We start from the raw sequence: 144,179 nt of genomic DNA, 5'->3' as shown, positions 1-144,179 counted from the left end.
GAGGAGTGGGCAATGGCCATCTGAGAGAGAGAAGAGGAGCTGGGTGCCTATGAGAGGTTCAGGGTGGTCTACGACCATCTTCCTGAGAGGGAGGTGAGCAACTTTTCCAACTCCAGCTGGGTGCCCAGACAGTTGGGAGTTGGGATGACAACATATCCTTGGATGCTCTCATTGCAATGGCCATCCGTCTGGATAACCTTCTTTGGGAGCGTCGGTGTCCAACTCACCCCCCTCCTTTGGCTGTCCTGAGGCAGAGCCTGAACCCATAGAGGTAGGGGCCACACACCTCTCTGTAGCAGAGTGGCGTCGCTGGCGATAGCTGGAGCTCTGCCCCTATTGAGGCCAGGAGGGGTACCAGCTTCAGCGGTGTTCGGTACGTCCTAACCCGTGGTCCACTAAAGCAGAAGGGCGGCCCTATGAGCAGAAGGGCGGCCTTCCGTCTCCCAGATAGGCGTGAGTATTCTATTATCATTGTTATCCTCCAAACCCTTTCTGATTCCCATTTCGCTGGCTGTCCCTCAAGTGTTGTCTCTACAGCTGTAGTGGACTCAGGTGCCACGGAAGTTTATCGACGAAGCCCTTGCCTCCTCCATGAAATTAACCTCATTTTCAGGTCTCTCCAGAGATGTTTGACCGGGTTCAAGTCTGGGCTCTGGCTAGGTCAGTCAAGGACATTCAGAGACTAGTCCTGAAGCCACTCCTGTGTTGTCCTGGCTGTGTGCTTAGGGTCATTGTCCTTTTGGAACAGACTGGACCCCAGTCTGAGGTCCTGTGCTATCTGGAGCAGGTTTTCATCAAAGATCTCTCTGTACTTTGCTCTGTTCAACTTTGCCTTGATCCTGACTAGTCTCCCAGTCCCTGCCGCTGAACAACATCCCCACAGCATGATGCTGCCTCCACCATGCTTCACCATATGGATGGTGCCAGGTTTCCTCCAGACGTGATCCTTGACATTCAGGCCAATGAGTTCAATCTTGGTTTCATCAGACCAGAGAATCTTGTTTCTCATGGTCTGAGAGTCTTTAGGTGCCTTTTGGCAAACTCCAAGCGGGCTGTCAAGTGCCTTTTACTGAGGAGTGGCTTCCGTCTGGCCACTCTACCATAAAGGCCTGATTGGTGGAGTGTTGCAGAGATGGTTGTCCTGGAAGGTTCTCCCATCTCCACAGAAGAACTCTAGAGCTCTGTCAGAGTGGCCATTCGGTTCTTGGTCACCTCCCTGACCAAGGCCCTTCTCCCCCGATTGCTCATTTGTCTGGTGGCCAGCTCTAGGAAGAGTCTTGGTGGTTCCAAACTTCTTCCATTTAAGAATGATGGAGGCCACTGTGTTCTTGGGGATCTTCAATGCTGCAGACATTTTTTGGTACCCTTTCCCAGTATTGTGCCTCTCGGAGTTCTACGAACAATACCTTCGACCTCATGGCTTGGTTTTTGCTCTGACATGCACCTTCAACTGTTGGACCATATATAGACAGGTGTGAGCCTTTCCAAATCGTGTCCAATCAATTGAATTTACCACAGGTGGATTCCAATCAAGTTGTAGAAACATCTCAAGGATGATCAATGGAAACAGGATGCACCTGAGCTCACCGAGTCTCATAGTAAAGGGTTTTGAATGCTTATGTAAATAATACATTTGCAAAAATGTGCTCGCTTTGTTGTTACAGGCTATTGTGTGTAGATTTTAGAATAAGGCTGTACCATAACAAAATGTGGAAAAAGTCAAGGGGTCTGAATACTTTCCGATGGCACTGTTTTACAGATAGACACAGATGGTCCATAGAAAGTTGTAAAAAATATAGGCAATATATTTCATATCAGTATGGGTTACAGGCCCCGGCAATGAGTGCTGATGGTCGATCACATTGTCTTCTCAGATGTGTTTATATTCTGACTGACTCTAGAAGTGGTCATTTACCAGGGTTTGTCTTATGTGGACACTGCCTTCCTGGTCAGTGTGACTGACCCTGAGTGGTCCTTCACCAGGGGTGGCTTTGACATGGCTTCACTTTTCCAATTGAATCGTGAGTGTGGTCAGTGAAAGTGTCATACTGACTCCTGTCTTGATCCTCGCTGTAATACTCTCTCTCTATCCCTTTTGTATTTACCCCCCACCCCTCTAGCTTCCTCCCTCCTCTCAGTGTCAGACTAAGGAATTATTACAGGATGTACCTAGCATCATGTCACCTTGTCCCAGCCTTGAACGAACCTCAAACAACCACAGAAAAAAATAAGAGACTGAACGTTCTGTCTGTCACAAACTCACGGTCATTTTGTGGTGCTTAATGCAGCCTCATATTCAGGGTTGACAAATCTCCTAAACTTTGGGAGTTTTACTGTAACATCCCTCAATTGTTATTATATTTGGCAAACCATGAACAAATGTTAATATTTAAATGCAGAAGGTAAGACAGTTAAATTCCACTAACATGACAGAATTCCTGATTAGTGTGACCTTAAGAGGCATCATTGGGACCCGTGGAGAGGAGTGATAGAAAGAGTGTCGTTTTTCAGCTTTGTCCAAATGTATGCCCTAATACGTGCAAGATGAATCCTGTTCCTGACCATCAATTATCATAATTTGCCAAAACCAAGTGACTAACCAAGTAGAGATGTCATCTGACTGTCTTTGATTTTTGCCATGTGATGCATTTTAATGGATTCTCAGCCTCAATGTTTAGGGGACTGATTGACTCAGTCTCTCCACATTTGAATCAACAGACATGTTCTGCAGGCCAAAATGTGACTGTAGCTAACTACAAGCATACATAGTTTGGGCTCAGCTCAGCATGTCATTGTTGCCTTTGAAGAGCAGCTATGGACAAAGTGTTAGTGAGGAGAGTGGGGCCCTGCCTACGAGGTCTGTTCTGAGAAACCATACCTACTGTACAGTACATAAAACATCTAATTGCCATGTTGGATATTTGCAACATCTGTTTTGACAACAGAAAGTACCAGTTGTGTTGAAATACCCACCTCACTTTCCCATACAAATCATATACCCACCCCACTCTCTCAGACCTAATGTCTTTGCATAGAAACTACAGTAACAGCTCAGTCTGTCTCTATACACAGCAGTATACAGTGCCTTGCGAAAGTATTCGGCCCCCTTGAACTTTGCGAACTTTTGCCACATTTCAGGCTTCAAACATAAAGATATAAAATTGTATTTTTTTGTGAAGAATCAACAAGTGGGACACAATCATGAAGTGGAACGACATTTATTGGATATTTCAAACTTTTTTAACAAATCAAAAACTGAAAAATTGGGCGTGCAAAATTATTCAGCCCCTTTACTTTCAGTGCAGCTGTCACGCCCTGGTCGAAGTATTTTGTGTTTATCTTTATTTATTTGGTCAGGCCAGGGTGTGGCATGGGTTTTTGTATGTGGTGTGTATGTATGGGGATTGTAGCTAGTGGGGTGTTCTAGTTAAGTCTATGGCTGTCTGAAGTTTTTCTCAATCAGAGGCAGGTGTTTATCGTTGTCTCTGATTGGGAACCATAGTTAGGCAGCCATATTCTTTGAGTTTGTCGTGGGTGATTGTCCTGAGTGTCCTTGTTTGACGTTAGTTGACACAAGTATAGGCTGTTTTCGGTTTTCGTTTCGTTTATTGTTTTGTAGTGTTCGTGTTTAGTCGTGTTTACGTTTGTTTAAATAAACATGGATCGCAATCGACACGCTGCAGTTTGGTCCGACTCTCCTTCACTATCTGAAAGCCGTTACAGCAGCAAACTCTCTCCAGCAGTTCAGTGAGGATCTCTGAATGATCCAATGTTGACCTAAATGACTAATGAGGATAAATACAATCCACCTGTGTGTAATCAAGTCTCCGTATAAATGCACCTGCACTGTGATAGTCTCAGAGGTCCGTTAAAAGCGCAGAGAGCATCATGAAGAACAAGGAACACACCAGGCAGGTCCGAGATACTGTTGTGAAGAACTTTAAAGCCGGATTTGGATACAAAAAGATTTCCCAAGCTTTAAACATCCCAAGGAGCACTGTGCAAGCGATAATATTGAAATGGAAGGAGTATCAGACCACTGCAAATCTACCAAGACCTGGCCGTCCCTCTAAACTTTCAGCTCATACAAGGAGAAGACTGATCAGAGATGCAGCCAAGAGGCCCATGATCACTCTGGATGAACTGCAGAGATCTACAGCTGAGGTGGGAGACTCTGTCCATAGGACAACAATCAGTCGTATATTGCACAAATCTGGCCTTTATGGAAGAGTGGCAAGAAGAAAGCCATTTCTTAAAGATATCCATAAAAAGTGTTGTTTAAAGTTTGCCACAAGCCACCTGGGAGACACACCAAACATGTGGAAGAAGGTGCTCTGGTCAGATGAAACCAAAATTGAACTTTTTGGCAACAATGCAAAACGTTATGTTTGGCGTAAAAGCAACACAGCTCATAACCCTGAACACACCATCCCCACTGTCAAACATGGTGGTGGCAGCATCATGGTTTGGGCCTGCTTTTTCTTCAGCAGGGACAGGGAAGATGGTTAAAATTGATGGGAAGATGGATGGAGCCAAATACAGGACCATTCTGGAAGAAAACCTGATGGAGTCTGCAAAAGACCTGAGACTGGGACGGAGATTTGTCTTCCAACAAGACAATGATCCAAAACATTAAGCAAAATCTACAATGGAATGGTTCAAAAATAAACATATCCAGGTGTTAGAATGGCCAAGTCAAAGTCCAGACCTGAATCCAATCGATAATCTGTGGAAAGAACTGAAAACTGCTGTTCACAAATGCTCTCCATCCAACCTCACTGACCTCGAGCTGTTTTGCAAGGAGGAATGGGAAAAAATGTCAGTCTCTCGATGTGCAAAACTGATAGAGACATACCCCAAGCGACTTACAGCTGTAATCGCAGCAAAAGGTGGCGCTACAAAGTATTAACTTAAGGGGGCTGAATAATTTTGCACGCCCAATTTTTCAGTTTTTGATTTGTTAAAAAAGTTTGAAATATCCAATAAATGTCGTTCCACTTCATGATTGTGTCCCACTTGTTGTTGATTCTTCACAAAAAAATACAGTTTTATATCTTTATGTTTGAAGCCTGAAATGTGGCAAAAGGTCGCAAAGTTCAAGGGGGCCGAATACTTTCGCAAGGCACTGTATATACAAATTGGAGTCTACAGTAGAGTAAGCAGTCTCCTTGTGGTCCTGCACATCAAACAGACTCACAAAGAAAGAATCTGGGGAGGGTTTGTGGTGTTCTTCTGTTTTGGCCTGTCATACTCACTGTGTGGGGAGGGGAGAGGATGACAGGACGCGGGCAGAGAGGTTATGGCTGTACCACAAGGAGAGGTTGACAATAAGGTATGGGAGGGTAATACATGCCTTTTCTGACAGTAACATTTTTTGTGGTTCCCCATCTGAAGCGGGCCGAGAGACACTCCAACATAATTACACAGCATGTGAAAACTGAAGAGGATGTTCCCTACAAGAGGGGAGTTGGATGGTCAGAGCAGAGTGGAAACCAGACTGGGAGAATGTGAATTTGTGATCTATGTGGGCATAACAAATCCAATCACATTTTATTGGTCACATGCGCCGAATTACAGTGAAATGCTTACTTACAAGCCCCTAACCAAAAATGCATTAAAAAAATATGAATAAGAATAAGAAAAAAAAGTAGTTAAATAGCAGCAGTAAAATAACAATAGTGAGACTATATACAGGGGGTACCGGTAATATGTACATGCAGGTAGAGTTATTAAAGTGACTATGCATAGATAATAACAGAGAGTAGCAGTGGTGTAAAACAGGGGGGGGGGGGGGGGGGGGGCAATTCAAATATTCTGGGTAGTCATTTGATTAGATGTTCAGGACAGGAGTCTTATGGCTTGGGGATAGAGGCTGTTTAGAAGCCTCTTGGCCCTAGACATGGTGCTCCGGTACCGCTTGCAGTGGAGTTAACAAGTTTTAGGGCCTTCTTCTGATATCCTGGATGGCAGGAAACTTGGCCTAGTGATATACTGGGCCGTACGCACTACCCTCTGTAGTGCCTTGCGGTCGGAGGACTAGCAGTTGCCATACCAGGCAGTGATGCAACCAGTCAGGATGCTCTCCATGGTGCAGCTGTAGAACCATTTGAGGATCTGAGGACCCATGCCAAATCTTTTCAGTCTCCTGAGGGGGAATAGGTTTTGTCGTGCCCTCTCACGACTGTCTTGGTGTGCTTGGACCATGTTAGTTTGCTGGTGATGTGGACAAGAAGGAAGCTCTCAACATGCTCCACTGTGTCCCAGTGTGCACACCACATCTTTTCAACATGGATACTTGGTTGAGACGTTGATCAATGAGATTTCAACCTTTATTCACCCACTCAAAAAGATAACAAAGTTCAAATGGGAAATACAACAACTTAATGTGTAATCACTGTGCTTCATCTAATCGCACAATAAATGACCTGGATTGCAGTTTGCAGTTGAGATTACATTAAAAAGACATAATGCAATGGTGTTCTAGATTCTGCACAGATTATTATAGTAATTGTGAAGAGGATTACATAAGAAGACATTTATAGGTACAGTAACCTCAATGTGGCCATGGATGTGTTACTCAATTTAAAGAGATATTTCGGGATTTTGTCAATAAAGACCTTAATCTACTTCCCCAGAGTCAGATTAACTCAGGGATACAACTTTTATCTGTTGTTTCCCAAGATGACATAGCAGTTCAGACGTATTTTTGTCCTCGTCCTGTCGTGTCCCGTATATATATATATATATATATATATATATATATATATATATATATATATATATATATATATATATATATATATATATATTTACAACTTTCTTTTTCACATACATTTTTAATTTTCCAAAAACTCATCTTCAGAACACTCTCCTGCAATCCGCTTCACCAATTTATATTTATATAAAAAAGTATTATTTACCTCAGATCTGTGATCCTCCGAGAGGCTAGCCAGAAATTAGCCAGAAGCTAGCCGGGAGCTAGCCAGAAGCTGGTCCAGAAGCTACTCTGAAGCTGGTTCAGGGGCTAGTTCAGAAGCTAGTTAGCTTATTTACTGGCTAATCGTTGGTACTCAGCTGACCACGGTTTGTGGTCATCGGCTGTCCTTTGGCTCGAGAATCTATCGCCAGTTTTGTACGGCGCGGTGCAGCGCAGCGCGGCTCGGAGCGGAACATATCGGACCAATTTTTCTCTCCATGTCCCTGGATTTCGGCCGCTGGCTCTGGACGTCCATGCCTGGATCTCGCAGCTAGCTAGCTGCTATCCGTGTGACTATCGGCTTTCGTCGATTCCGGAGCTAACATCAATTGTTCCGGAGCTGAAGAGTTCCATCAATCACTCCTGGGCTGCAGTCACCTATCCGGACCCGTTTTGCTGCCTACGCGGAGCCCCACCGGGCCTTCACGGCTAGACTGCCGACGTTGTCTACCCGAGGGAATTGTCCGGCTGGCTCCTCCGGCGCAACGTTGCCTGGGCGCCCATCTGCGGCCTGCTTATCGGCTTATCGGCTGCTATCTGAATAGACAATCGGACAATTTTTATTTTATTTTTATTTATTTTTCTTCTTGGGCCTCTATAACTATATCTATTGTTTTTATTTTTGTTGTTGTTGTGTGATTTGGATTCATCCCCTCTACCACACGGAAACCCACTAATCTACTGACGGAACGCAAGAGTTGGCTAATAACAGACCTCCATCCTATGCGAGCTTGCTACCGATTTAGCTGTCTAAATCGCCGTGACCCCCAACCAACCTCTTCACTCACTGGACCCTTTTGATCACTCGACTGAGCATGCCTCTCCTTCATGTCAATATGCCTTGTCCATTGCTGTTCTGGTTAGTTTTTATTGGCTTATTTCACTGTAGAGCCTCTAGTCCTGCTCATTATACCTTATCCAACCTATTAGTTCCACCACCCACACATGCAATGACATCTCCTGGTTTCAATGATGTTTCTAGAGACAATATCTCTCTCTTCATCACTCAATACCTAGGTTTACCTCCACTGTATTCACATCCTACCTTACCTTTGTCTGTACATTATACCTTGATGCTATTTTATCGCCCCCAGAAACCTCCTTTTACTCTCTGTTCAAGACGTTCTAAACGACCAATTCTTATTGCTTTTAGCCGCACCCTTATTCTACTCCTACTCTGTTCATCTGGCGATGTAGAGGTGAATCCAGGCCCTGCAGTGCCTAGCTCCACTCCTATTCCCCAGGCGCTCTCTTTTGACGACTTCTGTAACCGTAATAGCCTTGGTTTCATGCATGTTAACATTAGAAGCCTCCTCCCTAAGTTTGTTCTATTCACTGCTTTAGCACACTCTGCCAACCCGGATGTTCTAGCTGTGTCTGAATCCTGGCTTAGGAAGACCACCAAAAATTCAGACATTTTAATTCCAAACTACAACATTTTCAGACAAGATAGAACTGCCAAAGGGGGCGGTGTTGCAATCTACTGCAAAGATAGCCTGCAGAGTTCTGTCCTACTATCCAGGTCTGTACCTTCTACTTTTAAAAATCCACCTCTCTAAAAACAAGTCTCTCACCGTTGCCGCCTGCTATAGACCACCCTCTGCCCCCAGCTGTGCTCTGGACACCATATGTGAACTGATTGCCCCCCATCTATCTTCAGAGCTCGTGCTGCTAGGCGACCTAAACTGGAACATGCTTAACACCCCAGCCATCCTACAATCTAAACTTGATGCCCTCAATCTCACACAAATGATCAATGAACCTACCAGGTACCTCCCCAAAGCCTTAAACACGGGCACCCTCATAGATATCATCCTAACCAACTTGCCCTCTAAATACACCTCTGCTGTTTTCAACCAAGATCTCAGCGATCACTGCCTCATTGCCTGCATCCGTAATGTGTCAGCGGTCAAACGACCTCCACTCATCACTGTAAAACGCTCCCTGAAACACTTCAGCGAGCAGGCCTTTCTAATCGACCTGGCCGGGGTATCCTGGAAGGATATTGATCTCATCCTGTCAGTAGAGAATGCCTGGATATTTTTAAAAAATGCCTTCCTAACCATCTTAAATAAACATGCCCCATTCAAGAAATTTAGAACCAGGAATAGATATAGCCCTTGGTTCTCCCCAGACCTGACTGCCCTTAACCAACACAAAAACATCCTATGGCGTTCTGCATTAGCATCGAACAGCCCCCGTGATATGCAGCTGTTCAGGGAAGCTAGAAACCATTATACACAGGCAGTTAGAAAAGCCAAGGCTAGCTTTTTCAAGCAGAAATTTGCTTCCTGCAACACTAACTCAAAAAAGTTCTGGGACACTGTAAAGTCCATGGAGAATAATAACCCCTCCTCCCAGCTGCCCACTGCACTGAAGATAGGAAACACTGTCACCACTGATAAATCCACCATAATTGAGAATTTCAATAAGCATTTTTCTACGGCTGGCCATGCTTTCCACCTGGCTACTCCTACCCCGGTCAACAGCACTGCACCCCCCACAACAACTCGCCCAAGCCTTCCCCATTTCTCCTTCTCCCAAATCTGCCCAGCTGATGTTCTGAATGAGCTGCAAAATCTGGACCCCTACAAATCAGCCGGGCTAGACAATCTGGACCCTTTCTTTCTAAAAATTATCTGCCAAAATTGTTGCCACCCCTATTACTAGCCTGTTCAACCTCTCTTTCGTGTCGTCTGAGATTCCCAAAGATTGGAAAGCAGCTGCGGTCATCCCCCTTTTCAAAGGGGGTGACACTCTTGACCCAAACTGCTACAGACCTATATCTATCCTACCATGCCTTTCTAAGGTCTTCGAAAGCCAAGTCAACAAACAGATTACCGACCATTTCGAATCTCACCATACCTTCTCTGCTATGCAATCTGGTTTCAGAGCTGGTCATGCATGGGTGCACCTCAGCCACGCTCAAGGTCCTAAATGATATCTTAACCGCCATCGATAAGAAACATTACTGTGCAGCCGTATTCATTGATCTGGCCAAGGCTTTCGACTCTGTCAATCACCACATCCTCATCGGCAGACTCAACAGCCTTGGTTTCTCAAATGATTGCCTCGCCTGGTTCACCAACTACTTCTCTGATAGAGTTCAGTGTGTCAAATCGGAGGGTCTGCTGTCCGGACCTCTGGCAGTCTCTATGGGGGTGCCACAGGGTTCAATTCTTGGACCGACTCTCTTCTCTGTATACATCAATGAGGTCGCTCTTGCTGCTGGTGAGTCTCTGATCCACCTCTACGCAGACGACACCATTCTGTATATTTCTGGCCCTTCTTTGGACACTGTGTTAACAACCCTCCAGGCAAGCTTCAATGCCATACAACTCTCCTTCCGTGGCCTCCAATTGCTCTTAAATACAAGTAAAACTAAATGCATGCTCTTCAACCGATCGCTACCTGTACCTACCCGCCTGTCCAACATTACTACTCTGGACGGCTCTGACTTAGAATACGTGGACAACTACAAATACTTAGGTGTCTGGTTAGACTGTAAACTCTCCTTCCAGACCCATATCAAACATCTCCAATCCAAAGTGAAATCTAGAATTGGCTTCCTATTTCGCAACAAAGCATCCTTCACTCATGCTGCCAAACATACCCTTGTAAAACTGACCATCCTACCAATCCTCGACTTTGGCAATGTCATTTACAAAATAGCCTCCAATACCCTACTCAACAAATTGGATGCAGTCTATCACAGTGCAATCCGTTTTGTCACCAAAGCCCCATATACTACCCACCATTGCGACCTGTACGCTCTCGTTGGCTGGCCCTCGCTTCATACTCGTAGCCAAACCCACTGGCTCCATGTCATCTACAAGACCCTGCTAGGTAAAGTCCCCCCTTATCTCAGCTCGCTGGTCACCATTGCATCTCCCACCTGTAGCACACGCTCCAGCAGGTATATCTCTAGTCACCCCCAAAACCAATTCTTTCTTTGGCCGCCTCTCCTTCCAGTTCTCTGCTTCCAATGACTGGAACGAACTACAAAAATCTCTGAAACTTGAAACACTCTCCCTCACTAGCTTTAAGCACCAACTGTCAGAGCAGCTCACAGATTACTGCACCTGTACATAGCCCACCTATAATTTAGCCCAAACAACTACCTCTTTCCCTACTGTATTTAATTAATGTATTTATTTTGCTCCTTTGCACCCCCATTATTTTTATTTCTACTTTGCACATTCTCCCATTGCAAATCTACCATTCCAGTGTTTTACTTGCTATATTTTATCTACTTTGCCACCATGGCCTTTTTGCCTTTACCTCCCTTATCTCACCTCATTTGCTCACATCGTATATAGACTTGTTTATACTGTATTATTGACTGTATGTTTGTTTTACTCCATGTGTAACTCTGTGTCGTTGTATGTGTCGAACTGCTTTGCTTTATCTTGGCCAGGTCGCAATTGTAAATGAGAACTTGTTCTCAACTTGCCTACCTGGTTAAATAAAGGTGAAATAAAATAAATAAAATAAAAATCTCTGCATGCTACCAGATACCCATATACTTCCAGACATTGCGCTAACGCTAGTTAGCATTGGCTCGCGAAACTACCTCTAACTTCCTTTATACTGGACACAGAAACATAAAAATAGTATCCACGAGTTCATCTGAAAATCCTGAAGTATCCCTTTAAGGTTGAATAAATACTATTACATTAGTTTGTAATATAGCCTTAACTTTAGGCTAGTAGCCGTATTACAAAAGCAACATTGAATTGTGTTTGGTTGACAACACAACCAAATATTAACATTTAAAGAAGTATCTAATGCTTGGGTAGTTCTGAGCCACTGCCTTAATCCTATTCTTTAACTTTAACTTCTGGTTTAGTTGGAGATGTGAATTCAACATATAACTGATCTAAAATGTAAACACAACATGCAAAGTGTTGGTTCCATGTTTCATAAGCTGAAATAAAAGATCCCAGAAATGTTCCATTTGCACAAAAAAAGCTTATTTCTCTCAAATTATGCGCACTAATATCAAGAAGCTGATTATACAGCATTATCATTACACAGGTGCACCTTGTGCTGTGGACAATAAAATGCCACTCTAAAATGTGCAGTTTTGTCACACAACACAGGGAGTGTGCAATTGGCATACTGACTGGGGCAAATGCTCACCTTCGAAGGCCACTGGCACACTTCAGAAGTGCGCTCTTCACAGATTAATCCCAGTTTCAACTGTACCGAGCAGATGGCAGACAGCATGTATGGCGTCATGTAGGTGACGTTGTGAACAGACTGCCCCATGGTGTGGTTATGGTATTGGCAGGCGTAAGCTACGGACAACGAACGCAGTTGCATTTTATCGATGACAATTTGAATGCACAGAGATACAGTGACTAGATCCTGAGGCCCATTGTCGTGTCATTTATCCACTGCAATCACCTCATGTTTCAGTGTGATAATGCATGGCAACATGTTGCAAGGATCTGTACACAATTCCTGGAAGCTGAACATTTTCCTGGAAGCTGAACATTGGCCTGCATACTCACCAGATATGTCACCCACTGAGCATGTTTGGGATGTTCTGGATCGAATTTGTACGACAGCGTGTTCCAGTTCCCGTCTATATCCAACAACTTCACACAGCCATTCCACAGGCAACAGCCTACAATCAACAGCCTAATCAACTCTATGCGAAGGAGATGTGTCGCGCTGCGTGAGGCAAATGGTTGTCACACCAGACACTGACTTGTTTTCTGATCCACGCGCCTACCTATTTTTTTTAAGGTATTTGTAAAATCCATAGATTAGGGCATAATTCATTTATTTAAAGTGACTGATTTCCTAATGTGAACTGTAACTCAATAAAATAGTCAATTGTTGCATGTTGCATTTATATTTTTGTTCAGTGTAATTTGTTTACTTCTTGACAGGTCATTAGGTTATTTACTGTATTGCAAAAGTGATATTGAATTGTGTTTGTTTGTCAATCCAAACTTAATTTAAAGTGCATTTAAAGTGTGATTTTTAGATTTAGTCATATTCTTCAACTTAGATTTGAGATGGAGAGGTGAATCCAACATCAATTATTAATTTGTATACAAACTGGAATTAAAGCCAGACTAGTAGTTCCTCCTTTAAAAGTTGCGTCATGCTGCGGCACACCTTGCATACTACCGCAGCACGTCATTTAATTCTCTGAATTTTTTTTCTGTTACTGCAAGTTATTGCTAATTTGACCATCAAGGGCATCTTTGAGAAGCATTTGATAGTATTCAGTATTGGCATTACTGTAAGTCATTGGCACAGATGGAACTATCCAAGCGGAAGATACATCTCCTTCAAAATGTTGATATTTTCACAATTCAATATTCAGTTTGTCTACAAATTAATAATTTAAATGTTTGATTCATGTCTCTATCACAACCAAAAGTCAAAGTTAAAGAATAGGACATAATCAGATCAAACTTTAAATACACTTGAACTTTAAATAAAGTTTGATTTGATTTAGTCCAATTCTTTAACTTTGACTTTTGGTTGAGATGGAGACGTGAATCAAACATATTTATTTTGAACTTGTAGATAAAATTTGAAATTGACCAAAGCTTGAAACCGTAGGCCTATATGTATTGGATATTTTTGTCGAACCCTGGGTTGAATTGACACTGGCTGTTGATGACTTTGCAAATGCTCATATTTTCTACATTGTAGAGTAAGAGTGAAGACATCAACACTATGAAATAACACAAATGGAATAATGTAGTAACCAAAAAAGTGTTAAACAAATCAAAACATATTTTATATTTGAGATTCTTCAAAGTAGCCACCCTTTGCCTTGATGAAAGCTTTGCACACTCTTGGCATTCTCTCAACCAGCTTCATGAGCTTTTAGAAAAAGCTTTTAGAAAAAGCTGTTTCGCAGCAACTCACTGCCTTCCTGAAGACAAACAATGTATTCGAAGTGCTCCAGTCTGGTTTTAGACACCATCATAGCACTGAGACTGCACTTGTGAAGGTGGTAAATTACCTTTTAATGGTGTCAGACCGAGGCTCTGCATCTGTCCTCGTGCTCCTAGACCTTAGTGCTGCTTTTGATACCATCGATCACCACATTTTTTTGGAGAGATTGGAAACCCAAATTGGTCTACATTGACAAGTTCTGGCCTGGTTTAGATCTTATCTGTCGGAAAGATATCAGTTTGTCTCTGTGGATGGTTTGTTCTCTGACAAATCAACTGTAAATGTCAGTGTTCCTCAAGGTTACGTTTTAGGACCACAATTGTTTTCGCTATATATTTTACCTCTAGAGGATGTCATTCGAAAACATAATGTTAACTTTCACTGCTATGCGGATGACACACAACTGTACATTTCAATGAAACATGGTGAAGCCCCAAAATTACCCTCGCTAGAAGCCTGTGTTTCAGACATAAGGAAGTGGATGGCTGCAAACTTTCTACTTTTAAACTTGGACCAATCAGAGATGCATGTTCTAGGTCCCAAGAAACAAAGAGATCTTCTGTTGAATCTGACAAACTGTGAAGGACCTCGGCGTTACTCTGGACCCTGATCTCTCTTTTGACGAACATATCAAGACTGTTTCAAGGACAACTTTTTTTCCATCTACGTAACATTGCAAAAATCACAAACTTTCCGTCCAAAAATGATGCAGAAAAATGTATCCATGCTTTGTTACTTCTAGGTTAGACTACTGCAATGCTCTACTTTCCAGCTATCCGGATAAAGCACTAAATAAACTTCAGTTAGTGCTAAATACGGCTGCTAGAATCTTGCTAGCCTCCCTACACTGGCTTCCTGTTATTAAGGCAATAATGTTTTTAGAAATTCTTTCAAATTAATTAAAAATTAAAAGCTGAAATGTCTTGAGTCAATAAGTATTCAACCTCTTAGTCATATAATTAGTTGCATGGACTCACTCTGTGTGCAATAATAGTGTTTAACATGATTTTTGAATGACGACCTTATCTCTGTACCCCACACATACAATTATCTGTATGGTCTCTCAATCAAGCAGTGCATTTCAAACACAGATTCAACCACAAAGACCAGGGTGTAAGGGCCGACGCCAGACAGGAGAAGCAGTTACGGGGAGTCAGACATTTATTTGCAAACAGACAGAACAAGACAGGAACAGCGTCAGCACTCAGGTAAGACGGACATATGACAAACAATGCAGCAGCGGGGAACAGAGCTGGGGAACTGACAAATATAGGGGAGGTAATGAACAGGTGATTGAGTGAGTCAAATATCGCTGAAGCGCTTGATGGGGGAAGGCAGGTGTGCATAGATGATGGTGGCAGGAGTGCGTGATGCAGGGAAGCCTGGCGCCCATAAGCGTCAGGGGGAAGAGAGGGAGCAGGCCTGACAGTACCCCCCTCCCCTCTAGGGGCGTCCCACCTGTGTGAGCCGGCCGAGACTTGGGCAAGCCGGCTGGAGGTAAACTCCCCACGAACCGGCAGGGGCATGGGAGCCTGTCGATCCCGCTGCGGCGTGGAAGCCCGATGATAGGGCAGAGCATGACGTGGGATGGGAACCTGCCGAGCCAACCGAGGCAAGGAAACCTTTTGAGCCAGCTAGGACATGGAAGCCCGACGAGCTGGCTTAGGCACCCCCGGTTCCATCAGCGGCGGTGGAATCCAAGCCCGACGTCACCAACAAAACAGGAAAACTTATGGGCCGGCTGGGTGAACAAGACCTTACGATCCGGCTGAGGCTCGACGTGGGATGGGTGCCAACGGGGACAAGGAAACCATTCAAGCCAGCTAGGGCGTGGAAGCCCGACAAGCTGGCTAGGCACCATCGGCGGCGACCCGGGACCGACGTCACCATCAACCAGAACGCCAGTACTCCCCGACGCTTCGTGTGATGGCTGCTGCATTCTGTAAGGGCCGATGTCGGACAGGAGAAGCAGGTATGGGGAATCAGACATTTATTCGGGAACAGACGTAGAACAAGACAGCACAGGGGTGACACGGACACGTGACAAAAAATGCAGCAGCGAGAACAGAACTGGGGAACTGACAAATATAAGGAAGGTAATAAACAGGTTGAGTGAGCCCAGGTGAGTCCAATATTGCTGAAGTGCGTGACGAGGGAAGGCAGGTGTGCGTTAATGATGGTGGCAGGAGTGCGTGGTGCAGGGCAGCCTGGCGCCCACGAGCACCAGGGGGAAGAGTGGGAGCAGGCGTGACACAGGAAGGTTTTCCAATGCCTCACAAATACAGTATTGGTAGATGTGTAAAAACTTTAAAAGCAGACATTGAATATCCCTTTGACCATGGTGAAGTTATTAATTCCACTTTGGATGGTGAATCAATACAAAGATCAGTCACTACAAAGATACAGGCGTCCTTCCTAACCCTGAGAGGAAAGACATTTGAAAGAAGTTAGCTGAGAGGAAAGAAACCGCTCAGGGATTTAACCATGAGGCCAGTGGTGATTTTAAAACTGTTACCAAGTTTAATGGCTGTGATAGGAGGAAACTGAGGATAGATCAACAACATTGTAGTTACTAACCTAATTGACAGAGTGAAAAGAAGAAAGTGTACAGAACTTGCAAGAATCACTTGCACAATGTGAATTTAATGTAATCTCTACTGCAATCCAGGGCATTTGGTTGTGCTATTGGCACAGAGATGACAAGTTGTTGAATAAATACAAAATATCTGACTTTGTATTCCCACATTAACATTTTTGTGCTTTTAAGTGGTTGAAAGCGAAGTGATAACACATTAAGATGACAACTAAACCAAAAATCTGACATTGTTTTTCTATTGGAATTTGGTTGTGCAACAACATTCTGTCTTTTCAGTGGGCGAATAAAGGTTGAAATCTCGTTGACCAATGTCTCAACCAAAAATTCACAGAATTCCCACTTTGACATTAAGTGGTGTGCCCAGTGGGATGAAGTGTTTTGGCAGCTTGGTGACGTCATCTAGCACCGGATCTTTGAGCTTGATTATCACCTCAGAGATCAGCGAGACTGGTGAGACAGGTTGATGTCTTTTATGTTGTGACCCTGCTGTGCTTGGAACCTGACACACTATGACTTCTCCATGACTCTGCTTTCAACAGACCAGAGGACACACACCTGTAAGTCAAACAGCTGTTTTCAACTACCTCTGCAAGCTCCAGGGCAGTGCACTAAAAATGTTGATCTACGATTACGATTATCCTACCAACGGGACATTCAAAACTGTAATATCTTATGTTTCACAGAATTGTGGCCGAACAACGACATGGCTAATATAGAGCTGGAGAGATTTTCAATGCACTGGCAGAACAGAGAAGCTACGTCGGATAAGACGAGGGGTGGGGGTGTGTGTATATTTGTCAATAACAGCTGGTGCGCAATGTCCAGTATTAAAGAATTCTCGAGGCATTGCGCACCTGAGGTAGAGTACCTTACGATAAGCTGTAGACCACACTATCTACCAAGAGAGTTCTCATCTATATTATTCGTAGCCATCTATTTACCACCACATACCAATGCTGGCACTAAGACCACACTCAACCAACTCTATAAGGCCATAAGCAAACAGGAAAATACTCACCCAGAAGCAGCGCTCCTAGTGGACGGGGATCTTTAATGCAGGCAAACTTAAATCCGTTTTACCTAATTTTTTTACCAGCATGTCACATGTGCAACCAGAGGGGAAAAAACTCTTGACCATGTCAGGATTTGGCCAGGGTTGTTCCGGTTTTGGTCACTAGATGCCCCCATTGTGCTTTTTGACCCTTTTGTTTTCCCTTGTTCCCAGTTATTATTTGCACCTGTGCCTCGTTTCCCTTGATTGTATTTAAACCCTTAGTTTTCCTCAGTTCTTTGCTCTGTGTTTGAATGTTAGCACCCAGCCCCAGTGATGCTGTGAACATTTGTTGCGCCAGTTGGACTCGCTTGTGGTACTCTGTTTTTGTTCTTGTTTATTTATTTTTTGATTTTCTTTTGAGGCTTTTTTCTGCTGTACCTACCACCTTGTGGATTTACCTTTTTGACTTGGAGGATTACCTTTGTTCTCTTGGAATTACTTTTGACGTTGTGGATTTATATTTTTGCCTGAAGAACTTTCCTTTTACTTTATTAAAACACTGTCTCAAGTACTGCTGTGTCTGCCTCATCTTCTGGGTTCTGCCGACTATTCGTGGCTCAGTTTGCTAAGTGACTGTTTCTCACACCGGAGACCCGGGTTCGTAACCGGGTCCTGACAGACCACCTTTATTCCACACACAGAGATGCATATGTAACAGTATAGCTTTTATCCGTCCGCTCGCCCCGATTTGGGCTCGAACCAGGGACCCTCTGCACTCAGACAACAGTCACCCACGAAGCATCGTTACCCATTGCATCACAAAAGCCGCAGCCCTTGCAGAGCATGGGGAACAACTACTTCAGGTCTCAGAGTGAGTGATGTCACAGATTGAAACACTATTAGCGCGCACCACTGCTAACTAGCTAGCCATTTCACATCGGTTACACATACAAAGCTCTCCCCTACCCTCCATTTGGCAAATCTGACCATAATTATATCCTCCAGTTTCCTGCTTACAAGCAAAAACTAAAGCAGGAAGTACCAGTGACTCGCTCAATATGCTACACTACAGGACTGTTTTGCTAGCACAAACTGGAATATGTTCCTCGATTCAACCAATGGCATTGAGGATTATACCACCTCAGTCATCAGCTTCATCAATAAGTGCATCGACGACGTCGTCCCCACAGTGACCGTGCGTACATATTCCAACCAGAAGTCAGGCAACATCCGCATCGAGCTAATGGCTAAAGCTGCCGCTTTCAAGGAGCGGGACACTCATCTGGAAGTCTCTATAAGAAATCCTGCTATGCACTCAGACTAACCATCAAACAAGCAAAGCGTCAATACAGGATTAAGATTGAATCCTACTGCACCGGCTCTGATGCTCTTCGGATGTGGCAGGGCTTGAAAACTGTTATGGACTACAAAGGGAAACCCAGATGCGAGCTGCCCAGTGACGTGAGCCTACCAGACGAGCTAAATGCCTTCTATGCTTGCTTCGAGGCTAGCGACACTTAAGCCAGGTGAGGTCACCGCATGTGTGGGGAGTGGAACAAAAGGGCTAGCTAAGGAATATTGAGCAGGGCTGGAGGCTCTACAATGAAATAAGACAATAATCACTAACCAAAACAGCAATGGACAAGGCATATTGATATTCGCTCAAGCCTCTCCAGGTTCTCCTTTACCCAAATCCAGATAGCAGATGTTCTGAAAGAGCTGCAAAACCTGGACCCGTACAAATCAGCTGGGCTTGACAATCTGGACCCTCTATTTCTGAAACTATCCGCCGCCATTGTCGCAACCCCTATTACCAGCCTGTTCAACCTCTCTTTCATATCGTCTGAGATCCCCAAGGATTGGAAAGCTGCCGCAGTCATCCCCCTCTTCAAAGGGGGAGACACCCTGGACCCAAACTGTTACAGACCTATATCCATCCTGCCCTGCCTATCTAAGGTCTTCGAAAGCCAAGTCAACAAACAGGTCACTGACCATCTCGAATTCCACCGTACCTTCTCCGCTGTGCAATCTGGTTTCCGAGCCGGTCACGGGTGCACCTCAGCCACGCTCAAGGTACTAAACGATATCATAACCGCCATCGATAAAAGACAGTACTGTGCAGCCGTCTTCATCGACCTTGCCAAGGCTTTCGACTCTGTCAATCACCATATTCTTATCGGCAGACTCAGTAGCCTCGGTTTTTCGGATGACTGCCTTGCCTGGTTCACCAATTACTTTGCAGACAGAGTTCAGTGTGTCAAATCGGAGGGCATGCTGTCCGGTTCTCTGGCAGTCTCTATGGGGGTGCCACAGGGTTCAATCCTCGGGCCGACTCTTTTCTCTGTATATATCAATGATGTTGCTCTTGCTGCGGGCGATTCCCTGATCCACCTCTACGCAGACGACACCATTCTATATACTTCCGGCCCGTCCTTGGACACTGTGCTATCTAACCTCCAAACGAGCTTCAATGCCATACAACACTCCTTCCGTGGCCTCCAACTGCTCTTAAACGCTAGTAAAACCAAATGCATGCTTTTCAACCGTTCGCTGCCTGCACCCGCACGCCTGACCAGCATCACCACCCTGGATGGTTCCGACCTTGAATATGTGGACATCTATAAGTACCTAGGTGTCTGGCTAGACTGCAAACTCTCCTTCCAGACTCATATCAAACATCTCCAATCGAAAATCAAATCAAGAGTCGGCTTTCTATTCCGCAACAAAGCCTCCTTCACTCACGCCGTCAAACTTACCCTAGTAAAACTGACTATCCTACCGATCCTCGACTTCGGCGATGTCATCTACAAAATTGCTTCCAACACTCTACTCAGCAAACTGGATGCAGTTTATCACAGTGCCATCCGTTTCGTCACTAAAGCACCTTATACCACCCACCACTGCGACTTGTATGCTCTAGTCGGCTGGCCCTCGCTACATATTCGTCGCCAGACCCACTGGCTCCAGGTCATCTACAAGTCCATGCTAGGTAAAGCTCCGCCTTATGTCAGTTCACTGGTCACGATGGCAACACCCATCCGTAGCACGCGCTCCAGCAGGTGTATCTCACTGATCATCCCTAAAGCCAACACCTCATTTGGTCGCCTTTCGTTCCAGTTCTCTGCTGCCTGTGACTGGAACGAATTGCAAAAATCGCTGAAGTTGGAGACTTTTATCTCCCTCACCAACTTCAAACATCTGCTATCTGAGCAGCTAACCGAGCGCTGCAGCTGTACATAGTCTATCGGTAAACAGCCCACCCATTTTTACCTACCTCATCCCCATACTGTTTTTATTTATTTACTTTTCTGCTCTTTTGCACACTAATATCTCTACCTGTACATGACCATCTGATCATTTATCACTCCAGTGTTGTTAATCTGCAAAATTGTAATTATTCGCCTACCTCCTCATGCCTTTTGCACACAATGTATATAGACTCCCCTTTTTTTCTACTGTGTTACTGACTTGTTAATTGTTTACTCCATGTGTAACTCTGTGTTGTCTGTTCACACTGCTATGCTTTATCTTTGCCATGTCGCAGTTGCAAATGAGAACTTTCTCAACGTTCTCAACTAGCCTACCTGGTTAAATAAAGGTGAAATATATATATATATTTTTTTAATTAGGGAGAGGCAGGTGTAGCCGAGTGATCATAGGGTCCAGTGAGTAGCTAGGCGAGCTGGAGACATGGCGATTCAGACAGCTTGCAGACCGGGGATAGCAGGCTAGCAGATGGGCCTTTGGGGGACGTTGCAACGGGAGAGCCTGTTGAAAACTTCTTGGACGGATACATCGGCAGACCAGTCGTGATGGACTGGCGGGGCTCAATGTCGGCAGTAAAAGGGTCCTGGTCAATAGGTAGGTATTGTAGCCCAAGAATTGGCTGATGGACCTCTTCAGCTAGCTGGGCGATGGGCCTAGCTCGAGGCTAGCGCCAGGCTAACTGGTGCTTGCTTCGGGACAGAGACGTTAGCCAGGAGTAGCCACTCGGATAGCAGCTAGCTAGCTGCGATGATCCTGTGTACAGGTTCAGAGCTTGCATTAGGAATCCGGAGATGTGGTAGAGAAAAAACAGTCCGATATGCTCTGGTTTGACATCATGCTGTGCAGACTGGCAGGAATGAACCGGGCTGAGGCTGGCTGATGTCCGAGTTAACGGTGATGACTACTACGCTAACTAGCTAACTGACTACTAGCTAGTTATCTGGCTAGCTTCTGATGGGGGTTCCAGTTCTAAAGTGTAAAAAATAGCAGATCCATACCACATTGGGTGAGGTGGGTTGCAGGAGAGTATGTTCAGTCGGAAGACGGAAATTGAGATTTAAAAATATAAAAGTATAAAAAATATATACGAAGAAAAATATATATACATGGGACAAGACAAACAGACGTCCTACTGCTACGCCATCTTGGATTAGAATAGGAGATGGGTCCTGTAGATGAAGGGTCCCGTGTAGCTCAGGTGGTAGAGCATGGTGCTTCCCACGGGGGACAAGTACGAAAGTGTATGCACTCACTACTGTAAGTCGCTCTGGATAAGAGTGTTTGCTAAAATGATTTTAAAAATTAAAGGAGATCTGAAATTACATCAGTTTTGTGCCCTTTAAGAGCCTGGTGACCCTGGCACCTGTTTAAAGGCCAGCAGAGGTGAGTCTGCTGTCTCCTCCTGGGGGGTGCAGAGTGAGATCCTACGAGGACACACAGGTGGTCAAGGACTGGGAACTGGCACCTCTCCCAGCATAATTTGCAACAGAGGTGGAACTGCTCTGGAGATTTTAATTCACTACTATGAAATCACTGAGAATTTGGCACAAAAACAACTTTTTAGATGTCAGAGTAATTAGTTTCAGTTTGGGAATTTAGGAAAGACCCTGCCTAACAACCTGCAGAAAACATGAGCAGAGCAGAGGCAGGGGATGACACTCCTCTAAGAGTGGTCTGCTCTGTCAGAAAGCTAATCTAATCTAATGCAGTGTATTGATTTATGAATCATGGACCATGTGTGACTATCTTTTTCACAAAAGCATACATTTCGGTGGCTTATCAATGATAACATATTGCGTCTAGTGAGTAATAAACTGGTATAGGAAAACTGTTGCTGCTGTTTAATCACACATCGATATATTCAAAACTTCGCTGTTGGATTCCAATACTGTTGATTTAGAATATAGTGCTTACATAAGGCCACTTTTTACCATAGTGAGGTTCTCAGTATAATCAAGAGGAAATGAATCATACTGTGTATGGGCTTACCTGCTAATAGCTTCTGTTTTGTTTCCCAGTTTTCTCCAGAACTGTAGTGTTGGTGTTAAAGGAAGGGGCTGTTTTAGGGTCTTTAACTTCTTGGCGCACCCATCCCGTTAGCGGGATCATTTTCGTCAACATCCTCTGAATTGCAGAGCACCCAATTCAAATTATATTACTAAAAATATTTAATTTTCATGAAATCACAAGAGCAATATACCAAAACACAGCTTAGCTTGCTGTTAATCCATCTGGTGTGTCAGATTTCAAAAAAGCTTTACAGCAAAAGCTATCCAAGCGTTTATGTTAGGACATCTCTCTCAGCAGACAAAACATTACAAACAGCTAGCAGCAAAGCAGATTGGTCACGAATTTCAGAAAAGCAATAAAATGAATCGCTTACCTTTTGATGATCTTCGGATGTTTGCACTCACGAGACTCCCAGTTACACAATAAATGTTCCTTTTGTTCTATAAAGATTATTTTTATATCCAAAATACCTCCATTTGTTTGGCTCATTTTGTTCAGAAATCCACAGGCTCGAGCGGTCACGACGGGGTAGACGAAAATTCCAAATAGTATCGGTAAAGTTCGTAGAAACATGTCAAACGTTTTTTATAATCAATCCTCAGATTGTTTTTACAATAAATAATCGATAATATTTAATCCGGACTGTAGCTTTTTCAATAGGAGAGAGAGAGAAAATGTCTGCTCCAAGCTGTTGCGCATGCAAAACTCTGCTGGCACCCAGCCATCCACTGACTTGATGTGATCCTTCTCGCTCATTTTTCAGAATAAAAGCCTGAAACTATGTCTAAAGACTGTTCACACCATGTGGAAGCCATAGGGAAAGGAATATGGTTGATATCTCTTTAAATGGAGGGAAGGCATGCAATGGAACAGGGAGATTCGTTTCTCTTAGGCACTTCCTTGTTGGATTGTCCTCAGGTTTTCACCTGCAATATCAGTTCTGTTATACTCACAGACAATATTTTGACAGTTTTGGAAACTTTAGAGTAATTCTTATCCTAATCTGACAATTATATGCATACTCTAGATTCTGGGCCTGAGAAATAGGCAGTTTCATTTAGGTATGTTTTTCATCCAAACATCAAAATACTGCCCCCTCCCCATTTCCCTCTCCCTCTCCTCTCTGGCTGAGTTTTCTCCAGCCCTCCTCCGGTCACCCTGCTGTGGAGTGATCTTGGCAGAAGCTTGGCAGATTGATTACAGGACTAGAAGCACAAGACTGCCTCTATACACAGCAGCACCTCAGTCCTCATACATACAGTACTCCTCAGTGGAAGTGTTGTCTGGGTACACACAGAGGTGTCCCGAACACCAATATCCTTAAACAAGTTACTCTGCAAGTTAGCCAGGAGAGAACCTTGCTTAACATCTTACATCATGCTCTAATGTATTGGATTGAACATTCTCAGAAAAAAATGCTCAGTCCTCATCAGACAACAGGACATGAAATAAAACATTACTATCAAAAACAAATTAAAATGTACAGGTCCTTAAGAACATAATACGTTTACCATACAAACTGACTGCATGTTAACAGTAGCCTGCACAGTATGTGTCTGTGATTGGAATAATTTGAGTTATTTCCTCTGTGAGTTACAGTGAACATCATAATCCCAAACCACAGATGATCCCACCCTAGGACTCCCTTCAGCTGATTATCTGATTGGACGTCCTACTGGTCGATATCGGAGCTCAGGCCGCTCTGTGTACAGGGAAAATATTTTTTCTCAGTCTTTCACTCTACAGTTCTCTCTCTCACTCACACACACACACACACACACACACACACACACACACACACACACACACACACACACACACACACACACACACACACACACACACACACACACACACACACTCCTTACTAAGAGAAGCCACTGTAGAGACATTTAATTTGTGTTCGCTAACACTGATAAGGTGGAAATCCAAGGCCTTAGCAATGCAGTCAGGAAAAACATTCGAAAATAAATCATACGCTAAATTACATTCTTAAATTGTGTTCACAGTCGTTGATGCAGGCAGGGATCTCTCTGCTTGCTCAAAAGTTCTTGGCATATCAGGTTCTATGAAAATACAAATTTATTACTGGATATTCCACCGGGATCCCTTGTGTGCAGCTATCAATCACTCTGGATGTGTGTATAAAATATATTTGTGTGAGTGTCTGTGGTATTTGTGTTTTAATTCATATTTCTGTGTGTGTGTATGTGTGTGTGTGTGTGTGTGTGTGTACGTTATCATGTAAATATTTGCATGTATGATAGAGTGGAGTGTGGAGAGGGCCTTCAGCAAACTAAAAATAATTTTGGGGAATCGACACCACTGTTGGAAGATGACCTGAATAACCCTTTCCTCTCTTTCTCGGTTTCTCTGTTTCTCTTCATCTCTCTCTCTTCATTTTAATATATGACATGTACATTTCCTGAAGGGAAGGAAGATTGAAGAGATACTAACGAGAGAGAGAGAGTGAGAGAGAGAGGGAGAAAGAGAGTGCGAGAGAGAGAAAAGGAGAGAGCGAGGGAGAGAGAGAAAGAGAGAGAGGCAGAAATAGAATGGTCTAAATGGAAAACCTAACTATTTTGAAAGTCTCTATGCAATAATACCATCTGAAGACCTTACTTTAAACCCTGGAAATAGGCATGAAAAACTCAGCTCCCTAGAACACACAATTAAAAACAACCAGAACCCAATTGACTACCAAATTACACATGCCGAACTTCTAAGAAAATACAAATAAATAAACCTGGAAAGGCATGTGCCCATGACAGCATCAAGAATGAGCTGCAAGATGCCTTATTACAGTTTTTTTTCAATTGCTAATATGCATTGGTCAAAACTGAAGTCACATTGTCAAAACTCTTCAAACTCTTCTTTTCTAGTTCATACTCCACCACCTGCAAAACTATATATTTGCAGCACGTTTTCAAATGCTAACACACTGTTTTAAAAACACATTCAAAGCAGAATGATGGTAAAAATGTTGTGCATTTCTGCAGTAATCAGATTGAAACATATAGAAAATCTCTGCAGAATATTTAATCATTCCAAACACAGCTGATTGCAATTTCAGCTGATAGCCTACCCAAGTTCTGTTTTTAGTCTCGTTACCAAACAGACAAAAGAGGACATCTTCGGAATGATTTAGTTTGGAAACATGGATCAAGGAAGACAGGTTGGTGGGGAAAGAAGAGCGGCAGGGAGAGGGAGAATGCGTGGAGGACAAAGGAGAGGAAGACCAAGAGCGGTGGTCTCTGATGAGATAAGGGCCACAATTATTGACCATGTTGTAAACCATGGTCTCTCTTTGAGAGAGTCCGGTTTAAGGGTGCAACCAAATCTGCAGCGTTCAACAGTTGCATCAATAGTACAAATTTTCCAGCAAAACAACAGGTGAGATGTGCATCCTTCAATGATAATTGAACTACAGTTTACAGTGAAATACAGTATGTTAGCATTTGTACATATACTACCATTTTGAAATAATGTATTGATTGTGTTTTTCAGTAGGATCCAAGGGTTGCCTCCCAAAGGAGGGCGAGGCAGAATATTATCAGATGCGCAGGAAATTCCCATTGTTGACATGGTAATTGGGACAGGAAATTTGGGACAGAGTGCTGGCAGACAATATCACTTTTGGGAATGTGAATACGGTCAGCACAACAACAATTACCAGAGTCCTAGAGAAACATAAATTAAGGATGAAGCAGTTGTACACTGTACCCTTTGAGAGAAACGGTGAACGTGGGAAAGAACTCCGATATCAATATGTCTAGGTAAGATGTCTGTTCAGTAACTTAACAGGGTACATACATAGCTATGCATAATGTAAAGTACTGTAAAACTGTGGATTTACTGTATTTTAATGGCGATGGAAGCCAGGCAAACTGCACGTACATTCATCTTTGTGGAAGAAGCTGGATTCAATCTAGCAAAAACACGCCGCAGGGGGAAGACAGAGTTGGACAGAGTGCAACCGTGGATGTCCCCGGCCAGGGAGAAGCTATCATCACAATGTGTGCAGCGCTATCCAATGACGGTTTGCTGTTACACAAACCACTCATTGGCCCCTACAATACAGAGAGGCTCATTTATTTTCTGGATTACCTGCATAATTGACTTGTGCCAGCGGAGGAGAGAGGGGCAAGAAACTGCCATACCTTCATTGTTGGGTTGGATAATGTTGCATTCCACCACTCTGCTGCAGTCACTAACTGGTTTGCTGCACATCCCAGGATGTCAGTACTATTCCTGCCTCCAAACTCCCCCTTCCTAAACCCCATAGATGAGTTTTTCTCTGCATGGAGGTGGAAGGTTCATGACCACCATCCACATGACTGGATGCCATGAATGTGGGGTGTGGAGACACTTCTTCTGAAGGCTGCAATTGTTGGATTAGACATTCCAGAAGATGCTTTTCAAGATGCATCGCCAGAGAAGACATAAGAGGTGATGTCGATGAGAACTTGTGGCCAATGCAGGAGAGAGGGAGAACTAGAACCCTCACAATACTGTACAGTATGAGTGACTATGCTATCCATGTTGATGTTTTGTTTATTTTTTTATTATTGCAGCCCTGGAATTTCAGGAAATTTTGTTTAATCTTTTTACTTTTCACAAGTAAATTTACTATATGCGAAGATATAGAGAAAAATAAAGGCTATTGAAGCAAATTGCTGCATTTCTGATGCATTCTTGTTACATATACTTTAGTACAGTCAATAAAGTGAAAAGGTGTTATACTTATTCTATAATGAAATACTGATATATGTGAAATCACTCAAACTTCAAAGAGAAGTTAACCATGTATGTAGGGCTCCCTGTTTTTTTTAGGTCAGTGTGTTATTAGTGACAATGTATGCTTTCTGAGTGAGAACTGTTGCCAGTGTTATGGTCGAACGAGCTTATTTTGAGACATGTATGAAGTGGTTAGAGTGAATTATGGAGGTGAGATTAACTGTTTGGCCCAGATTCATGTTGGTAATGCAGACTGTGAAGAGTTTTGAAAAAGTGGCTTAAGTATTGACCGATGCTTGTTAGCAATTGATTTTTTTTTTTACAACTATTCAACCTGGTTTTGGAGAGTGGTTGCTTCCCTGATTTTTAGAACCAGGGGCCTCATAACCCCATATATAAAAAAGGTGACAAATTACACCCTGATATCAATATGGGAATGTGTCACCAGTAACATGAGGAAACTGTTCTGCTCTATTCTCAGTGACCAAACACAGACCTTCACACAACGCTCTCAGCAAAAAAAACACATTTTGTTTCAACCCAAATACATACACACATGACACACACCAATAAACCAGCATGTTCATCAGAAAAGCAGAGGAAAAGTATTTGCATGTTTTGTTAATTAAGAATGCTTTTGATTACATATGGCATGATGGATTATATTACAAAACCCTCCAAAGCGGCATTGCGGGTAAAGTATAGTCGTGGCCAAAAGTTTTGAAAATGACACAAATATGCATTTTCAGAAAGTCTGCTGCCTCAGTTTGTATGTTTTGCAAATACTCCAGAATGTTATGAAGAGTGATCAGATGAATTGCAATTAATAGCAAAGTCCCTCTTTGCCATGCAAATTAACTGAATCCCCCAAAAACATTTCCACTGCATTTCATCCCTGCCACAAAAGGACCAGCTCTCATCATGTCAGTGATTCTCTTGTTAACATATGTGTGAGTGTTGACGAGGACAAGGCTGTAGATCACTCTGTCATGCTGATTAAGTTTGAATAACAGACTGGAAGCTTCAAAAGGAGGGTGGTGCTTGGAATCATTGTTCTTCCTCTGTCAACCATGGAAACATGTGCCGTCATCATTGCTTTGCACAAAAAGGGCTTCACGGGCAAGGATTTTGCTGCCAGTATTATTGCACCTAAATCAACCATTTATCGGATCATCAAGAATTTCAAGGAGAGTGGTTCAATTGTTGTGAAGAAGGCTTCAGGGCGCCCAAGAAAGTCCAGCAAGCGCCAGGACCGTCCCCTAAAGTTGATTCAGCTGTGGGATCGGGGCACCACCAGTACAGAGTTTGCTCAGGAATGGCAGCATGCAGGTGTGAGTGCATCTGCACGCACAGTGAGGCGAAGACTTTTGGTGGATGGCTTGGTGTCAAGAAAGGCAGCAAAGAAGCCACTTCTCTCCAGAAAAAAACATCAGGGACAGACTGATATTCTGCAAAAGGTACAGGGATTGGACTCCTGAGGACTGGGGTAAAGTCATTTTCTCTGATGAATCCCCTTTCCGATTGTTTGGGGCATTCGGGAAAAAGCTTGTCCGGAGAAGACAAGGTGAGCGCTACCATCAGTCCTGTGTCATGCCAACAGTAAAGCATCCTGAGACCATTCATGTGTGGGGTTGCTTCTCATCCAAGGCAGTGGGCTCACTCACAATTTTGCCTAAGAACACAGCCATGAATAAAGAATGGTACCAACACATCCTCAGAGAGCAACTTCTCCCAACCAACCAGGAACAGTTTGGTGATAAACAATGCCATTTCCAGCATGATGGAGCACCTTGCCATAAGGCAAAAGTGATAACTAAGTGGCTCGGGGAACAAAACATCAATATTTTGGGTCCATGGCCAGAAAACTCCCCAGACCTTAATCCCATTGAGAACTTGTGGTCAATCCTCAAGAGATGGGTGGACGAACAAAAACCCACAAATTCTGACTAACTCCAAGCATTCATTATGCAAGAATGGGCTGCCACCAGTCAGGATGTGGCCCAGAAGTTAATTGACAGCATGCCAGGGTGGATTGCAGAGGTCTTGAAAAAGGGTCAACACTGCAAATATTGACTCTTTTCATCAACGTCATGTAATTGTCAATAAAAGCCTTTGACACTTATGGAATGCTTGTAATTATACTTCAGTATTCCATAGTAACATCTGACAAAAATATCAAAAGACACTGAAGCAGCAAACTTTGTGGAAATTCATATTTGTGTCATTCTCAAAACTTTTGGCTACGACTGTACAACAAATCAATTTACTCAACAAAATACGTTTTTTTGCACAATGGCGAGGGGTTAGACAAGGGTGCAGTTTAAGTCCAACCCTGTTCAACGTCTACATCAATGAAGTAGCAGTGTTGTTGGATCGATCTGCAGCCCCTGAACTCACCCTCAAAGATGAGGATGCCAGATTCCTGCTCTACTCAGATGGCCTTGTCCTACTGTAACTAACAGAGCAAGGTCTTCAGGAACAACAACATTCTTTGGGAATACATGATCAACTAGGTAATCAACATCAACTTCCAGGAATCAAAGCAGCAGACACTCCTTCAAATTAGGAAATACCATTGCTTAAACATGCCCAATGGGTTGATAATGCCCAACTACCTGGGACAAAAAACATTGTGCATCTGGTGGATTTGGCCTGGCAGTGAATGCACTAAAAGAAAAAGCCACAAAGTATTAATAGAAATACAATTCTAAATAATAATTCCTATGTAAAGGTTTTCCTCCTCTACCTCTGAAGAGGTGTAGCAAGGATCGGACCAAGATGCGGCATGGTAAGTGCCCATGGTTTTTAATATGAAAAACTCAACATGAACACTAATACAAAACAATAATAGTGAACAAAACCGAACCAGTACCGTGTGGCGAACAAACACAGACACGGAAACAATCACCCACAAAACAACAGTGAAACCCAGGCTACCTAAGTATGATTCTCAATCAGAGACAACTAACGACACCTGCCTCTGATTAAGAACCATACTAGGCCGAACACAGAAAAACAACCTAGAAACACAAAACATAGAATGCCCACCCAACTCACGTCCTGACCAACTAAAACAAACAAATAACACAAGAACTAGGGTCAGAACATGACATTCTATCCAAATCTGGTGCATAATAGTCAATATTTTACCAATTGCACTACATGGAAGCGAGGTTTCAGATACAACCTGTAATTAAGATTATGAGCACATACAGAATTCTACAGAATTATCCTAAATATCTCAAACAATGTACCAAATAATGCATGCAAAGCAGAACTCGGAAGATTCCCTTTAATTGTAAATATAAAGAAAAGGACACACAATTTGGAACCATTTGAAATTAAGCCCCAAAACATCATTACAATTCAAAGCACTGTAAACCCAACAGTTAAACCTTGAAAAGGGTCCCCTAAGTCAGCTGTTAAAAATGCTAAACAACCCGATTATCCAAACACACAGGGAAATCAATCAGATTGTTACAGATATTAAACCTCCTTTAACACAAATTGGGAAAATTAAACAACATCCCAGAATGAACTAAACTGCGACTTGGCCCTCAAAAGAGAATACAAATTGGCAGAATATCTTTACTTTGTCAGAGATACACAACAGAGACAGATCCTGACCAAATACATGCTCAGCGACCAACAATTGGCTATAGAAAAAGGGAGACACAAAAAGATATGGCTACCCAAAGAGGAGCAAATATGAAAATGTATGCACCCCCTACTGTAAGTCACTCTGGATAAGAGCGTCTGCTTAATGACGTTAAAATAATGACATAACGCTGGGAATTATTCTTGGTGAGGGAGAAAACACAAATATAACTGCCAGTTATGTATATGATTGCCATAGCCTGATGGACATCCCATGAACATTAATTCCCTGAAGTATTTACATTGTATATAACTTTCAAGTAATACATACTGTAACCATCATACAGTCTGTTGTTCATTTTTTAGCCATTTTTATTATAATGTTATTTGTATGAAGATCAAACAATACAACAGTAGTAATGTTGCACATGTATACATGATTACACTACATTACCAAAAGTATGTGAATACCTTCAGCCACAAGACCATTAGTGAGGTTGGGCACTGATGTTGGGCGATTAGGTCTGGCTCGCAGTCGGCGTTCCAATTCATCCCAAAGGTGTTCGATGGGGTTAAGGTCAGGGCTCTGGGCAGGCCTGTCAAGTTCTTCCACACTGATCTCAACAAACCCTTTCTGTACTGACCTCACTTTGTGCACAGGAGCATTGTCATGATGAAACAGGCAAGGACCTTCCCCAAACTGTTTCCACAAAGTTGGAAGCACAAAATTGTCTAGAATGTCATTGAATGCTGTAGCGTTAAGATTTCCCTTCACTAAAACCAAGGGGCCTACCTTGAACCATGATAAACAGCCCCAGACCATTATTCCTCCTCCACCAAACTTTACAATTGGAACTATGCATTCGAGCAGGTAGCATTCTCCTGGCATCCGCCAAACCGAGATTAATCTGTCAGACATGGTGAAGACTGCCACATGGTAAAGTAGGATTCATCACTCCAGAGAATGCGTTTCGACTGCTCCAGAGTGCAATGGCAGTGAGCTTTACACCACTCCAGCCAATGCTTGGCATTGCCCATTGTTAACTTAGGCTTGTGTGGTGCTGCTCGGCCATGCAAACCCATTTCATGAAGCTCCCAATGAACAGTTATTGTGTTACCGTTGCTTCCAGAGGTAGTTTGGAACACGATAGTGAGTGTTGTAACCGAGGACAGACGATTTTTACGCACTATGCGCTTCAGCAATCGGCGGTGCCATTCTGTGAGCTTGTGTGGCCTACCACTTCGCGCCTGAGCTGCTCCTAGACATTTTCACTTCACAATAACAGCACTTACATTTTACCGGGTCAGCTCTAACAGGACAGAAATTTGGAGAACTGACTTGTTGGATAGGTGGCATCCTATGACGGTGCCACATTGAGGGTCACTGAGCTCTTCAGTAAGGCCAATCTACTGCCAATGTTTGTCTATGGAGATTGCATGGCTGTTTGCTCAATTTTATACACCTGTCAGCAACGGGTGTGGCTGAAATGGCTATTATTACTACTCCTATTATTAATGTACTATTATTACTACTCCTGAATTAACTGTATTTCATTATCCTCATTGCATTGTAGTGTATTTACTAAAATGCTGTACCACTCTACTGCTTTGGCAATATCTACCAATTGTATTTCATGCCAACAAAGCAATCTGAATTTAATTTCAGTGAGAGAGAGAGAGAATAATGGACAGTGGCACAGCTGTATTGAGTAGCATGTCATACAAGGTAGGTTGAGATGGGGAGATGCTTTCTGATCTTGAAACAGTGCAGAGATAAGCATCAAACAAAGACAAACATGATGGACAATAGAGGCTTAAGAAGAGATAGCATGCAGCAGTAAAATAATAAAAATAATGAGAGGAAGGTAGCCTACAGTATGGACAAGATTGAGCATAGCCTAGTCCTGGACTAAGACACATTTTTAGTCTAACCCTAACCCTAAACTTAACCCTAACCATGACCTAAGTAGGCGATTACATATCAACCAGAGTTGCAGTTGATCGTTTGTTGATCGTGTGATGTTGTGTAGATCATCTATACGGGACTATTCAACTGAAGTTACTGGCATTTTCCACAAAAAATCTCGGGAAACAGCCCTAAATGTATACTGCATACATACATATGTGAGAGAGGCGATGACAGAGGCGTGGAAAGTTTGTCTACTCCCTCAATACCTGGAACGTAGCAACAGTTGTTTCCCCCCTATCCAGGATTTCACCATTTCTCACCTTTCTTACAACCTCCTAACAGCCACTCTGACTTCTGAGTTGGCATTGCTGGTTAGGGAGGAAGGCTGTAATGTCCAGTAATTGAGTGTTATTAGGAACTAAGGGGTTAGCTAACACCCCTCACAGCTGCATTCTCCAGAATGCCACTTTGCTTCCTAGAAGCACAGCATTCTTTGAATAACTCCTCAGGGAAAAGGGGAAATAAGCCATTCCCCTAAATATTCACCCTGCTAGGAGATGGCTGGTCCGGGCTAGGCTCTGGGGGTCAAGGGGTGTTAGACCAGGGTGTGAGGGGCTACGTGAAGAGGGTGTGAGGGGCGTGATCTTCCAGTGTCTATGCCTAGGGTAAATTGCAGGGTGAGTTCAGAGCCCTAATTACCAGCATGTTTATCCCTAAACATCTGGGCTGCCACGCTGTGTGCTGAGCGATGGCTTACATTACATTTTCATTATGGAAACTGTCACCACCAAACCAGGGGGGAAGCAAATGCTACCAAGCTGTATGGCAAGGGCCCCACTTCACATGAAAATGTTAGTGGGTGAACGTGATCAGACCAAACAATGTTTTAAGAAGGGAAATTAAAGAACGTGTCTCAGCTAAGGTATCATTTAACTGCGTCTCTGCTTCTTAAAGGAAATTAAAACGAAGTGTAGGCGAGTCACATCCCCACTGCAATTGCTTTATAATCTTGACATACTGTAGATCCACCTCAGTCTGAGAGTGGAGACATCTATCACCATCAGGGCTTTTGCTTTCAAAGGAGTCTGCCAAGTGAGCCAAGGGAAATGTCTCTCGGGCTCACCCACACTTCCTGTACAAGCCTGCCTTGACGGAGATAACGCTAAAACCAAATCGCTATCAGGATGAAGACATGGCTTTCTCACATCAACACCATCGTAGATGGATTCTTATTGCCTGTTTATGTTCCAGAGCTGCTATTATTACACTGTAAATCACCATGATCATGTTACAAATGAGGGAGAGGGAGTTTCACTTGGTAAATGAAGAGTCTTGATTACAAATTGACACTATTCATAAAAAAAATGTCAATAGAAGATTTGACTTATCTGATTCAGGGGTCTAGATATGAAAGTGTGTGGTAAGTCTGGAAGCTGATAGATAATTAACAATAAACATAAAACAGCAATCAGTTTCTTTCTCCAAGGAGAGGTTGATAGCCTACATTAGACCTCAGATCTAGTATGCTGAGCAGGTCTGAATGTATCGACACCGTAGGCTAAATTAAAAAATCTCTTCTACAGGCATCGTTCCTCCATTGTTCTCCCCTCAGACTTAAATAAAGAGTCTCCCAAAAGCCACATGTCTCTAAGTATGTATTTCTGCTGTTCTAATTAGAGGCTCTCTCTCAGCTGGGCAACGGGCCCAGCAACAGGAAGAGTTACATACACCCAAATTAAAACAAAACTCAACAAATTAAAATTATAAACATTTTGACAAAATAAATCACAGGCGAAACTCCAAATAAAACAAGATGGGGATTATTTTAAATATTTGTGTCTGTAAGACAATGTGTGAGTATTTTGTTTACTGAATTTGTTTGACTTAAGGCGGTGGAGGTGTTCTGTGCTATGTCCTCAACTGATCTATAGGTTCTAAAAACCACACTACTCTTTCTACAGTCCATTGGAGCCACAGACAATGCCTCCAATTGTTTTCAATTTTTGTTTTACTGACATTCGGATCTAATGAACTGAACGAACTCGGCTGATATGCCTTTCCTCTATTGTGATTGTCGGAATGCAAATAAGTGAGCCTATAATGTTTTTACTGAACTGAATTTTATTGGCAAACAGATCTAATGAACTGAACGAAATTGTCTGATATGCCTTTCTTTTATTGTGATTGACAACTGCCAACTTGCAAAGTGAGCTGATAATGAGCAGCTTGTATTAGAATATCTGGACAATACGTTTCTTGTCTTTGGTTAGTACAGTTTTTCTGATGATGACAGTAATGAGGATGATGATTGCATTGTTGTTGATATTATTATTATTATTATTATATCTATCATTATACCTAATTATATTATCGTGTTTATGATTAATACCAATATTAGTATTAGTATTAATATTATTATTATTAATTGGTAAAGATCACAAGGGAATAATTGTTAGGATCTTGGTAGTGATTGGCTAAGATGTAAACTAGTGATTGGCTAAGATGTAAACTTTACAAAGTCTACATGCACCTTAGCCAAATACAGTGCCATGCGAAAGTATTCGGCCCCTTTGAACTTTGCGACCTTTTGCCACATTTCAGGTTTCAAACATAAAGATATAAACATTTATTTTTTTGTGAAGAATCAACAACAAGTGGGACACAATCATGAAGTGGAACGACATTTATTGGATATTTCAAACTTTTTTAACAAATCAAAAAATGAAAAATTGGGTGTGCAAAATTATTCAGCCCCTTTACTTTCAGTGCAGCAAACTCTCTCCAGAAGTTCAGTGAGGATCTCTGAATGATCCAATGTTGACCTAAATGACTAATGATGATAAATACAATCCACCTGTGTGTAATCAAGTCTCCGTATAAATGCACCTGCACTGTGATAGTCTCAGAGGTCCGTTAAAAGCGCAGAGAGCATCATGAAGAACAAGGAACACACCAGGCACGTCCGAGATACTGTTGTGAAGAAGTTTAAAGCCGGATTTGGATACAAAAATATTTCCCAAGCTTTAAACATCCCAAGGAGCACTGTGCAAGCGATAATATTGAAATGGAAGGAGTATCAGACCACTGCAAATCTACCAAGACCTGGCCGTCCCTCTAAACTTTCAGCTCATACAAGGAGAAGACTGATCAGAGATGCAGCCAAGAGGCCCATGATCACTCTGGATGAACTGCAGAGATCTACAGCTGAGGTGGGAGACTCTGTCCATAGGACAACAATCAGTCGTATATTGCACAAATCTGGCCTTTATGGAAGAGTGGCAAGAAGAAAGCCATTTCTTAAAGATATCCATAAAAAGTGTTGTTTAAAGTTTGCCACAAGCCACCTGGGAGACACACCAAACATGTGGAAGAAGGTGCTCTGGTCAGATGAAACAAAAATTGAACTTTTTGGCAACAATGCAAAACGTTATGTTTGGCGTAAAAGCAACACAGCTGAACACACCATCCCCACTGTCAAACATGGTGGTGGCAGCATCATGGTTTGGGCCTGCTTTTCTTCAGCAGGGACAGGGAAGATGGTTAAAATTGATGGGAAGATGGATGGAGCCAAATACAGGACCATTCTGGAAGAGAACCTGATGGAGTCTGCAAAAGACCTGAGACTGGGATGGAGATTTGTCTTCCAACAAGACAATGATCCAAAACATAAAGCAAAATCTACAATGGAATGGTTCAAAAATAAACATATCCAGGTGTTAGAATGGCCAAGTCAAAGTCCAGACCTGAATCCAATCGAGAATCTGTGGAAAGAACTGAAAACTGCTGTTCACAAATGCTCTCCATCCAACCTCACTGAGCTCGAGCTGTTTTGCAAGGAGGAATGGGAAAAAAAATTCAGTCTCTCGATGTGCAAAACTGATAGAGACATACCCCAAGCGACTTACAGCTGTAATCGCAGCAAAAGGTGGCGCTACAAAGTATTAACTTAAGGGGGCTGAATAATTTTGCACGCCCAATTTTTCAGATTTTGATTTGTTAAAAAAGTTTGAAATATCCAATAAATGTCGTTCCACTTCATGATTGTGTCCCACTTGTTGTTGATTCTTCACAAAAAAATACAGTTTTATATCTTTATGTTTGAAGCCTGAAATGTGGCAAAAGGTCGCAAAGTTCAAGGGGGCCGAACACTTTCGCAAGGCACCGTACATTTAAACTCAGTTTTTCACAATTCCTGACATTTAATCCTAATAAAAAATCCCTGTCCTAGGTCAGTTAGGATCACCACTTTATTTTAAGAATGTGAAATGATAGTAGAGAATAATAGTAGAGAGAATTATTTATTTCAGGGAAAAACTCCAGGGATTGATGGCATACCAGTTGAGTTATAGCAAACCTTTTTTGATGTACTCAAAAATACACTATTAGCATGTGTTAACTACTCCTATAAAAATTATAGATACACAGCAAGGTCTGACTTCAATAGTACTGAAATATTACTGAAATTGGACCCAGGTGGTAAAGTTTTACTTCCTGTAAAAGTTGCGTCATACTGCAGCCCACCTTGCGGGCTGCTGCAGAATTCTATTGCACATTATTTAATTGTCAGCCATTGTTGCCATTATTGCTAGTTAGTGCTAGTTTGACAACCAGAGGGGATCTTTGAAAAACATTTGATAGTCTTTAATATTGGCTGTATTAGAGAATTTAAAACCTTTTTTGCAAGAACATAATACAGTGGGGAGAACAAGTATTTGATACACTGCCGATTTAGCAGGTTTTCCTACTTACAAAGCATGTAGAGGTCTGTCATTTTTACCATAGGTACATTTAAACTGTGAGAGACGGAATCTAAAACAAAAATCCAGAAAATCACATTGTATGATTTTTAAGTAATTAATTGTGTGTTACTGTATCAAATACTTGTTCTCCCCACTGTATATGGGATTGATTTTAAGAAATTTTGCTTAGTTAATTTGATAAATATTATAGTGTTTCTATTAAAAAAAAAAAGAAAAACAAAACCCTAGGTTTTCTGTTAGGAAAATATGGTGCTGTACAACGTGACTGTCAGAAGTAGGGTACAGTACTAAGAGCATAACATTTCCACACCAATACCCAAACGGAGATTCAGTGAAAATAGAAATCTCATTGATTCATCAAGACCAGTCCCCATGCTTGTCTCAGAGCAGTGCGAAACTGTGCTGAAATAGTTGACCACACGCGGGTAGGCTATTGCTTCAAATCCTAATGCTTCTTATTTCAGTATGTTTTTTTGAAATAAATAAGACCTACACCACTTTTAAAAGCACATTACTCAACACTAGTGAGACTCATGTCGCCTATAGTAGGCCTACAGTATATCTAAAAAAAATACATTTAGAGGATTGGATTATTCTAAATTAATATCTAATTGTTATGTTTTGTTGGGGCAAATCTGATCTGTGAGAATATCTGATGGGCTTTTATATTATTCTAAATTAATTAATTAATAATAATAATAATAATAATAATTGCTTTGTTTGAAAAATAACTATTTTGGAGATTATTTCGTTTTCATATAACCAAAAGTGAGTGATTGTAATCTGAGTGCCTATTGTGCCTATTCTTTTGGACAAGGACATCCCCGTCCAGCCAAACCCTCCCATAACCCGGACTCCCAATCACGGCCGGATGTGATACAGCCTGGATTCTAACCAGGGAGAGTAGTGATATACCTCTTGCATTGAGATTCTGTGCCTTAGACCACTGCGCCAGTCAGGAGCCATGACCAATATATTTTGTCCTGCTAATAGCCCATCCTAGAAACGATGTTTGCAGAATTCACAGCCTGCGACATTTGTGAAAAACAGGCTCAATAATAATAACAATACTTTTCCCCCGTTCTACATGTCAAAGGTTCCAATTGATATTTTTAATCAATTAGTACATTTGAGTTTAACCACGATATTTGTTGTATTATTTCTGGTGGATTTTCTGGTGGATTACACTGAAATTGCAACCAACTTCATATGGCTTGTTTAAAAAATAATGATATGTTGGAGATGATTTAATTTACAAACTGCTATGTATTCCACAATAATTCACTGTTGCCTCCTTTTTCAGGTATCGTGGCTTGAGATTTCTTTGATGGAGAAATCATCAAGAGATATACTGGACTCAGAGAGGTGTTTCTGGGACCAGATTGTTTCTTTCAAGGTAGGATTATAGCAATATTTTGTTATGTTTAGGCCTATTTACATGTATATTTCTAGTATAGTACCTAATGTTAGCTGTTAGTCTAAACGTATTTTTATTCTCCAAATGCAGACAATGACCCAAACCAAATTGGCTGATTTTCACACTTACAGCAGCTGGGTAATGAAGAGTTGCGTGTCAATTCATAAACCATGTGCCATGGAATCTCTTCCCAACTATTTTGCAATCTAAATCGCTCTCCGGCATTTTGCGGTTGCATGAGGTCTTGAGTTAGAAATGTAACACTTAAGCATCGAATACATTGCAAATTGGGGGATTGTCACACCTACAGTAGCCAAGCTATGAAGAGTCTACTGAAAACATTGTTTGCATGATGGGCTACACCTGTTACAGTACTACAGTACACTAGTGAAAATCCATTTTCAAAATGCTTTCAGCTGTCCATCACTACTGTAAATAAAAACATAGCATCCTGTTAGCATTCTTTATTGTAACCACAATGTCACAAATCATTTGAATCTACCTTTCCATTTACTTTTAGAGTTTGGGATTTACAAAAACCTTAGTGTAACAACAGTTTAGTAAGTAATATGCTACAGTCCAGTTACAGCTTGTTCTGATCAAGTAGAAACAAAACAATAAGTGTATTTTTTCATTGTTTATTTAGTGGCACCACAAATGTGAATTAATATTTACAAAACAATTTACGAAACAAAACACATTACAAAATTGCAAAAAATAAAATATTTTAACCTTTATTTAACTAGGCAAGTCAGTTAAGAACAAATTCTTATTTACAATGACGGCCTACCTGTGCAAAACCCAGATGATGATGGGCCAATTGTGCACCGCCCTATGTGACTCCCAATCACAGCCGGATGTGATACAGCCTGGATTCAAACCAGGGACTATAGTGATGCCTCTTGCACTGAGATGCAGTGCCTTAGACCGCTGCGCCAATTGGGAGCAATAAGACCAATATACAGTGGGGAAAAAAGTATTTAGTCAGCTACCAATTGTGCAAGTTCTCCCACTTAAAAAGATGAGAGGCTTGTAATTTTCATCATAGGTACACTTCAACTATGACAGACAAAATGAGAAAAAAAATCCAGAAAATCACATTGTAGGATTTTTTATGAATTTCTTTGCAAATTATGGTGGAAAATAAGTATTTGGTCAATAACAAAAGTTTATCTCAATACTTTGTTATATACCCTTTGTTGGCAATGACAGAGGTCAAACGTTTTCTGTAAGTCTTCACAAGGTTTTCACACACTGTTGCTGGTGTTTTGACCCATTCCTCCATGCATATCTCCTCTAGAGCAGTGATGTTTTGGGGCTGTTGCTGGGCAACACGGACTTTCAACTCCCTCCAAAGATTTTCTATGGGGTTGAGATCTGGAGACTAGCTAGGCCACTCCAGGACCTTGAAATGCTTCTTACGAAGCCACACCTTCGTTGCCTGGGCGGTGTGTTTGGGATCATTGTCATGCTGAAAGACCCAGCCACGTTTCATCTTCAATGCCCTTGCTGATGGAAGGAAGTTTTCACTCAAAATCTCATGATACATGGCCCCATTCATTCTTTCCTTTACACGGATCAGTCGTCCTGGTCCCTTTGCAGAAAAACAGCCCCAAAGCATGATGTTTCCACCCCCATGCTTCACAGTAGGTATGGTGTTCTTTGGATGCAACTCAGCATTCTTTGTCCTCCAAACACGACGAGTTGAGTTTTTACCAAAAAGTTATGTTTTGGTTTCATCTGACCATATGACATTCTCCCAATCTTCTTCTGGATCATCCAAATGCTCTCTAGCAAACTTCAGATGGGCCTGGACATGTACTGGCTTAAGCAGGGGGACACGTCTGGCACTGCAGGATTTGAGTCCCTGGCGGCGTAGTGTGTTACTGATGGTAGGCTTTGTTACTTTGGTCCCAGCTCTCTGCAGGTCATTCACTAGGTCCCCCCGTGTGGTTCTGGGATTTTTGCTCACCGTTCTTGTGATCATTTTGACCTCACGGGGTGAGATCTTGCGTGGAGCCCCAGATCGAGGGAGATTGTCAGTGGTCTTGTATGTCTTCCATTTCCTAATAATTGCTCCCACAGTTGATTTCTTCAAACCAAGCTGCTTACCTATTGCAGATTCAGTCTTCCCAGCCTGGTGCAGGTCTACAATTTTGTTTCTGGTGTCCTTTGACAGATCTTTGGTCTTGGCCATAATGAAGTTTGGAGTGTGACTGTTTGAGGTTGTGGACAGGTGTCTTTTATACTGATAACAAGTTCAAACAGGTGCCATTAATACAGGTAACGAGTGGAGGACAGAGGAGCCTCTTAAAGAAGGTCTATGAGAGCCAGAAATCTTGCTTGTTTGTAGGTGACCAAATACTTATTTTCCACCATAATTTGCAAATAAATTCATAAAAAATCCTACAATGTGATTTTCTGGATTTTCTTTTCTCATTTTGTCCGTCATAGTTGAATTGTACCTATGATGAAAATTACAGGCCTCTCATCTTTTTAAGTGGGAGAACTTGCACAATTGATGGCTGACTAAATACTTTTTTGCCCCACTGTGTATATATATATTTTTTTTCTCATTCACGGACTGGAAACATTGTTTGCAGAGTTCACAATCTCATTTTCAGGTCCTTGTTTAAAAAATAACAATATTTTGGAGATTATTTCATTTTCAAGTAACTGAAAGTGAACGAGAAAAAGGCCGTTCTTGAACATGAGGTGAGACATTCTTACTCATTTGTAACTAAAGCCAGTTTGTTATTTAGAATGATTTATTTATGTTATTAGAGAGTGAGGCCGGCATGGTTATTGAACAAGCATCTGTAGCAACGCAGTTTGCACTGCGATGCAGTGTCTTAGACCGCTACGCCACTCGGGAGGCCCCATCCATTTTTTATGCTGATCAATTGCCTTGCACAAAGTATCCATTTGCCTTCTATTAGCCCATAATGGCGGTGCACAACATGACCGGTTGAGAGTAGGCTACAGTACTACAGTAAGAGCAAAATAACCCTAACATTTCCACATCCTAATTGTAGTCTAACCAATAACCAAACTGAGATTCAGTGAAAAAAAAATCTCATTGATTTTTCAAGACCAGAAATGCTTGTCTTGATCTCTGAATGCATTTTTTTTTCCTCCTTCCACACGTCCATTAATTTTGAAAGAGTATTTTCCAGTAAGCATAATCAGTGTTCTAACTCCCCCTTGCGCTGGTCTAGAGCAGTAATGCAGTGATGCAGGGCACCGTACTAAACCACAAATTACCTCTAAGTCCTGCAGCATAATCTCAAAACTTTTAGTTGAGCAACCACTGTAAGTATAAAGACACAGTCCATTTAAAAAAATGGAGGCCCTTCACACTTTAATGTTGTGATGCAGAAATCCTGGCAAAATGAAAAAATGTTTTACTGGATATTATTCATCCTGATCAGACAGGTTTTTTATATGGACGATACATTGGAGATAATATAACGTAATTACTTGAAACAATAGAATACTATGAAACATCGAAGAAACCAAGTCTGGTCTTCAAGGTCTTCTTCCTTTGATAAAGTACAATTTCTTTATAAATGCCTGGACTATTTAAATTTTGGAGAATCTCTTATACAATGGGTAAAAGTTATGTATCCCATGTGTAAAATAGTAAAAATGGTTACTTCTCAGAAAGTATTGAACTGTTAAGAGGAGTAAAACAAGGTTGTCCATTGTCTCCATATCAATTTGTTTTGGCCATCAAAATATTCAAATCAGATCCAACAATAATGTCAAGGAGTTAAAAATCAAGGGCTTACAAACAAGTGTCAATGTATGCTGATGACTCAAATTCTCTTTTAAGTCCGCAATCTAGATCACTGCGCAGTCTCATTGATGATCTAGATAATTTCTCTAGCTTCTCTGGACCAAAACCTAAATATGATAAGTGTACTATATTGCATATTGGATCACTAAAAGACACAAAATGTACATTACCCTATAGTTTGCCAATAAAATGGTCTGATGGTGAAGTAAACATAATTGGTATTCATATCCCTAAAAAATTGAATGAACTCACTACAACAAATTTCAACAGAAAGTTAGCAAATATAGACAAGACCTTGCAACCACCTGTTTCTTTATGGAAAAATCACACTGATTAACTATTTAGTCATATCACAATTTACTTATGGCGTTGCCTACTCCAGACAAATTGTTTTTGAATTATATGAGCAAAGAATATTTCACTTTATTTGGAAAGGTAAGCCAGACAATTAAATGTGCATATTTATATAATTAATACGAGCTTGGGGGGGCTACAAGTATTAAATATCAAAGCATCAAACCTCTTGCGAATAGCTTCAGTCATGCAAAAGTTATACTTAAACCAAAACTGGTTCTCTAGTAGATTAATTAAAAACATGTATTTTTGCCTTTATCCAGATTACAACCTCTCACTTTCAGTTGATTGAAAATGCAACTTTTTTCAATGCACAGTTTCTTCAGAAAGTATTCATACCTCTTGAGTTATTTCGCATTTGGTTGTGTTACAGCCTCAATTCAAAATGCATTAAATAGATTTTATTTTCTCACTCATCTACACACAATACCCCATAATGACAAAGGGGCCAATTCCGATTTAGAAATTTAAGCCAACACACTTCTCAATATTTGGTATTCAGACTTACCTTATTCAGTCACGTAATGGGTTTGCAGGCGTGGTTCCCTTGCATGAGCTGAGTACATTTAATTAAACTGCTGAAAACCCTCCCACTTGCTGGCCAATAGATTTTCACATGAAGTTTTCATTCAATAGTATTTTACATTGTACAATTATCTTAAGCCATCATTTTAAATATGGTGTAAGTTTAATTAGAATTGTGACAACAAACTAAAATACATAGAGAGAACGGGTTCAGAAAATAGGGATCAGTGAAAGAATACCATCTATGCAGCTTCGTCTCTGTTTCAGCACAGACTGGTATATTAAAACATACTCTAATCTTGTAGATTATTTAGGCAAATTTTAGGTTTAGAATGTATGAATTATAAAAAAACAGGTTTGGAGAGCCAATACATGCTAAATATATTGATGAATAAAGATACAGTGGTTTGATTCATCCTGAAAGTTGTCATATTCAAGTTCAATCCATTAAATAATGGATGGTGGAAAAAAAGTGTAGAATAGGGCTGGAACAGTAGTCATAAATCTACCCTCACTAATCATGGAAATAAATGTATGACAACGTTCCAGTCGTCGTGAACCGTGCGCCAGGCTCCAGGTTTATCCTGCTACGTGTGGAGTTCCATGATGATTCAGAGGTTCCACGTCCCAAATTATTTGAACAACATTAGCCTAATAAGATCCACTAATGCTATAGTGACCCCCAGGAACTACTTACACGGAGGCAACAGAGGAAAGAAAGGTAAACGGAAGAGAATGATTCAAAATGTAAGCTACAGTTTAAAGAGAAGCGCTAAAGTGACCGTTACAAATGTATGTGGGTGTTATTGACGGTGGCTCCCATTGATGGCTAATATTTAAGATGATACAAATTGTCAAATAAAACGGAGAAAATCCGGGGCATAGGCTATAATTAAAACATTCGAAGGTGTATACTTCAACTTGGCAGGTTAAGCCCTACAGAAGCCTAGCTTGGGAGTTCACATTTCATCCACGCAAATTATGAGGGCACACAATAACAATTCTGAATAACGGCACAGCTATTTATAGCATATTCTATTGTGGAAAAGGAGGCACAGTACATGTCACATTGATTTGATTTTATGTATGCTTCATTGTGGCTGGTTTCACATTCGTCTCCAGGGATCATAAATCTTTTTTTTATAGTTAACAATTACTATGTGTATTTACAATCCCCTTCTCCAAATAAATTACTCATTTACCTATCTCTTATCAGTAGCTATTATGCATTTATAAATGACAGTGCATGGAGAATGGGAAAAAATTAAAGATGCTTTTAATTTGTTTTTATTTTTTGTGGGTGGGGGTGGGTAGATCAGCTTTGATATTGCAGATATATGTTGTCTTCCATCAATGTAACAATCTGCATAATTTCCATGCCATTATATATATATATATATATATATATATATATATATATATATATATATATATATATATCTATATATATATATATATATATATATATATATATATTTATATATATATATATATATTTTTATAAATACATACAGTGGGGCAAAAAAGTATTTAGTCAGCCAGCAATTGTGCAAGTTCTCCCACTTAAAAAGATGAGAGAGGCCTGTAATTTTCATCATAGGTACACTTCAACTATGACAGACAAAATGAGGGAAAAAAATCCAGAAAATCACATTGTAGGATTTTCAATGAATTTATTTGCAAATTATGGTGGAAAAAAAGTACTACTAATAAATACTGTATGGACAGTACCAAGTTTTAGAATTCAGCGTAATTTTGTGTATCAGTTCATAACCATGTGCCATGGAATCGATACATTAAAAATCACTTCCAAACTATTTTGCAATCTATATGGCACAGCTGTCAATTTTTTGGTATAGTTTTTCATTCATCACCATTTTCTTTAACCAATTTTGGTCTTTAATCAAATCAAATCCAATTTTATTGGTCACATACACATGGTTAGCAGATGTTAATGTGAGTGTAGCGAAATGCTTGTGCTTCTAGTTCCGACCGTGCAGTAATATCAAACATAAAATCTAATAATTTCACAACAACTGCCTTAGGAATGACTAAGAATATGCACATATAAATATATGGATGAGCGATGATGCAGTAGATGGCAAGATGCACCCAAATGTATATTTCTCTCGTGTACTTTCTCTGTTTCTCTCTCTTTGAAATCCCCATTTTGGGTAACACGCGTCATAGTGTGTTGGCCCGTTATACTAAGTTCTAATCAATAGCCTAGACTATGTTTTTGTGTATGTGTATGTTTTATTATCATTTTAGCTTTCTAGTAAATAAATAATCAACTAAAATTATTGTGGTACGAACTCATTGGTGGGACTCAGGTTTGTGCAGATTCCCAGATTATGCGAAGTTCAGAATGAGACTGTAGAGGAAATTGATTCATTAGCGACTGTTGTAAAATCGATATTCTGATATTCTTTGACTTAATTTGGGAAATAGAAACTCAATAAAACAAATTTCCCCATGGTGCCCCAGGTTAATGAGTTAATAATTGTCTGATTCATTATAAACCCTTAATCATTCGATGAGCAGTGTCGTCACAATAACTAATACAACGTCACGACAATGCTGAGCTGTAATCGATGAACAGCATTCTTACATAGGTATTCCTCTTGTCCAGATGGGTTAGAGTAGTGTGATTGCATCTTCTGTGGACCTATTGGGGCAGTAAGCAAATTGGAGTGGGTCTAGGGTAGGGTGGAGGTGATATGATCCTTGACTAATCTCTCAAGGATCATATCACCTCCACCCTACCTGACACCCTAGACCCTAATGCAGGGCGACAGACAAGTTCCTTTCTTTCTCCCCCTTCCACTTGCCTCTTCCATTGTTGTGGTAATGCTGCAATTAGTTGGTTGCAATGTTCAGTAGAGCAGACTTTTCTGTAAATGTTTCTTAGCTGCATGTGTGACATAACCCCACCAGTCCTATTTATGATATAATTTACAAAGATTATACAATTGTTTGTTTGTTTTATTTTTCAACATATTTTTCAATTAGTATAGTTGAGTTGAACCATAATATTTGCTGTAATATTTTTTTGTATTTTCTGGTGGATTAAACTGAAATTGCAATAAACTTTCAATGGCTTATTTTAAAAAGAGCAATATTTTGGAGATGATTTCATATTGAAATGACCGAAAGCGAGATGTAAAAAGAAAAAGTACCATAATGATTGAGTGTCCATATAGCTGTACCATGGCATTTGCACAGTTACTGAGTAAACCTCCAATTGCGTTCCACTATTCCACCCGCTAAAACCTCCCCCCATCCCAAGTTAGACTGTCGTCCCAGTGACTGGCAGACCATCCCTGTCCATCCTAGGTCCTCTTTTAAAAGACCACACAGCGCCACTCAAAGAACAGAAACAGATAAACTGCCAAAAGCATTTCCAATGACTTCACTTCGAATGTATGGTAACAATTATTTAAAAAAAATATATATATGCCTAAGAAAATCTTGCATATCTTAATTTAGTTCCACAATTATCAAATCATATGCATAATAATGTAAGCAGTTCATACGAAGGATTGTTATCTGTAACCAGGATTCGCGTGACAAAAAAATATATTTTTGGCAAACAGTTATTGGGATTCATCCTGTATTGTCCCTAACATCATTACTCCATAGCAACAGATGTGGGATACACACACACACACGCACCCGCACGCGCGCGCACACACACACACACACACACACACACACCCTTCCTTCCTTCCTCCGCAAACAACCACAAGCTCAGATGTTCAACAGTTGTTCCATCCCCGAGCCCAACTCAAGAGAAGACTTGATGAGCGAATTCATATACCAGTGGAGGCTGCTGTGGGGAGGACGGCTTATAATAATGGCTGGATTGGAGCAAATGGAATGGCATTAAACACATGGAAACAATGTGTTTGAAGTATTTGATGCCATCCCACTTATTCCGCTCCAGCCATTACCACGAGTCCGTCCTACCCAATTAGGTGCCACCAACCTCCTGTGGCATATACAGTTGAAGCCGTTTGAGAAGGCATGCAAAATTGAGCAAGAATGGGAAGATTTCATTAACCAATGTCAAGTCCTAGCTGATGGAGCTCAGATACACCACATCATCTGTTGTGACCATTTTACCACTCCTCTCTGTGCAGTCAGAACTTTTGATTATTTTGTGCCACCAGAGCCACAATAATCTGCCCCCTTTCTGATAGTCCAAGCGTGACCTCCTCCCCATGGGTTACTGCAGCTACTGTTGCCAGCACTGCCACTACCTGGGTTGGCCATCTCGTTGACATGTGTGACATTATTCGAAGGACAATGTCCCTGTAATGTTCTACACATACTGTACTAGTGTGTTGCATTCCTGTCTCATACTGCCACTGAGTTCTTTAGTAAGAGCGTAGTCCCATGCACACATGCATTGTGTCTTCATTTCCATTTGTATGTGAAAGATCTTTGCAATGCATTGAATCTAGATCTCTGTATAAACCAGTCCTTACTGTGAGAATCTTTGTCAAAGAAAACATGTTGACAGTATTACAGTTTTTTTCGATTGCTAAACGACAGTGGGCACAACTGGAGTCACATGTGCAAAACTCTAACTACAGTGCACTACCAACAGTCACCTGAGCTAAACAGTTCACATCACCTGCAAAACTCATTCCAAGCAACACAACTCTTAACACATGGCTCAAAACACGCTCAGTGCAGCCAAACACTATGCACAACCCTCACTGAGATAACACACACTGTCACTCAGAACACACTGAGAGTAAAAACACTAGCATCAAACACCAATACAGAAAATACAAACTTTTCATCTTTACAGTTTGAACAATTTCAGTGACTTCATACAAAGTAATATTTTCTTCAAAGAAAAGAGTGACATTCTTTCACATGATTTATAATTATTTTTAGAACATAACAATTCTTTAAGGTAAATGAAAATTAGCAGTTTGCTTCAATAGTCTGTAGTAATTTACGGAATTACAGTAATGAGAAAAAAAAGGTAGAAACTAAAAGTACATACTGTAATTCAAACAAATAATTGAGGGGCTAATCCTGCCTCTCTCTAGCATCAGGCCACAGGTTTTCTTCAACATCACATCTAATGTTTTCTCTTGCCATGCACCTGGGGAAGAACCTTCTGGAGTGTCTTATCCATCCCTGGCAGTCCTACAGGACTCGTGTCCTCACATCCGGCACGCATGGTTTCCAAAAGAGACATTTGGTCATGTGGGTGGTGACCAAACACTTTCCACCTCCAGGCAGAGAAAAACTCCTCTATTGGGTTGAGGAAGGGTGAATATGCAGGCAGGTACAAAACCATAAATCTGTGATGTGCTGCAAACCAATCTGTGACAGCTGCAGAGTGGTGAAAAGCAACGTTATCGCAAACTATGACAAATACTTGGGGGTTTCTTACTGGCTCCCCCTGTTCTGCTGGCACTAGCTGAGCATAGATCTGTTCTAGGAAAGCTATAAGCCTTTCTGTGTTGTATGGGCCAATGAGTGGTGTGTTGAGAAGCAAACCATCATTGGCCATTGCAGCACACATGGTGATATTTCCCCCCCTTTGGCCTGGAACCTCCAAAGTGGCCCTTTGACCTATAACATTCCTTCCTCTGCGCCGTGTTTTGGCAAGGTTAAATCCAGCTTCATCGATAAATACAAATGAATGTGGTCTTTCCAGTGCTTCCACCTCCATTACTCTCTGAAAAACAGTAAGTGCACAGTTTTACTGTAGAAATGCTAGTGTTTTTTTTTACTGTAAATATTTTGTATAGCTGTGTACGTAACCTCAGACGTCTTACCTGGACATATTGGTATCTTTGCTCTTTTACCCGTTCACTGTTTCTCTTCAATGGTACAGTGTATAACTGTTTCATTGTAACTTGGTGTTTCTTTAGGACTCGAGCAATAGTTGTTGTGCTGACAGAATTAACATTTTCAAATATATCATTATCAGCCAGCACTCTAATTTGAATCTCCCGCAGTTTTATTGCATTGTTGACAACAACCATGTCAACAATAGCATTTTCCTGTGCATCTGAAAATATTTTTCCTCTTCCCCCTGTTGGGGGCAGCCTTTGGGTCCTGCTGTAAATATATATTTTACAGTCAAACTTACTGTAATATATATCTGTGTAAATATTCTATAATTGCAATACAAAATAGATTCCTGTAATGTTTTCATTTACTGTAAGGATGTAACTCTCACCTGTTTGCATGATGGAAAATTCGCATTACAGATGCCACTGTGGATCTTTGCAGATTGGGTTGCACCCTCAACCCTGCCTCTCTCAATGAGAGACCATGGTTCACGACATGGTCTATAAGTGTAGCCCTTATTTCATCTGAAATAACAGCTCTTTGTCTTCTTTGTCTTCCTCCACGCATCCGCCCTCTCCCTGCCACCCTTCTCCCTCCACGAACCCATCTTCCTTGTTCCATTTCCAAAATGAGTCTTTCTGAGTTCTACCTATATATACTGTAATATGTGTGTGTGTTCACTAACAAGTCTAAAACAAGACACCTGTTTGAAAGGCACAAGGCTGAAATCTATTCCGTTTTGAATGTGTGGTTCACAGTTTTGACAGCAGTGTGTTAGCATTTGAACAAAGTGCTGTAAATCCACAGTGTTGTGCAGGTTGTGGTTAAAGTCATGGGATAAGTGTGTAGAGTTTTGAAAACTGTGTTCAAGCAATGAAAAACGAACTAGAGTTTGGTCCACATGAACTGCTGCTGTGCAGACTGTAGTTAGAGTTTTGCACATGTGACTCCAGTTGTGTCCACTGTCGTTTAGCAATCGAAAAAAACTGTATTACCATTCAGTGCGTTATAATGTTATACTGTCATACAGATGGATCTGTATTTTGAGGGTTGTCCAGCTGGCATTGATTACTTAAACTGATTTCCACACAGTCTACTGACAGACCTCTCCCTGACCTTGATTTGATGACTTTATCAAATCTTGGATGATCCCTTACGTAGGGCAACAGACATGTATATGTCTTATCAACCAAACAACAGCTGTATTTGTCTCCCTGAAAATATGTCATATTTACTCACTATCTTTGCCTTCTCAGAGTTGACATAATCCTCTAAAGTGTTTCTAAAAGAAGATCCCTGTGTGGATATTAGCAGGGGGTATTAATGTCATTCTTCTGTCCATCACAAATCTCCAGTCTGTTCTTGGGTCAATCAGTTCCCATCATTCCCAGCTGTATTTGGTAACTCTGTGTCTGCCCCTCTTCTGATTCGAGTGTCTGTGTTTCAGTCACCAGGAAAGTGGAATGTTTTTAATGTTCATACATTTATCCCCTTCGCTGAACTCTGATAACTCATCCCTCTATGTTCTCCAAGCAGAAATCACATTCCTTTGGATCCTTCAGCACCATGATCAGTAAGTTACATCTGACAGAACTGTGGATCGGGAGTAGATCAAGGGGTCTGTCTCTACAAGGGTGTTTGAAAAGTGAAAGTACATAAGCCAGTGGCAGGAGAATACAAGCCTCATGCCACAAGCCTAGACTGGCAATGTTCTGCAGCGGTGGAAATATGAGACAAAAGCGTTGAAGCAGAATGAGAACAGAGAAATACTTTTTTGAATGCAGTAGAATGCATATGTAGGGTGATTTGGTATAGTGTTAAATGGAATAAAAAGTACAGTGCCTTTGAGAAAGTATTCAAAGCCTTGAATTTTTCCACATTTTGTTACACAGCATTCTAAAATGGATGAAATAAAAAAAGATCCTCAGCAATCTAAACACAATACCCCATAATGACAAAGTGAATACAGTTTTTTTGAATTTTTGCAAATTTATTACAAATAAAAAACAGAAATAGTTTATTAACATAAGTATTCAGACCCTTTGCTAAGAGACTCGAAATTGAGTTCAGGTGCATCCTGCTTTGATTGATCCTCCTTGAGATGTTTCTACAACTTGATTGGAGTCCACCTGTGGAAAGTTCAATTGATTGGACATGATTTGGAAAGACACACTCCTGTCTATATAAGGTCCCACAGTTGAAGGTGCATGTCAGAGCAAAAAGCAAGCCATGAGGTCGAAGGAATTGTCCGTAGAGCTCCGAGACAGGATTGTGTCGAGGTACAGATCTGGGGAAGGGTACCAAAGAAATTCTGCGGCATTGAAGGTCCCCAAGAACACAGTGGCCTCTATCATTCTTAAATGGAAGAAGTTTGGAACCACCAAGACTCTTCCTAGAGCTGGCCACCCGGCCAAACTGAGCAATCGGGGGGAGAAGGGCCTTGGTCAGGGAGGTGACCAACAACCCGATGGTCACTCTGACAGAGCTCTAGATTTGCTCTGTGGAGATGGGAGAACCTTCCAGAAGGACAACCATCTCTGCAGCACTCCACCAAACAGGTCTTTGTGGTATAGTGGCCTGACGGAAGCCACTCCTCAGTAAAATACAAATGACAGCCCACTTGGAGTTTGCCAAAAGGCACCTAAAGGACTCTCTGGTCTGATGAAACTAAGTTCAACTCTTTGGCCTGAATGCCAAGCGTCATGCCTTGAGGAAACCTGGCACCATCCCTCCTGTGAAGCATGGCGGTGGCAGAATCATGCTGTGTTTTTTTTCAGGGGCAAGGACTGGGAGAAAATTCAGGACCGAGGCAAAGATGAACGGAGCAAAGTACAGAGAGATCCTTGATGAAAACCTGCTCCAGAGTGCTCAGGACCTCAGACAGGGGTGAAGGTTCACCTTTCAACATGACAATGACCCTAAGCACACAGCCAAGACAATGCACGATAGGCTTTGGCACATTTTAGAGAGGACTTCTATTGTCACAAGCACAAGGTACATCTGTATATTGTTCATGCTGTTTAATCAGCTTCTTGATAAGCCACACCTGTCAGGTGGATGGATTATCTTGGCAAAGGAGGAAAGCTCACTAACAAGGATGTAAACACATTTGTGCACCAACATTTGAGAGAAATACGCTGATTGGGTATATGGTATATTTCTGAGATCTTTAATTTCAGGTCATGAAACATGGGACCAACGCTTCACATGTTGCGTTTATATTTTTGTTCAATTTACATCTGTGCATATAAATCATACTCAGATGACTTTGGGTTTAAATTAAAACAAACACAGTGAGATCAAAGCTTGGAAGGAGATGAGATAGTCCTCCTCCTCCATTTCATCATCAACATCTCACAACATCCGACTGCTTCACTTGACCTCTAACCTTCACTTGGCCACCCTTAAAACCTCTGACTCAGACTGCTGGAATGCATCAACGCTGACCATATGCTGGACACTGATGCTCTGGCTACACAATACACACACTACACACATTTAGCAAGGTTTGCTCTGAACATACACTGTATACACTCCGGACAGCTGGAGAGGGATCGACATTGACTGTACACTAAACATACCACTCCGATCAAGAACCTAAAACACAAGCTGCAGGTCTTAGTCAACTCCTGCCTCAGACAAATCTTGCACATATGGTGGCCTGAGTGGATCTCTAATATAGACCTGCGTAAGAAGCCTGCCTCGAGCAACATTAAGGAGCGGAAGTGGAGATGGGTTGGTCACACAGAATCCACAAGGAAAGCTAAGAAGAGGACGTCCAACAATGACCTGGCGCAGGTGTAGACTCAGAATCGAAGAAGATCCACTTGTCATAGCCTGAGGCAAAGAATGCATCCCAAGACAGGCAACAATAGAAAACTTTAGTACAGGCCTTATGTCCCTCCAGGAATGAGATGGATTAATAAGTAAGTAAGTAAACACCGCTAGTCTGAACACAAACTCCACACACAATACACACACCAGCTATGACCACACTCCACACAGGGATGTCATAGAAATGTACACTGTAATGCCTCACTCCTAGTCCTAGGTCTATGATGTGAGGTGTATTTATTATCATAGGCCATAGAGAGTAATGCTGCTCAGTCGGACTTTATTATGACCAGTTTCCCAAAACTTCTTGAAAATGTTGTTTACTCACTAAATGCAATGAGTTTCTGTATACATGGTCAAACCAGTGCTGATGCTTCTGGCTAAACCTTTTCAAATGCTATGTTGCCTTTTCAGTCCTGCACAGATGGTAGGCATTTCTATTGTATCAGCTGTCATACACAATGCTCGCTCCAGGCAAAGCTAAACATTTAGTGTAGAAAGATGTTACACACTCTCTCTCCTCACTACCTCAGAGCCACTGGTGGAAACCTCACATTTTGTTGTTTGCCATGGGGCTTAACCCTTTGTGTGGTGTTCAGGTCTGTCTGACCCATTTTCAATGTTTGCTAAAAAAAAAAATGATACTGTGAAGAACATTGCTGTAACACACAGCTGTAACTATATATGTGAGTGAGTAAAATTTCTGAACTAAGTGTTTTCATCATTCTAGATGGCAGCCGGTAGCAACAAGAAGAGGTGATACGATGTGTGTGGACCGAAGAAAGACAGGAAGACACAGTACACATGCATCAAGTCCAAGAAATATGTGGTGTGTAGACCGGCCTTAATTTGTGTTCAATGCGGCTCGTATCATTTCCATAAAATACTGTATGCAAAATTTGTCTATCTAATTTGTTCAGTTCAAAGCAATAAACATCAACAATGATGAAAATCTTTTTTCATTGATATTTGTTCAAGGTAAACATGATGATTAAATCCACACGTCTTGAAAAATCAAATGTTATTTAAATAAAATGAATAGCACTTTTATTGATAAATGTGATCTAGCAGAGGTATTTTTAAGAAAATTGTTATGGCTGTATTGTTTAAAAAAATCTATAATGTTGTGGGTCCATCAGATCGGCGAACATTGGGTGAATAACAAAAACATGAACACCACACACGGGTTAAGTGGGCAAGTGTGGAGCATGACATGCAAGGGTGCCTCAATTAGAGTTGGAAATACTTAATTGACACACAAATTAGTGCCGCTTACGTCATGAGACTGAGCTGCCCTCGGTCTCAAAGAGCACGTCATCGTTAGAAAAACAATCACCCAGTCAAACGGTCAGCCAAGCCAAATGAACTCCGCTGACAGTGTTTGAGTCCCCCTAGCAACCATTCATTAGGCCCGTCAGCCGGCATCACAGGACGACACACAAACGGGCTATAGCTCAAGAAAGGAAGAACACAGCAGTGGTGGAAAAAGTACCCGATTGTCACATAGTGGCAAGAAAAAGTATGTGAACCCTTTGGAAATACAGTGCCTTGCGAAAGTATTCGCCCCCCTTGAACTTTGCGACCTTTTGCCACATTTCAGGCTTCAAACATAAAGATATAAAACTGTATTTTTTTGTGAAGAATCAACAACAAGTGGGACACAATCATGAAGTGGAACGACATTTATTGGATATTTCAAACTTTTTTAACAAATCAAAAACTGAAAAATTGGGCGTGCAAAATTATTCAGCCCCTTTACTTTCAGTGCAGCAAACTCTCTCCAGAAGTTCAGTGAGGATCTCTGAATGATCCAATGTTGACCTAAATGACTAATGATGATAAATATAATCCACCTGTGTGTAATCAAGTCTCCGTATAAATGCACCTACACTGTGATAGTCTCAGAGGTCCGTTAAAAGCGCAGAGAGCATCATGAAGAACAAGGAACACACCAGGCAGGTCCGAGATACTGTTGTGAAGAAGTTTAAAGCCGGATTTGGATACAAAAAGATTTCCCAAGCTTTAAACATCCCAAGGAGCACTGTGCAAGCGATAATATTGAAATGGAAGGAGTATCAGACCACTGCAAATCTACCAAGACCTGGCCGTCCCTCTAAACTTTCAGCTCATACAAGGAGAAGACTGATCAGAGATGCAGCCAAGAGGCCCATGATCACTCTGGATGAACTGCAGAGATCTACAGCTGAGGTGGGAGACTCTGTCCATAGGACAACAATCAGTCGTATATTGCACAAATCTGGCCTTTATGGAAGAGTGGCAAGAAGAAAGCCATTTCTTAAAGATTTCCATAAAAAGTGTTGTTTAAAGTTTGCCACAAGCCACCTGGGAGACACACCAAACATGTGGAAGAAGGTGCTCTGGTCAGATGAAACCAAAATTGAACTTTTTGGCAACAATGCAAAACGTTATGTTTGGCGTAAAAGCAACACAGCTGAACACACCATCCCCACTGTCAAACATGGTGGTGGCAGCATCATGGTTTGGGCCTGCTTTTCTTCAGCAGGGACAGGGAAGATGGTTAAAATTGATGGGAAGATGGATGGAGCCAAATACAGGACCATTCTGGAAGAAAACCTGATGGAGTCTGCAAAAGACCTGAGACTGGGACGGAGATTTGTCTTCCAACAAGACAATGATCCAAAACATAAAGCAAAATCTACAATAGAATGGTTCAAAAATAAACATATCCAGGTGTTAGAATGGCCAAGTCAAAGTCCAGACCTGAATCCAATCGAGAATCTGTGGAAAGAACTGAAAACTGCTGTTCACAAATGCTCTCCATCCAACCTCACTGAGCTCGAGCTGTTTTGCAAGGAGGAATGGGAAAAAAATTCAGTCTCTCGATGTGCAAAACTGATAGAGACATACCCCAAGTGACTTACAGCTGTAATCGCAGCAAAAGGTGGCGCTACAAAGTATTAACTTAAGGGGACTGAATAATTTTGCACGGACAATTTTTCAGTTTTTGATTTGTTAAAAAAGTTTGAAATATCCAATAAATGTCGTTCCACTTCATGATTGTGTCCCACTTGTTGTTGATTCTTCACAAAAAAAAATACAGTTTTATATCTTTATGTTTGAAGCCTGAAATGTGGCAAAAGGTCGCAAAGTTCAAGGGGGCCGAATACTTTCGCAAGGCACTGTATCTGGATTTCTGCATAAATTTGTGAAAATTTTTGATCTGATCTTCATCTAGGTCACAACAATAGACAAACACAGTCTGCTTAAACTCACAACCAATTATACGTTTTCATGTATTAATTGAACACACCGTGTAAACGTTCACAGTCCAGGGGGTGAAAATGTTTGTGAACCCTTGGATTTAATAACTGGTTGACCCTCCTTTGTCAGCAATAACCTCAACCAAACGTCTTCTGTAGGTGCAGATCAGACCTGCACAACGGTCTGGAGGAATTTTGGATATACCTCTTTACAAAACTGTTTCAGTTCAGCAATATTCTTGGAATGTCTTGTGTGAACTAGTCTCTTGAGGTCATGCCACAGCATCTCAATTGGGTTGAGGTCAGGACTCTGACTGGGCCACTCCAGAGGGTGCATTTTCTTCTGTTGAAGCCATTCTGTTGTTGATTTACTTCTGTGTTTTGGGTCGTTGTCTTGTTGCATCACCCAACTTCTGTTGAGCTTCAATTGGCAGACAAAAAGACTAACATTCTCCTGCAAAATGTCTTGATAAACTTGGGAATTAATTTTTCAGTAGATGATAGCAAGCTGTCCAGGCCCTGAGGCAGCAAAGCAGCCCCAAACCATGATGCTCCCTCCACCATACTTTACAGTTGGTATGAGGTTTTGATGTTAGTGTGCTTTGCCTTTTTTCTCCACACGTAGTGTTGTGTGTTCTTTCCAAACAACTCAACTGTAGTTTCATCTGTCCACAGAATATTTTGCCAGTAGCGCTGGGGAACATCCAGGTGCACTTTAAAAAAAACTTCAGACGTGCAGCAATGTTTTCTTTTGGACAGCAATGGCTTCTTCTGTGGTGTCCTCCCATGAACACCATTCTTGTTTAGTGTTTTACGTATTGTAGACTTGTCAACAGACGTTAACATGTTCCAGAGATTTCTGTAAGTCTTTAGCTGACACTCTAGGATTCTTCTTAACCCCATTGAGCATTCTGCGCTGTGCTCTTGCAGTCATCTTTGAAGGGCGACCACTCCTAGGGAGAGTAGCAACAGTGCTGAACTTTCTCCATTTATAGACAATTTGTCTTACCGTGGACTGATGAATGTCAAGGTTTTTAGAGATACTTTTGTAACCCTTTCCAGCTTCACGCAAGTCAACAATAATTCATCTTAGGTCTTCTGAGATCTATTTTGTTCAAGGCATGGTTCATATCAGGCAATGCTTCTTGTGAATAGCAAACTCACATTTTGTGAGAGTTTTTTAAAGGGCAAGGCAGCTGTAAACAACATCTCCAATCTCGTCTCATTGATTGGACTCCAGGTTAGCGGATTCCTGACTCCAATTAGCTTTTGGAGAAGTTAGGGGTTCACATACTTTTTCCAACATAGACTGTGAATGTTTAAATGATGTATTCAATAAAGACAAGAAAAACACAATAATTGATATGTTATTAGTTTAATCACACTTTGTTTGTCTATTGTTGTGACTCAGAAGAAGATCAGATCAGAATTGATGACCAATTTATGCATTTATCCAGGTAATTCCAAAGGGTTCACATACTTTTTCCTGCCACTGTACTTGAGTAAAAGTAAAGATACCTTACTAGAAAATTACTCAAGTAAAAGTGAAAGCCACCGAATAAAATACTGCTTGAGTAAAAGTCTAAAAATATTTGGTTTTAAATATACTTAAGTATCAAAAGTAAAATTATCGATTATTTCAAATTCCTTATATTAAGCAAACCAGACAGCACAATTAAAAAAAACAAGTTTTTATTAACAGATAGCCCGGGGCACACTCCAACACTCAATCATGTATAAACAAAGCAAGTGTGTTAATTGAGTCCACTAGATCAAAGGCAGTAGGGATGACCAGGGATGTTCACTTGATAAGTGCGTGAACTGCACAATTTTCCCGTCCTGCTAAGCATTTCAAATGTAACGAGTACTTTTGGGTCAAGGAAAATGTATGGAGTAAAATATACATAATTTTCTTTAGGAATGTAGCGAAGTAAAAGTTGTCAAAAATATAATCAGTAAAGTAAAGTACAGATACCCCTCAAAAAACGACTTAAGTATTACTTGAAAGTATTTTTACTCAAGTACTTTACACCACTAAAACACAGTAAAGAGAGAAAGACCGAGACGGACCATTACGTGTATAATGTATGTATTATTAGAGTGTGTGTGTTCAGTAGGGGTTTGATGCTGCTAGGAGACCTGTGTCCCCACTGAACCTCTTCTGTTGCTCTGCTCTGCCATCAGTGTCCTAATGGGCTGAGAGCACAAAGTGTAGGTGTGTGTGTGTGTGTGTGTGTGTGTCCAATTTCAGGTAAATGTTTGATGAAGTAATGGAAGTTTGAATAATCAGGATAAGGACACACAATAAGTCCTCTGTGACTCCAGTCAACAAACGTAGAATGAGTGTGTGTGTGTGTCTATGTCTGTGTCTGGAGGGGAACAGATGAACAGCTGGTTAGTGGGTTTTCTCCTGTCAATGCTCATTTCACTGAGTTGAAAAGGATTTGCAATACCTTCAACTCCAAGAGGTTTCAGTCTTGGATCAACATCATAAGCCTATTTGTATCTCCTTAGGGGATGTAATGCCTCCATGTACATTGGAGACTGGCATGTGGATTTAACGCTGGAGTTCAAATGGTTGACTTCAAGAAAATATCTTAGCGTTCCAATTCTTTACTATTATATATTAGTAATTAAATAGGATATCGATGTCCACCACATTCTTTGCTTGATCCCAAGGAAACAATAGAACGTTTTCCGTTATTACATTGGGAAGATTGAACGAATCATGGGATGGATGGGAATGCGGAAGCTGAAGAAAACAGCAAAATGTCTTGCGGTGTTGAACGTCTGAGAGCTTTGACCAATCAATGACCGGAATCTGAGTTTCCTTAAAGTTCAGCTGTAGTCTGTCTGAATGCACCAACAGGGATGGGGAAAGGGAAAATCTAGTCACTATTGAATGCATTCAAATGCAATGTGTCTTCCACATTTTACCAAACCCCTCTGATTCAGAGAGGTGCGGAGGGGCTGCCTTAATAGAAAGCATCAGTGCCCGGGGAGCAATTGTTGTTGGGGGTTAAGTGCCTTGCTCAACAGCAGATTTTTCCACCTTGCTGACTCAGGGATTCGAACCATTGACCTTTCGGTTACTGGCCTAACGCTCTTAACGCTGGGCTATCTGCCCACAGTCACAGAGGCATCTTACTAAGGCCGAGAAATAGGGAATTAATCAACGTCACAAAGATGCCAATGGTACATGACGTGATCATCACATCGTATCTTGAGAATACTTTGAGTATTGGAAAAGAGTATCAAGCTCTGCAACATTTATAATTAACCAGTCACAATTGTGACAAATTGGCTTCTAGTTAATTATAATTAATACACAGGAGGGACTATTATGCCATTTTGTTATATCAAGTGCAAAGATTTGAACATGTTTCTTGAGGATGAGTTCACCAAATTCAATTAAAGTTGTAATGCAAGACTGACCTCACGACTGACCTCACTGACAGCATGTCTTCAGTGCTTTTTCATTAGAATCTGTTGCATCATGCAAATAAATGCACTATTTTATTGACTTTCTTAGTCAATTCAACATTTCTACTGTATGCATTTGAAACACTCAGCATATTATAAAATATTAAAGTGGTCCTTTGACTTTGAATAGGGGTGGTGAAGGCAGAGAGGAAATATGTGACAGTAAACATTTCGCAGAATTTTGTCATAAGCAATATTTTTATTTTCAATGACACAGCAGTCATATAATACTGTACATGAAATGCTTGATGTTTTCCCCCGCAATAAACACCAGTTAGAGTTGAAAAGGGACCACAGTGGATCCTTTCCCCCTTGCAGAGGAGGGATACACTGAACGGTGACCAGCCAGCCCACCGTGTGGTTTCGTGTTTCATGTAAATATAGTGCCTAATGACAGTGTCAGAGCATAGATTCTATTATACCCTTCAAACCAGAGGTCATCTCTTGCTGCCTGCCACACCCTAGGGTGGGGCCACCTCACCACCGCGGTTACAGGCCCGGCTTTTGCCCTAACCAAAATGACAGACATTTTATCTTTACATTTTCTCTGGGGTTTCGCAGTCGGGGAGTGCTGAGAGTTCTCAGCGAAGCGAACATGAGGTTGGCAGAGACTGGGTGATTAGTGGCATTGTCTTATTATATTTTTTTTACCTTTAACTAATAAAGGTTCAACATTTGTTACTTTCTCAGTTTATTTGGTCGCCTTTGAAGACCAAAATCACAGCTTCCTGTTGATGTGAACCGCAAGAACTTTATGATAGTTGGTGTTGAACGATTGCGGAAGAGGTCAAGGCATCCATCTTACTTTGTAGTAATGTGAGAGACATCGTCATTAAAGGATAGATATATTTATCTCGGCAAAGCCCTGCTCAGAATCAGTCCAAGCCACTACAATACATCAACTAATGTTTAGAGTTCAACCTGCTGTTGTTTGATGTCTTCTAAAATTCTTCACCAAATAAATTGAGGAACAGCAGGCAAAGAAACAATTGCTCTCAACAACACGTCATTCCAATGTGTGGCCTACACCGTTGCAGTCAAAATGACATCCACAGAACACAGAAAAAGCCAAAAGTGCACATTGACTAGCGGTCACAGTACTCTCAGAACAAAGTCCAACACATGTTGTGTTCCTGATTAAGCCCACAAGACACTTCCCCGGTGTCCAGATCTCCTCAGCCCAGCTGTCCTGGGCATCATCTGGACAAGGCAGACCAGCTCTGTCCTCTTTATTTGATCTCATATGGCGCTGGCCATGAGGAAAGAATTACTGTACGCTCAGTTCTTGTTAGTGCTGCTTTGATGTACGATCTACCTTTCTCCTCCAAAGCGTGCAGGTGGTTTGAGTTTTACACTTGGAGAGCAAATGAATCCTCGGGGATGAGACCTCGTACTGTATATTTGGCCACTCCTTTCATGCACTTAGTCCCTGTGTGTAGAGGTTCCATCGTTGCAAAGTGTTTCAGATGATTAATCCTAACACACATACATACTTTTCTACCCCGAACATGTCAATCTTACATCATCTCAGGATGTTTCATGCATTCTATCCATTAATCTTTCCAACGGCTCATACTTTACCTGTAGGGGGAGGTTGGCCCTGTTATTGGGGCCATATGTTTCATACTGTATGTTAAAGGGATAGTTTGGGATTTTGTCAATGAGGCCTTTCATCTACTTCCCATAGTCTTGGATGCCATTTTTACGTATCGGTGTCCAGTATGAAGGAAGTTATAGGTAGTTTTGCAAGCTAATACTAACTGGTGTTCCCATAGAATTCATCACTCGTTAGCAATTGCACAATCGCCAGAAAGCAAGTTCCTTCAAACTACATGCAGAGACAAAAGAAAATGGTATTCGCGAGATCATTGGACTCTGGGGAAGTAGATAGCGGGCCTCATTGCCGGAATCCCAAACGATCCCTTTACCTAATCCAGGGCCGGCCAGAACAAATCAGTTGGACGGGCATTTGATTTCCATAGAAGGGCACGTTTTTTCCCCCACAGGCTCCTACATTTAAATGGGTTTGAGAGTAAAGGTATGTAATTTAACTGTAAAAATGTTTTACCTTTTAAAGTGGCATGAACACAACCAGTCATGATGTTTTCACCTCACTGTCAAAAAAAAAAATCACTTCAAATAGTAGGTTACCTTTGCACGTTCGTCCAAAATAATTCTAGCATCCGAACAGCGCACTGTGCACCCGCCAACTTTCCTTCAATTCACAAGTGGCTGAAACAAATCTCACTGGAGAAAGCATCCGGGAGAGCGAAACAGCACCTCTCTGCCTCACTATATGTAGCAGATGTAATCTGATGATGTTTGGCCAATAAATTATGACATGCCATACTCTTTTTTTTTTTTGTCCAGACAGCATCAGCTACATGGACTACACATACTGAGCCAGGCACTGTGTTTCTCACTCTAATACTTTATCTAAGATTGTTGAGTCTTTCTGTCGGTGCGCATCTTGGTCAAAACAATATTCAAATATTTTATTTGGATTGGCAAGGAGGTACAGGCCTCCTGAGGCCCAACCATAACTCTGGCTCTGAGCCAACATCCAATAGACAGAGTGACATGTTGAATAGCCGTGATCACTGACTGGTAGTACACATTTACTGCTCTCAACTAAACATATACAGTGCCTTCGGAAAGTATTCAGACCCCTTGACTTTTTCCACATTTTGTTACGTTACAGCGTTATTCTAAAATGTACTACACAGTTTTTCAGCGTAAATCAATTTACACACAATACCCCATAATGACAAAGCAAAAACACGTTTGTAGAAATGTGCTAATTTATTTAAAAAAATGCGAACTGAAATATCACAATTACATACAGTTGAAATTGGAAGTTTACACACACCTTAGCCAAATGCATTTAAACTTTTGTTTCTTTCATCACATTCCCAGTGGGTCAGAAGTTTACATACACTCAATTAGTATTTGGTAGCATTGCCTTTAAATTGTTTAACTTGGGTCAAACGTTTCGGGTAGCCTTCCACTAGCTTCCCACAATAAGTTGGGTGAATTTTGGCCCAGTCCTCCTGACAGAGCTGGTGTAACTGAGTCAGGTTTGTAGGCTTCCTCGCTCGCACATGCTTTTTCAGTTCTGCCCACAAATGTTCTATGGGATTGAGGTCAATACCTTGACCTTAAGCCATTTTGCCACAACTTTGGAAGTATGCTTGTGGTCATTGTCCATTTGGAAGACCCATTTGCAACCAAGCTTTAACTTCCTGACTGACGTCTTGAGATGTTGCTTCAATGTATCCACATAATTGTCCTTCTCATGATGCTATCTATTTTAAAGTCACAGTCAACTTAGTATATGTAAACTTCTGACCCACTGGAATTGTGATACAATGAAGTGAAATCATCTGTCCGTAAACATTTGTTGGAAAAATTACTTGTGCCATGCATAAAGTAGATGTCCTAACCGACTTGCCAAAACTATAGTTTGTTAACAAGAAATGTATGGAGTGGTTGAAAAACGAGTTTTAATGTGTCCAACCTAAGTGTATGTAAACTTCCGACTTAAACTATAAGTATTCAGACTTGTTACTCTACTTTGTTGAAGCACCTTCGGCAGCAATTACAGCATCGAGTCTTCTTGGGTATGAAGTTTCAAGCTTGGCACACCTGTATTTGGGGAGTTTCTCCCCTTCTTCTCTGCAGATTCCCTCAAGCTCTGTCATGTTGGATGGGGAGCATTGCTGCACAGCTATTTTCAGGTTTCTTAAGAGATATTCGATCGGGTTCAATTCCGGACTCTGGCTAGGCCACTCAAGAACATTCAGAGACTAGTCCCGAAGACACTCCTGCGTTGTCTTGGCTGTGTGCTTAAGGTCATTGTCCTGTTGGAAGGTGAACCTTCGCCCCAGTCTGAGGTCCTGTGCTCCCTGGAGCAGGTTTTGATCAAAGATCTCTCTGTACTTTGCACCATTAATCTTTGCCTCGATGCTAACTAGTCCCCCAGTCCTTGCCGCTGAAAAACATCCCACAGCATGATGCTGCCACCACCATGTTTCACCGTAAGGATGGTGCCAAGTTTCCTCCAGACGTGATGCTTGACATTCAGGCCAAGGAGTTCAAACTTGGTTTCATCAGACCAGATAATCTTGTTTCTCATGGTCAGAGTCTTAAGGTGCCTTTTGGCGAACTCCAAGCGGGCTGTCGTGTGTCTTTTACTGCAGAGTGGCTTCCGTCTGGCCAATCCACCATAATTGATTGGTGCAGTGCTGCAGAGATGGTTGTCCTTCTGGAAGGTTCTCCCATCTCCACAGAGCAAATCTAGAGCTCTGTCAGACCATTGGGTTGTTGGTCACCTCACTGACAAGGACCCTTCTCCCCCGAATGCTCAGTTTGGCTGGCCGGCCAGCTCTAGGAAGAGTATTGGTGGTTCCAAGCTGTATTTGGGGAATTTCTCTCTGTTCTTTGCTACTGTACGTTCATCTTTCCCTCAAGCCTGACTAATCTCCTAGTCCCTGCCACTGAAAAACATCCCCACTGCCTGACGCTTGGGGCGACGCACAATTGGCATAGCGTCGTCCGGGTTAGGGAGGGCTTGGTCGGTAGGGATATCCTCGTCTCATCGCGCACCAGCGACTCCTGTGGTGGTCCGGGCGCAGTGTGCGCCAGCCAAGGTTGCCAGGTGCACTTTTATTGTTCCCATCATGCTGTTTAGTCAGCTTCTTGGTCAGGTGGATGGATTGTCTTGGCAAAGGAGAAATGCACACGAACAGGGACGTACAGAACATTTCTGGAATATTTTATTTCAGCTCATGATATTTGCCATCATTAACACTTTACATGTTGCGTTTATATTTTTGTTCAGTGTAGTTTCATGAATGAGGCCTCTCAAATCTTTCCGATCGTATTACTCTGTGGGTGAGCCAGAGGAGCACAGGAGGCCCAAAGTGAAATATGCTGCATGGTGAGGTGCTGTTGTAACATTTACCCTGATAAGGGAAGAGAGATAGAAAGGCTGAATACTCAGACTGTATGGGAGTTAACTCTCTCTCTCTCTCTGTGTGTGTGTGTGTGACTCTGAACACCCATGTGTACAGATTCCCAGGGTACATGGTAGGAACATGTAAAAGGAGATTCATGGGATTCTGTAGTGTTTAATCTAGATACCCTAATAACGCTGCCTAGCTCCATCAGTGAGACTGTTCCACCTTCAAAATCCCATACGCCTCCTTGAAGCCCCTTTAATTCCTATCTCTAGTCTCCAGGTCGGAGCTGTGGTTAGACATGTTGATTAAAGTGGGTCAGGCTGTCTACGCGCCCCAGGAGTCTTAAGGTATTTTCTCATGTGTGCATCTAGCTGATGGTTGGGACATCAGAGAGAATGATTGATAGGGTACTTGAAGGCATTGGAGAGCTGATTCAGTCAGCCTTTTCTGTGCTCAATCCGCCACACTCATGTTTACTGTCATTTATCAGGGTCGTGTTCAATAGGCAACCAAGTGTAAGAAAGTGAATTGAAACAGGGAGGGACTATTTGGACTTGTCCTATAAGAAACTAATTTGGGTTTTAAAACATTTTCATTTTAGTGCCCTAATGAGCACAAACCAGATTTATTTAACTAGGCAAGTCAGTTAAGAACAAATTCTTATTTACAATGACGGCCTACCCCGGCCAAACACTAACCAGGACGACGCTGGGCCAATTTTGCGCTGCTCTATGGGACTCCCAATCACGGCCGGTTGTGATACAGCTTGGAATCGAACCAGGGTCTGCAGTGCCTTAGGCCCCTGCGCTACTCGAGAGCCCATGGAGGTATTCCACAACAGATTCAGTAGATCTTACTCAAATATTCTCAAAGGTCACCTCCATAGCTTCATCATACAAGTGAATGACCAGTATAAAAACTACTATCTCAGCTATGAAAACCATCAAGACATTAAAGTGGCAATCAGCAGTTGAAACAATAAAGTGTACTCCCCGCCACTGTTTCGCCAAAAAGCTAACCACTCAATTTCATAGATAGAGCTATGGATGCTAAGGACTGACCATCCATGATATACAAATTATAGTAATCATATTTTGAGGCTATACAGTGTTTGTATACATTGACTGTGTTTGCAAACATTGGAGTAATACGAGCTTATATTGTGGGTTTTGATGGGTTACGACAGTTGAACTCATGAGACATTTCTAAGTTATATTATTCAAGAATCAATGGGTACCTACTATTAATTTCTAAGTAAAAAAATGGATGTAGTTACTTCAGATTGTCCCTTTAAAGAACTGTCAAACATAATGAGGCTGATGTACCACTGTAAGGTCAATTACTTTATTTTCATTAAAAAAACAGGTCCATTATTTTTAGTACAGTCAACTTGATGTGAAACAAAACTAAAATTAGAAAAGGCATAGAGTCATTCGAAGAGTAAAATTAAACAGGGAAGACTGAGGCAGAGAAACATTCAACAATCGTAACAGTCAGAGTTCCTATAGAATAACCCTTACTGGTACTCACATTAGTGTTTGTGAAACTGTCTGTGTGGATCTGATTTACCATGGAAGCTAGAAAGCGTACAGTAGTAAGAGAGACGACCAAGAGGACACCTATTCCCCATTTACAGAAAAGGTTCACTAAACCAGAAGTAACAGTCCGTGCTTGCACACGGAGGGCCAAAAGAACCGTCTGGATTATGCTTCCTGATTGGATAGCCGACAAAGTGTATTTTTCTGGATAATGTCCATTGGTGAGAACAATGGCGAGAGGAAGCTCTGAGTCCAGGTCCTCCGAGACGTGGCTCTGGGAAGAATAAGGAGAAGAGAAAAGGTTCAGTACGTCAGTCCAGATATCACATTTGAAATTGCAGAGGGAGAGCGAGAGAAAGGCGGGGGTTGACTCATGTGGAATTCAATTTACCATGCCTTTGGTGACTTCTTCCCAGGCTTGTTTTTACAACATGGTGCTCAAAAACGACACAGGCAATTAAAAAAAGGGATTAAAAACACAGCCGATCGAGGCGAATGACGACAGCGCTCTCCAATTCAGAGTGAATTACTCATCAACGCTGCCACAAATAAAAGATAATCATTTGCACAAACTATAAAAAAACAGCATGGAGCTACACAAGTTCAATTGGAGACATGAAGCATAATCATTAAATCTAGACGTCTTGTCAGTCAGCCATGCAAGCAGCACAGAGATCAGGATTGCGTTCAGTGGGTTGTAATGTTTGATTTTTCAGATAGAAATATATCATGCAGAACTGGTCCTCAGTCATGTCAGCTCTTCAAAATACAGTGGGAAGAAAATGTATGTGAGAACCCTTTGGAATTACCTGGACTTCTGCATAAAATGGTAATACAATTTTATCTAGGTCATAACAATAGACAAACAGTCTGCTTAAACTAATAACAAACAACTATACGTTTTCATGAATTTATTGAACACATCGTGTAAACAGTGCAAGGTGGAAAAAGTATGTTTTCAGTAGTTGTGGATCAGACCTGCAATGGTTAGGAGAAATTTGGGATCATTCCTCTTTACAAAACTGTTTCAGTTTTGCAATATTCTTGGTGTCTTGCAGAGGTCGACCGATTAATAAGAATGTTTTTAACTGACTTTCCTAGTTAAATAAAAAGGTCTAAAAAACGTATTATTCTTTTTTTTTTTTAAATCAGCAAATCGGCGCCCAAAAATACAGATTTCCGATTGTTATAACTTGAAATCGGTATTTTTGGGTGCCGATTTGCTGATAAAAACTAGGAAAGTCAGTTAAGAACACATTCTTATTTTCAATGACGGCCTAGGAACGGTGGGTTAACTGCCTTGCTCAGGGGCAGAACAACAGATTTTCACCTTGTCAGCTCGGGGCATCGAATCTTGCAACCTTACAGTTAACTAGACCAATGCAATAACGACCTGCCTCTCTCTCGTTGCACTCCACAAGGAGACTGCCTGTTACGCGAATGCAGTAAGCCAAGGTAAGTTGCAAGCTAGCATTAAACTTAATCTAATAAAAAACAATCAATCATAATCACTAGTTAACTACACATGTTGATGATATTACCTAGCATGTCCTGCTATAATCTATAATCTGACTGAGCATACAAGTATCTGACTGAGCGGTGGTAGGCAGAAGCAGGCGAGTAAACATTCATTCAAACAGCACTTTCGTGCGTTTTGCCAGCAGCTCTTCGTTGTGCGTCAAGCATTGAGCTGTTTATGACTTCAAGCCTATCAACTCCCGAGAGGAGGCTCGTGTAACCGAAGTGAAATGGCTAGCTAGTTAGCGCGTGCTAATTGTCGTTGTGTTGCTGGTTCCAGCCCAGGGAGGAGTGAGGAGAGGGACGGAAGCAATACTTTTACACTGGCAATACTAAAGTCCCTATAAGAACATTCAATAGTCAAAGGTTAATGAAATACAAATGGTATAGAGGGAAATAGTCCTATAATTCCTGTAATAACTACAACCTAAAACTTCTTACCTGGGAATATTGAAGACTCATGTTAAAAGGAACCACCAGCTTTCTCATGTTCTGAGCACTTTTATTTTCTTCTCCAACACTTTGTTTTTGCATTATTTAAACCAAATTGAACATGTTTCATTTACTTGAGGTAAATTGATTTTATTGATGTATTATATTAAGTTAAAATAAGTGTTAATTCAGTATTGTTGTAATTGTCATTAATACAAATACATTTTTTTTTTAAAATGGCCGATTATTCTGTATCGGCTTTTTTGGTCCTCCAATAATCGGTATCGGCGTTAAATCATAAATCGGTCGACCTCTAGTGTCTTGTGTGAACTGCTCTCGAGGTCATGCCACTGCATCTCAAATCGGGTTGAGGTCAGGACTCTGACTGGGCCACTCCAGAAGATCCATTTTCTTCTGTTGAAGCCATTCTGTTGTTGATTTACTTCTGTGTTTTGGGTCGTTGTCCTGTTGCATCACCCAACTTCTGTTGAGCTTCAATAGATGGCCTTACATTCTCCTGCAAAATGTCTCGATAAATGAATTCCCAATTTTTTTGGTTGATGATCTCAAGCTGTCCAGGTTGATGATCCCTCCACCATACTTTACAGTTGGGATGAGGTTTTGATGTTAGTGTCCTGTGCCTTTTTTTCTCCAAACATAGTGTTGTGTGTTCTTTCCAAACAACTTAACTGTAGTTCCATCTGTCCACATAATATTTTGCCAGTAGCGCTGGGGAACATCCTGGTGCACTTTTGCAAACTTCAGATGTGCAGCAATGGTTTTTTTTGGACAGCAATGGCTTCTTCTGTGGTGTCCTCCCATGAACACCATTCTTGTTTAATGTTTTACATATTGTATTGTAGACTTGTCAACAGACGTTAACATGTTCCAGAGATTTCTGTAAGTCTTTAGCTGACACTCTAGGATTCTTCTTAACCCCATTGAGCATTCTGCGCTGTGCTCTTGCAGTCATCTTTGGAGGGCGACCACTCCTAGGGAGAGTAGCAACAGTGCTGAACTTTCTCCATTTATAGACAATTCGTCTTACCGTGGACTGATGAACATCAAGGCTTTTAGAGATACTTTTGTAACCCTTTCCAGCTTCACGCAAGTCAACAATAATTAAATCTTAGGTCTTCTGAGATCTCTTTTGTTCAAGGCATGGTTCATATCAGGCAATGCTTCTTGTGAATAGCAAACTCATATTTTGTGAGTGTTTTATAGGGCAAGGCAGCTGTAACCAACATCTCCAATCTCGTCTCATTGATTGGACTCCAAGTTAGCGGACTCCTGACTCAAATGAGCTTTTGGAGAAGTCATTAGCGTAGGGGTTCACATACTTTTTCCAACCTAGACTGTGAATGTTTAAATAATATATTCAATATAGACAAGAAAAATACAATAATTTATGTGTTATTAGTTTAATAAGCACACTTTGTCTATTGTTGTGATTTAGATGAAAATCAGATCAAAATTGATGACCAATTCATGCATTTATCCAGGTAATTCCAAAGGGTTCACATACTTTTTCTTGCCACTGTACATTTCTATTGTCAACGTTCCAGAACATTGCGACTCCTGAACGCATACCTGATATAAGGCTCCTGATATAATCTATATTGTTCTTTATGAATCATTGTTAAAAAGGGGTTGGAGGTGATTTTTGATTGGATAAAAAAAAAAATTAAGGGGGGGTTCAAAAAGGTGCACAGTTAAAAACTACAAACCCCAGAGAACAGACACATCTATTTCCAACGTGGTACTCACCTGGGGATCAGTAGTTTGAGATCAGTAGCTGATCAACTTCTTGATGGCGTCAAAGCACTTCCACTTGTCTGGGATGTAGAAGGGTTCGAAGATGTGGGGGAAGGGAGTGTCGTAGCCGCAGACTCTAGCGATGGGCGCCTCTAGGTTGAGGAAGCATTGCTCCTGTGGACACACAACAGGTACGTGGTCAGTCTCATCACATCCCTCGGGACATGGATGACAGGCTCTGCTGGTGTTTGGGTATTCACAACAATTAGTGTTCATTAGGGCATGCGTTGGAATTTTTTTGCAAGAGGAAATCTGAAAGTATTTGTAGTCAGACATGTTCAAATAGCACCTCCCCGTTTTACTAGGTTTCCATCCTTCTTGTGCCTAAACATGACCCAGTTAATGCAACTGTTTATCAGACTTTGCATTACACACATAGGGCCAGCAATTTTCTTGACCACATTCCCTAAGTTCTAGACCTCAGCTGAATCTGGTAATGAATGGTGTGGCTGTTGAACAAGTTGAGAAGACCAAATTACTTGGCGTTACCTTAGATTGTAAACCGTCATGGTCAAAACATACAGTTTCAATGGTTGTAAAGATGGGGAGAGGTCTGTCCGTAATAAAGAGATGCTCTGCTTTTTTGACACCACACTCCACAATGCAATTCCTGCAGGATCTAGTTTTGTCTAATCTTGGTTATTGTCCAGACGACTGGTCCAGTCCAGACGACTGGTTCAGTCCAGACGACTGGTCCAGTCCAGTAAATACTATGCATGCCGGTCTCTCTTGGCTAAGTGTAGAGAAGAGACTGACTGCATCACTTGTTTTTTATAAGCAACATTAATGTGCTAAAAAAATCCAAAATTGTTTGCATAGTCAACTTACACACAGCACTAACACACACATTTACCCAACCAGACATGCCACCTGGGATCTTTTCACAGTCCCCAAATCCAGAATAAATTCAATAAAGTGTACAGTATTATATAGAGCCATTATTGCATGGAACTCAGTTTCATTTCACATTGTTCAAATAAACAGCAAACCTGGTTTCAAAAAACAGATGAAGCTACACCTCACTACACCTGTTCTGTGCTAGACACTGAGACAGTGGAATGGAATCAGCTTCACTGTCATGGCTGTAGCCACAGTAACACTAGAAGTGCTTCACTGAAACATTGCCAACAGGTTCAGTGAATTCACTACCACTACCCTTAAAAGTTGGGAGACAAATGGCATATTTAAAATCACAGCTCAGAGCTGGCCAACGCACAGCTTGTGTTTTGGCAGCACTGGAAAACAAGCCATCACTCGTCTCTATTGGCTTTTGACCTCCTCCCACAGCATCTGAATGCAGCATCTGAAAGGGGCCAATAGCTTCCACAGGAGAGAAAAGCCATCGCTGAGCCAAATTAACCATAAGGTCTTACCAACTAGCATTCACACAGACAGACAGGCTAGCCCTACTCTGTAGACATTGTGTTGTATTTGCATGTTTCTGCAGTAATATGTTTTTCATCTCCTCAAAAACATCTGGCAGTGTTCAGAAGAACGTCAGGCTCCATGAGAAAGCCTTTGTGCGTCTCCTTATTTCACGGACTGTAAAAACACAATAGAGAGCCTGCAGATGCGTGTCGGCTCCACGTCCCCAGTACCATGCCAGGCCCGCGGAGTCTAATTCACAGCTATAGCTTCAGCATTGCCAGCAGCGGCATGTCTCAGGATCCTTTGATATGTTAAAAGGGAATTAGCAGACAGACAAAATGGTCCTCTGGGCCATAAGGGTTTACTGTACCACGAGACAGGAATACATATGCAGTATACACTATTACCACTGTGGTACATAAATCGGTGTTAAAAGCAATTCAGTTTTTTCCAGGTGTTAGGTTCTAAATAACCCTATTACCTCAAGGACGATTAGGAAAGCTTAAACCAAGTTATTCCACCCATTGGGTCAATGCAGCTGCACAGACAAAGACACGTTTCCACCAGTGGTAGTATATATATATATATACATACATACACACACCAATTTGGGTGGAGTATCCTCCGCCTCTTTAAATATTACATCTTTATTGCTAGGCAAGAAGTTAAATGATTACGGGCCACAAACGGTTCCTTTCCCCCTTAAGGTGACCTGACCTCGACCCGCTTCCTCACTAATTCACAGCTCTCCACCCTTATCAGTGCCTGCCAACATCTGATCGTTTTCACTGCACTCAGCACATTCCAAATGTAATTGCCTCCACCATATACATTCCTCCTACAGATAACCATTAACTCCTACAGATAACCATAGCACTCAATATTTCAATAGTATACCTGATAATTAACACTTTAACAAGTTTAGGAGTCAGAACCCAGAATCCATCACAAGTTTACAGTGTGCTCATGTGTATGGCCCACTGCAGTGTATCAAAGGGGGGGTGGGGGTGTCATTACTCAGCCCACAACAGGCATCCCCCGCTTTGCCTCGCTAATTAGTGTTGATTAGCTTTAATGGATGCCTGCAGTTAGTGCCAGCCAGCATCCCCTCCCCTCCCCATCCAACCCTACCCCTCCTTGGCCATGTGGGCCAAAAGGTTTCCGTGGATAAGTCCTTCTGTCCCCTCAAACAGTCTAGGGCAGAGCTGGGAAACTGGGCATGATGCATTGTATGTATAAGACCATAAGTTCACATTCTATAGTCAAATACATCGATTCACCTATTGCACCTAGTTGAGGCAAGAACATTAATCAATTTAGCCTCTGTAAGGTTAAAATCTTATAAGCCCAACATTTGTTTTCACAGTCTTGAAGAACTTAAATAGCTCTTCAACACTTGGAAGGTGAAGATTGTCTTGATGCAGAACTCTCAGAAAGGACGCTCACAATGTCTGGCAGTGGCATGTATGCCACTAAGGAAAAATAAAAACATTTGAGCTGCTAATTATAATCTTTGACCAGTTTTCCTTGCCATGTTGCTCAGTGGAAAGCTATTCCTGGTCATGGGGGCTAGGAGTGTAACAGTGTAAAAAGGCAGACACGTGTGTGACAGCTGGAGGGGGCCTGCAGTGGACTTCAGTGACAGATTGACAGCACACTTAATCATAAGATGAGTCTGGTCAGGCCTGCATTTTTGTAGAGTTACATCAGAAGTGTGATAAATCCTGTCAGACTTTTTTTTAAGAATGAAAACATGTAGCATAGGCCATGTAGCCTAGTCCATCTCTACTAATTTACTGTCATGATTGAGGACCATCCATGTCTCTAGAGTGCAGAGCATTAAGGGAGAACGTCTCATGAGACAGTCTATGATCCACAGGCAGACAAAGACAGTACTAAAGGCTTTTTCCTGTCAGATTCCAAACTGTAATCTCCTCTAAATACACTTACTTACTGGAAGCAGGAGGAAGGAACAGTCTGGTTGCTTGTCACCACAGCTAAATGGTGATGTGCCACAGAACTCCGATTTCACTCAAATCGCTGTTTATCTTTGGAGAAAACACATCATTATATGCAATCTGACTTAAATGTCTGCATATAAATATGACAAAATGGCGGACTGCATCTCTCGAGGAGGCAATATTGAAAAATATAAAAATACCAACTGGCGGGGGTTTAGATTTGCAGTTGTGCGTTTTGCCTCCTGTCACACGGAAAAAGTGTGTCAGCGACAGCCACAGATTGGGGAATTCAGTCACTCCCGGATAATACCAATATTACCAAATGGGACTGCCAACAACGACAAATCACACACTGCCCCCTGGGCACACACTAGCTGAATCCGTATTGTGACTAGGAATCAATGTGGAAAATACATTGGATTTGAAATAAGTAATCAACCAGTTATATGTTTTGATCTAATTTGAACCAGCATTGTAAACATTGAAATTAGGGTAAAATGTTCGCGTAAATACATTGACTTAACCTCACTAACAGGTTGTCACATTAATCTAATTTCAACATAATCATCAGAACTATTTCATGTTGAAATTGCATTGAAAATGTCATAGAGAAACAAAAAATATATTTTTCATCCTACATTCAATTGGGTGGTTGAAATTTTGTTGAATTTTATGTCATTTTTACATTTTTAAGACTGACCCCATTTAGTCGACTATTCGATACTTTTTATATTTAGTCCCAAATATATTGCCTTTGTAAAGTACTCAGACCCCTTGATTTTTTCCACATTTTGTTAAGTTACAGCCTTGTACTAAAATGGCTAAAATAAATAAAAATGTATCAGCAATCTTAACACAATACTCCATATTGACAAAAGCGAAAAACAGGTTTTTAGAAATGTTTGCTTATTTATAAAAAAATAAAACAAATACCTTATTTACATAAGCATTGAGACTCGACATTGAGCTCAGGTGCATTCTGTTTCCATTGATCATCCTTGAGATGTTTCTACAACTTGTGGTAAAATCAATTGATTGGACATGATTTGGTAAAGCACACACCTGTCTATATAAAAGGTCCCATAGTTGACAGCGCATGTCAACTATGGAACCAAGCCATGTGGTCGAAGGAATTGTGTCGGGGCACAGATCTGGGGAAGGGTACAAAAACATTTCTACAGCATTAAAGGTCCACAAGAACAGAGTGGCCTCCATCATCAAGAAGTTTGGAACCACCAAGACTCTTCCTAGAACCTTCTCGGGGGAGAAGGGGTTTGGTCATGGAGGTGACCAAGAACCCGATGGTCATTCTGACAGAGCTCTTAGAGTTCCTCTGTGGAGATGGGAGAACCTTCCAGAAAGACAATCATCTCTGCTGCACTCCACCAATCAGGCCTTTACGGTAGACTGTCCAGACTGAAGCAACTCTTCAGTAAAAGGCCAATGACAGCCCACTTGTAGTTCACCAAAAGACACCTAAAGACTCTCAGACCATGAGAAACAAGATTCTCTGGTATGATGAAACCAAGATTGAACTCCAAGCATCACGTCTGGAGGAAACCTGGCACCATCCTTACGGTGAAGGATGGTGGTGGCAGCATCATGCTGTGGGGATGTTTTTCCAGTGGCAGGGCTGGGAGACTAGTCAGGATCCAGGCAAAGATGAACGGAGCAAAGGACAGAGAGATCCCTGACAAAAACCTGCTCCAGAGTGCTTAGGACCTCAGACTAGGGTGAAGGTTCACCTTCCAACAGGACAATGACCCTATGCATACAGCCAAGACAATGCAGGAGTGGCTTTAGGACAAGTCTCTGAATATCTTTGAGTGGCCCAGCCAGAGCCCGGACAAACATTTCTGGACAGACCTGAAAATAGCTGTGCAGCAACGCTCCCCATCCAACGTAACAGTGCTTGAGAGGAGAGGAATGGAAGAAACTCCAAATACTGTGCCAAGCTTGTAGCGTTATACTGGCTGTAATTGCTGCAAAGGCGCTTCAACAAAGTACTGAGTAAAGGGTCTGAATACTTATGTAAAAGGTGACATTTCAGTTTACATTTTTTATACATTTGCAAAAAAAAAAAAAACTTGATGATTGTCATTATGGGGTATTGTGTGTAGATTGATGAGGAAAAAAATATTTAATCAATTTTTGAATAAGGCTGTTACATAAAGCCAAGGGGTTTGAATACTTTCCGAATGCACTGTATATATTATATATTTTCTTAAATAGCACATAAGACATCCATCATCTGACTAAGTAATCCATTGCAGAGGCTGTGGCAAATGGCACACCGGTAGTAAGTCTACATTTAGAGTAAATTCCTATATTTTCTAATCTACAATGTTTGTTTGGTTACGGTCATTTCTGTTAATACATTCAATATATTATGACAGTCTTACCTTTCTCATTGTAGGAGTGGAAACCGTTTGCAGAACGCACAACCTAGGCTACACTTTCATTCCATTTACGAGTTGTCAATTTATAAATTATCTTTTGTTTGGAGCGCTCCTGTCAGTCTTGAGAAAGGAAACGTACCTGATTACGTATAGAAGTAGGCCTAGGATTCCTGGCCTGCGAGCAAATGTAGGCCTATAAATGTGCCCAGATCTGGGGATCTGATTCTATTTCTGACTGTCTTAACTCACCACCACTGTGGAGCCTCTCACAGTATTTTTTTCTTCACCTCTAACAGCATGTAAACAAAGTCTGTTTTTATATCCATTGAGAATGACAATAGTTCCTCAACACAGCCTATTTGAAAAATCTTTCCAGCTCGCTCTCTTTCCATAACCACTCAGCATGAAAGGGGAAGAAAATGTCATGCTCCATAAAATAGGCCTACCTGAATACTTCTTAACCCTTGCGCAAATAGCCTACAGCTGTGTGTCAGGAGATCACTGGTGTGGGAAACTGAGGGCCCAGAATATTTGATTTAATGTTGTAAGTTTGCTAGCACTAGTGTCGGGCTGGACCAAATTGATAGTTGATACTTATGTTTCAGGTTCCTTGCAGACAGGCCATGTGTAGCCAATATGACTTATCAGGATATTGGCTACCTGCAGGCTGCTATTTTTACATATTGGCAATGGCAATAGAAAGTTACTTTTAGATTGGTATCTTTTTCATTTAGATTAACGACAAGACATTGATTGAGATATAAAGACTATTATAAATTGAAACTGTTCCATGAAAATGTGCATGTAAAAATCATAACTGGCACGCAGATCCGTAGAAATTGTACGATAACTTGGCACTCCAATTTGAAAAGCTTGCAGACCGCTGGTGTAGCCCTTTACCAGCAACTTCAGGAGCTTAACAGAAACAGTAGCAGCTGGAGGAGCTGGTTAGGAACAGGTTATTTTCTTCTAGTTAGGATATATTGAGCTCTGGCTCCCTCTTTGGTAATTTGTGTCTCCATTTTTAATTACAAAGCTTAAAGCATCAGACAAGCTCAGTAGCCTACATATAGTTGTTGTTTTAGTTTATTAAAACATATGGAAATATTCACATTTAAAACTTTTGACTGATCGATTGGCTGAAAGAACAGACGACTCTCGGTCGACTAAGATTTTTTTTTAGTCAGGGACAGCCCTAGACATTTTATTTGAACTTGTTTCAATGTTGATAGTAAAATGATATGTTTGAATCAACATCGTTTTAGTGTCATGCCTCATGAACTGAAATAAAATGTGAATCCAAAATCCAACGATTCCTGCCTGAACATTGACTCCTACTGGTATACAAGGGGCAATGCACTTCAGAGAGAACAAGTCCAGATGATTACCTCTATGTACCCTGCTTAGATTTGGAAACAAGCGGTGTTCAATTCAGCGGACCTACCCTGTCAACACATTTAGACATTGATAAGCTTCCATATTAATTTGAGTAGACTACCAAAAATAACTAACTTTTCTTACATAAGTTGTATGTGAAAGTCCATTTGGAGTAAGGTAGGCTACATTGACATCTGATTTGCCCAATAAAGGACACCATCATTTCAACATTTAGCTAGGTATACTCTCATTCATCCATCTTAGGAAGTTTAGAAATAGCTACCATTAGCCCTATAAATAGGATGCCAAATTCACTACCAAACCATGAAAAACAGCCCCAGACCATTATTCCACCTCCACTAAACTATACTGCACTGAAATAACACATATGGAATCATGTAGTAATCCCCCAAATAAGTTCAATCAAAATATATTTGATATTCTTCAAAGTAGCCACTCTTTGCCTTGACAGCTTTCCACACTCTTGGCATTCTCTCAAGCAGCTTCATGAGGTACTGTAATGCATTTTTCCTTCTAAATGCGTTTGAGCCCATCAGTTGTGTTGTGACAAGGAATAGCTCAAATCAGAAAAGAGAAACGACAGTCCATCATTACTTTAAACATGAAGGTCAGTCAATGCAGAACATTCAAGAAAGTTTCTTCAAGTGCAGTCAAAAAACCATCAAGAGCTATGATGAAACTGGCTCTCATGAGGACCGCCACAGGAAAGGAAGACCCAGAGTTACCTCTGCTGCAGAGGAAAAGTTCATTAGAGTTACCAGCCTCAGATTGCAGCCCAAATAAATGTTTTACAGGGTTCAAGTAACAGACACATCTCAACATCAACTGTTCAGAGGAGACTACGTGAATCAGCTCTTCGTGGTAGAATTGCCAAATCAGTCAAATCAGCCAACAAGTGCTCAGCAGATGTGGGAACTCCTTCCAAGACTTTTGGAAAAACATTCCAGGTGAAGCTGGTTGAGAGAATGCAAAGAGTGCACAAAGCTGTCATCAAGGCAAAGGGTGGCTACATTGAAAAATCTAAAAAAAAAATTGAATTGTTTTACACTTTTTGGGGTACTACATGATTCCATGTGTTTTATTTCATAGTTTTGATGTCTTCAGTATTATTCTACAATGTAGAAAATAGTAAAAATAAAGAAAAACCCTTGAATGAGTAGATGTGTCCAAGCTTTTGACTGGTACTGTATGTAGCACAGCAAGGTCCATGTGTTAATCGTCACAAAGCTGAACGCACAGTAGTATGGGAGAGGCTGCTCAACTTTACCATGGCACTCTTTGTATCCCTGAGGTCCATTGTAAGTCAGCAGAGAAGCTCTGATATGAGTAGAGGTCAGCCAATGACAACACCTTTTGTGAGGTGCAGCTAATCCACCGAATGGAAACTTTCATCCATCAACTCTGCAGTTCCAAATGTTAAAGTAAACCTAATCCATAATTGGACCGTGCTTACACTGCCCTGAGGCAGTTGGCTTTGACCCGATTATCCTTTAGTTTCACCCTCCTGTCCAGACATAATACATTGACAAAATCATTATATATAGCCACTCCTGGAGTCACTTTAAAACATGGAAAGGGGTGGAAAGAGTTTTGCACATGCCTCAAAGCCAGATAACAAAACTGCTGAACATTGGGATAAGCCTACTGACGGCCTGATTTCAATTATTTATTCAACAACAATCCAAATTAAACAACAAACTCCAGGGTGGGTAAATCAAGGCATACTCTCAGCCCTGTCACTTCTAAGAAAATCTATTTGCACATTGTTCAAAGTATATTTCACATAAAGAATAGAATAAAAGTCGAGTCCAGGACTCTGACAGCTGAGCATGCACTTTGTCAATTGTAACAGTAACCCATACAAGACTATAAGCCATTTGTATCACAAGCCTTCATTCCCACCATTGTGCCCCTGAATAGGATATTCCAGGTCGAGTCTTGCTTTTGACTCTGGTGGTGAGGTGTGATACAGGGTCTCCCTCTCTGCTCTAAGCTCTGGTGCTGCAGGTCTTCCTCTCTGCTCTTGACTCTTGTTAAGTAGTGGTTTAGGTCTCCCTTTCTGGTCGTTCCCTTGAGAGCACTTGATATGTTGTTGTTATGGTAGTTCCCAGAGGATTGACCCAGGTCCGATAGCTCAGCACCTTTCTGCTAAAAGCCATATTTTTAGAGCCTTTTCCGTTTCATTGCGTTATCAGTGCAGAACCCACACCACATCCTCGTTAATAGCGGGTGAGTCAACACAGTCCGGCGAGTTGCAGTACTGACCATCACCCTTGGGCCATCTGGACAGGGGGCAAGTGGGCCCTCCAGAGCCAGTGCTGTCACGTTACCAAGGGAACTTGGCCACGAGAGTCTGTGTGTGCCCTACTTTTGAGGGGGGACAACGTGGCACATGGCCGCAACACCTGGATACACTTAGACACTAGACATGAGGTGCAAGTGCGTGTGATCATTTATTCTGTCAGTAGTGGTTGAGGATTAATTTGGCGCAAGATGAAAGCAGTCTCAACAATACCTCATCATACACAAAGCTCATAAAGCTAATGGCTATACACAATAAAAACAAGGTATTAAACGCTATAAACAGTTATATTCACCATATGCTATCTCACATTCAACAATGGTTACTTCGGGACACAAAACATGTGAAAACATGGGTATGACTCAGACCATTAATCCTACCAATAAGCAGGTCTGGGGATAACAACATGAGTGACAGCCAGGGAGATGAGAAGGACCAATTCCAGGGCCCTCATCTCAGCGCTAGACCAGCGCTGATGCAGACACACAGGGCATCATCCACTTGAGGTAATGCCTACACTGAATAGCATGCCATTATCCAGATACCTTTGAGTGTGGTCTAGGAAGAAAAAACAAAGCGATTGGCGGCACTGCCGACAAGGGTCATAATCAGAACTCAGGAATAGCTCATGGAGTTGAAACTACATTCTCCCTGAACGGAACACAGCACATACTTTGATCATGCCCTCACCAGGCCAGAGCAGTCTTCACTAGACAGAGGGAGGGAGGGAGGGAAGCATGGAGTGAGGGAGAGGGGATACATCTCCAGTCCAGTCAGTACAGTACAGTCCAAGGTTTGAGTATTAGTTTCAACTGTCTTGATCTAATATATATTACTCATTTCAACTGACAAAGTCTACCAAGTTTGAGTATGACATATCTGACACAAATACATTTAAACTCAGTTTTTCACAATTCCGTCTTAGGTCAGTTAGGATCAACACGTTATTTTAAGAATGTGAAATATGTTTATTTCAGCTTTTATTTCTTTCATGACATTCCCAGTGGGTCAGAAGTTTACATGCACTCAATTAGTATTGCCTTTAAATTGCTTAACTTGGGTCAAACGTTTCAGGTAGCCTTCCACAAGCTTCCTACAAAAAGTTGGGTGAATTTTGGCCCATTCCTCCAGACAGAGCTAGTGTACCTGAGTCAGGTTTGTAGGCTTCCTTGCTCACACACGCTTTTTCAGTTTTGCCCACAAATGTTCGATAGGATTGAGGTCAGGGCTTTGTGGTGGCCACTCCAATGCCTTGACTTTGTTGTCCTTAAGCCATTTTGCCACAACTTTGGAAGTTGTCCATTTGGAAGACCCATTTGTGACCAAGCTTTAACTTCCTGACTGATGTCTTGAGATGTTGCTTCAATATATCCACATAATTTTCCTACCTCATGATGCCATCTATTTTGTGAAGTGCACCAGTCCCAACTGCAGCAAAACACCCCCACAACATGATGCTGACACCCCCGTGCGTCACGGTTGGGATGGAGTTCTTCGGCTTGCAAGCCTCCCTCTTCTTTCTCCAATCATAACAATGGTCATTATGGACAAACAGTTCTATTTTTGTTTCATCAGACCAGAGGACATTTCTCCAAAAAGTACGATCTTTGTCCCCATGTGCAGTTGCAAACCGTAGTCTGGCTTTTTTATGACGGTTTAGGAGCAGTGGCTTCTTCCTTGCTGAGCGTCCTTTCAGGTTATGTCGATATAGGACTTGTTTTTACTGCAGATATAGATACTTTTGTACCTGTTTCCTCCAGCATATTCACAAGGTCTTTTGCTGTTGTTCTGGGATTGATTTGCAATTTTGGCACCAAAGTACGATCATCTCTAGGAGACAACATGTCTCCTTCCTGAGCGGTATGACGGCTGCGTGGTCCCATGGTGTTTATACTTGCGTACTATTGTTTGTACAGTTGAACGTGGTACCTTCAGTTGTTTTGAAATTGCGCCCAAAGATGATCCAGACTTGTGGAGGTCTACAATTTTATTTTCAGAGGTCTTGGCTGATTTCTTTTGATTTTCCCATGATGTCAAGCAAAGAGGCACTGAGTTTGAAGGTAGGCCTTGAAATACATCCACAGGTACACCTCCAGTTGACTCAAATGATGTCAATTAGCATATCAGAAGCTTCTAAAGCCATGACATTATTTTCTGGAATTTTCAAAGCTGTTTAAAGGCAGTCAATTTAGTGTATGTAAACTTCTGACCCACTGGACTTGTGATACAGTGAATTATAAGTGAAATAATCTATCTTTAAACAATTGTTGGAAAAATTACTTGTGTCATGCACAAAGTAGATGTCCTAACCAACTTGCCAAAACTATAGTTTGCTAACAAGAAATTTGTGGAGTGGTTGAAAAACAAGTTTTAATGACCCTACCCTAAGTGTAGGTAAACTTCCAACTTCGACTGTATCAGTCAGTGCCTCTTAAGCTCAGATTTATTGCCTGACCGAGGACACCCACTGACAGATATTTGAATTTCATTTCACATTTCAAACAGAAAGTACAACCCCATACCCCAATCCACACAGATATAGATACCCTACTGTCTATCTGCAATCCATCCCACATCTCACCTCTGAAGGCCCCCAGGGATTCCAATAGAACCCTCTGCATGCATGACCACACGCAAAACAAACTTACTTGCACTGTGGAGCTGATCTCGGCAGCAAAGCCTCCGGTGATTGGAGCCTCGTGACTGATAAGCAACCGTCCGGTCTTGGCCACCGACTGAAAAACACAACACACACAGTCTGATCCATACAGTGTGACATCACCCATAGACAAAATCTATGGTTACTGTACACATAATGTCTCTCCCCAGCCTGCCTGTGGTGTCTAAGGCAAGCATGTGGCAGGCAACGAGACAAGCATCGTATTATGGTATCATGACAAATGTACAATGAGGTTGAGGGTGAACATGATTTGAGTTTGCAAACACAGTTTGTAGCATGTTCTAACACGGGTTCACAACCTTTAACCCAGAGGGACCCCTATTTCACATTTGATACATTTTAGTACAGTTAGTGCAGTCAGCCCATGAGTAACAATTCATCACACAATAGCTCCCCGGAGATCATAAATACTCAAACACACACACACACCATTCTAACAATTTGTTTAGCATATGTGTGAGCACAAACGAGTGCAGTATTTTCTATAAGCGCTGGCTTTTGCTTAAAATAGCCTCAGACTCATAGTTAGCTGGATACCCTTTCCACTTAATTTACTAGTCTTTTTTTTATTTAAAAGTTTCAATTCGATAGCCAAAAAAGTCTATATAGCCTTCTCCCAATAGAATGAACGACATGCATCTTCTAGTGATAGGACAGGCACCTGTCAGTCATGACAGGAACACTGCTGGTTTGTCAGTCTGCTGTCTGTCCCCCTCTCAGTATCCGTGTTATTTTTGTGCGTTCTGGTTGGCTGCAGTTGAATTTCTTTTCACGGAGGAGGGAGATCCCATGGGACGTCCCATGTAATGTAAGTGGTAATGATGAATTGAAATCCTCAAAATTATTGTTCTGTGGCCCATTCATTTATTTTCTTTCGGCCTGAAAACTATGTAACCATTTTAAAGTCACCATTGGCCTCATGGTGAAATCCCTGAGTGGTTTCTTTCCTCTCCGGCAACTGAGTTAGGTTTTTGTTGTGACTGAATGTATTGATATACCATCCAAATTGTAATGAATAACTTCAATGTCTGCTTTTATTATTCTTACCCATCTACCAATAGGTGCCTTTCTTTGCAAGTCATTGGAAAGACTCGCTGGTATTTGGGGATGAATCTGTGTTTGAAATTCAATGCTCGACTGAGGGACCTTACAGGTAATTGATTACCTTACAGGTAATTAATTAATGTGTTGGGTACAGAGATGAGATAGTGTTTAACATGATTTTTGAATGACTTATTGCACACAGAGTCAATTATTATTAATTATGTTACTTTTGAAGCACATTTTTACTACTGAACGTATTTAGCCTTGCCATAGTTGACATTTCAGCTTCCACTTTTTATTCATTTGTAAACATTTCAAAAAGCATAATTCCACTTTGACATTATGGGCTATTGTGTGTAGGCCAGTGACACAAAACCTCAATTGAATCCATTTTAAATGCAGGCTGTAACACAACAAAATGTGAAAAAAGTCGAGGGGTGTGAATACTTTCTAAAGGTACTGTATATGGTATTATTTAATATATTGATGTAGGCCTAAAGATTTGATTAAAGTGTAGAAACTGGAGTAGTCAACTGTTACATTCGGTCTAGCAAAGCCCATTTTTAGCACCTGCTTCATTCATACCTGTAGGTCTATTCCAGTGGAGGCTGATGTGAGGAGCTATAAAAAGGATGGGCTCATTGTAATGGCTGGAATGGAATTAATGGAACTGAGTCAAACGTGATTTCCAAATGTTTGATGTGTTGGATAGAGTTCCATTGACTCCATTCCAGCCATGACAATGAGTCAGTCCTCCTATAGCTCCTACCACCAGCCTCTGGTCTATTCATGGTTGCCTGACTTTGTATAAAACTAGGAGTACACAACCTGGCAGGGAGTTGTGGTATTTTATAGCATTTTCTTGCAATTCTATATTATTTCTCAACATAGAACCATATTTGCTAGATGGAAAGAAAACCTTTATTCTCAGGTTTTTTGCCACAATAAACTAAATTAAAAGAGTAGACTAGATTTAGTATTTGTCACAGTAAATTACATTTGTACGACTAGTTTTTCTAACTAGATCACTCATCTACCGTCTTTCCTCAAAGTCCCACCCACAGTGATTGATTGACAGGCCAAACTGCTAAAGGGATAGTTCACCCAAATTACAAAAAGACACATTGGTTTCCTTACCCTGAGTGTCCACAGCAGTAGAGCCAATACTATACATATTTGAAGAACAAACATCATTGTGGCAATTCATATATTGCAGGACAACTGTAAATATGACTAATCTTAAGAGAAGATGGGATTAATGTTAAAAAAAGGTTATCTTATTTAGAAAATAGTCATGATCATATAAGCCTAGGCGATAACCAAAACTACCAACACATTGCATTCCTACAGTTTCAGTAATTTTTATTTTAAAGTCACGTCTTCTCAATACCACAACCCATTTTACAAATCTGGGCGGTAAAAGTTGTTAAAGTATTCAATAATGTACCTGTTTATTTCAGATGGAATCAAGGCATTATAACGTACCAGAGGCCACCAAAATAGAACTCGTACTGCAAAATAAATTCACTGGGAGCATACCCCTCCCAGCCCAGAACTCCCTTGCTACGCCATGTACTTAGGGAAAACACTGACCGTATGTATGTGTGTGTGTGGGGTTAGTGGTGAAGTGCTGAAGGTGCTCTGTAAGGGGAGTGGGCGTATCACATACCACTGCTCTGCCATATCACTGTTCACAAGGGGGAATGAGACAGGGGTCTTAAACAGGGGGCTACTTATGTTATTGTGGGGTGACATCACTGTGTAGGGTAGTGTGAAACTCTATGCTATGGAAACATACAGGCTAGCTAAGCTAACTCCTAATTTTAAGTCTCTTGTGCTTCCTTTCAGGGTCTCTTGTCAATTGTTCCCATAAAATCATCAACCAAATAATTGCTTCTCATCAGAAACTGGGTCAGATCATATTTGGATTACAATTTCATTATCTAATTGACTAAATAAGATACAAGCTTTCAAAAACACACAGCTCAAAGTATTGTGCAAATCACACAAAGCTCAACAGAGGACAATATCAGGGGTTGGAACATTTTCAGGGAACAGAATCAGAACCTGGAACAAAGGTGAACCATACTGTTCCGGAACAGAACCGTTACTTTAAAAGCTTGGGAACCGCGTAATAAAAGTTATTTTACGTGCCACAACAATGTTTCCAGTCCCACAAAAAAAACACAACAAAGCACCTATTCAAAGCCCTCACTCTGTCACTCAGAACATCATTCAAGTGTCTGCCTACAAGCTGAAAATCTTTGCCAGTGTGTGTGCGCGTGCGTTTAGGCTACCTGACCCTCCGAAGCATAGGCTACTGTACTGTTGTACAAGCATGATTCAGAAGATAGGGAGAGAGATTTGAAATTAGTTAGAGAAGGATACACTTTTTCAATGCTAGTTAGGGATACTATAGGCCTAGTTATCACGTTTCACATTGGATTTATTAACTACAAAAAGGTAAGATGTGTTTTTAATTCTGGTGCCGCTCTGCACACACAAGCTTCTTAGCTAGCTCGCTTGCTTGCTTAAGCTTGTTAGCTAGCTAGCTCAAAAAGACATTCAGAGTTCCTCCATAGAAGACACTCCTCCTAGATAGAATTCTGTGGGCCTAATTCAAATAATGCATGTCATAAGATGCCCAGTGCTTCAAGCCTCGTCTCAACACTCTCTCCCTCTTTCACCACCGCAAAATTGCTATCGCATCTTGCACCATAGTATTCATTTGTCTGTCCATCATGCATGTAAACAACTAGCTTGTCTGCTCTATCCACACTGACTGGTTAAGTAATTTAATTAGTTAAAATGTTAAAAAAAATACATGTAAAATAAATCTAGTTAAAAAAGGAATGATATAAACAGAACCACTTTTTTTGTGGTTCGAACCGGTTCAGAACTTTATTTTGCTGGTTGGAACAGTGGAATAGAACGAAAAGAATGTTTGCATGGCCAGGCTTTGTTTGCATGGCCAGGCTTTGTGTGGTGTGGATGTTGGAGAGCAGTAGGATGTGTTCTTTTGAAATGCTACTTGGGTTTGATTTAAGGTGGTAGGTAACGATCTGGACGACATGCGGAGAGGCTGTTCATCTGGCTTTACTGTAAACCCTACTTTACAGCAGCAGCAGGACGAAGAATAGGTTGCGGTGGAGGAGGAAGACGCAACAGCGCACAACAGACCACAGCGTATAACTAACACTATCGTATAGTCTGATCTCATCCAAACCTCGTCTGTCTCTCCTTAACTCCATCGTCTCCAAATCACATCGCTCTATCCTCAATAGATTATATCCCGACTCTTGATTAGGAGACAAATACCGGTATAGCAATTCTAATTGACAGAAGTACAGTTAGCCTCCATCAATCCAGGCTATAAAAACCTGCTAGTGTTGTGTGGTAGTAATGGACTGGTTCAGCTGAACTGTTTCTATTGGATCATGCAGCCCTGAGCTATAGCTATGAGAGAAGCGAAATTCCTTCTCCGGTTTGGAATGAGAAGATTGTTTCCACAGAGATAATGGACTACACAGACAAAGCTGTGATTCCCTCATTCCCCTATACAAGAGGGTCTACTGCAGGCATGTGACTCACTGCAGCTAGAACAGACAGGAGGAAAATTATCGCCTGGCTCCGCCACCTTCTAAACCACTTGGCAAGTGAACGCCCAATGTATCACAACATGCCCTATCTACAATACCTTTTTGAGCTTACCGCAGCTTATATACAGCTTTATTTTTCATTTGGTATGGAGACTCCTGACGTCACTCAAAACATACCCTAGAAATACGCAACACATGGATATAGAATGATACAAAACTATAGCTTCATTTGCTTTCCACAAAAGGACCACAGATACAGTATCAGAACCAAAAGCGTTCTGTGTCGCTGATATTAAAGAGGCTGGTTGAGTGTTTGTTTACGTCGCCGGGGTCCCTGGTTTGGTTGCGACAGTGCCTCGTTGTGTGAGCAGGAATACATTTTTGTCCCATCCCTTTAAAATAATAATTTCAATTAAATTTGTATCCTTGTCTACTGAGCTTGAGTAACTGACTACCAGGTGAAATACCTTAAAACTACCTTTATCACATAAAACAAAACAGCACCACAGGCTATATCATTTTTGCTTTAAAGGGTTGGAAATTGGGAGAACCAGAGGGTAACGGTGCCTGGCTAAAATGTAACGCAGATAGCAAATCAGGCAAGGGTTGAGAGAGGGCACCAATATCATGGTGTGACATGTTACGGAATATGACTCACAGGTAGATAAATAAGTGAGGCTACCGCCCAATTCCCTGCAGCTAAATTGACCCCAGTCCTCCTGCTTGTTGTCAGAGAGAGAGAGAGAGAGATTGTGTTTAAATAAGCGTTTCACTTTACCCCTAAACACTAGGGGCTGCCTCTACCTCAGTGCCAGGAGTGGAGCTGCATACCATACTCCAACACAAGCACATTCTTCAGATGCTTCTGACAAAAGGCACCAGCGCTGTTATTCTCAATATCGTGAGAAAGAATTTCACCCCCCGGGGGCCAGGGAATCGAATGACCCATTTAGTAATCACACTCCAAATGCCTTCTGGATTTCTGCACTAATAGGTGGGGCGGTGGTTTGGGAAAGCCTGTCCCTTGCCGAAGGGTATTCTGATGTGTGATTGTGACTGTGATTCCAGTGCATGCTGTGACAATAAATGGACAAGACAAAATGGAGCTATTCACATCTGGCCCACACCACAGGAGTATTGCTGAATGTAAAGCAGGGGTGCCCAAAATGTTGGACTATGTGGGCTAAATAAGAATTTGAGAACCAGGTGAGGCTTAGGCCAAGATTATGTGAGATCACACTCTTAATAAGTCACAAATGTAATGTAATAAACACTATCAGATTCAAACTGAGGAGTATTCCAGCTCCCAGATCTCTTGCCTCAAATGCTAGATCATACCCAGCAATCTTTTGTTATGAAGCAACTGACATTTCATTGTGAGCTCGACCGTTTAAAGCTATAATCACTGCTTACGTGTTTGGGTAAAGATTTTGTGGGACAGACAAAAAACTATGGAGAAGAAACGGCTCTTACGTCCATCTGATCTCTACTTTTCCCTCAACCTCTCAAATATGTTTGTTTGTCTTCTTTCAGTCTGTCCATTTTCCTTCTACCCATTTTCTGTCTTGTGTCTCCTACTCGCCCGCCCACGTCTTCAGTCCGCATCTTCCGTCCGTCCGCCCGTCCGTCTGCCAAATACCATGGCGGATGCTGTCAGACCTCAGCTTATTTTTATTTTATTTAACCTTTATTTAACTAGGCAAGTCAGTTAAGAACAAATTCTTATTTACAATGATGGCCTAGGAACAGTGGCTTAACTGCCTTGTTCAGGGGCAGAACGACAGATTTTTACCTTGTCAGCTTGGGGATTCAATCTAGCAACCTTTCAGTTACTAGTCCAACGCTCTAACCACTAGGCCACCGGCCGCCCCAAATACTGCTGGCCGCAACACTGGCCCTGTCCTACTCACTCATCTCAAATCACTGCCTCACCCAGGGGACAGGGATGGGCCAGACACTTTTCTTGGACACACACACACACACAATGACAGTAGTGTACTCATTTACTCAAACATAGTAATTGTGGCCACGACCTTTAACCCTGACTCTTCCTCTTCAGAGGAGCCAGTGACCCTTTCTCAGTAGCACACTACCGATTTATTTCACTCATCAAAACCAGTCTTTCATGTTGGTGAACATGGACCCAATGTCGTAATGTCAAGTTGCCTTATATAGACAGTGGTGGAGCCACAGCAGAGGGCCCAAATATGAGCAGTAGGCTTTTTCCACATGAGAATTATACGCTTGGAGCAATGAGAGCACACGAACATGCCATGAATATCACTGTACACTCCAGCCTGACAAAAACAGGCATGCATATTGACTGGAGGCTTTTATTGCTACGATTTAACTACTTGGACAGTGGCCTGATGAGTCAATGTGTGTGTGTGAGAGAGAGAAGGAGAGGGAGATGAGGAGGAGAGGAAGAGTGGATTGCGTGTAATCAAGACTCAAGTAGAGCTTTCAAAAACCTCTGAAACAATGAGTACGGAGCTAGGAGGCTGAACGATAAATCACTGCTCCACCTCCCATATGAAAGAGTAACGAGCGAGAAGAGGAAGACCAGAAGGTAATGGGGGAAATATGGAGAAATTCAAATAAGAGGAAAGAAAGCATGAAAGAGGAGAAGGAAAGGAAGGGAAATCTGAGAAAAGTGATGAAAGGCAGAAATGGATGGAGGAGTGTTGAAGGTAGACAGAGTTGGGTGAATGGTGAGAACCCAGAGTCAGCCGGGTGGATGGGGGGGGGGGGTGAGCAGAAAAGAGGAGCGCAGAGAGAGTCAGAGTGGTGTATGGTGGGAAAGAGGTTAATGTCCTCTCTGGAAAATATGGAAGACTTTAAAGAAAGGGATAAAAGGGGAGAGAGGAGAGGGAAAGAAGGGTGGCAAGAGAGCGTGAGAAAATAGAAATGGAATTGAATGGATGTCCATTGTAGTCATTCTATTTCAATAGGTGGGACAGAGGGGTTAATGTCCACTCTGGGTCTGTCGCGTCGCAGTCCTGGCCTGGGAGTAGGAAGGTCCTGGCCATCGGGTGGCGACAGTGGTGGCTGCACTTTACTGCTCATTGTGCTGCAGGGCTGTCATTAACCCGGGCCCGCTCGCTGGAGAGGGAATGTCATGTTTACAGGCGTTCCCATACACACCCAACATAATGAGCAGCGCTCAGCTTCACTCTACTCTGCCTTGGAGTCCCAGGCCATGCAGCCTACGCTCGTCCCAACCGCACTACCACCAACCAACATGCAGCCAGCTAACCCAGTAGCACAGCCTTCAGGCCTGTGCCCGTCCAGTCCAACTCTGCCTCAGGGTCACTGGGTCCACTCATATAGACACGGTTGCAGGCTAAAATTACTCTTTCGAATAGAAACTTTGTAGCAGTTGAACCTTGACTGACTGACAGTTCTATTATTGCCCAAGACCTGCCAATATTGAAACTCCACACGCTACACCTTTTCTGATTTCAGTTCAATCGATTTCCTGGCTGCTTTGAAAATCTTGATATTGATGTCAGCAGGAAAGCAGAATGAAAGAGACACAAAGTACAACCCCAAACTGATCATGGACTCTCCCTCTGTAGGACTATGTGCAGTCAGAGAAGCGAACAAACACTGCGGTTGAGTGGTACAGAAGAAATCAATGTCTTTCATATTGCCAAAAGTCCAACACAATAAGTTGTATATATTAGGAGAAACATTTTAGAAAATGTACAGGTGAGATCTAGCCTATACTTCACATGGCTAAGAAAGTACATAAATAGCAGGGTTGACAACAAAATCCAGCACACACGCTACACACAAAAAAAAACATCCCGGGAGAGAGCACCTGCAAGAGGCTCCCAGCGTTTTCCCCCAACCCTTCTCGTCCACAGGGCACTCCGTCAAAACCCCGGGACAAGAAGTGAAGATGGGGAACCCTGCAACCAGCGAGGAGTTGTGGCCCCTTTAGGCTTTGAGTCGCCCGGCCCACCCTGTAATCATCGCCGCCGGGTCCTAACTCACACCGCCGCCTTGAGATCGCAATGACAAATGGTAGTCGCGGCGCAGCTTGACTCGTTACTCAGTCCTTTTAAGTGGCGCTGCACGATTAGCGGGAGGGGTGAGTGGGAGGCCAGTTAAAGCACAGAGAGTGGGAGGAAAATGTTTCAGGCACTGGGCCCTTGTCCAAGCCTGCCTACAGAGAGAAGAGTTAGGACACCAGGGGAGACCTCAGACAGAAATAACTCCCGACATCCCATCAAATTACACTACCTTTCTGCCCTTAAACCATAACGCCATCAACAACTCGGAGCACAGACCATAGGACCTGACGAACAGCTCTGATAGGGCATGAGCAGTGGTCTGTAGACGTTGGGAAATGTAACAAAGGGGGAGTTTAACTTGTGTCATATGATCACGTTCTCTGTAGCCGATGTGAGTAAGACCTTTAAACAGGTTAACATTCTCAAGGCAGCAGGGCCAGACGGATTACCAGGACACGTGCTCAGAGCATGCGCTGACCAGCTGGACAGTGTCTTCACTAACAGCTTCTACCCCCTCAAGCTGAGATTCCTTAACAGCTAATCAAATGGCTACCTGGACTGTTTGCATTGTCCCCCACCCCCATTTTTACACTGCTGCTACTCTCTGTTTATTATCTATGCATAATCACTTTACCTCTACCTACATGTACATACCACCTCAATTACCTCAACTAACCTGTGCCCCCTGCACTGGTACCCCGTGTATATAGCCTCGCTACTGCTAATTTTATTGTTGCTTTTTAATCATTTGCTATTTCTCCATTTTCTTGTTTATTTTTTAAACTTTATTTTAGTAAATAGTTGAACAATTAAGGGCTTGTAAGTAAGCATTTCACTGTAAGGTCTATGTACCGGTTGTATTCGGCGCATGTGACAAATACAATTTTATTTGAACGTCCCCTGTTAAACAACAAAGCATTCCCTCCCTGTCTCTCGCTCTCTCTGAGGCCGTGCTGGACCCTGGATCCCAGTACCATCCTCATGACTAACAGCCCGGTCTCTCTCTCACTATTTTTTTCCACTCAGGCCTGCTGCTACCAGTCCATGCTCCAAGCTGACCTTAATGATCTTAATCTGTCCAGACCCTTATCCAATAGTTTCCTATCGCCGAGTGGAAAACTGACGACCCAGCAGCCCATCAAATGTTAAGTGGCTTACGCTTTCACAGGTTCAATCTCAAGAGAACACCATCAGCCCCTGCTGTAAGTGTCGGTTGTGCCAATTTATGAAAACAAAAACAGGGAAAACGCATCAGTGCAGTGGGGAATTGGTGGCTCATTATTGACCAGGCCTATTCTCCATCACTGTGTGTGTGTGCGCATCTTTCCCAATGCGTGCATCTGTAAGGTGCCAATGGCTGTGCATCACTCACTTGTACACAGTAGGGTTGTCTCAAAGCACCCACACTGACTGTATGTCATGTCAACCCTGACCGTCAGCTTCCTGTGGCCAGTTAGACCACTTTAGATTCAATCTGCACCACATCCCTGAACTCCTCTAGGAAAAAGTGCCTCCAAAAAAGGATAAAGAGCCTCTTGTTCCTCTCACCCTTTTTTTAATGCCTCTGTGTGGATTTAGGAAATGTAAGCCTGGCCTCCGCTAGAAGGTGACACAGGAGAGGAATTCTAGAAATCTCCATTGCCGAGGAATGTAGAACGCTGGCTGCAGCCTGGAAAGTCAATGGGAAAGCAGTGTGAGTGAGTGATAGAGAGAGGAGGAAAAGGTGATGAGAGAGAGCCTGAATGAAGAGTTGCAGATCAAGAGACACCATATTAATCTCACAAACAGTGTTGAAACAAAGGCAGTAAAAATCAACAATGGGCTTAATATAACACTATGGATAAAACTTTATTTCACCTGAATAAGTCCCTGTCGTCTGAAAAACTACTCACCAGTCCACCACAGGCTATGCCTCCGGCAGTGTCGGGTCACGCCATAATTTCACCAGGCAGCGAGCGAGAGCCACCACCGAAAAACAACCATGAGTCATTTTCCACTGATATAACCGCCGAAACATCACCACAGTAAGGACACATGACAAGGTTATGACATACTGGCCAATAAGCACGCAACCCCACTAGGCCAGACCAGAGCATTTGTTAATATTGTAATTACAGACATTGGCTTCAACAATAAATATGTAGGGAGCCAGCACCAAAAACCACAAGGCTCTTTCTTCGTGTGACATTGTCGCTAGTGATTGTTTCCAGGGCCTTTCGGCTTATGACGGACCAAAGATATTATAGAATAAGTGCGACCCAGTAAGCAGATACAGGCTCTAACATTGGGCCTGCCAGGGGAGAGCGTCTGCTAATCATTAGCTACCAGCTGGATTAGCAAAACAAAGCTGGTCACATAACCGGATATCCCAGATCCGCTCAATGTACGTGCATAATGCTATTACTGGACACTGGGTATTTAAACTCAGCTGCTCTTCAGAAGCAAAAAGGACGCAAAATGGGAAATAACTCAAAAAGCTAAAAGACCTGTAGGACATAGCTATGACTTTCGGGTTGAAGGCTCCATCAGATTGGCCCCCTCAAGGGCCGGACCCATAGGAACCAAATATCCTGCCTGAGCGCCAGATATGATAGGAGCCTTAGGTAATTCCACTGTCCATAACCCGTGCCACTGTCCATAACCCCCGAATTGAGTTGCCATCTAACAGTAAAACCCACCCACCGGGGGGGGGGGGGGGGGGGGGGTTTGACGTGATCACACTGCAGGGCACAACTGAACCCACGGCAGCACACTGACAATAAATTGGCCTATAGGCCTGGACACCCAAAAAGATTGGTTTAAGCTGTGAGATGAGACTAGGTGAGCAACTAGCACTCAGCACAGGAAAGGCTACAACAATAGCCCTAGGGGGGGGCTTCTATCACAGAAGCCATCATCCCCAGTAGGCGTAGGCACTGGCAAAAAAGCACTGCGTGATGCAGCTGAAATATGGCTAATCAGAGCCAGAATCTGGACACACCCAATGGAGAGAAAAGCGTAATTTGTGTGCGAGTCTCGTTGGAGAATGGAATGCGGTGAGATTAAGTCTGACAGCTTTTTTCTGGTTTCCTATCAAGCCTAGAGAGACCAGCTTGTCCAGTACCAGTGAAAAGTTGACACACCTACTCATTCCAGGGTTTTTCTTAGTTTTTTTTACTATTTTCTACATTTTAGACATAAAAACTATGAAATAACACACGGAATTATGTAGTACCCCCAAAAAAGTGTTAAACAAATCAAAATATATTTTATATTTGAGATTCTTCAAAGTAGCCACCCTTTGCCTCGATGACCGCTTTGCACACTCCTGGCATTCTCTCAACCAGCTTCATGAGGTAATCACCTGGAATGCATTTCAATTAACAGGTGTGTCTTAATTTGTGGAATTTCTCTCCTTCTTAATAAGTTTGAGCCAAATCAGTTGTGTTGTGACATGGTAGGGGTGGTATACAGAAGGTCGTCCTATTTGGTAAAAGACCAAGTCCATATTCTGGCAACAAGTTGATGTCTTCACTATTAATCTACAATGTAGAAAATAGTACAAATAAAAATAAAAACCCTTGAATGAGTAGGTGTTCTAAAACTTTTGACCGGTAGTGTACCTCTGCTGCAGAGGATAAGTTCATTAGAGTTAACTGCACTTCCCATTGCAGCACAAATAAATGTTTCAGAGAGTTCAAGTAACAGACATCTCAAATATCAACTGTTCAGAGGAGACCACGTGAATTAGGCCTTCATGGTCAAATTGCTGCCAAGAAACCACTTTGTTTAACACTTTTTTGGTTACTACATGATTCCTTCCATGTGTTATTTCATAGTGTTGATGTCTTCACTATTATTCTACAATGTAAATAATTGTGCAAATTAAGGAAAACCCTTGAATGAGTAAATGTGTCCAAACTTTTGACTGGTACTGTGTGTGTGTGTGTGTGTGTAACACTGCTTGCCCCCAGCCAGTCGACTGTAATAACCGGTGACTTGTGAGTATTCTGAATTCATAGACTGAGTGCCTTCAGAAAGTATAAATACCCCTTGACTTATTCCACTTTGTGTAACAGCCTGAATTTAAAATATATTAAATACATACACACACCCCGCCCCACAATAACGACAAAGTGAAAACATGTTTTTAGAAATACATAATTTGCATGCATGCATACACACGTAATAAATGACAATTAAAACAATATTGAATGAACAAATGAACACATATTTTAACTTAATATAATACATAAATAAAATCAATTTGGTCTCAAATAAATAATGAAGCATGTTCAATTTGGTTTAAATAATGCAAAAACACAGTGTTGAAGAAGAAAGAAAAAGTGCAATATGTGCCATGTAAAAAAGCTAACGTTGAAGTTCCTTGCTCAGAACATGAGAACATATGAAAGCCGGTGGTTCCTTTTAACATGAGTCTTCAATATTCCCAGTTTAAAGTTGTAGTTATTATAAGAAGTATGACGTGTCGACTATGTGTGTGTATTGATTTTTTAAGAAAGGCATGGATGTTTATAGCTAGGTACATTTGTGCAACAATTGTGCTTTTTTCACGAATGCGCTTTTGTTAAAATCGCCACCCGTTTGGTGAAGTAGGTTGTGATTCGATGAGAAATTAACAGGCACCATATTGATTATATGCAACATAGGACACGCTAGTTAACCTAGTAATATCAACCACCATGTGTAGTTAACTAGTGATTATGTGAAGATTGATTCTTTTTTATAAGATAAGTTTAATGCTAGCTAGCAACTTACCTTGGCTCCTTGCAGCCACAAGGTCCTTTTGACGCTGCACTCGAGTAGCAGGTGGTCAGCCTGCCAGTCTCCTCGTGGATTGCAATGTAAATTGGCCATAAATCGGCATCCAAAAAGGCTGATTATTGATCGTCATGAAATTGAAATCGGTCGACCTCTAACCTGGATTGTGCAAAATGTGGCCATTATTCTTTTAAAAATTCTTCAAGCTCAAATTGGTTGTAGATCATTGCTAGACAACTATTTTCAGGTCTTGCCATAGATTTAAGATACAACTGTAACTCGGCCACTCAGGAACATTCACTGTCTTTTTGGTAAGCATCTATGGTGTAGATTTGGCCTTGTGTTTTAGCTTATTGTCCTGCTGAAAAGGGGAGTTTCCTCTAGGATTTTGCCTGTGTTTAGCTCCATTCGAAGCAAATTTTTTCTCCTGAAAAACTCCAATCCTTAATGATCACAAGCATACCGATAACATGATCCAGCCACCACTATGCTTAAAACATATGGAGAGTGGTATTCAGTAATGTGCTGAATTGGATTTTCCCCATACATAGCACTTTGTATTCAGGACAAAAAGTGAATTGCTTTGGCACATACTGTTGCAAACAGGATGCATGTTTTGGAATATTTATTTATGTACACACTTCTTTTTACTCAGTCAATTAGGTTAGTATCGTGGAGTAACTACAATGTTGTTGATCCATCCTCAGTTAATGGGTGTGAGAAGGGAAAACTATGTAATTGAAATCTCTGAGCAGTTTCCTTCTCTCCGGCAACTGAGTTAGGAAGGACGCCAGTATCTTTGTAGTGACTGGATGTATTAATACACCATCCAAAGTGCAATTAATAACTTCCCCATACTCAAAGGGATATTCATTGTCTGCTCTTAAATTTGTATTTTATTTTTTAAAAACACATCTACCAAAAGGTGCCCTTCTTTGCAAGACATTGGAAAACCTCCCTGTTATTTGTGGTTGAATCTGCGCCTGAAATTCACTGCTCGACTGAGGGACCTTACAGATAATTGTATGTCTGGGGTACAGAGATGAGGTAGTCATTCAAAAAAAATAATGTTAAACACTATTACGCAACTTGTAACTTATGCATATTTTTCTACTGAACTTATTTAGGCTTGCCATAACCAAGGAGTTGAATAATTGACAAGACATTTTAGCTTTTCATTTTTAATTAACTTGTAAAACTGTAAAAAAAAAAAATATGTAATTCCACTTTTACATTATGTGTTATTGTGTGTAGACCAGTGACAACATATCAATTCAACCTATTTTAAATTCAGGCTGTAATGTGGAAAAAGTCCAGGGGTGTGAATACATTCTGAAGGCACTGTATATGGTATATTAGGCCTACTGATTTGATTAAAGTGTTGAAATTGGAGTAGTCAACTGTTGTGGTCGGTGTAACAAAGCCCATCGCAATTTAATCAATTTTAAATTCTAGCTGTAACATCAAAATGTGGAAAATGTCAACGGGTATGAATACTTTCTGAACTGTAAGTATAGAACAGGGGTAAAGTCTTGAATGCATTTCGGAACCAGGAAAGACCGGCTGCACCAGCCGTCCTGGATCCGACATAAAAAAACACTGATTGAGGATATTACCTCCCTCAAAACAGGCACTGAATCCACCGAAACAGTTGAGGTGATGACCCTGCAGAAGCGCAACAAATTGTAGCCTGTAACCAAAATCAAAGTTTAGTCACATCCAAAAAATATTTGCATATGTTATCGCAAGGGAAGCGAATTGCTTGCGTTTCTAGCTCCAAAATTTCAGTAATACAATACACACATAATCCAAAAAGTTAAAGAAATTAAGAAATATCAGAATGAGCAATGTCCGGAATATAAATGTATTCTACCCAGGATAACATCATATAATTATGTTTGTAAATTGGTTTCCAATTCAGTTTGACTGAGAAACCAATAAAAACTCCTCATCCAGAACATTCCCTATTGATCCCCCACCTTCCCAATGCCTCCCACTCACATCACTTTGAGGAAGATTTTAACTCACTTAACCACAAAAGTTTTCACCATCATTGTAAAGCCCTAGTTATATACAGTGCCTTGCGAAAGTATTCGGCCCCCTTGAACTTTGCGACCTTTTGCCACATTTCAGGCTTCAAACATAAAGATATAAAACTGTATTTTTTTGTGAAGAATCAACAACAAGTGGGACACAATCATGAAGTGGAACGACATTTATTGGATATTTCAAACTTTTTTAACAAATCAAAAACTAAAAAATTGGGCGTGCAAAATTATTCAGCCCCTTTACTTTCAGTGCAGCAAACTCTCTCCAGAAGTTCAGTGAGGATCTCTGAATGATCCAATGTTGACCTAAATGACTAATGATGATAAATACAATCCACCTGTGTGTAATCAAGTCTCCGTATAAATGCACCTGCACTGTGATAGTCTCAGAGGTCCGTTAAAAGCGCAAAGAGCATCATGAAGAACAAGGAACACACCAGGCAGGTCCGAGATACTGTTGTGAAGAAGTTTAAAGCCGGATTTGGATACAAAAAGATTTCCCAAGCTTTAAACATCCCAAGGAGCACTGTGCAAGCGATAATATTGAAATGGAAGGAGTATCAGACCACTGCAAATCTACCAAGACCTGGCCGTCCCTCTAAACTTTCAGCTCATACAAATAGAAGACTGATCAGAGCTGCAGCCAAGAGGCCCATGATCACTCTGGATGAACTGCAGAGATCTACAGCTGAGGTGGGAGACTCTGTCCATAGGACAACAATCAGTCGTATATTGCACAAATCTGGCCTTTATGGAAGAGTGGCAAGAAGAAAGCCATTTCTTAAAGATATCCATAAAAAGTGTCGTTTAAAGTTTGCCACATGTTTGGTGTGTCTGGGAGACACACCAAACATGTGGAAGAAGGTGCTCTGGTCAGATGAAACCAAAATTGAACTTTTTGGCAACAATGCAAAACGTTATGTTTGGCGTAAAAGCAACACAGCTGAACACACCATCCCCACTGTCAAACATGGTGGTGGCAGCATCATGGTTTGGGCCTGCTTTTCTTCAGCAGGGACAGGGAAGATGGTTAAAATTGATGGGAAGATGGATGGAGCCAAATACAGGACCATTCTGGAAGAACCTGATGGAGTCTGCAAAAGACCTGAGACTGAGACGAAGATTTGTCTTCCAACAAGACAATGATCCAAAACATAAAGCAAAATCTACAATGGAATGGTTCAAAAATAAACATATCCAGGTGTTAGAATGGCCAAGTCAAAGTCCAGACCTGAATCCAATCGAGAATCTGTGGAAAGAACTGAAAACTGCTGTTCACAAATGCTCTCCATCCAACCTCACTGAGCTCGAGCTGTTTTGCAAGGAGGAATGGGCAAAAATTTCAGTCTCTCGATGTGCAAAACTGATAGAGACATACCCCAAGCGACTTACAGCTGTAATCGCAGCAAAAGGTGGCGCTACAAAGTATTAACTTAAGGGGGCTGAATAATTTTGCACGCCCAATTTTTCAGTTTTTGATTTGTTAAAAAAGTTTGAAATATCCAATAAATGTCGTTCCACTTCATGATTGTGTCCTACTTGTTGTTGATTCTTCACAAAAAAATACAGTTTTATATCTTTATGTTTGAAGCCTGAAATGTGGCAAAAGGTCGCAAAGTTCAAGGGGGCCGAATACTTTCGCAAGGCACTGTAATTGCTTTGACAAAGTCATTCCTGAAGATTATTATATATTTTGTGTGATATTTTAATATGGTGAAAATATTCCTTGTTAAAAGATTTTTTCAAAAGAAACATTGAACATGAAGTCAAATCAGTGTGAAAGCAGGTGAGCTGGTTCTACTCTTTCTTTTTTTTTCATTTTCTGGTGTTTTGTGGTATAGAGCATAACACGTCGACCCTGTAACCCATATAGATAGATAGATAGATAGGCGGGCTAGGCATGTTTTAACAAGTAACTTTGTTGTTAAGCTTGCATGAAATTGCCCCTCCCTGTTGCACATTCCCTGTCACTAGGGGAGTTATGGCTGATTTAAGATACAATCGTCAACCCCTTTTTGGCACTTTTCTTAAATTTGAGCTCTTGAGATGGGAAAATATGACTTATGAAATGGAACGTGCTCTCTACAACAGCATATTAAAATTCGGTGATATGCACACACACACACACAATCAGACCATCACCCCGGTGAGACAAAACCGCGACGAGTCAGTGAAGAGCACTTTTTGCCAGTCCTGTCTGGTCCAGTGACGGTAGGTTTGTGCCCATAGTCGACATTGCTGCCAGTGATGTCTGGTGAGGACCTGCCTTACAACAGGCCAACAAGCCCTCAGTCCAGCCTCTCTCAGCCTATTGCGGACAGTCTGAGCACTGATGGAGTGATTGTGCGTTCCTGGTGTAACTCGGGCAGTTGTTGTTGCCATCCTCTACCGGTCCCGTAGGTGTGATGTTACCAATCCTGTGCAGGTGTTGTTACACGTGGTCTGCCACTGCGAGGACGATCAGCTGCCCGTCCTGTCTCCCGAAGCGCTGACTTTAGCGTCTCATAGTACGGACAATGCAATTTATTGCCCTGGCAACATCTGCCGTTCTCATGCCTCATTGCAGCATGCCTAAGGCACATTTACGCAGATGAGTAGGGACCCAGTAGAACGGCCTCTTTAGTGTCCTAAGTTTTCATAACTGTATCCTTAATTGCCTACCACCTGTAAGCTGTTAGTGTCTTAACGACTGTTCCACAGGTGCATGTTTATTAATTGTTTATGGTTCATTGAACAAGCACGGGAAACAGTGTTTAAACGCTTTACAATGAAGATCTGAAGTTATTTGGATTTTCAGGAAGTACCTTTGAGTTTATATATCTCACACACAGTTGAAGTCGGAAGTATACATACACCTTAGCCAAATACATTTCAACTCAGTTTTTCACAATTCCTGACATTTAATCAGAGTAAAAATGTCCCCGTCTTAGGTCAGTTAGGATCACCACTTTATTTTAAGAATGTCAGAATAATAGTAGAGAGTGATTTATTTCAGCTTTTGTTTCTTTCATCACATTCCCAGTGGGTCAGAAGTTTGCATACACTCAATTAGTATTTGGTAGCATTGCCTTTAAATTGCTTAACTTGGGTCAAAACGTTTCAGGTAGCCTTCCACAAGCTTCCCACAATAAGTTGGGTGAATTTTGGCCAATTCCTCCTGACAGAGCTGGTGTAACTGAGTCAGGTTTGTAGGCCTCCTTGCTTGCACACACTTTAAGTTCTGCCCACAAATGTTCTGTAGGATTGAGGTCAGGGCTTTGTGATGGCCACTCCAATGCCTTGACTTTGTTGTCCTTAAGCCATTTTGCCACAACTTTAGAAGTATGCTTGGGGTCATTGTCCATTTGGAAGACCCATTTGCGAACAAGCTTTAACTTCCTGACTGATGTCTTGAGTTGCTTCAATATATCCACATAATTTTCCTACCTCATGATGCCATCTATTTTGTGAAGTGCACCAGTTCCTCCTGCAGCAAAGCACCCCCACAACATGATTCTGCCACCCCTGTGCTTCACGGTTGGGATGGTGTTCTTCAGCTTGCAAGCCTCCCCCTTTTTCCTCCAAACATAACAATGGTCATTATGGCCAAACAGTTCCATTTTTGTTTCATCAGACCAGAGGACATTTCTCCAAAAAGTATGATCTTTGTCCCCATGTGCAGTTGCAAACCGTAGTCTGTATTTTTTTTATAGCAGTTTTGGAGCTGTGGCTTCTTCCTTGCTGAGTGGCCTTGTGTCGATATAGAACTCGTTTTACTGTGGATGTAGATACTTTTGTACCCGTTTCCTCCAGTATCTTCACAAGGTCTTTCGCTGTTGTTCTGAGATTGATTTGCACACCAAAGTACAATCATCTCTAGGAGACAGAACGTGTCTCCTTCCTGAGCGGTATGACGGCTGCGTGGTACCATGGTGTTTATACTTACAAACAATAGTACGCACAGATGAATGTGGTACCTTCAGGCGTTTGAAAATTGCTCCCAAGGATGAACCAGACTTGTGGAGGTCTTGGCTGATTTATTTTGATTTCCCCATGATGTCAAGCAACGAGGCACTGAGGTTGAAGGTAGGCCTTGAAATACATCCACAGGTACACCTCCAATTGACTCATATTATGTCAATTAGCCTATCAGAAGCTCCTAAAGCCATCACATTTTCTGGAATTTTCCAAGCTGTTTAAAGGCAGCTTGTGTATGTAAACTTCTGACCCACTGGAATTGTGATAGTGAATTATAAGTGAAATAATCTGTCTGTAAACAATTGTTGGAAAAATGACTTGTGTCATGCACAAAGTAGATGTCCTAACAGACTTGCCAAAACTATAGTTTGTTAACAAGAATTTGTGGAGTTTTTGAAAAACGAGTTAACTGTATGCACATATACACACACCATTCAAAAGTTAGGGGTCACTTAGAAATTTCCTCATTTTTGAAAGAAAAGCACATTTTTTGTCCATTAAAATAACATGAAATTGATCACAAATACAGTGTAGACATTGTTAATGTTGTAAATGACTATTGTAGCTGGAAACTGCAGATGTTCATGGAATATCTACATAGGCGTACAGAGGACCATTATACGCAAACCATCACTCCTGTGTTCCAATGGCACATTGTGTTAGTTAATCCAAGTTTATCAATTTAAAAAAGAATAATTGATCATTAAAAAAAACTTTTGCAATTATGTTAGCACAGCTGAAAACTTGTGCTGATTAAAGAAGCAATAAAACTGGCCTTCTTTAGACTAGTTGAGTATCTGGAGCCTCTGCATTTCTGGGTTTGATTACAGACTCAAAATGGCCAGAAACAAACTACTTCCTTCTGAAACTCATCAGGCTATTCTTGTTCTGAGAAATGAAGGCTATACCATGCGAGAAGTTGCCAAGAAGCTGAAGATCTCATACAACTCCCTTCACAGAACAGCCCAAACTGGCTCTAACCAGAATTGAAAGAGGAGTGGGAGGCCGCAGTGCACAACTGAGCAAGAGGAAAAGTACATTAGAGCGTCTAGTTTGAGAAACAGACGCCTCCCAAGTCCTCAACTGGCAGCTTCATTAAATAGTACCCACAAAACATCAGTCTGAACATCAACAGTGAAGAGGCGACTCCGGGATGTTGGCCTTCTATGCAGAGTTCCTATGTCCAGTGTCTGTTATTTTGCCCATCTTAATCTTTTATTTTTATTGGCCAGTCTGAGATATGGCTTTTTCTTTGCAACTTTGCCTAGAGAATTAGTGGAAGAGGAATAATGGTCTGGGGCTGTTTTTCATGGTTCGGGCTAGGCCCCTTGTTCCAGTGAAGGGAAATCTTAATGTTACAGCATTCGTTGACATTCTAGACGATTCTGTGCTTCCCCAAACTGTTGCCACAAAGTTGGAAGGCCCTTTCCTGTTTCAGCATGACCATTCCCCTGTGCACAAAGTGAGGTCCATACAGTAATGGTTTGTCGAGATCGGTGTGGAAGAACTTGACTGGCCTGCACAGAACCCTGACCTCAACCCCATCGAACACATTTTGGATTAATTGGAATGCAGACTGCAAGCTAGGCCTAATCGCCCAAGGTCAGTGCCCGACCTCACTAATGCTCTTGTGGCTGAATGGAATCAAGTCCAGCAGTAATGTTCCTACATCAGTGGAAAGCCTCCCCAGAACAGTGGAGCCTGTTAGACAGCTTCAAGTTCCTCCAAAATCACTCAACTTAAAATGGTCCAAAGACAGACACACAGTCGTGAAGGCGCGACAGTGCCTCTCCCCTCAGGAGGTTGCAAAAGTTATAACACATTGTTATTGAATATTGTATTGTTGGGTTTAGAGTCTGCAATAAAGGCATTTTACTGTACTTGTGCATGTGACATTAAAAGCACATTTTGAAGGACAAGCCAAGTAAAAATGTATTCAAAAATCTAAAAGAAATTACTACCAAAAAACTACAGTACCACCACAGCAATAGACTGAGGAAAAGCCTGTTACTTGTGACATTGTATCCCAAAAAATCCACCAATCCTAAAAAGTGTTTGCATTTCGCATTGTTTCCATCCCAGTTCATGACAAACAAACAAAGTCTGAACACTCCGTTCCACTGCCGGTACAGTATATTTGCTAACTTTCTTTGAGTAAGACAGCACTTAGTGTGCGAGGCACTTAGCGGGTGAGGTGGGCCAGGTTGGTAAGTGGTAAGTCTTATCTAAAGCAAGTGAACAGGCTCCAGAGCTCCCTATACAGTCAGCAGCACCACTTCCCAGAAACACAGTGCAGGCCACGCTGCCGAGATTGCATCTGTGCCCCCAATTCTCATACCATCATCTAGTTCTCTCTCACAACAGACACATCTTCATTTAGGAGAGATATTGGCGTGTGCAAACACACAATGACTCTTGCCTCTTACGGGTTAACCAAATGGGTTGCGTCACCACGAGGGCAGAGGCCCAACACTTTGAGTCAGTCTAACTGAAGGAAACACAATTATATTAAGAGGAACCATTTTCTAGGAAGTATACATATTAAATCAAAACAGGAGCATTATGAGCTTTTCACACTATCGCACCAAAAAGGGTAGCCCCTACCCGTGTCACCAGCGGGCCTGTAGGCAGACAGACCTCTCCACTGATCATTTATATGCTTCATTAAATAGTACCCGCAAAACACCAGTCTCAACGTCAACAGTGAAGAGGTGACTCCGGGATGCTGGCCTTCTAGGCAGGGTTCCTCTGTCCAGTGTCTGTGTTCTTTTGCCCATCTTTTCTTTTTATTGGCCAATCTGAGAAATGGCTTTTTCTTTGCAACTTTGACTAGATGGCCAGCATCCTGGAGACGCCTCTTCACTGTTGACGTTAAGACTGGTGTTTTGCAGGTACTAATTAATGAAGCTGCCAGTTGAGGACTTGTGAGGCGTCGGTTTCTCAAACTAGACACTAATCTACTTTCAATTCTGGTTAGAGCCAGTTTGGGCTGTTCTGTGAAGGGAGTTGTACGAGATCTTCAGCTTCTTGGCAACTTCTCGCATGGAATAGCCTTCATTTCTCAGAACAAGAATAGACTGATGAGCTTCAGAAGAAAGTCGTTTGTTTCGAGCCATTTTGAGCCTGTAATCGAACCCACAAATGCTGATGCTCCAGATACTCAACTAGTCTAAAGGCCAGATTTATTGCTTTTTAAAAATCAGCACAACAGTTTTCAGCTGTGCTAACATAATTGCAAAAGGGTTTTCTAATGATCAATTGGCCTTTTAAAATGATAAACTTGGATTAGCCAACAGAACGTGCCACAGGAGTGATGGTTTCTGATAATGGATCTCTGTACGCCTATGTAGATATTCCATTATAAAATCAGCCGTTTCCAGCTACAAAAGTCATTTACAACATTAATGTCTACACTGCATTTCTGATCATGTCATGTTATTTTAATGGACAAGAAACATGCTTTTCTTTCAAAAACGAGGACATTTCTAAGTGACCCCTAACTTTTGAACGGTAGTGAAAATTCTAGGCCGATACAGATTTAAGTGATATTTTCTTGGTCAAGATATGGCCAAAAACCGTACACACAGCCTAACGTCTTCCATTCACTGCTACAAATTAATCTATTGACAAATGGAGTGACTGTGATGGTAATCCACTATGGATAATATACAGCTTCTGTAGTGACAATCACAACTTTTATATCCACGCCTTTAAGTACCCATGCAACCCTGGGGCTTTTCAAATTAAATGTTCCACTTCCGGTGAACTTTGAATAAACTAATGAAACAGGGTACGGCCAGCCAGCACCTGCCAACACATCTCTGTTACCATGGCAGGTGTTAGCCCTCAGTGTGAAGTGCCGGGAACACCAGCCCCTCGGGTAACCAAGTTCAGAAAACACGCTATGCCCACACCACTCAGAGCAGACAGGGAGAACATATTTCTGTTTCATGTTTACACATCCCTTTCTACTTGTCAAATAGGACACACCAGCAGCAATCTCCATCTGTGGCAGCAGTGCTCTGAGGTAGCAGAAGGGTGAAGGAGAGGAGTTTCCTCCATGCTGCGGAAAGTCAGTGGTCTCGGTTAAGTCTTCTCTCTTCTTTACTTTTTGCTCTGTTACAGTGGGTGTTCTGGCTTTTCTTTGGCAAAGTCGTACATATTTCTGGAGAGGAGGGAGAAGTGAGCACACACACACACACAATTTCCAGGGGTCATTAAGGGACACCATATGATGTGGAATGTGTGCCGAGTTTGGGGCTGGGGAAATGGGAACGGTGTGTTTTATGGGAGCAGATAGGACTTGCAGACTCCCAAACCAGCATGGACTTGCTGCCTGAGAGGAGGACAAATGCCAAAAGGAAGAAATATTGTGTGCGATAACAATAGCGATGTTGAGAGAGGGGAGAGTAAGCAAGTGAGGCCAAGAGAGGTAAAAGAAGTCAAGTAAAAGGGGATATCGATGACTAAGAAAGAGTTAACAGACCATGACCAAGTGTGAGGAGAGATGGGAGACAAGGAGATTTCTAAAATAGCATTTCCCAGCCGTGACCAAAGGGATATGCCATCTTATTATAATGTCAGCTCCATGGCCCTCTGCTGTGAGAGCAATCCCAGGTGAAATAAGCTAATCTTGGTTGTTCATAGTGGAACAACTTATTTCATCAGCGCTTTAGTGACCTTAAAATGAGCCTGAGAAGAAGTCTTTAAAAAAATTCTTTGAACCCACTGACTTAAGGCAATGAGGACAGAACTAAATTAAACAGTACATGAACTCTGCCGTCCAGATACTAAAGAATTGAGCATGAACCCTCCAGACGCCTAGCGCACGGACTAGGGCCGGGGTACAAAACGCCTTTCCAAGTCTCACTGTAAAATCAAACAAATACATAGGTTTAGCGTGAATTTCCTCCGATGCATTTTAGAGTGGACCTGCGCGCATGGAGCTTGGAACCTCAAAGCATGAGCCCGAGCCACATCTTGATCATGTTAGCTAGTTTCTTTGCTTTGGAAAGACCCAGTCTGGAAGGGTATTGTGTGTCATGAGGACGAAGCAGTCAAAATAGCTATATTTCAATGGAGAGAGCTGAAGGTATGGGTGGAAAGTATTAAGAGGTTCATTGTAGGGAGAGGGCCTGAGCTCCTCAAGGTCTTCCAGCTCCCAGGCCTTTTGGCTGACGGGTCTGGTTTGTGCGGCATGGGAAGAGCCATCTCCAAATCACTGCTAACTGAGCCACCGCTCTATTACTGACTGCACACCCTCAAAAGGCGGTTTCACACTGACCAGATCGGAGTCTGACCAGGCCTGGAAAATGGCTCTGAATCACTGACTAGGCACTAATACGAATCTGGACTAAGTATTGAATATGGACAATGAGCTGTACAATGAGGTAGAAATGTCGGATCAAAATTAGATTGCACAAAAGCCAGCTCAAGAGCACTTAAGATGTAGGCAACTCAAAACAACAAGACTGAAGGTCTGTCAAAGAGGATGATATGGGTTTTTAAATAAATTACCACACTGGCTTTTGACCCAGGAGCAAGAGAGAGGGAAACTTTCCACATTATATCATTTGAGCCTGTGGGTCTGGCAGGGCCAAACCAGTCATTTTGTTTATCCCTTAAATGAACGACTATTACATTTACTGGACTGCCGCAGACAGCGGGACAAAATACAGTTTCTCTCCATTTCTACAGCAATTTCTGTCTATTCCCTTTGTCAACAAGAGACTTGACTGTATATTTAGATCCCTGTGTCGCCGCCGGTTACCACCGGGGTGGATGGCTCCGGATGGAGGGAACAGGAAACCCAGAGCTATCGTGTTAATGATCACATGTACTAAGAGACACACACGGACACTCCTCTATAAAGACCCACCAGGCTCAAAGAGATAAGAACTGACTCATAATGGACATCGTGGTCAATCTGGGCATGGATGTCCGCTGTTGAAAGACGCAGGAGCCGACTGTGACTCATAGATGTATATGAAGTCCTAATTGAATGTGCGTCCGTGTTTGGATGTGCGTCCATAGACCAACAAGCTGAGCGTGTGTGTACACACACTCCGTCTGCTCATGAGCCTATCACCCATTTAATGCAAGCCGATGTGAAAGCACGTAGGTATTCCTGGAAACGCTGGAGATCAAGCGAACCACTGAATTAAAAAGCAGACTGAATTCTTTCTGACATGTACTTGAAGCCAAGAACAGCACTGACAATCAAAATCAATGGATCAGAGAATAATACTATTTACTAGCGTCTGATGGTTCCAATTGTGCCATTTCCCCCCCCTTACCTCAGCATATAGACTGGCACATAATGAATCCTAGGAAGTCACAACGGAGAAAGCCAACTCAGATGGAACAGGATGAAGATTGAGGTCACAATGCTCTGAGAGTTATTCCTCGGAGCAATCCTTTCATGAAATGTCACATCGCCCCTTTAGTAGCAAAAGATCTAAGGCGAGAGAGGGCTGTGTGACTTGTGTAATTCTGGCCACAGTCGTCCCCTGTAAATCTAAAATAGCTGGTCTGTCAGAGAGCTCAGTAGTAGGGTGAGTCAAGAGAAGGAGAGAAGAGGTTTGTGACAATTGTGCCCCAAACACTTGTAGGGCCGGCTGACCCTGAAACAATATACAAAAAAATGCTAAATGTAAATGCATGTGGACATTCCTGCCATAGCTGCCTTGCGTGAATGCCCCAGTGTCTGTAAAAGGCTCAGCATCAGCAGTAGTTCTAGCCACAGAGCCAGGGCAGGCAGGCAGGGCTCACTCAGGGCTAGCCCTCTGTCAGTCTGCAGTCAGTCAGGGTGACCAGGGGCACCAAGGTTTGACCTCACTCTCCACCTAACCTTTGAATATAGGGCCTACTTTAGGATTGGAAGTGGAGGATTCTGGGTAGTCAGAGAGTTGACAGAAAGAGTAGCGTAAGCACACATAAGGGGTCTGTTTCACAGAGATTAAGCAGGGACCTGGACTAGATTGCATTTTTAGGTAGGATGAATGATAATTTAGTTTTGTAGACATATTCCTGGACAGCAGTTCATATGATTTAAAAAGGTTCCACTCAGACTCGATAGTCCTGGCCTGATGTCTGAAATCCCAGTTACGTCAATGCTAATGAAATAACATTTTTAGTTCTCTGTTACTCTTGGATTTATTCAATATGGGTTAGTAAAACCAACCATAAAAGTGAAATATTTTCCCTATCGTCAGGCAGCTATGCCCCCCTAAATTGCTGTGCAATGAGAGTACAATCAGCTTGCTCTTCAAATGCAAATATGGAAAAGGTAGACTCGTTTCAAAGGCAACCTTCATGTGCTATACATTGTAGCGCCCAAGGGAACCTACACTGGTCAAAACTTGTCATTCAACCGCTCAGCAGCAAGCACTTCCCAACGAAGACGCCAGGAGTATAAAACAAAAATAATCCATTATTTCACTCAGTGGATGAATACTTGTGTCTAGTCTTCACACCAAGACACACACACAATCATTGTAGAGGCAGACCACAGGTGGGAATGATGATACTGAAACATGGGGCATTTGTTTTATTGTGCGTTGTGACCAAAAAATGCACTGCTAAGACAGACAAAAATTAAAAACACAGTACTTCAGCATAGCCATTTCTGGTTAACGGAACCCCATTTCCCTGTCCACTAACCCACCTTTCGTGCAAAAAAGGAGACAATATTCTATTTCATGTCAGGGTTGTTTTCATTAGCTGGCCCCACTGTCTGAAAACATCATTTTTACAGAGACCCGCATTTGTTCCTAATTTGACATCTGGAACATAAAGTTCTTTATGCTTCAGATTTATTAAAAGATAAAACAAAATATTTTAACGTTGCATTCATGACAAAAATCGGGTACAAAGAACATGGGGATTATTTCGCCTGTGGTTAATTCATCCTCTCCAGTTAATTGCATGATTAAAAGGTTCTCTACTCAACCTTCAAATAATGCCACATGGGTCACATAGGGCAAGACACTGAGGATGAGAGACAACACATTCCCAGGCAGTGTTGTCGGCATTTGAATTTTATGGCTATAGGACTGAGTGAGGACATAATTCAAGAGAAAACAGAAGAATACGTAATAAGAGAATGAGGAGATAGGAGGCTATAAACTGGCAAGGAAAGGGGAAATGGAAAAAAGGTGTGAGGACAGATAATCCACAACACGTTTAGCTGAAGGAGAAGAGAGAAAACAGTGGAGAGGAAGACAAGTGTTGTTGGCAAGGTGAAGACGGAGGCCTTGCCCCCGAGAACCATAAGCGGTATATAAACACACTATTCAATTTCATAGAGCCGGTTTAATGGAGCGGCCGATGCTGAAAATCACCCCGTTTATTTGAGAAAATTGTCTCTGAACAAACAGCCCATAACAGACTGTTGCTCACTTCATTTGAAGCGCCCCTGGTGCCAAGAAAATAATAATATATGCCACCGATTCCAATTGGGCTCCCTATTAAATTACCGGCCTGTGACCACAATTTTCATCGTGTGCCTTAACTGTCAGTTATAAGATTTACTTGGCAGCACCAGGCCTCGCAGAGCTTACCAACTGTGTCATGTGCTTCACCAGAGGGACTTTCAAATTGCATGATAAAACAGGCAATATAAAAATCAATCCGGTATCGAGTCACCAGCGGCTTGCCACGTTCACAACAAAACCGTATGTGGCACGTTTGAAGTGGGCCATTTAAAATGCATGGCATTGGCACATCTCGGGAGGTGACAAAATACAGTGCCTTCAGAAAGTATTCATACTGCTTGACTTATTCCACATTGTTGTTTTAGATATCTCTATCTATAGATATTATTATTTATTTCCGCCCCTCACCCATCTGCACACAATGCCCCATAACGACAGTGAAAACATGTTGTTTTCAGACATTTTTGCAAAGGTATTTTAAAGATGAAATACAGAAATCTCATTTACATAAGTATTCATACCCCTGAGTCAATACTTTGTCCAAGCACCTTTGGCAGTGATTACAGCTGTAAGTCTTTCTAGGTAAGACTCAAAGAGCTTTTCACACCTGGATAGTGCAACATTTGCCCATTATTGGTTGTTGATCATTGCTAGAGAGACATTTTTCAGGTCTTGCCATTGATTTTTTTCCCCCTCTAGGATTTTGCCAGTGCTCAGCTCTATTCCGTACATTTTGTCTCCTGAAAAACTCCCCAGTCCTTAACAATTACAGGCATACCCATAACATGATGCAGCCACCACTGTACTTGAAAATATGGAGAGTGGTACTCAGTAATTTGTTATATTGGATTTACCCCAAACATAACACTTTGTATACAGGTCAAAAAGTGAATTGCATCACCACATTTTTTTGCAGTATTACTTAAGTGCCTTGTTGCAAACAGGATGCATGTTCTGGAATATTTGTATTCTGTACAGGCATTCTTTTCCCTCTGCCTATTAGGTTAGTATTGTGGAGTAACTACAATGTTGTTGAGTCATCTTCATTTTTCTCCTATCACAGCCATTAAACTCCATAACTGTTTTAAAGTCATCATTGGCCTTATTGTGAAATCCCTGAATGGTTTCCTTTCTCTCAGGCAACTGAGTAAGGAAGGAGGCCTGTACATTTGTAGTGACTGGGTGCATTAATGCCATCCAAAGTGTAATTAATAACTTCACCCTGCTCAAAGGGATATTCAATGTCTGCTTCTTTTTTTACCCATCTACCAACAGGTGCACTTCTTTGCAAGGCATTGGAAAACCTCCCTAGTCTGTGGTTGAATCTGTGCTTGAAATTCACTGCTCGACTGAGGGACCTTACAGATAATTGTATGTGTGGGGTACAGAGATGAGGTAGTCATTAAAAAATATATTAATGTCCATGCAACTTATCAAGGGACTTGTTAGCAAATCTTAACTCCTGAAATGATTTAGGCTTGCCATAACAAATGGGCTGAATACTTATTGACTGAATACATTTCAGCTTTCATTGTTTTATTAATTTGTTCCATTTTTTTATTTTTTTATTAACTTAATTCTACTTTAACATTATGGGCTATTGTGTGTAGGCCATTGACAAAAAAATAAAAAATTCAGACTGTAACAACAAAATATGGAAAAGGTCAAGGGGTGTAAATACTTTCTGAAGGCACTGTATGTGGACAAAATATACAGGCCTCGCTTACCTCCTCTCCCCCCATTCCTCTAGGCTTGAATGGACCATAACTTTAAACTCAAGACATCATTAGAATACTTTGAAAGGCTAACAAAACAGTTTCTCTCCTCCATTACATAATAACACGAGTGAGTGCTACGGTTACTTTAATCGCGCGGCAAAGTAGAAATACAGCCCTAATGAAATCATACCAGCTGTGGGAGAATAAAGTTGGAATTCAATCAATCAGGAACGGCAGAAACTGCACTATAGAGAAAAATAACATGGTTTCTGTGCCACATTGAAGGGAAATTTAAGTGCTAAATTACACAGTCTACTGCAGGGATCATCAACTAAACTGAACAAAAATATAAAAAAATGCAACATGCAACAATTTCAAAGATTTTACCGAGTTACAGTTCAAATATGGAAATCAGTCAATTGAAATAAATTAATTAGGCCCTAATCTATGGATTTCACATGACTGGACAGGGGTGCAGCCATTGGTGTGCCTGGGAGGGGATAGGCCCACCCACTGGGGAGCCAGGCCCAGCCAATCAACAAGAGTTTTATTAGACAGAAATAATCCTCAGCCATGTTTTTTGTTCCGCCTGAGGAAGTCTGACCAGAGACCACTATGATGACACACCAAATGTGTTTGAGGGATCGTTGGAAAAGAGCAGGAATAGGATTTTGTAGCCTACTGTCCAAGCCATGTCTTCCAATAGTGCAACCGCTGTCGGCATCCAAAGAACAAACAAACAAAATAAAAACTCTAAGGGCAAGGACAACAGCAGTGATGTAGCCTACGGGCTACATATTATTGATATCTACATAGCGCATTGATGTAAATCACACTGCTGCCCTCTCATTTAGCCATTTGCGCCTTACTTATTGTGGCAATTGTGGATGGCTGTTCACAATTGGATATGTATAACGCAAATGGTTGAATTGAAGAAGTTTAAGCTGCATATCAATAATTTTTGAGGCCAGTGGACAGCCTGTGAAAAATGCGCTCTTGCCTCAGCTGCATAGTGCGGATCCCAGCCTATGGGATAAAAAAGTTGAAAAGATTTGGCATGGGATCTCAGATCCGCAAATCCTTGTACAGCTGCACCACTGAGAGCATCTTGACTGGCTTCATTACCGCTTGCTATGGCAACTGCTTGGCATCCGACCGCAAGGCACTACAGAGGGTAGTGCGTATGACCCAGTACATCACTGGGGCCAGGCTCCCTGCCATCCAGGACCTCTATACCAGGCGGTGTGAGAAGGCGGCCCTATACATTTTCAAAGACTCCAGCCGCTCAAGACAGACTTTTCTCTCTGCTACCGCATGGCAAGTGGCACCGATGCACCAAGTCTGGAACCAACAGGACCCTAAACAACTTCTACCCCCAAGACATAATACTAATCAATAGTTAACCAAATAGCTGCACGGACCCTCATTGACCATCTTTCACACTAATTATTTTGACTCGTTACATATGCTGCTGGTACCAGCGTTTATTAATTATCCTGCTGCCTAGACACTTTACCCCTACCTATATGTACATATTTACCTTGGAACCGCACATCTACTCGGTACTGTTACCCTGTTTATATAAGTTTATATAAGTTATTATTACTCATTGTGCATTTATTCCTTGTGCTATAATTGTTTCTATATTTTTCTCTGCATTGTTGGGAAGGGCCTGTAAGTAAGCATTTCACAGTTAGTCTACAAAGGTTGTTTACAAAGCCTGTGACAAATACAATTTTATTTTGATGTTTGAGGGAGTCTTGTCTAATGTCTTAAGGGGAAAGCAATCTAAAAGTAACTGAAAGTAATCAGATTACGTTACTGAGTTTGGGTATTCCAAAAGTTAAGTTACTGCTAATAATTTTGGACAAGTAACTAAAGTATTACATTTAGAAAGTAACCTACCCAGCCCGGAGTGTGTGTGTGTGTGTGTGTGTGTGTGTGTAGGGAAATGTATATAGCCTAGCATGCGTCTTACCTTGCAAACAGTCTCAGTGTCCCAAGGCAAGATGGTCTGTAGATCTATGAGTTCGCAGGACACACCCAGCTTCTCCTGAGCCATGTTGGCCACTTCCCTCAGCACATGAATCTGCAAGGCAGGAGTCAGCGATCAAGGCCATGTATTCCATTCTAATCCAGAATGGATTTTAGAACACATCATAATAACATCAAGAACCCCTTTTAGAGTCAGCAGAAAACCACTGCACAGCACCCCTTATTAACTTTCAAGTCAGTTTGGACTAACGGAGAAAGTTGCTTGGATAGACTCCATGTTTATTGGCAGATTAGACTGCTGTGCCTGTGAATCACCGGCAATCTAACAGCAGGACATACTGGCTCCATCGTTATCCCTAAACGGTGCATCAGGGCTTTGAGTTTGTCTATGAATGTGTGTGAGGGTTAATGAATAAAATCTATTAAATGTGTGGGTCTTGAGTGATAGTCATGAGTCATAAATCAGACAGGCAATTGATTAAAAAAAAGGAACACAGCAATCTATAGGCTTCTAGCCCATATAGACACGAGTCTACAATAGGCATATTAAAAAGATAAATATTATATTCTGGTGTTAGTCAACCTTGCTAGAGATGACTACTAATATACTGAATATTGTTGAAGCAATGATATAGCCTGGTACTTCTGTCAAGATATGAACAGGTTTAAAGTGCGCAATAAAATGCCAACGGTCCTCTGAAACTTCACAATATAACAGTAGGGATTTTCAGGACTGGCAAAATGAACCCCTCTGTTACGCTCATTAGCAGGCCTTCACGGCAGGATCCAGGCGCGGTTCCGACCGCTCCACTTGTGAGTTGTTTTCTTTTCACTCGTCCATGGAGGGCTGATGGATTACCGGAGTAATGGGGTGGCATTTTAAAAAGCCCCGATTTCGACTACTTGGGTGGATTTTTCATCTTTGCAAAATGACGGCTTTGAAGGAGTTGATTTCCCAGTTATTCCAGGCCCTCAGGCTTAGACCCCCTCTGCTCTTCAGCTGTACCTACATTAGTCTCCTTCTCTGGGTGGGTTAAGCCCATTAAGTGGGCTAGCATAATCTTTGTAAGGGGCAACGACACCAAGAGTGCTATAGAGACCATAATCCTCTCCTCAGGAAAATAAATCAGGGGGACAGGAGTTGAAGACAATGGAAGGCCTTGTGTAGACGTGGACTGTTAACACTGTGGAGCAGCATCGGTCCAACGGAGACGTCAGTGTAGACACGATAAACCACCAACCCCTGGTGAGAAAGCCCCTGTTGAGAGGCGTGGGCTTGTGATGGAGATAGGAGGTAATCCATGGCTCGTCCGTGTCGGCTTAAAAATGTCAAAGTCCCAAGATGTAATGCGGATGTCCCTACTCTGCCCGCCTCCATACCATAAACAATGACTTCTGGCTAAGGTCATGACTCATGAACAGTCATAAATAGATATATAGCTCCATCTCCTCTATGGCTCAAGTATGTAGAATCAACCCATGGCTCCTTCTTCCACGTCTCACCTGTGTTCCCCACGCGACCAGAGTGACGTCACTTCCTTCCTGTATTACCTCGGCCTGCGAAAGTGGGATGGTGTAGGCCTCTGTAGGGACCTGCTCCACTGCAAAGCAAACAAAGAAAAAACAAAACACGACCTCCATCTCAATTGCTTCAAAACCTGTACTCTCATCTCCTCCCCTTCATCCGCACTGATTGTAAATTAGTTGACAGGTGAAACCCTATGGTGGAAGCTAATCTTGCAGATCAGTGCAGTGAAGGAGAATATACATATTTTTTTAGAAAGAGCCCAAGTATCTTATCAGTACGGCCAACATGACCTGGTGCACATACGGTACACGCTAGGAATATAATTGGGGGTCAAAATCCGAACACACATTAATCACTCTGTTATGGCCAACTGTGGTTGCTCTGTCAAACGATGGTCCATAACCACCCGTAGAGCTCAATGATGGAGTGGATGACAAGAAGGGAAATAACTGGCACACTCACAAATGAAAGCCTACAATCTGTGCTTCCAGTTAGGAACAAAGTCTCTGGCCCATTTGAGATGCTTTTCCCAGACCTCATCAATCACAAGGAGCCTTGTGTGCGCGCTTCTCTATGGTCCTCTGTTGCTATGTTTGTAGAGCATGACGCTTGCAACACCAGGGGTAGTGGGTTCGATTCCCGGGACCACAAATACCTAACATTTATGCACGCATGACTAAGTCGCTTTGGATAACAACGTCTGCTGAATGGCATATTATTATTAATAAGAAAATAAATCTATGCGCTAACAATATCTAGTGAACAACTATAGGCCAGTCACCCTGATCAATGTGGACAACAAAACATTTGCGGGACAGGATATAGTTCAAAATGTGTTCCACACACAAGGGACATTATATTCATGCATCCGACCCTTTGGCACCCTATTTGTAGTAATCTTGGAGTTCCTAAACACTTGGTGGCAAAAAAAAAAAAACCTGAGGCACCAACATAGCCTATTATGTAGTTATTTGGTAACAACATTACACAGGTCTTTGGCACTCATCATACACAGCTTTGACCCTGACAAGCAAGATAAGACCTTTAGAAGGTGTGTGTGGGTGTTCAGTGGGGAGACTGGTGCTCTTTAAAAAAAAAAGTATCTTGCAAGGTAACACATGAACTGCAACAGCCACTGGGAGTACTATTCATACTCAAGGGAGACATTACGGTTTCCGACTCTCCTCTTCCTGGAACAGTCAGGATGACTTCCACCCATTCCCCCTCTAGAGGTTAAGAAACAGGCTGCTGACTGAGCTCCCTCTGGCAAGCCTTTTCCCAACCCAATCCTGAAGTCAGTGTGTGTGCTGGTACATGGTTCAAATGAATCATAGATTCACCTATAGGCCACATGGGACATTTATTTACAATTAAATGGCTTCCAAATTTAAGTGACGTCAGGGATGAGAGGCTGCTTATTTTGGTTAATCAGTATCTCTCAGAGCAAGTCATCTAATCCTCAGGGTTATTTAGAAAGACGTGGAATTGGAAAAAGAAAATGCACTCTTTCAAAATACCAACTCCAATGATGGAATTTCAAATTATTTCTCTCTCGGGAACATCTTGAGATTCTTCTAATACGTAAGCATACAGTAAACTACTAAGTTAACCTTACACAGAAAGCCACAACAGGCATCAAGTAAAATCCCACCCCTGCCACCAACGAACAAAACAGTGAACTACTGTTGACTGGATTCAGGGATCTTTATATAGTGGAATTTCATCAACCTCCTCTGGTGTACATAGCTTCCCCGTTTCAGACCGTGACACAGCAGTCATTTTATAGTAGTAGTGACCGATCTTACTCAAGAAGACCAATGTCAGGCGGTGATTGCCTTTTTTCAGTCCCCAACTCACTTAAAGGAAGTCCACTCAACATCCAGCTGTGAGATCATAACCTCACGTGACAATGGTGATGTATAACAGTCTTCATAAAAAAATATTCTCTTAATATTGGGAATCTCTGTCACTAACTAGCCTACATTTAACTACGGTCCTGATAAAGCCAGCGCTTGTGGTTCCATCCCCTCTGGCTTGGTAAGAAAAGAAAATGACTGTTTCAATGAAAAACATTACATGACATCATCTAAACAAGCATCGCTCAGAGGGATTAGGACCCGGCACGAGGTAGTGCTTTCTGCGCTTTTCGGAAATTAAAGTAATTCCCTAACTGCTACCAGTTCTGAGAGCCCTATGGGAAACAGACGAGCGATTGTTGACACCAAGTTCGGGGGGAAAAGGAACAAAATGGGGTCATTTCGCTCTGGGGAAACATAGCTAGGAGATATTTTCACGAAAGGAGAGAAATATCCATTAGGTGGTATGCCATGGAACTATTTGAGTCAGACAAGAGTTACTTCTCCTCAAAGAGACGCACCGAATCTCTCCCTCTCTGACGTGGTTTCCTTAAGTCATAGACACTGTACACAATTTGGACCTGCATATCCCACTGTACTTCCAAGTAACTGGGTTTAGTCCATCTGAAAATGAAACAACAAACCTCACAGAAAGACCTAGGGTTTTGTTGAGGGATGTATAAAACTGAGGTGCTATTCCATTCACATTTTGAGAGACTGAGACAGTAAGTGTCATGGCTCATATGATTTTTACTCTGCAGTAGGAAAAAAAGGCTGCTCTTGACTTCCTGAGAAGCATCAAACACAATTTGACATCCAAAATAAAAGATAAGGAGTGGAAAAATACATGTGGCAACTGCTTTTCTGTGCCAAGAACATTGCAAAACTGAAACATATCCTTGCAGGCCCTAAAGAGGTAGAATTCAACTTGATTGTTAAACTATATTACTGTGACTAACAGTTCACCTCACTATATTACTGTCAGACTAGAGCTGGGTTATCCCAAAAGGCTGCCCGCAGGCCAAATTCGGCCAGCGGGTGATTTTATTTGTCCACCCCCCCCCCCAAGTCCTTATAGCATAAAGTCTGTAAAAATCACAAGGAAAAATCAGCTAAAAGTTATTTTAATTTAGGAAGTTTACTACTATTCCCACCCATAAATAGAGAGGCATATGTGATCATATCGCAATGTAATCAAGGTTTGAAATGATTGTTTTTGTCAAATACTATATCTGTTTGGGATTCTTGCGGTCAATAGGCCGCATTATTTATAAGTATGTTCCCTCTCTCCGTACATCCGCTCAAGGAAAAATCAACCCAGGGTTGAATGTAAATGGAGACACCTGCAGTTTAGGCAATAATACACTTCAGACATGCATAGAAATGGCACCAAAAAACTTTTTTTTTTTTTTTTTTAAGTCAACACTGCCACATATCCTATATTCTGCCATTTGGAAGCATACACTCACGCTAAGTTAATGACTACATTATAAACTGCACACTGATGACAGCATAGCTTTCCACATTTAGCAGAATGTTGCATAGTGTCACAAATTCCCTGACAGTGCCTCTTACTAGCACCTCACAACCCTTTCAAGTTGCACACTCCACTCCCCATCCAACCAGGAGTGGTGCCTGAAAGTCTATGGGTACCATAAACTGACCTCTCAAACTCTCTCGGACCTGTGTGACCTGGCTCTTATTGATTGCCAAGGAAGTAGCTATGGCAGTTGCTAGGGGGCCAAACACCCTTCTGACTCTCCAGGTCTCACACTACACAGTCTCCAAGCAATTGCAGAAAGGGGAGCAAGCTCCTACACCTCAGCCCTGCCCAACAACTGGACTCCTCCATATCTCTGTGGACTTGTGGGATGGTGTGAGTGCACCAAGTGAGTTGTGACATCTGTATGTTGTTCTTCATAGATAGTCGTATAACTGCTGCCTATTGTGCGTTGCTTTTCTGTTTACTTTGTTACGTAATCTAGGGTTGGCCGATGTCAATCTTTGTCCTATCGTGACTATGTAAATGATATGATGGTATTGCTCCCTATTGCCCCCCCCGCAATTAAAACATAAAAATAACTCAGCTAAAACCACCATTGGGCTATGGCGCCAAATCACATGCTAAAACTGGACGAATCATGACGAAAGATAATATTGTTGAAAACCTGGGCAGAGAAATCAGGGAAATCTTTTCTAATATTAATTTATGGTGGAGCTTCATCGTGGAACCGGTTTGTTTATGTGTGTGTGTGTGTATGGCACTTACCATGATGGAGCACAATTGCCCGAGCTCGTTCTGCCCCTGACCAAGGCAGTTAACCCACTGTTCCTAGGCCGTCATTGAAAATAAGAATTTGTTCTTAACTGACTTGCCTAGTTACATAAAAAGGTCAAATAAAAAAAAATGTAAGTGTCAGTCACACAGGCTGTCTTGCCATATTAATTCTGTGAGCTGCTCCACACAACTACCAGTTGAGCACTGCATGCTCTTACTACCAGACAGATTATTCCGCTAGGCTGTGTGTGGCATGCATGTCATAAATAATCTACATAACGACCTAACAGCTTCGGGAATTTGACAGTTTGTTTTTTCATCAATCACATAGATTGAAAATAGCATTATTACTACAATATTACCCTCCAAGCTAATCATTAAGCTCGAGGCCCTGGGTCTGAACCCCACCCTGTGCAACTGGGTCCTGGACTTCCTGATGGGCCACCCCCAGGTGGCGAAAGTAGGAAACATCACCTCCACTCCGCTGATCCTCAACACTGGGGCCCCACAAGGGCGCATGCTCAGCCCCCTCCTGAAATACCTGGTCACCCATGACTGCATGGCCAGCACGCCTCCAACTCAATCATCAAGTTATAAGACGACAACAGTAGTAGGCTTGATTACCAGCTATGACGAGACAGCCTGCAGGGAGGTGGTGAGGGCTCTGGGAGTGTGGTACCTGGGAAACAACCTCTCACTCAACATCAACAAAACAAAGGAGATGATCGTGGACTACTTCTGGAAACAGCAGAGGGTGCACCCCCCTGTCTACATCGACAGGACCGCAGCAGAGAAGTTGGAATTCTTCAAGTTCCTTGGCATACACATCACAGACAAACTGAACTGGACCACCCACACAGACGGTGTGATGAAGACGGCGCAACAGAGCCTCTTCAACCTCAGGAGGCTAAAGCAATGTGGCTTGTCACCTAAAACCCTCAAACTTTTACAGACACGATTGAAAGCATCCTGTCGGGCTGTATCACCGCAAGGTTCTCCAGAGGGTAGTGCGATCAGCCCAATGCATTACCGGGGGCAAACTACCCTACCCGCTATCATCCAGAAGGCAAGGTCAGTACAGGTGCATCAAAGCTGGGACAGAGAGAGTGAAAAACAGCTTCCATCTCAAGGCCATCAGACTGTTAAACAGCCATCACTAGCACATTAGAGGCTGCTGCCTATAGGCATAGACTAGGAATCACTTGCCACTTTAAGGAATGGAACGCTAGTCACTTTAATAATATTTACATATCTGGCATTACTCATCTCATATGCATATACTGTTTTCTATACTATTCTACGGTATCTCATTCACTTAATGTTTACATATCTTGCATTACTCATCTCATATGTATATACTGTTTTCTATACTATACTATTCTACAGTATCTTAGTCCCTCACTCTCTGATATCGCTCGTCCATTAGTATAAAGTCTTAATTCATTCCTACTTAGATTTGTTTGCATTGCGTTGAAGATGGAAGTTTACATACACTTTAGCCAAATACATTTAAACTCAGTTTCACAAATCCTGACATTTAATCCAAATAAAAATTCCCTGTCTTAGGTCAGTTAGGATCACCACTTTATTTTAAGAATGTGAAATATCAGAATAATAGGAGAGAGAATTATTTATTTCAGCTTTTGTTTCTTTCATCACATTCCCAATGGGTCAGAAGTTTGCATACACTCAATTAGTATTTGGTAGCATTGCCTTTAAATTGCTTAACTTTGGTCAAAACGTTTCAGGTAGCCTTCCACAAGCTTCCCAGAATAAGTTGGGTGAATTCTGGCCCAGTCCTCCTGACAGAACTGGTGTAACTGAGTCAGGTTTGTTGGCCTCCTTGCTCATACACACTTTTTAAGTTCTGCCCAACAATTTTCTATAGGATTGAGGTCAGGGCTTTGTGATGGACACTCCAATACCTTGACTTTGTTGTCCTTAAGCCATTTTGCCACAACTTTGGAAGTTTGCTTGAGGTCATTGTCCATTTGGAAGACCCATTTGCGACCAAGCTTCAACTTTCTGACTGATGTCTTGAGATGTTGCTTCAATATATCCAAATCAATTCCATCCTCATGAGGCCATCTATTTTGTGACGTGCACCAGTCCCTCCTACAGCAAAGCATCCCAACAACATGATGCTGCCACCCCCGTGCTTCAAGGTTGGGATGGTGTTCTTCTGCTTGCAAGCGTCCCCCTTTTTCCTCCAAACATAACGATGGTCATTATGGGCAGTTCTATTTTTGATTCATCAGACCAGAGGACATTTCTCAAATTTTTTTGACCCCATGTGCAAACCGTAGTCTTGCTTTTTTATGTCGGTTTTGGAGAAGTGGCTTCTTCCTTGCTGAGGGGCCTTTCAGATTATGTCGATACAGGACTTGTTTTACTGTGGTACTGTGGTACGGACACTTTTGTACCCGTTTCCTCCAGCATCTTCAAAAAGGTCCTTTGCTGTTGTTCTGGGATTGATTTGAACTTTTCGCACCAAAGTACGTTCATCTCTAGGAGAGAGAATGCGTCTCCTTCCTGAGCGGTATTTTATTTTATTTTATTTAACCAGGCAAGTCAGTTAAGAACAAATTCTTATTTTCAATGACGGCCTGGGAACAGTGGGTTAACTGCCTGTTCAGGGGCAGAACGACAGGGGTTTGAACTCGCAACCTTCCGGTTACTAGTCCAACGCTCTAACCACTAGGCTACCCTGCCGCCCCGGTATGACGGCTGCGTGGTCCCATGGTGTTTATACTTGCGTACTATTGCTTGTACAGATGACCGTGGTACCTTCAGGCATTTGGAAATTGCTCCCAAGGATGAACCAGACTTGTGGAGGTCTACAATTTTTGGCTGATTTCTTTTGTTTCTCATGATGTCAAGGTAGGCCTTGAAATACATCCAAAGGTACACCTCCAATTGACTCAAATTATGCCACTTAGCCTATCAGAAGATTCTAAAGCCATGTCATAATTTTCTGGAATTTTCCGAGCTGTTTAAAGGCACAGTCAACTTTGTGTATGCAAACTTCTGACCCACTGGAATTGTGATAGTGAATTATAAGTGAAAAAATCTGTCTGTAAACAATTTTTGGAAAAATTATATATGTCATCATGCACAAAGTAGATGTCCTAACGGACTTTCCAAAACTATAGTTTAACCTCTAGGGTAGAGGGCAGCATTCGGAATTTTGGATGAAAAGCATGCCCAAATTAAACGGCCTGCTACTCGGGCCCAGAAGATATGATATGCATATAACTGGTAGATTTGGATAGAAAACACTCTAAAGTTTCCAAAACTGTTAAAATAGTGTTCGAGTATAACAGAACTGATTTAGCAGGCGAAAACCTGAGAAAAATCCAAGTAGTTTTTTTTTTTGGTTTTGTGGTTTTCTATTCAATGCCATTACAGTGTCCATTGACTTAGGACTCCATTTGCAGTTCCTATGCCTTCCACTAGATGTCAACCGTCTTTAGAAATCGTTTCAGGCTTGTATTCTTATAAATGAGGGAGTAAGACCAGTCTGAACGAGTGGACCCTAACGTGACGCAGAGTTTTTTCAGGCGCATGTGCATTTCTTGTTTACCTTTTATATTGACAACGTTATTGTCTGGTTGAAATTTTATAGATCATTTAGGCTAAAAAACAACCTGAGGCTTGAATATAAACATCGGTTGACATGTTCTATGAACTTTACGGATACAATTTGGATTTTTTTGTCTGATTGTTTTGACTGAGTTTGAGCCTGTGGATTACTGAAGAAAATGCGCTAACAAAACTGAGGTTTTTGGATATAAAGAGACTTAATTGAACAAAAGGAACATTTATTGAGTAAATTAATGTCTTCTGATTGCCACCATATGAAGATCATCAAAGGTAAGGGATTAATTTTATCTCTATTTCTGAGTTTTGTAACGCTTCTGCTTGGCTGGTTACTGTTTGTAATAATTTGTCAACTGGGCTATGTTCTGGCCTAGGTATGCTTTCGCTGAAAAGCATTTTATAAATATGACACTGTGGTTGGTTTAACAAGAAGTTAATCTTTAAACCTATGTAAAATGTTTTGTTTTCTGAAGTTTTATAATGAGCATTTCTGTAATTGAATTTGCCGCTCTGCAACCTCACTGGATGTTGGCCAGATGGGAGGGACGCTAGCGTCCCACATACCCTAGAGAGGTTAACAAGAAATGTATGAGGGGTTGAAAAACAAGTTAATGACTCCAACCTAAGTGTATGTAAACTTCCGACTTCAACTGTATGTTGTTAGATATTACTGCACTGTCAGAGCTAGAAGCACAAGAATTTCGCTACACCCGGAATAACATCTTCTAATCACGTGTATGTGACCAATAAAATTTTATTTGAACACAATCCCAGAAGAGACAGAGGGAAAAACGGACATACGGCTCGTTTTGGATCGAGTGGTTTTAATACCTGAGAAGAAAAATAATGTTCTGGGCATGACAACTTTTTAATGCCTTAATCAAAACAATCTCACAACTTAATTGAATAGACTCTTATCACCCAAAGCCGTGTGTGGAAATTATAGGCTTTGTTGAAAGGGATAATAAGAGGTCATTCTGTCGTGAAGGCCGTCGATCCCTGCTCTAAAAGCCAAAAAAAACGATGTAGGCCTGAGGCAGGCGCCTTAGCCAGCATGCTGCCAGTCCTGCTAGAGCTAGAGTGGACAGCCAGCCAGAGGACAGGACACAGGCCAGGCCAGAGGCTGTCAGCACTTTACGGCCCATTTGGACCAGCTGGTTCACACTTGCGATTGAATCTGTTGAACTCACTCACACTCAGTCCAGAGCCAAGCAGCCAGGACATAGTTTGTTTGCTGTTCTGTTCTGGCACAACAATAACAAGCCATCTGTCACCAAGGAGACAAAAAGGCTGACAGAAGGTCATTGAGAATGCTTGAGGAAACTTGTTGTAAACACACCTCGCCTACAAACACACATCACCTGGGTCAGATGGGCTCTTTCACTCACCCGCTGCTCTGTAGAGGATCTTGGGCTCGAAGAATATGCAGGGGTTCTGATCTGCGATGCACGACAGCAGCAGTCCCTTACACTGGACCGGACCTCTGGGTATTACAACCTGGAGTGATATACATAGTACAATATTACCTTTTCCACACTATATATCGTGCCAACCTGAACTGTACTGGCTCGGACATTTTCTTATAACGTTGTCCTTTTTCAGCACGGTTACAGCAACTATTAAGGCAGTGTACCCAGGACAACAGTACAGCTTTGACTTAGTAGTGCAAACAGGGTGTATCTGTACCAGAACAGACCATACTATTCAATTGATACGCACACAAACAACCCAGATCCAAACGATGTGCAATTGGGTGGAAAGCAGAAGCCGGCTTCCTCTATATCTGAGCAAGACATTTGAGCCTTCTCTCACCCCTTGCAGTGTTTATTACCTTGACCTTTGAAAAAGACAACAGAGGATGTTTACTGAATTGACTATGGCTGTAAAGCGCTAACTGGTGCTGTGGTGCTTGGCTGCGTAGGAGAACTTTAGACTTTTATTCATTTCATGATGGTGTGTGTGTGTGTGTGTGTGTGGGGGGGGGGGTGAATCATATTTGACATTTTTAGCACGCACTCGTTTCCCTCTGAGCGTATGTGCCTTAAATGCCAGCTTAAATCACACACGCTCACAGATCAGCCGGTTGAACCCCAGGTGACAGCACACGGCGTACAGTGAGTCAGGTATTTATTTGAGAGTCTGTATGCTTAATTTCCCTTTCATTTCTATGGATGTAAAGCACAATGCAGCAGCCAGCAGGGTTTGGAAATGAAGGGAGTGGGTGCATGAATAGGTCAACAGCAATTTGAGGTAGACATTTTTCTACCCTCATCAAATCAACAATCCAAACAGTCCAGTAGGTGTTTTAGCAAGGTACATACTCGGAGATCGACTACACCAAAATATATGTAATAAGTGCAGTGAAGTGAAGAGAGAGATTGGCTAACTGATACAAAGAGAAAGATGTGTGTGCCTTAGACCATAAAGACAGGCTCATTAAGGAAGGGGCAAGCAGTGCAGAAGTAAATAGGTTATAAGGTGCTTTAAAAGTACATGTGAGGTGGAGAAGTGAGTGAGTGGAGGATGGGATGGAGGGAGGGAAATAGGGATGACTGTCTAACCTTGATGCCTGGGCAGTGGGCGAAGAAGGCCTCTGGACTCTGGGAATGGTAGAGCGAGCCGTGGCCCACGCAGCCCCACGGCGCCCGGATGGTGAGGTTCCCGCAGTCAAATAGGTTGCCGGAGCGATAGCGGTACTTTGCTGCTTCATTTACAATCTGAGGGCAGACAGACAGAGATACATAAATAATAACAATCACCACTCATCAAGTTGGTCAGTCACAGCTAGACATTCATAACAATACCTCAGTCCCCCATAACAGAAAGACTTGGACCTCACACGATTTTGTAGGCTCGGCCCTAATTTATGCCCAAGGACCAGTACTCTCTTCCCACCTCCGAGGGGCCAAAACTCTCCAACAGAAACCAGAGAATTGACTACTGAAATGTGTGTAAGATACCAAACATGGCTGACAGACAACAACAAAAAGTGTCTTCAGAATAGAACGCTATATGTATGATCTCTATGGTTACTTGCAGTTGTTCAGAGTGAACTCTGTCGACACTGTATAAAATTGTACTACCCAGCTGTCGTGTCTTTACTATCATTAAACTGAAGACTTCGTTTTTATCAAAGATTCTCTGTAATTCTCTGAATAATCATGTAACTGTAATTAACTAGGAAGTTGGGGCACCAAGGAAAGTATTCAGATTACAAAGTTATAATTTCCCAATATAACCATTCAGATATTTTCATATCTGATCAATGGTCTTCTGATTAATGATTTATTTATTTTACCTCACGTTAGTCTCATTCCAAACGTCGTAAATTGTTGGTTATCTGCACGAACCTAGTCTTCACTATGAGTCATCCATACATCAATTGTCTTAAATCATTTATTACCAACTAAGTAATTCACAGAAATGCATAAACAAACAGTAAATATGGTTACATGAAATTATAGAATGTGCCCTAGTGGGCTGACCCGGCATGGCGGCTTGTTTGACAAAAGGGGAGTGGGGGTTTTACCAAGAAGTCACTACAGAGTTAATTATAACATTTAAAATGCTAATCCTTTACACATGAACGCCCACTCATTTGGGAAAAATTGCAATCAATATATATATTTATGCTCAGTGTGTCTTAATCGCTGGTGAAAAGTCTTTATTTTGTAGAATTGTCCGTCTCTCTCCCTCTCTCTCTCTGTCTTGGTTAGAGGGGATAGTTCAAAGTGACATTCGTTATAGAATGGATGTTTCGGCGGTTGTTGTTCTTCGCGTTCAATGATACCGAATTCCTAGCTGTAGACTAGTAATTAGTATCAAAGACTTGTTCTTATTCTGTCGGTATCGATAGTCTAAGAGTTTAACCACGTGGTATGGTTAAAAGATTCTACAACCTTTAGCCATCTCGTAATTGAGGTAAGCTTGGTCCCGTGATAATTTCTCAAAGTTGGGTTTTATTCGGAATGGCAGAAAAGGGTTGTCCCAGGAGGTCTGAGCCTAACTGGGCTCAGGGGCGGTCCTCTGATTTAGTTCAAATCAAAAGGGAATTGTATTTTTATTCATTAAACATTCCACAATTACACAATTATACAAACCGTACCATACTCACTCATTAATCTTATACAACAATTAGATGTAAACCTCATATCTGAGGCTATTATATAAACAGCGTTATGGTAATGTGGCCACACAGTCACCGTCACTCTCCAAGTTGTGCCAAACGAACCAGTTCGTAGCTGGTTTCTTCACCGATCTTTTACACTTTCTCTGGAACATGAAATTTGTTCGTACCTCAAGTTCTGTGAGGTGGAAGGATTTCCTTTGTCTCCATGAAAATCTACTCTCTATAACTGTGTGTCCATGAGGCAAGGTTTTCCTTAGGAATTTACGACCTCACTCTGCCCACAGCAGTCTGGTTGTAGAAGCAGAGAGCGGGGGATGGTGCTCGCTGTACTCAGAGGGCAACGTCATGACACAGCCCACCCCCTCAGGTCATCACACATAGAAGTGACCCGCTTCCTAGAGGATTTTGGCTGGTTAGTTTTACTACCTTTGGTTTAGTCTGTGGATTGGGCAACAACTGGATTTTAAATATATCTGGTATAAATGGGATGAAGGTCAGTTCTCACTCTTCTTCTGTATCCTGCCCATTGAATAAGGTTGTAGAGACATTTTTAAATTTGTGAGCTACCCAGGCCCATGCCCTGAGTAGGTCTGATGAGTTCATAGTTTGGCCGGGTGGCCAGCTCTAGGAAGAGTCTTGGTGGTTCCATACTTCTTCCATTTAAGAATGATGGAGGCCACTGTGTTCTTTGGGACCTTCAATGCTGCAGAACGTTTTTGGTACCCTTTCCCAGAAAGCTCGGAGCTCTACGGACAATTCCTTCGACCTCATGGCTTGGTTATTGCTCTGACATATATTGTAAAAACTTTGGGACCTTATATAGACGGGTGTGTGCCTTTCCAAATCATATCCAATCAATTGAATTTAACACAGGTGGCCTCCAATCAAGTTGATAAAATATCTCAAGGATGATCAATGGAAACAGGGTGCATTTGAGTCTCACAGCAAAATGGTCTGAATACTTGTAAATAAGGTATGCTTTTTTTATATACATTTTCAAAACATTCTAAACCTGTTTTCGCTTTGTCATTATGGGGTAGTGTGTGTAGATTGATGAGGGAAAAAAATAGTTGATACATTTTATAATAAGGCTGTAACGTAACAAAATGTTCAAAAAGTGAAGGGGTCTGAAAACTTTCAGAATGCAATGTAAATACTTATATAGAATATTACCACGCTACAATTTACCTTTCCCACCACAAAAAAACTATTGAAGACCACAGCTTCTGAGGGGTATTTTAAGTCTGTGGTTAATATATTCAAGCATACTTCATTCTTGTCAATACATTCTGACTATCATATAAAACACGTGAATAACTCCAAGTCCCTAGGAACCTGATTTCAGAACCATTTCCCCCCCTATGTATTCACAGTTGACAGAACCTGACCCTTCTACTGGTGGTATCCAAGGCTCTATTTCATCTAATATTCAGGTAAACAATTCTTTCTTGATTTTATGCATCTCTGGGGGCCATGTTGGATTCCCTCGTTTTAATTGAGAGTACAGAGAGAGTAGTGTGTGTGTGTGTGTGTGTGTGTGAGTGATTCAACGCGCCTGGCGCTATGTGTATGCCATTTTACTCTGTAGCAATATGGCAGCAGTCTGAAATATCTCATCATTATCAACATTCAGCGGTTTTTCGGTTGCCTTGACAAGGGAGGGAAACTCATTGGTCTTTGGGATGTGGATATGCTGCCTGGAAACGAGTGCCAGCATAACAGACAATGCCAGATAGTGAACCCGCGCACGATTTCCAGGTCAGTGCATTAAAGCCCCATTGCTATCTTCTGAGGTAGACTCACTACCCTAGTATTATCTTTGAGCAAATTTTTACAGTGAGGGAGGCATAGTTCGGGCAGATTTCCAGTGTCAATTTCCTGTCTTTCAAACATCAGCTGTGCTATTTGGAGTGGAAATGCGTCAGCAGATAGTGTTAAAAGCTAGTGTGTGGTTGGCATCTGGCCAAATTGCACCTCAATTATAATGTTTTGCTTTTTTGACAGCGTTTGATTACAACTTGATTGTGTGGAAGCCTAATCACTTATGAGCAGAGAACTCACTAGGGAAAATATTATATTTACACTAATTACACAAGATTGACATGGATGCAGATGAGGCAGGTGTTTGTTGGTGGGTGAAAACATATGCATGAATGAAGCAGAAGTGGGAAATGGATCCCAGTAGTCCCCGATCAAATCTGTTCCCGTCACACAAGAGGCTGGGCTATGACAATAACAAATAAAACCATCTGCGTAAGCAAACAAGTGACTGAGAAATTACACTTCATGCACAGCGCGCAGTCAGACTGGCTCACCTGGTCGAAGGCAGGGTAAATGTAGTCAGCAAACTGGATCTCAGCGATGGCCGTGGCACCGGCAACTGCCGCACCGATTCCAAATCCCACAATGCCTTGCTCACACAGAGGAGTGTTGAAGACACGGTCTTTACCTGGAGAGAGAAAGAGGGTTACTCAGTTATCTACCAAGGGGGCTGATGACAACAAATAACAGCACACCCATATCAACCAAAGGAAAAAGAGTTAATGCTCTGCATTGCTGACTAATCACTTCCAAAACATCCACTCATTCCTTTTCAATTAGGGATGAAATCCAAGCAAAATACAGTGTAATAGGACAATGATGGATGACAAGGTTTGTCAGTCACTCCCCTACCCAACACTTGCTTCATAAGTGTGTTAATTAATTGCAGCGTCTCCTTAAAATAGCATCCGGACTTAAAATAAGTGACATTCAGAGAGAGAGATGACTCCACCTCAACTGGAGCAAATTAGGCTGTGATGCACTAAAAAGCCCTAGTCTGAATAATAAACAAAAACTATTTTTCCATCCTGCACTCTATAATCTTGACCGGGAGCCGCAGGACTGGGGCTCTACATTTTGGGAGGAATGTTATTTTGGTTCCTTTGCTTTGTTTAATTGCCAAGAAGCAAGCATTTTCTTTCATTGGTCCCTCCAAACCTCTTTTCTGTCCTTACCGCAAGTGCCCACTTCTCACCAAAAACCGGACACCATTAGAGCCCTACAAGCCCTCAGAAATGAAGAATTAGGCCAACCTGTCAGTCCAATCAGAATCCTGTGTACTTGTAAAACACAGCCAGAGTATACAACAAATAAATCTGGCGGTCAATGAGTGACACAGTGAGCTCCAAATGTGTTGGGGACAGTGAGAATGCTTTGTCGTCGTTTTGGCTCTGTAATCCAGAACTTTGTATTTGAAATGATACAATGACTATGGTGTTAAAGTGCATACGGTATCTTCATCCATATCGGGTGAACCGTTTAAAAATGACAGTGCTTTTTACAGTCTCCCTATTTTAGGGGACCACAAGTTCACTTGTGTATTAAAGTAGTCAAAAGTTTAGTATTTGATCCTATATTCCAACCATTACATCACAGCGTGACTCTACAAACTTGATGGATGCATTTTCTGTTTGTTTTTGGTTGTGTTACAGGTGATGTATTGTGTCATTTTGGAGTCACTTCTACATGAATGTGGATGCTACCATGATTACAGATAGTCCTGAATGAATCGAATAATGATGAGTGACAATGTTAGACGCACAAATATCATACCCTCAAGACACGCTAACCTCTGACCATTACGATAAGAGGGGAGGTTAGCATTTTTTCACTCAATGTGGAAGTGTTCATAAACATTCTATTCTTATTTACAATAAAAGTGACTCCAAAATGACATAATACATTACTTACCATTCATGTCATTTGGGCACAAACTAATCTGAAACACGATCAAAACATACAGCAAATGCATCCAACAAGTTTGTGGAGTCACAGGCCTGATTTAAACATTGCGTGCTAGGAATATGGGATCAAATACTAAACTTTTGACGACTTTAATACACATAAGTGAATTTGTCCCAATACTTTTGGAGCTCACATTTGATGAATATGCACTGCACTTGCACATGTTTGAGGCATCTATTAGCTAGTCATTCATGATTCTCATTTTCATTTAGGAGAAATAGAAAGACCGAGGTCGAAGTGGCTAGTCGTTTACAGGTGAACGGCGCAGGAGACACTTCCTGTGCGCACGCTACTCAGTGGAGGAGTAATGCACCACTGGGGTGAATGAGTCAGTCAGCCACACAAATAGAGATCAGGATACTTCCCATAAACCTGCATGTAGTATAATGGTAGAGAGAGGGGGATAATAAAAAATAAAAAAATCCCTCTCCGCCATCTACCTCCCTTAGACGAGATTAAAAATAATGATCCCTAGCAGAAGGTCAACACATCTGACGTCAATGACAACAAAAGACAGCAGAGAGGGAGACGTGCATTGGCTTTTCCAAAACCTAATCATACATTTCCACCTAGCCAGGGGTGAATCACGACTGGTTTCCACATTATGGAGTTGAGGGTAAAGAATTCTACATTATGAGGAGGCAGCACACAAAAGATATAATGGCCATTTCAAAACCCACACATTTGTAGCAGCAGTACACCCGCACAAGTCAATCCATCATTTCATATTAGGATAATAAGAGAAGGAATACAACTGTGCAATGAATAGCCTAACAGTATGCATGGGCATAGCTGACAAAAATGATTACTACTATATGAAAAAAAAAGTTTCTGTAGAAATGAGTCTCCTTGCCATCAACAATTGTAAGCAAGCACAGCTGTGTCAGGACTATCACACACACATACAAAGTAACGCACACAATTTTGGAGTTTTGACCAACACACACACACACACTAGGAGTTTTGACCAACAAGGGCATGAAAATGATCCTCGGCTGCCATCTGGTGGCATCACAATGTCATTAACATTAATCAGCACAAACATACTGATTTATTTGTCTAAAATGGTAAGGGGAAACGATTCGGCCTCTTACCATATTTGTCTCGGAGACCCACGGTGCAACGAAATACTCCACCAAAGGCGACATCCTCCCCAAAGATGACTGAAGCACAGATACATCTCATTGATTGACACAGTAATACATAAACCTAATATTTCTAAATTGCATGTCTTTCAAGATATTGATGAATACATGAAAGGACTACCCAGACCAGTTTAATTACCTGCGGTGGGGTCGCTGGCGAGAGTGTTGTCCAAGGCACTGGTCACAGACTGAAATAAATTCATCTTTGTAGTGGGGCCTACAAGAAGTTGGGAGAATTTTATTGAACGATTAAAGTGCAAACAGAAACGATTTGAATTCCATATTTTTGAAATATACATACATACATACACACATATACACACACACACACACACACACGAGAGAATTTGTAATGTACCGATGGAATCGCTTAATTCATAAATTGAAGTTGTATTTAATTTGAAACATAATGAATATTGCATTCAGATTTCAAATTAGGTTAATATTAAAATTCTATATTTATATAATCAGTTTCAATATGGTAAATATCGCATTCATTGTGTGTGTACCAAGTTCAAACTATAATTTCCATTTTTACCAAAGGTTTATATATTCAACTTCTCAAGACGCATTTCAAGATTCTACTCTGACCTTTTTACAAGGAATACATGAGTGCCTAAGTTGAAAAATGCAGGCACACAAAAAGGTATTTAGGAGAACAATGAAAAATACATTCTAGCCGCACTGGCACTCCCTACATTTTTACATCAGGATGCACAGCAAAATATTTGGCACACATGCGAGTAACCATGTCGCACTTCAGCATTCAGATTGGTTATTTTAAATTAATTTGGAGAACTGAATTTACAGAGACAACATTCTGGTACTTTGCCAGCAAAGAATGCTAGAAGAGAACAGACAGAATCAAACGCTGTGTTAAACAGGTTTCTGGCAGTTTCTGAAGCCAATGTTGCCAATTATTTTAAATGATTACTTAATTGGCAAAGTGAGCAAACTTAGGCAGGAAATGCCAACAACGAACAGTGAGCCATCATACTCATACATAAAAATAAATATTGAAAGAAAAGCAATGTAAGTCGGAATTTTAGTAAAGTTAGTGTGGGAGAGGTGGAGACAATATTGTTATCGATCAATAATGACAAACCTGGCATTGACAACTTTGATGGAAATATGCAGAGGATGGAAATATGCAGAGGATGGTAGCACACTCTACAGCCACTCCTGTGTCATATCTTTAAATCGAAACCAAGAGGAAAGTCTTTGTCCTCAGGCCTGGAGGGAAGCCAAAGTCATTCCGCAACCCAAGAGTGTTAAAGTGGCCTTTTCTGGCAGCCCTATCAGCTTGCTACCAACTCTCAGCAAACTGGTGGAAAACATTGTGTTTGACCAAATACAATTCCATTTAACAACAGACTTTCAGCATGCTTATAGAGAAAGGCACTCAACATGTGCTGCACTGACAAATGACTGAAGATTGGTTTGTTTGAAAGAAATGTACAATAGGAAGATTGTGGGAGCTGTACTGTTCGATACATTTGAAGTCAGAATTTACATACATCTTAGCCAAATACATGTAAACAAAGTTTTTCACAATTCCTGACATTTAATCCTAGTAAAAAGTCCCCGTCTTAGGTCAGTTAGGATCACCACTTTATTTTAAGAATGTGAAATGGCAGAATAGGAGAGAATGATATATTTCAGCTTTTATTCCTTTCATCACATTCCCAGTTGGTCAGAAGTTTACAAACACACAATTAATATTTGGTAGCATTGCCTTTAAATTGCTTAACTTGGGTCAAACGTTCCGGGTAGCCTTCCACAAGCTTCCCACAATAAGTTGGGTGAATTTTGGCCCATTCCACCTGACAGAGCTGGTGTAACTGAGTCAGGTTTGTAGGCCTCCTTGCTCGCACACGCTTTTTCAGTTCTGCCCACATATTTTCTATAGGATTGAGGTCAGGGCTTTGTGTTGGCCACTCCAATACCTTGACTTTGTTTTCCTTAAGCCATTTTGCCACAACTTTGGAAGTATGCTTGGGGTCATTGTCCATTTGGAAAACCCATTTTCGACCAAGATTTAACTTCCTGACTGATGTCTTGAGATGTTGCTTCAATCTATTTACAAAATTTCCCCACTCATGACGCCATCTATTTTGTGAAGTGCACCAGTCCCTACAGTAGCAAAGCAACCCCACAACATGATGCTGCCACCCCCGTGCTTCACGGTTGGGATGGTGTTATTCGGCTTGCCAGCGTCCCCCTTTTTCCTCCAATCATAACAATGGTCATTATGGACGAACAGTTCTATTTTTGTTTCATCAGACCAGAGGACATTTCTCCAAGAAGTACAATCTTTGTCCCCATGTGCAGTTGCAAATCGTAGTCTGGCTTTTTTATGGCGGTTTTAGAGCAGTGGCTTCTTCCTTGCTGTGCGGCCTTTCAGGTTATGTCGACACAAGACTCGTTTTACTGTGGATATAGATACCTTTTGTACCCGTTTCCCGTAATCTCTAGGAGACAGAACATGTCTCCTTCCTGAGAGGGAAGACAGCTGTGTGGTCCCATGATGTTTATACTTGCGTACTATTGTTTGTACAGATGAAGGTGGTACCTTCAGGCGTTTGGAAATTGCTCCCAAGGATGAACCAGACTTGTGGAGGTCCACAATTTTGTTCTGAGGTCTTGCCTGATTTCTTTTGATTTCCCCATGATGTCAAGCAAAGAGGAACTGCATTTGAAGGTAGGCCTTGAAATACATCCACAGGTACACCTGCAAATGACTCAAATTATGTAAATTAGAAGCTTCTAAAGCCGGGACATCATTTTCTGGAATTTTCCAAGCTGTTTAAAGGCACAGTCAACTTCGTGTATGTAAACTTCTGACCACTGGAATTGTGATAGTGAATTAGAAGTGAAATAATCTGTCTGTAAACAACTGGTGGAAAAATGACTTGTGTCATACACACACCTTTTTGGTTACTACATGATTCCATGTGTTATTTCATAGTTTTGATGTCTTGAATATTATTCCACAATGTAGAAAAGAGTCCAAATAAAGAGAAACCCTTGAATGAATAGGTGTGTCCCAACTTTTAACTGGTACTGTATGTGTTATGGCTTTTCAGAGCTTTTTTCAAATGGAAGCTTCTCTAATGTCAAACATGTAAAGTGTGGTGTACCGTAGGGCAGCACTCGAGGCCCTCTACACTTTCTATTTTTAGCAATGACCTGCCACTGGCATTAATCAAAGCATGTGTGTCCATGTATGCTGCTGACTCAACCATATAGGCATCAGCAACCCCAGCTAATGAAGCCACTGAAACCCTTAAAGAGTTGCAGTCTGTTTTAGAATGGGTGGCCAGAAATAAACTGGTCCTGAACAGCTCTAAAATTAAGAGCATTATATTTAAGTTCTAGACCTCAGCTGAATCTGGTAATGAATGGTGTGACTGTTGAACAAGTTAAGGAGACTAAATTACTTGGTGTTACCTTCGATTGTAAACTGTAATGGTCAAAACATAGATTCAAAGGATGTAAAGATGGGGCGAGGTCTGTTCGTAATAAAGAGATGCTTTGATTTGTTTTGACACCACACTACACAATGCAATTCCTGCAGGCTCTAGTTTTATCTTGATTATTGTCCAGTCATATGGTCAAGTGCTGCAAAGAAAGAAATGGTTAAGCTGCAACTGGCACGTCTTGCGCTTCATTGTAATCAGAGGGCTAATATTAATACTATGCTTACCAGTCTCGCTTGGCTAAGAGTTGAGGAAAGACTGACTTCTTGTTGTTTCTTTAAGAAACATTGTGTTGGAAAATCCTAATTGTTTGCATAGTCAACTTACACACACTTACCCCACCAGACATGCCACCAAGGATATTTTTGCGGTCCCCAGGTCCAGAACAAATTCAAGGAAACGTACACAGCCATGAAGGCATGGAACTCCCATCTTAAATAGCGCAAGTGAATAATAAACCTGGTCTAAAAAATATATAATAAACAAACAAACAACTCACGGCACAATGCCTCTCCCTCATGTGACCTACTTGTTGGTATGTACTGACATGCATGTGTAACAGATAGATACACACACAATGTTTTAAAATGTAAATTGTATAGTATTTTTCGTTGTGTCGAACCCCCGTAAGACTTGTTGTTGCCATTGGTGTCGGCTAATGGTGATCCTAATAAATCAAATAAAAATGTTGAATTTATTTTCTTCCTATGAACTTCACTAGCGTTTGAACCGCTTGGGCTATAAGCTACTATGACCCTATTCCTGAAACTTTAGACACACTGGAACATGGTTGTGCCTTCTGCATTATGGTCACAGAATGGGCAGGACACGTTATATATACACACGTTATATGTGACAAGAAATGCTATTTGGCTCCGATAACCATTTCTCACGTCATCTGACCATAGCACCAATTCCAATCCAAGTGCCAATGCAGTTTATCAAACTCTAGGCGTTTATGATATGGATGATATGAAAATATAGCTTTTTGGCCACGCACACCAGTTGTGGGTTTGGGGTCGAAATAAGGATGCATAAGCAGAAAATAACCCTATACCGACTGTAAAGTATGGTGGTTGATCTGATTTTAATGGGGCCATTTTGTTTCCACTGGTCCTGGGGCCCTTGTTAAGGTCAACGGCATCATGAACTTTAACCAGTACCCTAATATTTTTGCCAAAAAAACTGGTTGCCTCTGCAAGGAGGCTGAAACTTGGCCGGAGGTGGATCTTCCAGCAAATCAATAACCCCAAGTCACCCAAAATCCAAATAAATTGTTAATTGACCTCAAAAATCTACATTTTGCAATGGCCATGAAAGAATATCAAGGATCTGGAAATATTATGCATGGAGTTCTCCAGTCTCATTAAAATATACATGTTTTTTTTTGCATACAATAAAACATATGATTTGCATTATTTATTTTAGACAATATTTTTTTGCTCATCTTGATTAAGGGTGCCAATAATTTTGTACATGACTGACTGGATTCAAACTCAAGCCTACTGCACAACAACACTTTCTTTGGCAAACAGAAGCAGAAGGTTCTGTGTACTCCAATGAGACTGCAACAGAGGTGGATTAGTGATCCATGCATGTGATGTGCAACATTATTGCCTTTGACCTGAAGACGTATTAGTTTGACTGATGGGGTTCTAACTCAGGTCTCCTGCGCACCACACAATGCAACTTTTCTGGTCTCTAACAAGTTACTCATCACGAAAGCGTCGCAAGTCACAGAACCAAAGCCTAGGCCTTAGCTCCGCAGGCTAACAAAGTCTTAACCCAGACAGTCACGTTACCCTTATAATATGTGCCCTTGCCAGAGACATGAAACTAAAGGTGTCCGCATACTTCAGTTTGGCTGGAAACAAGTCATCCCTCGTTGAATGGCAACAGACTTTACTGAAGAATCCTTACTGTTTCCTGCAGTAAAATTACTTAGTGCCCCGATGGGTGGAATGTTCATATTTTTCATAATTTCATTTTTTTTTGGGGGGGGGGGGGGGGGTTGCAGAAAATCTGATGTTTCTATGTCAAACAGTTTCTTTATAATTTAGTCCTCTGTGATGTATAAAAGTGTAATATTGGGATACAAACTCAAAATTGAATACATTTCAACTCTATCGGACATGGTACTGGTGTCTTTTTTTTAAAAAGAACATTACCATGTGTGTAAGGTCTATACTTTTGTTTCAATGTAGATTTGTTTAAGACGACCAATAAAACACTGAGTGACCCTGATTGCAGTAAAATGAATAACCTGATGGGACGCCACACTTCAAATGTTTTGTATATTTTATTTTAAGGGCAGACATGTCTGAGGCAGAGGTCCCGAGCTCAACTTTCGATATAAGCTGAATTAGGGGGAAGCGGTACTCATGAAGCAATCAGTGTGTCATCCTTTACATTACCTTCCTCATCTCATCCCTATGGGCTTTAGCGAAGAGGGCTAACAGTCTTGTAACATCCAGGAACTATTTCTTTCAATCTTTTACCCAGACTTCAGCGGAAATGTAGAGAAGCATATTCAGTTTCTTTAAAATGTAAAAAAATAACCACCTGTCAGGAAGATACTACACTGAGCAAAAATCTAAACGCAAAATGTAAAAATGTTAGTTGATATAAATGCATATATGCACAAAAAGCTTAGTTCACTCAAATTTTGTGCAGACATGTGCTTACATCTCTGTCAGAGAGCATTTCTCCTTTGCCAAGATAATCCAAAACCGCAGGCTAAGGTTAAATCTAGACTTGGTTTCCTCAATCGAAATTGCTCCTCTTTCACCCAAGCTGCCAAACTAACTCTGATTCAGATGACCACCCTACCCATGCTAGATTACGGAGACGTAATTTATAGATCGGCAGGTAAGGGTGCTCTAGAGCGGCTAGATGTTCTTTACCATTCAGCCATCGGATTTGCCACCAATGCTCCTTATCGGACACATCACTGCCCTCTATACTCCTCATTTCTGTATACCTGTCACAGGACCCACTGGTTGATGCTTATTTATAAAACCTGCTTATGCCTCACTCCCCACCCTTATCTGATATACCTACAGCAGCCCCTGTCCTCCACATACAACACCCGTTCTGCCAGTCACATTCTGCTAAAAGGTCCCCAAAGCACACACATCCCTCATCGAGAGCAACATTAATTCCCGCACTTTGGCTCTTTTCAGTTCACTGCAGCTAGCGAATGGAACGTACTGCAAAAAAACTCACTGGACCGTTTTCTCTCTTAATTCAAAGAATCAAATCATGGACAGTCTTACTGACAGTTGTGGATGCTTTTTGTCATGTGTGTTTTGTCCTATATTTTAATCCCAGCCCCCGTCTGCGCAGGAGGCCTTTTGACTTTTGTTAGGCCGTCATTGAAAATAAAAATATGTTCTTAACTGACTAGCCTAGTTTAAAAAAAATGTTTTTATTTAAAGGTGACCTACTTTGAAAGAACGGGAAGTGTTGGCTGTGCACTTGACCAGGCATTCCACATTTAACCATCTAAATATCAAGTTGTTTTTTTGGTTTTATATTCTCAAACTAATAACAGGACGTTTTTAACTCGGGAAAACAAACAATAAAAACGTACACAAACCCTAATCTTTACCTCAGGAATCTTGATTTAATGTTGTCCACGAAGTAGGCTAATTATCTTGACCGCCCCAACAGACACAAATGTTCTGTCAATCCTTGAGATGAACATTAATTCCCGCACTTAGGCTGTTGTTAAATTGTGTGCAGTATCACACAAGGTCTTTATCACTTGACTTGTCATTCAGAAAATCCTTTCCTGAATCAGCTGATGTTATGCGATAATGTCTCCACTTAACGAAAACAATTATGAGTAATTATTGAAAAACCCTGTTAATGACAGTATCAATTTGTTTTTTATTAATCATATTAAAGTACATCTTTATGGTTTGAAGCATAGAATTTTTTGCAATCACATGAACTTCATGTATGTGAGCCTATGAAAACTTCACACTGTAACATTGGGAGATACGAAATGTTACAGTACACTTCTGAGGTCTCCACACAAAAAAAAAGTGAGTCACAGCAATATCCAGGAATTTCCCAGGATCAATGTCAATGTATAATTCAATTGTAAAATGCATAGTATATGATAACAGCAAACAGTATCAAAATCACATTTTATGTCACATGCACCTTAGTGAAATGCTTACTTACAAGCCCTTAACCAACAATGCAGTTAAGGAAAATATAAGTAAAAAAAATAAGAAACAAAAGTAACAAATAACTAAAGAGCAGCAGTAAAATAGTGAGGCTATATACAGGGAGTACCGTTACAGAGTCAATGTGTGGGTCGCCGGTTAGTTGAGGTAAATATGTGCATGTTGGTAGATGTATCATACATGTAGGAAAGAAAAAGTTGTGTTTTATGTCACTCGATTTTAGCCAAATCTGAAGACTCCAAAGCACGAGAAAGGGTTTAAAGCTGTTATAGCTGTTGATTCAACTCATGAATTAGCTGTATTGAATATGTATATGTTCCCCCTTCATATATTACTGTATTCACATGAATAAAAAAATAAAAAAGGAAATTATTATGAATTACTTTCTAGCAGCTCCAAACAGCTGTCCACTGCCAGAAATGCTCACTGATACCCTTGAAAGAGCCATGTGACGGCCATCTACATCTGCCAAACAGAAGTATGGGCATGCAACACAGCCAATTTGCCAACGGAAAAAGCAAAGCAGGAATGCAGCTGGAATAACGTTATAACCAACTAGCTAATGTTATCATGTTAGTTAGATAGCTAGCTAACTCATATAGAAACAAATGTACAGACCACGAATTGAAGATATTTTCAAATGATCTTTACCATTTCAGCAAAGATAGTTGGCTGTATGAGAAATTATTTTAGAACGCAAGGGCATTTCACTTACCATACTCTGTGGGGACAGGGTCAGGGTGGTAGGTGAAGTGCGCAGCATTCCTTCTTTGTGTTTTAGTTTTGGATGAGCAATTCGGGGATAACCTCAGCAGTGTGATCCCAAACGAGCTCTGAGCACCGACATTTACATTCGCGATGGAGGCTTTGGAGACTGCACCTCTGAGAAGAAACCGTGCTGCAGCCGCCATTGCTGTTGTGAGTGGACTGAACAGGAAGAAGATAATAATGACAGCGTCCCTTTTTAGTCGAAAGGGGCTGTAGTTGGTTGAAACAGTGGGTGGTGTCAGAGGGTTCAGCCTCTTGTCCAATCGACCCTGAATACTTGAGGGACCTATTTTACCCTGGCCCGCGTTGAAGTGTCCGTCACGTCGTCTGGCGAAAGCGGGTAGGGAGGAGCGCCTCTCAAATCGAACAGTAATCTGCGCCGGTCGGTTGATGTTATCAACAAGGCAGGATGGTATCGTCCAGAAACATACAACATACATTTTCCATAAAATATATGTTTTATGTTTGTTTTATTGGAGGGCAGATAAAGCATTTGTATCAAAAAAGCAATCACTTTGCATGGGAAAACACAGAATCATACTCATTACTACACGTGCTTTTTACATCACTTTTATTCGCCGTCCGACAGAGCGGGCAACCGATTCTAGCCCGAAGTCAACAATCAACTTTCAGCCGGTGCAAAACACGCCAGTCGGGCGCCCGGGCAAAATTAATCGAACATCCACCTTGACTTTTGTCACGTTCGACATTGCAGCCAATTTTAAAAGCGAGTCGAGACTGACTGATCTACAAATCACCGTGCATCCTAAATAACAACTCAATAGTCTTTGTAGATCAGTAAGTCAGTCACAATTTAACAATGATACATCATGGTTTTGACGCTCTCGAACACAGCCTTTGACTAAGGTAATGAAGTTGTGCCAAAGATTATGGATATACTGACAAGATAGTCTCTCCGCCCTGGCACAGGGAATCGTTGTCCACCAAAGTGCACGGCGGGCTGTCTAGCTTCCGCTCATCCTTTCTTTGGATTGGTGGATACATCTCATTACTGTAAATCTGTTTTTGAATATTCGATGTAAAAGTGATGTAAAGTGATGTAATAAGCACGAGGGTTGTTGACGTCACCCACCTGTATTCAATGGATAGAGATGCTCCCAACTAATTTAACGAAATGCATAACCATCTCGAGACAACTCCCTTATAGTGTTTTTTCTCTCAAAGTTGCCGTGCTGGGCCTCCTGGGTGGCGCAGTGGTTAAGGGCGCTGTGCCACCAGAGACTCTGGGTTCGCGCCCAGGCTCTGTCGTAACCGACCGGGAGGTCCGTGGGGCGACGCATAATTGGCATAGCGTCGTCCGGGTTAGGGACGGCTTGGCCAGTAGGGATATCCTTGTCTCATCGCGCACCAGCGACTCCTGTGGCGGGCCGGGCACAGTGCACGCTAACCAAGGTTGCCAGGTTCTCGGTGTTTCCTCTGACACATTGGTGCGGCTGGCTTCCGGTTTGGATGCGCTTGTGTTAAGAAGCAGTGCGGCTTGGTTGGCAGTTGTGTATCGTCTCTGCCGAGCCCGTACGGGAGTTGTAGCGATGAGACAAGATAGTAGCTACTAACAATTGGATCCCACGAAAAAGGGGGTGAAAAACAAACAAAAAACATTATATCAGTACACTCGTAACAACTTAACCATTGCGAAACTTATATTTGATCAAATAAACTTCATAAACCATTATTTTTTGCTGACCAAATTCAACACTCTGGATGTGCTAAACAATTACTGTTTTATTGTGGGATGACAAAACTATGTTGTCATGAGTTACCACAGCCATCATCAAACCATCATTAAATTATCATACAAGCCTACCTTACTGTAATCGATTACAAACCACAACCTATCTAATGTGATTTTGAATTTTAGACCAAATAATCTTGTAGTCCTATGTAAATCCATGACTCTTGCATTTAACATGCTACTCACATAGACCTACACATAATAAACTATAGGCAGGGCCTAATAATAAATACTTAATTTAACTGTAAAAAAACGATTTAGCTTATAATTTGGCATGAACACAACCAGTCATGATGTTTTCATCTGATTGTCAAATGAATTACAATGTAGGCTACCTGTGCATGTTCCTCCACTCCATGGACAGGGGGAGTTTGTGCAGCCATGTAGAAATAAATAGTTTAAAGCATGACAGAGAGGCGGAGGGGGTTCGTTTAATTTGGAAGCGTTTATTTTAATATTTAGCACGGTAAAACATATGTCGTGGAAATTCTTACGCAGGGACACTCAAAGTCAATCTTTAATGAATCATCCTTTATTCGTCAGCGCACTGGAGAGGTTCCAACCAACTCAATGCACCATAGTACACATGTCAATCCCAGCAGTTGCCTTATATTCGGCTATACACAGAGAAGTTATATTTGCACGATTTAGCATAATTCATTCATTATTACCGTTTTGTTTCATTCATGTGACTGACCAAAACGGGTTCATAACATGTGATAGACCAATACCTCAAAGCCTCATGGCTTCTTCTCTCTAATCTGAGACCTTGAAACTGAGGTGAATAAATCTCTCAATATTAACCATTGTATCCATATTTCTCACCACAATCGGGTTGTATTGACCTATGTTTTTCACTAACTGTCACTGGGACATTAACTACAGTATAAATACAGTATAAAACCCTCTTATTTAACAATTCTGCTAAGACCTTCAAAAGGTTGGTGCTTGCTCACCAGCTCAGTGTTCCACATGATGTAAACAGGTTAAGGGTTTAGATGACCTTACCCCAACTTGTTAAAAGAAAACAACCTTCAATCATTACTTATCATCCATATTTACAGGGGGAAATGGGAGGTGCATAGGTGCATATCACCTTACAGCATGTTAATAACATTTCACAGGGAAGAGAAAGAGAACACATGTTATAACAGTTTCACACCAAACCTGCTAAGAAGGAGATCGGGGCAAGGTTAGCCGAAGATACAATCTAGTGGCTCTCCTCACATTTTTAGGGCAGAGCTCTGTCTCTAGAAGCCTTGCCTTTCCAAATCCTAACTATAACTGCTCATAAATTATCTAAACCAAATTGATAATGACAGTCCTTAGTGCTTCATGTTGGTTCTATCACTTTAATTTAAGACCCTAACTTTTCTCATCACCTGTGGTAATGACAGATTGGTATTTCAATGCAATCTTAGTCTAAATTGCTTAACATTTTGCTGTGTGCACAATCAACCTGA

At 41.6% G+C, this 144,179-nt stretch overlaps 1 protein-coding gene across 1 annotated transcript; it reads right to left on the bottom strand.

Annotated features, from left to right (window-relative positions):
* Positions 1 to 66,533: 66,533 nt before the first annotated feature.
* Positions 66,534 to 141,356, bottom strand: LOC110489877 (2-oxoisovalerate dehydrogenase subunit beta, mitochondrial). Its single transcript, XM_021562836.3, has 11 exons — positions 140,911 to 141,356; positions 132,660 to 132,737; positions 132,470 to 132,538; positions 129,905 to 130,038; positions 126,022 to 126,177; positions 124,849 to 124,957; positions 115,702 to 115,799; positions 114,182 to 114,292; positions 82,591 to 82,677; positions 70,467 to 70,628; positions 66,534 to 67,023 (listed from the first exon to the last, which is right to left on the bottom strand). Exons 1-10 carry the CDS (start codon positions 141,104 to 141,106, stop codon positions 70,488 to 70,490), a joined length of 1,179 nt encoding a protein of 392 aa, XP_021418511.1. The 5' UTR covers positions 141,107 to 141,356; the 3' UTR covers positions 66,534 to 67,023; positions 70,467 to 70,487.
* Positions 141,357 to 144,179: the final 2,823 nt, after the last annotated feature.

The sequence above is a fragment of the Oncorhynchus mykiss genome, chromosome 2, assembly GCF_057628025.1.
Source record: "Oncorhynchus mykiss isolate SJ-2025 chromosome 2, ASM5762802v1, whole genome shotgun sequence".
In the NCBI taxonomy this organism is placed as follows: Eukaryota; Metazoa; Chordata; class Actinopteri; order Salmoniformes; family Salmonidae; genus Oncorhynchus; species Oncorhynchus mykiss.
Note: the sequence above shows the minus strand (reverse complement) of the source record. Positions and strands in the feature narration are given on the sequence as shown.

What these genes read in the sequence shown, in the direction of transcription:
- LOC110489877 (XM_021562836.3), bottom strand. Translation starts at nt 141,106, where the DNA reads ATGGCGGCTGCAGCACGGTTTCTTCTCAGAGGTGCAGTCTCCAAAGCC. An exon ending in TTTACCCTGCCTTCGACCAG is followed by an intron (nt 126,178 to 129,904) that starts GTGAGCCAGTCT and finishes GTCTGCCCTCAG; the next exon opens with ATTGTAAATGAAGCAGCAAA. An exon ending in AGATCAGCTCCACAGTGCAA is followed by an intron (nt 70,629 to 82,590) that starts GTAAGTTTGTTT and finishes GTGTGTCCACAG; the next exon opens with GAGCAATGCTTCCTCAACCT.